Genomic DNA, 144,179 nt, shown 5'->3' with positions numbered 1-144,179 from the left:
CTATAGCCCATAAAAAAATCATTTTTCTAGCAAAAATTAAAGTGCCTCTAAGGCGCTGGTTCTTGGTATATACGTGTCCCCGGGGACGTGTAGAAGCCGTCTAACGCGATAAATGAACGATTGGGCAAAGAATAATTTTCCCCTCAAAATTGAAAAAATGGTAAGCCTATAGCCCATGAAAATATCATTTTTCCGGCAAAAATTAAAGTGCCTCTAAGGCATAGTTCTTGGCATATACGTGTCCCCGGGGACGTGCAGAAGCCGTCAAACGAGATAAATGAACGATTAGGCAAAGAATAATTTTCCCCTCAAAATTGAAAAAATGGTAAGCCTATAGCCCATGAAAATATTATATTTCTGGCAAAAATAAAAGTGTCTCTAAGGCGCTGGTTCTTGGCATATACGTGTCCCCGGGGACGTGCAGAAGCCGTCTAACTAGATAAATGAACGATTAGGCAAAGAATAATTTTCCCCTCAAAATTGAAAAAATGGTAAGCCTATAGCCCATGAAAATATCATTTTTCCGGCAAAAATTGAAGTGCCTCTAAGGCGTTAGTTCTTGGCATATACGTGTCCCCGGGGACGTGTAGAAGCCGTCTAACGCGATAAATGAACGATTGGGCAAAGAATAATTTTCCCCTCAAAATTGAAAAAATGGTAAGCCTATAGCCCATGAAAATATCATTTTTCCGGCAAAAATTAAAGTGTCTCTAAGGCATAGTTCTTGGCATGTACGTGTCCCCGGGGACGTGCAGGAGCCGTCTAACGCGATAAATGAACGATAGGCAAAGAATAATTTTCCCCTCAAAATTGAAAAAATGGTAAGCCTATAGCCCATGAAAATATCATTTTTCCGGCAAAAATTAAAGTGCCTCTAAGGCACTTGTCCTTTGCATATACGTGTCCCCCGGGACGTGCAGAAGCCGTCTAACGCGATAAATGAACGATTAGACAAAGAATAATTTTCCCCTCAAAATTGAAAAAATGGTAAGCCTATAGACCATGAAAATATCATTTTTCCGGCAAAAATTAAAGTGCCTCTAAGGCACTTGTCCTTTGCATATACGTGTCCCCGGGGACGTGCAGAAGCCGTCTAACGCGATAAATGAACGATTAGGCCAAGAATCATTTTCCCCTCAAAATTGAAAAAATGGTAAGCCTATAGCTTATGAAAATATCATTTTTCCGGCAAAAATTAAAGTGTCTCTAACGCGCTGGTTCTTGGCATATATGTGTCCCCGGGGACGTGCAGAAGCCGTCTAACGCGATAAATGAACGATTAGACAAAGAATAATTTTCCCCTCAAAATTGAAAAAATGGTAAGCCTATAGCCCATGAAAATATTTTTCCGGCAAAAATTAGTGTGTCTAAGGCGCTGGTTCTTGGCACATACGAGTCCCCGGGGACGTGCAGAAGCCGTCTAACGCGATAAATGAACGATTAGGCGAAGAATAATTTTCCCCTCATAATTGAAAAAATGGTAAGCCTATAGCCCATGAAAATATCATTTTTCCGGCTAAAATAAAAGTGTTTCTAAGGCGCTGGTTCTTGGCATATACCTGTCCCCGGGGACGTGCAGAAGCCGTCTAACGCGATAAATGAACGATTAGGCAAAGAATAAGTTTCCCCTCAAAATTGAAAATATGGTAAGCCTATAGCCCATGAAAATATTATATTTCTGGCAAAAATAAAAGTGTCTCTAAGGCGCTGGTTCTTGGCATATACTTGTCCCCGGGGACGTGCAGAAGCCGTCTAACTAGATAAATGAACGATTAGACAAAGAATATTTTCCCCTCAAAATTGAAAAAATGGTAAGCCTATAGCCCATGAAAATATCATTTTTCCGGCAAAAATTAAAGTGTCTCTAAGGCGTTAGTTCTTGGCATATACGTGTCCCCGGGGACGTGCAGAAGCCGTCTAACGAGATAAATGAACGATTAGGCAAAGAATAATTTTCCCCTCAAAATTGAAAAAATAGTAAGCCCATGAAAATATTTTTCCGGCAAAAATTAAAGTGCCTCTAAGGCGCTGGTTCTTGGCATATACGTGTCCCCGGGGACGTGCAGAAGCCGTCTAACGCGATAAATGAACGATTAGGCAAAGAATAATTTTCCCCTCAAAATTGAAAAAATGGTAAGCCTATAGCCCATAAAAAAATCATTTTTCTAGCAAAAATTAAAGTGCCTCTAAGGCGCTGGTTCTTGGTATATACGTGTCCCCGGGGACGTGTAGAAGCCGTCTAACGCGATAAATGAACGATTGGGCAAAGAATAATTTTCCCCTCAAAATTGAAAAAATGGTAAGCCTATAGCCCATGAAAATATCATTTTTCCGGCAAAAATTAAAGTGCCTCTAAGGCATAGTTCTTGGCATATACGTGTCCCCGGGGACGTGCAGAAGCCGTCTAACGAGATAAATGAACGATTAGGCAAAGAATAATTTTCCCCTCAAAATTGAAAAAATGGTAAGCCTATAGCCCATGAAAATATTATATTTCTGGCAAAAATAAAAGTGTCTCTAAGGCGCTGGTTCTTGGCATATACGTGTCCCCGGGGACGTGCAGAAGCCGTCTAACTAGATAAATGAACGATTAGGCAAAGAATAATTTTCCCCTCAAAATTGAAAAAATGGTAAGCCTATAGCCCATGAAAATATCATTTTTCCGGCAAAAATTGAAGTGCCTCTAAGGCGTTAGTTCTTGGCATATACGTGTCCCCGGGGACGTGTAGAAGCCGTCTAACGCGATAAATGAACGATTGGGCAAAGAATAATTTTCCCCTCAAAATTGAAAAAATGGTAAGCCTATAGCCCATGAAAATATCATTTTTCCGGCAAAAATTAAAGTGTCTCTAAGGCATAGTTCTTGGCATGTACGTGTCCCCGGGGACGTGCAGGAGCCGTCTAACGCGATAAATGAACGATAGGCAAAGAATAATTTTCCCCTCAAAATTGAAAAAATGGTAAGCCTATAGCCCATGAAAATATCATTTTTCCGGCAAAAATTAAAGTGCCTCTAAGGCACTTGTCCTTTGCATATACGTGTCCCCGGGGACGTGCAGAAGCCGTCTAACGCGATAAATGAACGATTAGACAAAGAATAATTTTCCCCTCAAAATTGAAAAAATGGTAAGCCTATAGACCATGAAAATATCATTTTTCCGGCAAAAATTAAAGTGCCTCTAAGGCACTTGTCCTTTGCATATACGTGTCCCCGGGGACGTGCAGAAGCCGTCTAACGCGATAAATGAACGATTAGGCCAAGAATCATTTTCCCCTCAAAATTGAAAAAATGGTAAGCCTATAACTTATGAAAATATCATTTTTCCGGCAAAAATTAAAGTGTCTCTAACGCGCTGGTTCTTGGCATATATGTGTCCCCGGGGACGTGCAGAAGTCGTCTAACGCGATAAATGAACGATTAGACAAAGAATAATTTTCCCCTCAAAATTGAAAAAATGGTAAGCCTATAGCCCATGAAAATATTTTTCCGGCAAAAATTAGTGTGTCTAAGGCGCTGGTTCTTGGCACATACGAGTCCCCGGGGACGTGCAGAAGCCGTCTAACGCGATAAATGAACGATTAGGCGAAGAATAATTTTCCCCTCATAATTGAAAAAATGGTAAGCCTATAGGCCATGAAAATATCATTTTTCCGGCTAAAATAAAAGTGTTTCTAAGGCGCTGGTTCTTGGCATATACCTGTCCCCGGGGACGTGCAGGAGCCGTCTAACGCGATAAATGAACGATTAGACAAAGAATAATTTTCCCCTCAAAATTGAAAAAATGGTAAGCCTATAGCCCATGAAAATATCATTTTTCCCGCAAAAATTGAAGTGCCTCTAAGGCGTTGGTTCTTGGCCTATACGTGTCCCCGTGGACGTGCAGAAGCCGTCTAACGCGATAAATGAACGATTAGACAAAGAATAATTTTCCCCTCAAAATTGAAAAAATGGTAAGCCTATAGCCCATGAAGATATCAATTTTGCGGCAAAAAATAAAATGTCTGTAAGGCGCTGGTTCTCCGCATTTATGAGTCCCCGGGCACATGCTGAAGCCGCTTAACTATAGGTCCGGATAGAGGCCGTGGTTCTCGTCTGTTATCGGAACGGCCGGGCTAGTGAGCTGTTATCGCTAGCTGCTCCTTGCCTCAAGGTACTGGTCACCTTCGTTCGCTATGCTGCTGTGCCGTTCCGGTGGCTGAGTGGTTTAGATGTATAGCTTGGGTTCCCAAGGGAATTCTACCGGCGGTGGTTCGATTCCCGGTGCCCGCATTGCTTGAAAAAGAAAAGTTGCGATGCGGGCACCACGGCTCGAACGATCGTTAACTTATTGTGGGGCAGCTGTAACTTCGGGATGGAGGGGGTCGAGTAGGCGGGCGCGAGGAGGTAGGTAGGCTGAGGATTAGGGGAAAGGGGGTGGGGGTCGGCTAGTGCGTCAGGTCGTGTTCCGGGCTCAGTTGAGACCCGGCCCCAACTCAGCCGCCGGAATGTGGTGGACAAGTCGGAGTGGTGTGTCGTGGTGCACACCATTTCTTCTCGCTGTCCCCCGGGTATCCGAGAGGGTGGATACCTGTTGCTCCTGTTTTGGGCGTAAGTGCCCACAACGGCCGACGTGACATACGGAGAAAGGACCCTGCTCGGAGGTAACTGTGGGATGAAACATGACATTCGCCTGATGACCCCCCCCACCCCTATGCATGTAAAAACCGACCGGACCTGACAGCTGATGACCCCACCCCCCGCATGCATGTAAAAACCGACCGGACCTGACAGCTGATGACTTCCCCCGCCCCCCTGCACGTAAAAACCGACCGGACCTGACATCTGATGACCCCCCCCCCCAATGCATGATAAAACCGACCGGACCTCGCAGCTGATGACCCCCTCCCCTGCATGTAAAAACCGACCGCACGTGACCGCTGATGAGCCCCCCCCCCCATGCGCCCAATGCATGTTAAAACCGACCTGACCTCGCAGCTGATGACCCCCTCCCCTGCATGTAAAAACCGACTGCACCTGACCGCTGATGAGCCCCCCCCCCCATGCGCCCTATGCATGTTAAAACCGACCGGACCTCGCAGCTGATGACCCCCTCCCCTGCATGTAAAAACCGACTGCACCTGACCGCTGATGAGCCCCCCCCCCATGCGCCCTATGCATGTTAAAACCGACCGGACCTCGCAGCTGATGACCCCCTCCCCTGCATGTAAAAACCGACTGCACCTGACCGCTGATGGCCCCCCCCCATGCGCACTGTGCATGTTAAAACCGACCGGACCTCGCAGCTGATGACCCCCTCCCCTGCATGTAAAAACCGACCGCACCTGACCGCTGATGAGCCCCCCTCCCCCCATGCGCCCTATGCATGTTAAAACCGACCGGACCTCGCAGCTGATGACCCCCTCCCCTGCATGTAAAAATCGACCGCACCTGACCGCTGATGAGCCCTTCCCCTCCCCCGCGCCCAATGCATGTTAAAACCGACCGGACCTCGCAGCTGATGACCCCCTCCCCTGCACGTAAAAATCGACCGCACCTGACCGCTGATGGGCTCCCCCCCCCCCGCGCCCAATGCATGTTAAAACCGACCGGACCTCGCAGCTGATGACCCCCTCCCCCGCATGTAAAAACCGACCGCATCTGACCGCTGATGAGCCCCCCCCCCCCATGCGCCCTATGCATGTTAAAACCGACCGGACCTCGCAGCTCTTGACCCCTCCATGCGTGTAAAAGCCGACCTGACCCTCCATCCATGCGAACACCGACCGCACTTCATCGATGATGACCCCCCCACCCCCCAACGCATGCAAAAAACGACGCGAGCTCATCGCTCATCGGATTTGCGTGAGTGTGGGGGGGGGGGAGGGGTCATCAGCGATGAAGTGCGGTCGGTTTTCGCATGGATGGAGGGTCCGGTCGGCTTTTACACGCATGGGGGGGTCATCAGCTGCGAGGTCCGGTCGGTTTTAACATGCATAGGGCGCATGGGGGGGGGGGGCTCATCAGCGGTCAGGTGCGGTCGGTTTTTACATGCAGGGGAGGGGGTCATCAGCTGCGAGGTCCGGTCGGTTTTAACATGCATTGGGCGCGGGGGAGGGGAAGGGCTCATCAGCGGTCAGGTGCGGTCGATTTTTACATGCAGGGGAGGGGGTCATCAGCTGCGAGGTCCGGTCGGTTTTAACATGCATAGGGCGCATGGGGGGAGGGGGGCTCATCAGCGGTCAGGTGCGGTCGGTTTTTACATGCAGGGGAGGGGGTCATCAGCTGCGAGGTCCGGTCGGTTTTAACATGCACAGTGCGCATGGGGGGGGGGGGGGGCCCATCAGCGGTCAGGTGCAGTCGGTTTTTACATGCAGGGGAGGGGGTCATCAGCTGCGAGGTCCGGTCGGTTTTAACATGCATTGGGCGCATGGGGGGGGGGGGGGCTCATCAGCGGTCAGGTGCGGTCGGTTTTTACATGCAGGGGAGGGGGTCATCAGCTGCGAGGTCCGGTCGGTTTTAACATGCATTGGGGGAGGGGGGTCATCAGATGTCAGGTCCGGGCGGTTTTTACGTGCAGGGGGGCGGGGGAAGTGATCAGCCGCCAGGTCCTGTCGGTTTTTACGTTGTGGGGGGTGAGGCCATCAGATGTCAGGTCCGGTCGGTTTTTACGTGCAGGGGGGCGGGGGAAGTCATCAGCTGTCAGGTCCGGTCGGTTTTTACATGCATGCGGGGTCATCAGCTGTCAGGTCCGGTCGGTTTTTACATGCATGCGGGGGGGGGGGGGGGGGTCATCAGCTGTCAGGTCTGGTCGGTTTTTACATGCATAGGGGTGGGGGGGTCATCAGGCGAATGTCATGTTTCATCCCACAGTTACCTCCGAGCAGGGTCCTTTCTCCGTATGTCACGTCGGCCGTTGTGGGCACTTACGCCCAAAACAGGAGCAACAGGTATCCACCCTCTCGGATACCCGGGGGACAGCGAGAAGAAATGGTGTGCACCACGACACACCACTCCGACTTGTCCACCACATTCCGGCGGCTGAGTTGGGGCCGGGTCTCAACTGAGCCCGGAACACGACCTGACGCACTAGCCGACCCCCACTTTCCCCTAATCCTCAGCCTACCTACCTCCTCGCGCCCGCCTACTCGACCCCCTCCATCCCGAAGTTACAGCTGCCCCACAATAAGTTAACGATCGTTCGAGCCGTGGTGCCCGCATCGCAACTTTTCTTTTTCAAGCAATGCGGGCACCGGGAATCGAACCACCGCCGGTAGAATTCCCTTGGGAACCCAAGCTATACATCTAAACCACTCAGCCACCGGAACGGCACAGCAGCATAGCGAACGAAGGTGACCAGTACCTTGAGGCAAGGAGCAGCTAGCGATAACAGCTCACTAGCCCGGCCGTTCCGATAACGGACGAGAATCACGGCCTCTATCCGGACCTATAGTTAGACGGCTTCTGCATGTGCCCGGGGACTCATAAATGCGGAGAACCAGCGCCTTACAGACACTATTTTTTTGCCGCAAAATTGATATCTTCATGGGCTATAGGCTTACCATTTTTTCAATTTTGAGGGGAAACTTATTCTTTGCCTAATCGTTCATTTATCGCGTTAGACGGCTTCTGCACGTCCCCGGGGACACGTATATGCCAAGAACCAACGCCTTAGAGACACTTTTATTTTTGCCGGAAAAATATTTTCATGGGCTATAGGCTTACCATTTTTTCAGTTTTGAGGGGAAAATTATTCATTGTCTAATCGTTCATTTATCGCGTTAGACGGCTTCTGCACGTCCCCGGGGACACGTATATGCCAAGAACCAGCGCCTTAGAGACACTTTAATTTTTGCCGGAAAAATGATATTTTCATGGGCTATAGGCTTACCATTTTTTCAATTTTGAGGGGAAAATTATTCTTTGCCTATCGTTCATTTATCGCGTTAGACGGCTTCTGCACGTCCCCGGGGACACGTATATGCCAAGAACCAGCGCCTTAGAGACACTTTAATTTTTGCCGGAAAAATGATATTTTCATGGGCTATAGGCTTACCATTTTTTCAATTTTGAGGGGAAAATTATTCTTTGCCTAACGTTCATTTATCGCGTTAAACGGCTTCTGCACGTCCCCGGGGACACGTATATACCATGAACCAGCGCCTTAGAGACACTTTAATTTTTGCAGGAAAATGATATTTTCATGGGCTATAGGCTTACCATTTTTTCAATTTTGAGGGGGAAAATTATTCTTTGTCTAATCGTTCATTTATCGCGTTAGACGGCTTCTGCACGTCCCCGGGGACACGTATATGCAAAGGACAAGCGCCTTAGAGGCACTTTAATTTTTGCCGGAAAAATGATATTTTCATGGGCTATAGGCTTACCATTTTTTCAGTTTTGAGGGGAAAATTATTCTTTGTCGAATCGTTCATTTATCGCGTTAGACGGCTTCTGCACGTCCCCGGGGACACGTACACGCCAAGAACCAGCGCCTTAGAGGCACTTTATTTTTACCAGAAAAATGATATTTTCGTGGGCTATAGGCTTACCATTTTTTCAATTTTGAGGGGAAAATTATTCTTTGCCTAATCGTTCATTTATCTCGTTAGACGGCTTCTACACGTCCCCGGGGACACGTATATGCCAAGAACCAACGCCTTAGAGACACTTTAATTTTTGCCGGAAAAATGATATTTTCATGGGCTATAGGCTTATCATTTTTTCAATTTTGAGGGGAAAATTATTCTTTGCCTATCGTTCATTTATCGCGTTAGACGGCTTCTGCACGTCCCCGGGGACACGTATATACCAAGAACCAGCGCCTTAGAGACACTTTAATTTTTGCCGGAAAAATGATATTTTCATGGGCTATAGGCTTACCATTTTTTCAATTTTGAGGGGAAAATTATTCTTTGTCTAATCGTTCATTTATCGCGTTAGACGGCTCCTGCACGTCCCCGGGGACACGTATATGCAAAGGACAAGCGCCTTAGAGGCACTTTATTTTTACCAGAAAAATGATATTTTCGTGGGCTATAGGCTTACCATTTTTTCAATTTTGAGGGGAAAATTATTCTTTGTCTAATCGTTCATTTATCGCGTTAGACGGCTTCTGCACGTCCCCGGGGACACGTACACGCCAAGAACCAGCGCCTTAGAGGCACTTTAATTTTTGCCGGAAAAATGATATTTTCGTGGGCTATAGGCTTACTATTTTTTCAATTTTGAGGGGAAAATTATTCTTTGCCTAATCGTTCATTTACCTCGTTAGACGGCTTCTGCACGTCCCCGGGGACACGTATATGCCAAAAACCAACGCCTTAGAGACACTTTAATTTTTGCCGGAAAAATGATATTTTCATGGGCTATTATAGGCTTACTATTTTTTCAATTTTGAGGGGAAAATTATTCTTTGCCTATCGTTCATTTATCGCGTTAGACGGCTTCTGCACGTCCCCGGGGACACGTATATGCCAAGAACGAGCGCCTTAGAGACACTTTAATTTTTGCCGGAAAAATGATATTTTCGTGGGCTATAGCTAGGCTTACCATTTTTTCAATTTTGAGGGGAAAGTTATTCTTTGCCTAATGGTTCATTTATCGCGTTAGACGGCTTCTGCACGTCCCCGGGGACTCGTATATGCCAAGAACCAGCGCGTTAGAGACACTTTAATTTTTGCCGGAAAAATCTTTTCATGGGCTATAGGCTTACCATTTTTTGAATTTTGTGGGGAAAATTATTCTTTGTCTAATCGTTCATTTATCGCGTTAGACGGCTTCTGCACGTCCCCGGGGACACGTATATGCCAAGGACAAGCGCCTTAGAGGCACTTTAATTTTTGCCGGAAAAATGATATTTTCATGGGCTATAGGCTTACCATTTTTTCAATTTTGAGGGGAAAATTATTCTTTGCCTATCGTTCATTTATCGCGTTAGACGGCTTCTGCACGTCCCCGGGGACACGTATATGCCAAGAACCAAAAGAGGCACTTTAATTTTTGCCGGAAAAATGATATTTTCATGGGCTATAGGCTTACCATTTTTTCAATTTTGAGGGGAAAATTATTCTTTGTCTAATCGTTCATTTATCGCGTTAGACGGCTTCTGCACGTCCCCGGGGACAGGTATATGCAGAGGACAAGCGCCTTAGAGGCACTTTAATTTTTGCCGGAGAAATGATATTTTCATGGGCTATAGGCTTACCATTTTTTCAATTTTGAGGGGAAAATTATTCTTTGCCTATCGTTCATTTATCGCGTTAGACGGCTTCTGCACGTCCCCGGGGACACGTATATACCAAGAACCAGCGCCTTAGAGACACTTTAATTTTTGCCGGAAAAATGATATTTTCATGGGCTATAGGCTTACCATTTTTTCAATTTTGAGGGGAAAATTATTCTTTGTCTAATCGTTCATTTATCGCGTTAGACGGCTTCTGCACGTCCCCGGGGACACGTATATGCCAAGAACCAGCGCTTTAGAGGCACTTTAATTTTTGCTGGAAAAATGATATTTTCATGGGCTATAGGCTTACCATTTTTTCAATTTTTAGAGGAAAATTATTCTTTGCCTAATCGTTCATTTATCTCGTTAGACGTCTTCTGCACGTCCCCGGGGACACGTATATGCCTAGAACCAGCGCCTTAGAGACACTTTAATTTTTGCCGGAAAAATGATATTTTCATGGGCTATAGGCTTACCATTGTTTCAATTTTGAGGGGAAAATTATTCTTTGCCTAATCGTTCATTTATCTCGTTAGACGGCTTCTGCCCGTCCCCGGGGACACGTATATGCAAGAACCAGCGCCTTAGAGGCACTTTAATTTTTGCTGGAAAAATGATATTTTCATGGGCTATAGGCTTACCATTTTTTCAATTTTGAGGGGAAAATTATTCTTTGCCTAATCGTTCATTTATCGCGTTAGACGGCTTCTGCACGTCCCCGGGGACACGTATATGCCAAGAACCAGCGCCTTAAAGGCACTTTAATTTTTGCCGGAAAAATGATATTTTCATGGGCTATAGGCTTACCATTTTTTCAATATTGAGGGGAAAATTATTCTTTGCCTAATCGTTCATTTATCGCGTTAGACGGCTTCTGCACGTCCCCGGGGACACGTATATGCCAAGAACCAGCGCTTTAGAGGCACTTTAATTTTTGCCGGAAAAATGATATTTTCATGGGCTATAGGCTTACCATTTTTTCAATTTTGAGGGGAAAATTATTCTTTGCCTAATCGTTCATTTATCTCGTTAGACGGCTTCTGCACGTCCCCGGGGACACGTATATGCCAAGAACCAGCGCCTTAGAGGCACTTTAATTTTTGCTGGAAAAATGATATTTTCATGGGCTATAGGCTTACCATTTTTTCAATTTTGAGGGGAAAATTATTCTTTGCCTAATCCTTTATTTATCTCGTTAGACGGCTTCTGCACGTCCCCGGGGACACGTATATGCCAAGAACCAGCGCCTTAGAGGCACTTTAATTTTTGCTGGAAAAATGATATTTTCATGGGCTATAGGCTTACCATTTTTTCAATTTTGAGGGGAAAATTATTCTTTGCCTAATCGTTCATTTATTGCGTTAGACGGCTTGTGCACGTCCCCGGGGACACGTATATGCCAAGAACCAGCGCTTTAGAGGCACTTTAATTTTTGCCGGAAAAATGATATTTTCATGGGCTATAGGCTTACCATTTTTTCAATTTTGAGGGGAAAATTATTCTTTGCCTAATCGTTCATTTATCTCGTTAGACGGCTTCTGCACGTCCCCGGGGACACGTATATGCCAAGAACCAGCGCCTTAGAGACACTTTAATTTTTGCCGGAAAAATGATATTTTCATGGGCTATAGGCTTACCATTTTTTCAATTTTGAGGGGAAAATTATTCTTTGTCTAATCGTTCATTTATCGCGTTAGACGGCTCCTGCACGTCCCCGGGGACACGTATATGCAAAGGACAAGCGCCTTAGAGGCACTTTATTTTTACCAGAAAAATGATATTTTCGTGGGCTATAGGCTTACCATTTTTTCAATTTTGAGGGGAAAATTATTCTTTGTCTAATCGTTCATTTATCGCGTTAGACGGCTTCTGCACGTCCCCGGGGACACGTACACGCCAAGAACCAGCGCCTTAGAGGCACTTTAATTTTTGCCGGAAAAATGATATTTTCGTGGGCTATAGGCTTACTATTTTTTCAATTTTGAGGGGAAAATTATTCTTTGCCTAATCGTTCATTTATCTCGTTAGACGGCTTCTGCACGTCCCCGGGGACACGTATATGCCAAAAACCAACGCCTTAGAGACACTTTAATTTTTGCCGGAAAAATGATATTTTCATGGGCTATTATAGGCTTACTATTTTTTCAATTTTGAGGGGAAAATTATTCTTTGCCTATCGTTCATTTATCGCGTTAGACGGCTTCTGCACGTCCCCGGGGACACGTATATGCCAAGAACGAGCGCCTTAGAGACACTTTAATTTTTGCCGGAAAAATGATATTTTCGTGGGCTATAGCTAGGCTTACCATTTTTTCAATTTTGAGGGGAAAGTTATTCTTTGCCTAATGGTTCATTTATCGCGTTAGACGGCTTCTGCACGTCCCCGGGGACTCGTATATGCCAAGAACCAGCGCGTTAGAGACTCTTTAATTTTTGCCGGAAAAATCTTTTCATGGGCTATAGGCTTACCATTTTTTGAATTTTGTGGGGAAAATTATTCTTTGTCTAATCGTTCATTTATCGCGTTAGACGGCTTCTGCACGTCCCCGGGGACACGTATATGCCAAGGACAAGCGCCTTAGAGGCACTTTAATTTTTGCCGGAAAAATGATATTTTCATGGGCTATAGGCTTACCATTTTTTCAATTTTGAGGGGAAAATTATTCTTTGCCTATCGTTCATTTATCGCGTTAGACGGCTTCTGCACGTCCCCGGGGACACGTATATGCCAAGAACCAAAAGAGGCACTTTAATTTTTGCCGGAAAAATGATATTTTCATGGGCTATAGGCTTACCATTTTTTCAATTTTGAGGGGAAAATTATTCTTTGTCTAATCGTTCATTTATCGCGTTAGACGGCTTCTGCACGTCCCCGGGGACACGTATATGCCAAGAACCAGCGCTTTAGAGGCACTTTAATTTTTGCTGGAAAAATGATATTTTCATGGGCTATAGGCTTACCATTTTTTCAATTTTTAGAGGAAAATTATTCTTTGCCTAATCGTTCATTTATCTCGTTAGACGGCTTCTGCACGTCCCCGGGGACACGTATATGCCTAGAACCAGCGCCTTAGAGACACTTTAATTTTTGCCGGAAAAATGATATTTTCATGGGCTATAGGCTTACCATTTTTTCAATTTTGAGGGGAAAATTATTCTTTGCCTAATCGTTCATTTATCTCGTTAGACGGCTTCTGCACGTCCCCGGGGACACGTATATGCAAGAACCAGCGCCTTAGAGGCACTTTAATTTTTGCTGGAAAAATGATATTTTCATGGGCTATAGGCTTACCATTTTTTCAATTTTGAGGGGAAAATTATTCTTTGCCTAATCGTTCATTTATCGCGTTAGACGGCTTCTGCACGTCCCCGGGGACACGTATATGCCAAGAACCAGCGCCTTAAAGGCACTTTAATTTTTGCCGGAAAAATGATATTTTCATGGGCTATAGGCTTACCATTTTTTCAATATTGAGGGGAAAATTATTCTTTGCCTAATCGTTCATTTATCGCGTTAGACGGCTTCTGCACGTCCCCGGGGACACGTATATGCCAAGAACCAGCGCTTTAGAGGCACTTTAATTTTTGCCGGAAAAATGATATTTTCATGGGCTATAGGCTTACCATTTTTTCAATTTTGAGGGGAAAATTATTCTTTGCCTAATCGTTCATTTATCTCGTTAGACGGCTTCTGCACGTCCCCGGGGACACGTATATGCCAAGAACCAGCGCCTTAGAGGCACTTTAATTTTTGCTGGAAAAATGATATTTTCATGGGCTATAGGCTTACCATTTTTTCAATTTTGAGGGGAAAATTATTCTTTGCCTAATCCTTTATTTATCTCGTTAGACGGCTTCTGCACGTCCCCGGGGACACGTATATGCCAAGAACCAGCGCCTTAGAGGCACTTTAATTTTTGCTGGAAAAATGATATTTTCATGGGCTATAGGCTTACCATTTTTTCAATTTTGATGGGAAAATTATTCTTTGCCTAATCGTTCATTTATCGCGTTAGACGGCTTGTGCACGTCCCCGGGGACACGTATATGCCAAGAACCAGCGCTTTAGAGGCACTTTAATTTTTGCCGGAAAAATGATATTTTCATGGGCTATAGGCTTACCATTTTTTCAATTTTGAGGGGAAAATTATTCTTTGCCTAATCGTTCATTTATCTCGTTAGACGGCTTCTGCACGTCCCCGGGGACACGTATATGCCAAGAACCAGCGCCTTAGAGACACTTTAATTTTTGCCGGAAAAATGATATTTTCATGGGCTATAGGCTTACCATTTTTTCAATTTTGAGGGGAAAATTATTCTTTGTCTAATCGTTCATTTATCGCGTTAGACGGCTCCTGCACGTCCCCGGGGACACGTATATGCAAAGGACAAGCGCCTTAGAGGCACTTTATTTTTACCAGAAAAATGATATTTTCGTGGGCTATAGGCTTACCATTTTTTCAATTTTGAGGGGAAAATTATTCTTTGCCTAATCCTTTATTTATCTCGTTAGACGGCTTCTGCACGTCCCCGGGGACACGTATATGCCAAGAACCAGCGCCTTAGAGGCACTTTAATTTTTGCTGGAAAAATGATATTTTCATGGGCTATAGGCTTACCATTTTTTCAATTTTGAGGGGAAAATTATTCTTTGCCTAATCGTTCATTTATCGCGTTAGACGGCTTGTGCACGTCCCCGGGGACACGTATATGCCAAGAACCAGCGCTTTAGAGGCACTTTAATTTTTGCCGGAAAAATGATATTTTCATGGGCTATAGGCTTACCATTTTTTCAATTTTGAGGGGAAAATTATTCTTTGCCTAATCGTTCATTTATCTCGTTAGACGGCTTCTGCACGTCCCCGGGGACACGTATATGCCAAGAACCAGCGCCTTAGAGACACTTTAATTTTTGCCGGAAAAATGATATTTTCATGGGCTATAGGCTTACCATTTTTTCAATTTTGAGGGGAAAATTATTCTTTGTCTAATCGTTCATTTATCGCGTTAGACGGCTCCTGCACGTCCCCGGGGACACGTATATGCAAAGGACAAGCGCCTTAGAGGCACTTTATTTTTACCAGAAAAATGATATTTTCGTGGGCTATAGGCTTACCATTTTTTCAATTTTGAGGGGAAAATTATTCTTTGTCTAATCGTTCATTTATCGCGTTAGACGGCTTCTGCACGTCCCCGGGGACACGTACACGCCAAGAACCAGCGCCTTAGAGGCACTTTAATTTTTGCCGGAAAAATGATATTTTCGTGGGCTATAGGCTTACTATTTTTTCAATTTTGAGGGGAAAATTATTCTTTGCCTAATCGTTCATTTATCTCGTTAGACGGCTTCTGCACGTCCCCGGGGACACGTATATGCCAAAAACCAACGCCTTAGAGACACTTTAATTTTTGCCGGAAAAATGATATTTTCATGGGCTATTATAGGCTTACTATTTTTTCAATTTTGAGGGGAAAATTATTCTTTGCCTATCGTTCATTTATCGCGTTAGACGGCTTCTGCACGTCCCCGGGGACACGTATATGCCAAGAACGAGCGCCTTAGAGACACTTTAATTTTTGCCGGAAAAATGATATTTTCGTGGGCTATAGCTAGGCTTACCATTTTTTCAATTTTGAGGGGAAAGTTATTCTTTGCCTAATGGTTCATTTATCGCGTTAGACGGCTTCTGCACGTCCCCGGGGACTCGTATATGCCAAGAACCAGCGCGTTAGAGACACTTTAATTTTTGCCGGAAAAATCTTTTCATGGGCTATAGGCTTTCCATTTTTTGAATTTTGTGGGGAAAATTATTCTTTGTCTAATCGTTCATTTATCGCGTTAGACGGCTTCTGCACGTCCCCGGGGACACGTATATGCCAAGGACAAGCGCCTTAGAGGCACTTTAATTTTTGCCGGAAAAATGATATTTTCATGGGCTATAGGCTTACCATTTTTTCAATTTTGAGGGGAAAATTATTCTTTGCCTATCGTTCATTTATCGCGTTAGACGGCTTCTGCACGTCCCCGGGGACACGTATATGCCAAGAACCAAAAGAGGCACTTTAATTTTTGCCGGAAAAATGATATTTTCATGGGCTATAGGCTTACCATTTTTTCAATTTTGAGGGGAAAATTATTCTTTGTCTAATCGTTCATTTATCGCGTTAGACGGCTTCTGCACGTCCCCGGGGACACGTATATGCCAAGAACCAGCGCTTTAGAGGCACTTTAATTTTTGCTGGAAAAATGATATTTTCATGGGCTATAGGCTTACCATTTTTTCAATTTTTAGAGGAAAATTATTCTTTGCCTAATCGTTCATTTATCTCGTTAGACGGCTTCTGCACGTCCCCGGGGACACGTATATGCCTAGAACCAGCGCCTTAGAGACACTTTAATTTTTGCCGGAAAAATGATATTTTCATGGGCTATAGGCTTACCATTTTTTCAATTTTGAGGGGAAAATTATTCTTTGCCTAATCGTTCATTTATCTCGTTAGACGGCTTCTGCACGTCCCCGGGGACACGTATATGCAAGAACCAGCGCCTTAGAGGCACTTTAATTTTTGCTGGAAAAATGATATTTTCATGGGCTATAGGCTTACCATTTTTTCAATTTTGAGGGGAAAATTATTCTTTGCCTAATCGTTCATTTATCGCGTTAGACGGCTTCTGCACGTCCCCGGGGACACGTATATGCCAAGAACCAGCGCCTTAAAGGCACTTTAATTTTTGCCGGAAAAATGATATTTTCATGGGCTATAGGCTTACCATTTTTTCAATATTGAGGGGAAAATTATTCTTTGCCTAATCGTTCATTTATCGCGTTAGACGGCTTCTGCACGTCCCCGGGGACACGTATATGCCAAGAACCAGCGCTTTAGAGGCACTTTAATTTTTGCCGGAAAAATGATATTTTCATGGGCTATAGGCTTACCATTTTTTCAATTTTGAGGGGAAAATTATTCTTTCCCTAATCGTTCATTTATCTCGTTAGACGGCTTCTGCACGTCCCCGGGGACACGTATATGCCAAGAACCAGCGCCTTAGAGGCACTTTAATTTTTGCTGGAAAAATGATATTTTCATGGGCTATAGGCTTACCATTTTTTCAATTTTGAGGGGAAAATTATTCTTTGCCTAATCCTTTATTTATCTCGTTAGACGGCTTCTGCACGTCCCCGGGGACACGTATATGCCAAGAACCAGCGCCTTAGAGGCACTTTAATTTTTGCTGGAAAAATGATATTTTCATGGGCTATAGGCTTACCATTTTTTCAATTTTGAGGGGAAAATTATTCTTTGCCTAATCGTTCATTTATCGCGTTAGACGGCTTGTGCACGTCCCCGGGGACACGTATATGCCAAGAACCAGCGCTTTAGAGGCACTTTAATTTTTGCCGGAAAAATGATATTTTCATGGGCTATAGGCTTACCATTTTTTCAATTTTGAGGGGAAAATTATTCTTTGCCTAATCGTTCATTTATCTCGTTAGACGGCTTCTGCACGTCCCCGGGGACACGTATATGCCAAGAACCAGCGCCTTAGAGACACTTTAATTTTTGCCGGAAAAATGATATTTTCATGGGCTATAGGCTTACCATTTTTTCAATTTTGAGGGGAAAATTATTCTTTGTCTAATCGTTCATTTATCGCGTTAGACGGCTCCTGCACGTCCCCGGGGACACGTATATGCAAAGGACAAGCGCCTTAAAGGCACTTTATTTTTACCAGAAAAATGATATTTTCGTGGGCTATAGGCTTACCATTTTTTCAATTTTGAGGGGAAAATTATTCTTTGTCTAATCGTTCATTTATCGCGTTAGACGGCTTCTGCACGTCCCCGGGGACACGTACACGCCAAGAACCAGCGCCTTAGAGGCACTTTAATTTTTGCCGGAAAAATGATATTTTCGTGGGCTATAGGCTTACTATTTTTTCAATTTTGAGGGGAAAATTATTCTTTGCCTAATCGTTCATTTATCTCGTTAGACGGCTTCTGCACGTCCCCGGGGACACGTATATGCCAAAAACCAACGCCTTAGAGACACTTTAATTTTTGCCGGAAAAATGATATTTTCAAGGGGTATTATAGGCTTACTATTTTTTCAATTTTGAGGGGAAAATTATTCTTTGCCTATCGTTCATTTATCGCGTTAGACGGCTTCTGCACGTCCCCGGGAACACGTATATGCCAAGAACGAGCGCCTTAGAGACACTTTAATTTTTGCCGGAAAAATGATATTTTCGTGGGCTATAGCTAGGCTTACCATTTTTTCAATTTTGAGGGGAAAGTTATTCTTTGCCTAATGGTTCATTTATCGCGTTAGACGGCTTCTGCACGTCCCCGGGGACTCGTATATGCCAAGAACCAGCGCGTTAGAGACACTTTAATTTTTGCCGGAAAAATCTTTTCATGGGCTATAGGCTTACCATTTTTTGAATTTTGTGGGGAAAATTATTCTTTGTCTAATCGTTCATTTATCGCGTTAGACGGCTTCTGCACGTCCCCGGGGACACGTATATGCCAAGGACAAGCGCCTTAGAGGCACTTTAATTTTTGCCGGAAAAATGATATTTTCATGGGCTATAGGCTTACCATTTTTTCAATTTTGAGGGGAAAATTATTCTTTGCCTATCGTTCATTTATCGCGTTAGACGGCTTCTGCACGTCCCCGGGGACACGTATATGCCAAGAACCAAAAGAGGCACTTTAATTTTTGCCGGAAAAATGATATTTTCATGGGCTATAGGCTTACCATTTTTTCAATATTGAGGGGAAAATTATTCTTTGCCTAATCGTTCATTTATCGCGTTAGACGGCTTCTGCACGTCCCCGGGGACACGTATATGCCAAGAACCAGCGCTTTAGAGGCACTTTAATTTTTGCCGGAAAAATGATATTTTCATGGGCTATAGGCTTACCATTTTTTCAATTTTGAGGGGAAAATTATTCTTTGCCTAATCGTTCATTTATCTCGTTAGACGGCTTCTGCACGTCCCCGGGGACACGTATATGCCAAGAACCAGCGCCTTAGAGGCACTTTAATTTTTGCTGGAAAAATGATATTTTCATGGGCTATAGGCTTACCATTTTTTCAATTTTGAGGGGAAAATTATTCTTTGCCTAATCCTTTATTTATCTCGTTAGACGGCTTCTGCACGTCCCCGGGGACACGTATATGCCAAGAACCAGCGCCTTAGAGGCACTTTAATTTTTGCTGGAAAAATGATATTTTCATGGGCTATAGGCTTACCATTTTTTCAATTTTGAGGGGAAAATTATTCTTTGCCTAATCGTTCATTTATCGCGTTAGACGGCTTGTGCACGTCCCCGGGGACACGTATATGCCAAGAACCAGCGCCTTAAAGGCACTTTAATTTTTGCCGGAAAAATGATATTTTCATGGGCTATAGGCTTACCATTTTTTCAATATTGAGGGGAAAATTATTCTTTGCCTAATCGTTCATTTATCGCGTTAGACGGCTTCTGCACGTCCCCGGGGACACGTATATGCCAAGAACCAGCGCTTTAGAGGCACTTTAATTTTTGCCGGAAAAATGATATTTTCATGGGCTATAGGCTTACCATTTTTTCAATTTTGAGGGGAAAATTATTCTTTGCCTAATCGTTCATTTATCTCGTTAGACGGCTTCTGCACGTCCCCGGGGACACGTATATGCCAAGAACCAGCGCCTTAGAGGCACTTTAATTTTTGCTGGAAAAATGATATTTTCATGGGCTATAGGCTTACCATTTTTTCAATTTTGAGGGGAAAATTATTCTTTGCCTAATCGTTCATTTATCTCGTTAGACGGCTTCTGCACGTCCCCGGGGACACGTATATGCCAAAAACCAACGCCTTAGAGACACTTTAATTTTTGCCGGAAAAATGATATTTTCATGGGCTATTATAGGCTTACTATTTTTTCAATTTTGAGGGGAAAATTATTCTTTGCCTATCGTTCATTTATCGCGTTAGACGGCTTCTGCACGTCCCCGGGGACACGTATATGCCAAGAACGAGCGCCTTAGAGACACTTTAATTTTTGCCGGAAAAATGATATTTTCGTGGGCTATAGCTAGGCTTACCATTTTTTCAATTTTGAGGGGAAAGTTATTCTTTGCCTAATGGTTCATTTATCGCGTTAGACGGCTTCTGCACGTCCCCGGGGACTCGTATATGCCAAGAACCAGCGCGTTAGAGACACTTTAATTTTTGCCGGAAAAATCTTTTCATGGGCTATAGGCTTTCCATTTTTTGAATTTTGTGGGGAAAATTATTCTTTGTCTAATCGTTCATTTATCGCGTTAGACGGCTTCTGCACGTCCCCGGGGACACGTATATGCCAAGGACAAGCGCCTTAGAGGCACTTTAATTTTTGCCGGAAAAATGATATTTTCATGGGCTATAGGCTTACCATTTTTTCAATTTTGAGGGGAAAATTATTCTTTGCCTATCGTTCATTTATCGCGTTAGACGGCTTCTGCACGTCCCCGGGGACACGTATATGCCAAGAACCAAAAGAGGCACTTTAATTTTTGCCGGAAAAATGATATTTTCATGGGCTATAGGCTTACCATTTTTTCAATTTTGAGGGGAAAATTATTCTTTGTCTAATCGTTCATTTATCGCGTTAGACGGCTTCTGCACGTCCCCGGGGACACGTATATGCCAAGAACCAGCGCTTTAGAGGCACTTTAATTTTTGCTGGAAAAATGATATTTTCATGGGCTATAGGCTTACCATTTTTTCAATTTTTAGAGGAAAATTATTCTTTGCCTAATCGTTCATTTATCTCGTTAGACGGCTTCTGCACGTCCCCGGGGACACGTATATGCCTAGAACCAGCGCCTTAGAGACACTTTAATTTTTGCCGGAAAAATGATATTTTCATGGGCTATAGGCTTACCATTTTTTCAATTTTGAGGGGAAAATTATTCTTTGCCTAATCGTTCATTTATCTCGTTAGACGGCTTCTGCACGTCCCCGGGGACACGTATATGCAAGAACCAGCGCCTTAGAGGCACTTTAATTTTTGCTGGAAAAATGATATTTTCATGGGCTATAGGCTTACCATTTTTTCAATTTTGAGGGGAAAATTATTCTTTGCCTAATCGTTCATTTATCGCGTTAGACGGCTTCTGCACGTCCCCGGGGACACGTATATGCCAAGAACCAGCGCCTTAAAGGCACTTTAATTTTTGCCGGAAAAATGATATTTTCATGGGCTATAGGCTTACCATTTTTTCAATATTGAGGGGAAAATTATTCTTTGCCTAATCGTTCATTTATCGCGTTAGACGGCTTCTGCACGTCCCCGGGGACACGTATATGCCAAGAACCAGCGCTTTAGAGGCACTTTAATTTTTGCCGGAAAAATGATATTTTCATGGGCTATAGGCTTACCATTTTTTCAATTTTGAGGGGAAAATTATTCTTTGCCTAATCGTTCATTTATCTCGTTAGACGGCTTCTGCACGTCCCCGGGGACACGTATATGCCAAGAACCAGCGCCTTAGAGGCACTTTAATTTTTGCTGGAAAAATGATATTTTCATGGGCTATAGGCTTACCATTTTTTCAATTTTGAGGGGAAAATTATTCTTTGCCTAATCCTTTATTTATCTCGTTAGACGGCTTCTGCACGTCCCCGGGGACACGTATATGCCAAGAACCAGCGCCTTAGAGGCACTTTAATTTTTGCTGGAAAAATGATATTTTCATGGGCTATAGGCTTACCATTTTTTCAATTTTGAGGGGAAAATTATTCTTTGCCTAATCGTTCATTTATCGCGTTAGACGGCTTGTGCACGTCCCCGGGGACACGTATATGCCAAGAACCAGCGCTTTAGAGGCACTTTAATTTTTGCCGGAAAAATGATATTTTCATGGGCTATAGGCTTACCATTTTTTCAATTTTGAGGGGAAAATTATTCTTTGCCTAATCGTTCATTTATCTCGTTAGACGGCTTCTGCACGTCCCCGGGGACACGTATATGCCAAGAACCAGCGCCTTAGAGACACTTTAATTTTTGCCGGAAAAATGATATTTTCATGGGCTATAGGCTTACCATTTTTTCAATTTTGAGGGGAAAATTATTCTTTGTCTAATCGTTCATTTATCGCGTTAGACGGCTCCTGCACGTCCCCGGGGACACGTATATGCAAAGGACAAGCGCCTTAAAGGCACTTTATTTTTACCAGAAAAATGATATTTTCGTGGGCTATAGGCTTACCATTTTTTCAATTTTGAGGGGAAAATTATTCTTTGTCTAATCGTTCATTTATCGCGTTAGACGGCTTCTGCACGTCCCCGGGGACACGTACACGCCAAGAACCAGCGCCTTAGAGGCACTTTAATTTTTGCCGGAAAAATGATATTTTCGTGGGCTATAGGCTTACTATTTTTTCAATTTTGAGGGGAAAATTATTCTTTGCCTAATCGTTCATTTATCTCGTTAGACGGCTTCTGCACGTCCCCGGGGACACGTATATGCCAAAAACCAACGCCTTAGAGACACTTTAATTTTTGCCGGAAAAATGATATTTTCAAGGGGTATTATAGGCTTACTATTTTTTCAATTTTGAGGGGAAAATTATTCTTTGCCTATCGTTCATTTATCGCGTTAGACGGCTTCTGCACGTCCCCGGGAACACGTATATGCCAAGAACGAGCGCCTTAGAGACACTTTAATTTTTGCCGGAAAAATGATATTTTCGTGGGCTATAGCTAGGCTTACCATTTTTTCAATTTTGAGGGGAAAGTTATTCTTTGCCTAATGGTTCATTTATCGCGTTAGACGGCTTCTGCACGTCCCCGGGGACTCGTATATGCCAAGAACCAGCGCGTTAGAGACACTTTAATTTTTGCCGGAAAAATCTTTTCATGGGCTATAGGCTTACCATTTTTTGAATTTTGTGGGGAAAATTATTCTTTGTCTAATCGTTCATTTATCGCGTTAGACGGCTTCTGCACGTCCCCGGGGACACGTATATGCCAAGGACAAGCGCCTTAGAGGCACTTTAATTTTTGCCGGAAAAATGATATTTTCATGGGCTATAGGCTTACCATTTTTTCAATTTTGAGGGGAAAATTATTCTTTGCCTATCGTTCATTTATCGCGTTAGACGGCTTCTGCACGTCCCCGGGGACACGTATATGCCAAGAACCAAAAGAGGCACTTTAATTTTTGCCGGAAAAATGATATTTTCATGGGCTATAGGCTTACCATTTTTTCAATTTTGAGGGGAAAATTATTCTTTGTCTAATCGTTCATTTATCGCGTTAGACGGCTTCTGCACGTCCCCGGGGACACGTATATGCCAAGAACCAGCGCTTTAGAGGCACTTTAATTTTTGCTGGAAAAATGATATTTTCATGGGCTATAGGCTTACCATTTTTTCAATTTTTAGAGGAAAATTATTCTTTGCCTAATCGTTCATTTATCTCGTTAGACGGCTTCTGCACGTCCCCGGGGACACGTATATGCCTAGAACCAGCGCCTTAGAGACACTTTAATTTTTGCCGGAAAAATGATATTTTCATGGGCTATAGGCTTACCATTTTTTCAATTTTGAGGGGAAAATTATTCTTTGCCTAATCGTTCATTTATCTCGTTAGACGGCTTCTGCACGTCCCCGGGGACACGTATATGCAAGAACCAGCGCCTTAGAGGCACTTTAATTTTTGCTGGAAAAATGATATTTTCATGGGCTATAGGCTTACCATTTTTTCAATTTTGAGGGGAAAATTATTCTTTGCCTAATCGTTCATTTATCGCGTTAGACGGCTTCTGCACGTCCCCGGGGACACGTATATGCCAAGAACCAGCGCCTTAAAGGCACTTTAATTTTTGCCGGAAAAATGATATTTTCATGGGCTATAGGCTTACCATTTTTTCAATATTGAGGGGAAAATTATTCTTTGCCTAATCGTTCATTTATCGCGTTAGACGGCTTCTGCACGTCCCCGGGGACACGTATATGCCAAGAACCAGCGCTTTAGAGGCACTTTAATTTTTGCCGGAAAAATGATATTTTCATGGGCTATAGGCTTACCATTTTTTCAATTTTGAGGGGAAAATTATTCTTTGCCTAATCGTTCATTTATCTCGTTAGACGGCTTCTGCACGTCCCCGGGGACACGTATATGCCAAGAACCAGCGCCTTAGAGGCACTTTAATTTTTGCTGGAAAAATGATATTTTCATGGGCTATAGGCTTACCATTTTTTCAATTTTGAGGGGAAAATTATTCTTTGCCTAATCCTTTATTTATCTCGTTAGACGGCTTCTGCACGTCCCCGGGGACACGTATATGCCAAGAACCAGCGCCTTAGAGGCACTTTAATTTTTGCTGGAAAAATGATATTTTCATGGGCTATAGGCTTACCATTTTTTCAATTTTGAGGGGAAAATTATTCTTTGTCTAATCGTTCATTTATCGCGTTAGACGGCTCCTGCACGTCCCCGGGGACACGTATATGCAAAGGACAAGCGCCTTAGAGGCACTTTATTTTTACCAGAAAAATGATATTTTCGTGGGCTATAGGCTTACCATTTTTTCAATTTTGAGGGGAAAATTATTCTTTGTCTAATCGTTCATTTATCGCGTTAGACGGCTTCTGCACGTCCCCGGGGACACGTACACGCCAAGAACCAGCGCCTTAGAGGCACTTTAATTTTTGCCGGAAAAATGATATTTTCGTGGGCTATAGGCTTACTATTTTTTCAATTTTGAGGGGAAAATTATTCTTTGCCTAATCGTTCATTTATCTCGTTAGACGGCTTCTGCACGTCCCCGGGGACACGTATATGCCAAAAACCAACGCCTTAGAGACACTTTAATTTTTGCCGGAAAAATGATATTTTCAAGGGGTATTATAGGCTTACTATTTTTTCAATTTTGAGGGGAAAATTATTCTTTGCCTATCGTTCATTTATCGCGTTAGACGGCTTCTGCACGTCCCCCGGGGACACGTATATGCCAAGAACGAGCGCCTTAGAGACACTTTAATTTTTGCCGGAAAAATGATATTTTCGTGGGCTATAGCTAGGCTTACCATTTTTTCAATTTTGAGGGGAAAGTTATTCTTTGCCTAATGGTTCATTTATCGCGTTAGACGGCTTCTGCACGTCCCCGGGGACTCGTATATGCCAAGAACCAGCGCGTTAGAGACACTTTAATTTTTGCCGGAAAAATCTTTTCATGGGCTATAGGCTTACCATTTTTTGAATTTGTGGGGAAAATTATTCTTTGTCTAATCGTTCATTTATCGCGTTAGACGGCTTCTGCACGTCCCCGGGGACACGTATATGCCAAGGACAAGCGCCTTAGAGGCACTTTAATTTTTGCCGGAAAAATGATATTTTCATGGGCTATAGGCTTACCATTTTTTCAATTTTGAGGGGAAAATTATTCTTTGCCTATCGTTCATTTATCGCGTTAGACGGCTTCTGCACGTCCCCGGGGACACGTATATGCCAAGAACCAAAAGAGGCACTTTAATTTTTGCCGGAAAAATGATATTTTCATGGGCTATAGGCTTACCATTTTTTCAATTTTGAGGGGAAAATTATTCTTTGTCTAATCGTTCATTTATCGCGTTAGACGGCTTCTGCACGTCCCCGGGGACACGTATATGCCAAGAACCAGCGCTTTAGAGGCACTTTAATTTTTGCTGGAAAAATGATATTTTCATGGGCTATAGGCTTACCATTTTTTCAATTTTTAGAGGAAAATTATTCTTTGCCTAATCGTTCATTTATCTCGTTAGACGGCTTCTGCACGTCCCCGGGGACACGTATATGCCTAGAACCAGCGCCTTAGAGACACTTTAATTTTTGCCGGAAAAATGATATTTTCATGGGCTATAGGCTTACCATTTTTTCAATTTTGAGGGGAAAATTATTCTTTGCCTAATCGTTCATTTATCTCGTTAGACGGCTTCTGCACGTCCCCGGGGACACGTATATGCAAGAACCAGCACCTTAGAGGCACTTTAATTTTTGCTGGAAAAATGATATTTTCATGGGCTATAGGCTTACCATTTTTTCAATTTTGAGGGGAAAATTATTCTTTGCCTAATCGTTCATTTATCGCGTTAGACGGCTTCTGCACGTCCCCGGGGACACGTATATGCCAAGAACCAGCGCCTTAAAGGCACTTTAATTTTTGCCGGAAAAATGATATTTTCATGGGCTATAGGCTTACCATTTTTTCAATATTGAGGGGAAAATTATTCTTTGCCTAATCGTTCATTTATCGCGTTAGACGGCTTCTGCACGTCCCCGGGGACACGTATATGCCAAGAACCAGCGCTTTAGAGGCACTTTAATTTTTGCCGGAAAAATGATATTTTCATGGGCTATAGGCTTACCATTTTTTCAATTTTGAGGGGAAAATTATTCTTTGCCTAATCGTTCATTTATCTCGTTAGACGGCTTCTGCACGTCCCCGGGGACACGTATATGCCAAGAACCAGCGCCTTAGAGGCACTTTAATTTTTGCTGGAAAAATGATATTTTCATGGGCTATAGGCTTACCATTTTTTCAATTTTGAGGGGAAAATTATTCTTTGCCTAATCCTTTATTTATCTCGTTAGACGGCTTCTGCACGTCCCCGGGGACACGTATATGCCAAGAACCAGCGCCTTAGAGGCACTTTAATTTTTGCTGGAAAAATGATATTTTCATGGGCTATAGGCTTACCATTTTTTCAATTTTGAGGGGAAAATTATTCTTTGCCTAATCGTTCATTTATCGCGTTAGACGGCTTGTGCACGTCCCCGGGGACACGTATATGCCAAGAACCAGCGCTTAAGAGGCACTTTAATTTTTGCCGGAAAAATGATATTTTCATGGGCTATAGGCTTACCATTTTTTCAATTTTGAGGGGAAAATTATTCTTTGTCTAATCGTTCATTTATCGCGTTAGACGGCTCCTGCACGTCCCCGGGGTCACGTATATGCAAAGGACAAGCGCCTTAGAGGCACTTTATTTTTACCAGAAAAATGATATTTTCGTGGGCTATAGGCTTACCATTTTTTCAATTTTGAGGGGAAAATTATTCTTTGCCTAATCCTTTATTTATCTCGTTAGACGGCTTCTGCACGTCCCCGGGGACACGTATATGCCAAGAACCAGCGCCTTAGAGGCACTTTAATTTTTGCTGGAAAAATGATATTTTCATGGGCTATAGGCTTACCATTTTTTCAATTTTGAGGGGAAAATTATTCTTTGCCTAATCGTTCATTTATCGCGTTAGACGGCTTGTGCACGTCCCCGGGGACACGTATATGCCAAGAACCAGCGCTTTAGAGGCACTTTAATTTTTGCCGGAAAAATGATATTTTCATGGGCTATAGGCTTACCATTTTTTCAATTTTGAGGGGAAAATTATTCTTTGCCTAATCGTTCATTTATCTCGTTAGACGGCTTCTGCACGTCCCCGGGGACACGTATATGCCAAGAACCAGCGCCTTAGAGACACTTTAATTTTTGCCGGAAAAATGATATTTTCATGGGCTATAGGCTTACCATTTTTTCAATTTTGAGGGGAAAATTATTCTTTGTCTAATCGTTCATTTATCGCGTTAGACGGCTCCTGCACGTCCCCGGGGACACGTATATGCAAAGGACAAGCGCCTTAGAGGCACTTTATTTTTACCAGAAAAATGATATTTTCGTGGGCTATAGGCTTACCATTTTTTCAATTTTGAGGGGAAAATTATTCTTTGTCTAATCGTTCATTTATCGCGTTAGACGGCTTCTGCACGTCCCCGGGGACACGTACACGCCAAGAACCAGCGCCTTAGAGGCACTTTAATTTTTGCCGGAAAAATGATATTTTCGTGGGCTATAGGCTTACTATTTTTTCAATTTTGAGGGGAAAATTATTCTTTGCCTAATCGTTCATTTATCTCGTTAGACGGCTTCTGCACGTCCCCGGGGACACGTATATGCCAAAAACCAACGCCTTAGAGACACTTTAATTTTTGCCGGAAAAATGATATTTTCATGGGCTATTATAGGCTTACTATTTTTTCAATTTTGAGGGGAAAATTATTCTTTGCCTATCGTTCATTTATCGCGTTAGACGGCTTCTGCACGTCCCCGGGGACACGTATATGCCAAGAACGAGCGCCTTAGAGACACTTTAATTTTTGCCGGAAAAATGATATTTTCGTGGGCTATAGCTAGGCTTACCATTTTTTCAATTTTGAGGGGAAAGTTATTCTTTGCCTAATGGTTCATTTATCGCGTTAGACGGCTTCTGCACGTCCCCGGGGACTCGTATATGCCAAGAACCAGCGCGTTAGAGACACTTTAATTTTTGCCGGAAAAATCTTTTCATGGGCTATAGGCTTACCATTTTTTGAATTTTGTGGGGAAAATTATTCTTTGTCTAATCGTTCATTTATCGCGTTAGACGGCTTCTGCACGTCCCCGGGGACACGTATATGCGAAGGACAAGCGCCTTAGAGGCACTTTAATTTTTGCCGGAAAAATGATATTTTCATGGGCTATAGGCTTACCATTTTTTCAATTTTGAGGGGAAAATTATTCTTTGCCTATCGTTCATTTATCGCGTTAGACGGCTTCTGCACGTCCCCGGGGACACGTATATGCCAAGAACCAAAAGAGGCACTTTAATTTTTGCCGGAAAAATGATATTTTCATGGGCTATAGGCTTACCATTTTTTCAATTTTGAGGGGAAAATTATTCTTTGTCTAATCGTTCATTTATCGCGTTAGACGGCTTCTGCACGTCCCCGGGGACACGTATATGCCAAGAACCAGCGCTTTAGAGGCACTTTAATTTTTGCTGGAAAAATGATATTTTCATGGGCTATAGGCTTACCATTTTTTCAATTTTTAGAGGAAAATTATTCTTTGCCTAATCGTTCATTTATCTCGTTAGACGGCTTCTGCACGTCCCCGGGGACACGTATATGCCTAGAACCAGCGCCTTAGAGACACTTTAATTTTTGCCGGAAAAATGATATTTTCATGGGCTATAGGCTTACCATTTTTTCAATTTTGAGGGGAAAATTATTCTTTGCCTAATCGTTCATTTATCTCGTTAGACGGCTTCTGCACGTCCCCGGGGACACGTATATGCAAGAACCAGCGCCTTAGAGGCACTTTAATTTTTGCTGGAAAAATGATATTTTCATGGGCTATAGGCTTACCATTTTTTCAATTTTGAGGGGAAAATTATTCTTTGCCTAATCGTTCATTTATCGCGTTAGACGGCTTCTGCACGTCCCCGGGGACACGTATATGCCAAGAACCAGCGCCTTAAAGGCACTTTAATTTTTGCCGGAAAAATGATATTTTCATGGGCTATAGGCTTACCATTTTTTCAATATTGAGGGGAAAATTATTCTTTGCCTAATCGTTCATTTATCGCGTTAGACGGCTTCTGCACGTCCCCGGGGACACGTATATGCCAAGAACCAGCGCTTTAGAGGCACTTTAATTTTTGCCGGAAAAATGATATTTTCATGGGCTATAGGCTTACCATTTTTTCAATTTTGAGGGGAAAATTATTCTTTGCCTAATCGTTCATTTATCTCGTTAGACGGCTTCTGCACGTCCCCGGGGACACGTATATGCCAAGAACCAGCGCCTTAGAGGCACTTTAATTTTTGCTGGAAAAATGATATTTTCATGGGCTATAGGCTTACCATTTTTTCAATTTTGAGGGGAAAATTATTCTTTGCCTAATCCTTTATTTATCTCGTTAGACGGCTTCTGCACGTCCCCGGGGACACGTATATGCCAAGAACCAGCGCCTTAGAGGCACTTTAATTTTTGCTGGAAAAATGATATTTTCATGGGCTATAGGCTTACCATTTTTTCAATTTTGAGGGGAAAATTATTCTTTGCCTAATCGTTCATTTATCGCGTTAGACGGCTTGTGCACGTCCCCGGGGACACGTATATGCCAAGAACCAGCGCTTTAGAGGCACTTTAATTTTTGCCGGAAAAATGATATTTTCATGGGCTATAGGCTTACCATTTTTTCAATTTTGAGGGGAAAATTATTCTTTGCCTAATCGTTCATTTATCTCGTTAGACGGCTTCTGCACGTCCCCGGGGACACGTATATGCCAAGAACCAGCGCCTTAGAGACACTTTAATTTTTGCCGGAAAAATGATATTTTCATGGGCTATAGGCTTACCATTTTTTCAATTTTGAGGGGAAAATTATTCTTTGTCTAATCGTTCATTTATCGCGTTAGACGGCTCCTGCACGTCCCCGGGGACACGTATATGCAAAGGACAAGCGCCTTAGAGGCACTTTATTTTTACCAGAAAAATGATATTTTCGTGGGCTATAGGCTTACCATTTTTTCAATTTTGAGGGGAAAATTATTCTTTGTCTAATCGTTCATTTATCGCGTTAGACGGCTTCTGCACGTCCCCGGGGACACGTACACGCCAAGAACCAGCGCCTTAGAGGCACTTTAATTTTTGCCGGAAAAATGATATTTTCGTGGGCTATAGGCTTACTATTTTTTCAATTTTGAGGGGAAAATTATTCTTTGCCTAATCGTTCATTTATCTCGTTAGACGGCTTCTGCACGTCCCCGGGGACACGTATATGCCAAAAACCAACGCCTTAGAGACACTTTAATTTTTGCCGGAAAAATGATATTTTCATGGGCTATTATAGGCTTACTATTTTTTCAATTTTGAGGGGAAAATTATTCTTTGCCTATCGTTCATTTATCGCGTTAGACGGCTTCTGCACGTCCCCGGGGACACGTATATGCCAAGAACGAGCGCCTTAGAGACACTTTAATTTTTGCCGGAAAAATGATATTTTCGTGGGCTATAGCTAGGCTTACCATTTTTTCAATTTTGAGGGGAAAGTTATTCTTTGCCTAATGGTTCATTTATCGCGTTAGACGGCTTCTGCACGTCCCCGGGGACTCGTATATGCCAAGAACCAGCGCGTTAGAGACACTTTAATTTTTGCCGGAAAAATCTTTTCATGGGCTATAGGCTTACCATTTTTTGAATTTTGTGGGGAAAATTATTCTTTGTCTAATCGTTCATTTATCGCGTTAGACGGCTTCTGCACGTCCCCGGGGACACGTATATGCCAAGGACAAGCGCCTTAGAGGCACTTTAATTTTTGCCGGAAAAATGATATTTTCATGGGCTATAGGCTTACCATTTTTTCAATTTTGAGGGGAAAATTATTCTTTACCTATCGTTCATTTATCGCGTTAGACGGCTTCTGCACGTCCCCGGGGACACGTATATGCCAAGAACCAAAAGAGGCACTTTAATTTTTGCCGGAAAAATGATATTTTCATGGGCTATAGGCTTACCATTTTTTCAATTTTGAGGGGAAAATTATTCTTTGTCTAATCGTTCATTTATCGCGTTAGACGGCTTCTGCACGTCCCCGGGGACACGTATATGCCAAGAACCAGCGCTTTAGAGGCACTTTAATTTTTGCTGGAAAAATGATATTTTCATGGGCTATAGGCTTACCATTTTTTCAATTTTTAGAGGAAAATTATTCTTTGCCTAATCGTTCATTTATCTCGTTAGACGGCTTCTGCACGTCCCCGGGGACACGTATATGCCTAGAACCAGCGCCTTAGAGACACTTTAATTTTTGCCGGAAAAATGATATTTTCATGGGCTATAGGCTTACCATTTTTTCAATTTTGAGGGGAAAATTATTCTTTGCCTAATCGTTCATTTATCTCGTTAGACGGCTTCTGCACGTCCCCGGGGACACGTATATGCAAGAACCAGCGCCTTAGAGGCACTTTAATTTTTGCTGGAAAAATGATATTTTCATGGGCTATAGGCTTACCATTTTTTCAATTTTGAGGGGAAAATTATTCTTTGCCTAATCGTTCATTTATCGCGTTAGACGGCTTCTGCACGTCCCCGGGGACACGTATATGCCAAGAACCAGCGCCTTAAAGGCACTTTAATTTTTGCCGGAAAAATGATATTTTCATGGGCTATAGGCTTACCATTTTTTCAATATTGAGGGGAAAATTATTCTTTGCCTAATCGTTCATTTATCGCGTTAGACGGCTTCTGCACGTCCCCGGGGACACGTATATGCCAAGAACCAGCGCTTTAGAGGCACTTTAATTTTTGCCGGAAAAATGATATTTTCATGGGCTATAGGCTTACCATTTTTTCAATTTTGAGGGGAAAATTATTCTTTGCCTAATCCTTTATTTATCTCGTTAGACGGCTTCTGCACGTCCCCGGGGACACGTATATGCCAAGAACCAGCGCCTTAGAGGCACTTCAATTTTTGCTGGAAAAATGATATTTTCATGGGCTATAGGCTTACCATTTTTTCAATTTTGAGGGGAAAATTATTCTTTGCCTAATCGTTCATTTATCGCGTTAGACGGCTTGTGCACGTCCCCGGGGACACGTATATGCCAAGAACCAGCGCTTTAGAGGCACTTTAATTTTTGCCGGAAAAATGATATTTTCATGGGCTATAGGCTTACCATTTTTTCAATTTTGAGGGGAAAATTATTCTTTGCCTAATCGTTCATTTATCTCGTTAGACGGCTTCTGCACGTCCCCGGGGACACGTATATGCCAAGAACCAGCGCCTTAGAGACACTTTAATTTTTGCCGGAAAAATGATATTTTCATGGGCTATAGGCTTACCATTTTTTCAATTTTGAGGGGAAAATTATTCTTTGTCTAATCGTTCATTTATCGCGTTAGACGGCTCCTGCACGTCCCCGGGGACACGTATATGCAAAGGACAAGCGCCTTAGAGGCACTTTATTTTTACCAGAAAAATGATATTTTCGTGGGCTATAGGCTTACCATTTTTTCAATTTTGAGGGGAAAATTATTCTTTGTCTAATCGTTCATTTATCGCGTTAGACGGCTTCTGCACGTCCCCGGGGACACGTACACGCCAAGAACCAGCGCCTTAGAGGCACTTTAATTTTTGCCGGAAAAATGATATTTTCGTGGGCTATAGGCTTACTATTTTTTCAATTTTGAGGGGAAAATTATTCTTTGCCTAATCGTTCATTTATCTCGTTAGACGGCTTCTGCACGTCCCCGGGGACACGTATATGCCAAAAACCAACGCCTTAGAGACACTTTAATTTTTGCCGGAAAAATGATATTTTCATGGGCTATTATAGGCTTACTATTTTTTCAATTTTGAGGGGAAAATTATTCTTTGCCTATCGTTCATTTATCGCGTTAGACGGCTTCTGCACGTCCCCGGGGACACGTATATGCCAAGAACGAGCGCCTTAGAGACACTTTAATTTTTGCCGGAAAAATGATATTTTCGTGGGCTATAGCTAGGCTTACCATTTTTTCAATTTTGAGGGGAAAGTTATTCTTTGCCTAATGGTTCATTTATCGCGTTAGACGGCTTCTGCACGTCCCCGGGAACTCGTATATGCCAAGAACCAGCGCGTTAGAGACACTTTAATTTTTGCCGGAAAAATCTTTTCATGGGCTATAGGCTTACCATTTTTTGAATTTTGTGGGGAAAATTATTCTTTGTCTAATCGTTCATTTATCGCGTTAGACGGCTTCTGCACGTCCCCGGGGACACGTATATGCCAAGGACAAGCGCCTTAGAGGCACTTTAATTTTTGCCGGAAAAATGATATTTTCATGGGCTATAGGCTTACCATTTTTTCAATTTGGAGGGGAAAATTATTCTTTGCCTATCGTTCATTTATCGCGTTAGACGGCTTCTGCACGTCCCCGGGGACACGTATATGCCAAGAACCAAAAGAGGCACTTTAATTTTTGCCGGAAAAATGATATTTTCATGGGCTATAGGCTTACCATTTTTTCAATTTTGAGGGGAAAATTATTCTTTGCCTAATCGTTCATTTATCGCGTTAGACGGCTTGTGCACGTCCCCGGGGACACGTATATGCCAAGAACCAGCGCTTAAGAGGCACTTTAATTTTTGCCGGAAAAATGATATTTTCATGGGCTATAGGCTTACCATTTTTTCAATTTTGAGGGGAAAATTATTCTTTGTCTAATCGTTCATTTATCGCGTTAGACGGCTCCTGCACGTCCCCGGGGTCACGTATATGCAAAGGACAAGCGCCTTAGAGGCACTTTATTTTTACCAGAAAAATGATATTTTCGTGGGCTATAGGCTTACCATTTTTTCAATTTTGAGGGGAAAATTATTCTTTGCCTAATCCTTTATTTATCTCGTTAGACGGCTTCTGCACGTCCCCGGGGACACGTATATGCCAAGAACCAGCGCCTTAGAGGCACTTTAATTTTTGCTGGAAAAATGATATTTTCATGGGCTATAGGCTTACCATTTTTTCAATTTTGAGGGGAAAATTATTCTTTGCCTAATCGTTCATTTATCGCGTTAGACGGCTTGTGCACGTCCCCGGGGACACGTATATGCCAAGAACCAGCGCTTTAGAGGCACTTTAATTTTTGCCGGAAAAATGATATTTTCATGGGCTATAGGCTTACCATTTTTTCAATTTTGAGGGGAAAATTATTCTTTGCCTAATCGTTCATTTATCTCGTTAGACGGCTTCTGCACGTCCCCGGGGACACGTATATGCCAAGAACCAGCGCCTTAGAGACACTTTAATTTTTGCCGGAAAAATGATATTTTCATGGGCTATAGGCTTACCATTTTTTCAATTTTGAGGGGAAAATTATTCTTTGTCTAATCGTTCATTTATCGCGTTAGACGGCTCCTGCACGTCCCCGGGGACACGTATATGCAAAGGACAAGCGCCTTAGAGGCACTTTATTTTTACCAGAAAAATGATATTTTCGTGGGCTATAGGCTTACCATTTTTTCAATTTTGAGGGGAAAATTATTCTTTGTCTAATCGTTCATTTATCGCGTTAGACGGCTTCTGCACGTCCCCGGGGACACGTACACGCCAAGAACCAGCGCCTTAGAGGCACTTTAATTTTTGCCGGAAAAATGATATTTTCGTGGGCTATAGGCTTACTATTTTTTCAATTTTGAGGGGAAAATTATTCTTTGCCTAATCGTTCATTTATCTCGTTAGACGGCTTCTGCACGTCCCCGGGGACACGTATATGCCAAAAACCAACGCCTTAGAGACACTTTAATTTTTGCCGGAAAAATGATATTTTCATGGGCTATTATAGGCTTACTATTTTTTCAATTTTGAGGGGAAAATTATTCTTTGCCTATCGTTCATTTATCGCGTTAGACGGCTTCTGCACGTCCCCGGGGACACGTATATGCCAAGAACGAGCGCCTTAGAGACACTTTAATTTTTGCCGGAAAAATGATATTTTCGTGGGCTATAGCTAGGCTTACCATTTTTTCAATTTTGAGGGGAAAGTTATTCTTTGCCTAATGGTTCATTTATCGCGTTAGACGGCTTCTGCACGTCCCCGGGGACTCGTATATGCCAAGAACCAGCGCGTTAGAGACACTTTAATTTTTGCCGGAAAAATCTTTTCATGGGCTATAGGCTTACCATTTTTTGAATTTTGTGGGGAAAATTATTCTTTGTCTAATCGTTCATTTATCGCGTTAGACGGCTTCTGCACGTCCCCGGGGACACGTATATGCGAAGGACAAGCGCCTTAGAGGCACTTTAATTTTTGCCGGAAAAATGATATTTTCATGGGCTATAGGCTTACCATTTTTTCAATTTTGAGGGGAAAATTATTCTTTGCCTATCGTTCATTTATCGCGTTAGACGGCTTCTGCACGTCCCCGGGGACACGTATATGCCAAGAACCAAAAGAGGCACTTTAATTTTTGCCGGAAAAATGATATTTTCATGGGCTATAGGCTTACCATTTTTTCAATTTTGAGGGGAAAATTATTCTTTGTCTAATCGTTCATTTATCGCGTTAGACGGCTTCTGCACGTCCCCGGGGACACGTATATGCCAAGAACCAGCGCTTTAGAGGCACTTTAATTTTTGCTGGAAAAATGATATTTTCATGGGCTATAGGCTTACCATTTTTTCAATTTTTAGAGGAAAATTATTCTTTGCCTAATCGTTCATTTATCTCGTTAGACGGCTTCTGCACGTCCCCGGGGACACGTATATGCCTAGAACCAGCGCCTTAGAGACACTTTAATTTTTGCCGGAAAAATGATATTTTCATGGGCTATAGGCTTACCATTTTTTCAATTTTGAGGGGAAAATTATTCTTTGCCTAATCGTTCATTTATCTCGTTAGACGGCTTCTGCACGTCCCCGGGGACACGTATATGCAAGAACCAGCGCCTTAGAGGCACTTTAATTTTTGCTGGAAAAATGATATTTTCATGGGCTATAGGCTTACCATTTTTTCAATTTTGAGGGGAAAATTATTCTTTGCCTAATCGTTCATTTATCGCGTTAGACGGCTTCTGCACGTCCCCGGGGACACGTATATGCCAAGAACCAGCGCCTTAAAGGCACTTTAATTTTTGCCGGAAAAATGATATTTTCATGGGCTATAGGCTTACCATTTTTTCAATATTGAGGGGAAAATTATTCTTTGCCTAATCGTTCATTTATCGCGTTAGACGGCTTCTGCACGTCCCCGGGGACACGTATATGCCAAGAACCAGCGCTTTAGAGGCACTTTAATTTTTGCCGGAAAAATGATATTTTCATGGGCTATAGGCTTACCATTTTTTCAATTTTGAGGGGAAAATTATTCTTTGCCTAATCGTTCATTTATCTCGTTAGACGGCTTCTGCACGTCCCCGGGGACACGTATATGCCAAGAACCAGCGCCTTAGAGGCACTTTAATTTTTGCTGGAAAAATGATATTTTCATGGGCTATAGGCTTACCATTTTTTCAATTTTGAGGGGAAAATTATTCTTTGCCTAATCCTTTATTTATCTCGTTAGACGGCTTCTGCACGTCCCCGGGGACACGTATATGCCAAGAACCAGCGCCTTAGAGGCACTTTAATTTTTGCTGGAAAAATGATATTTTCATGGGCTATAGGCTTACCATTTTTTCAATTTTGAGGGGAAAATTATTCTTTGCCTAATCGTTCATTTATCGCGTTAGACGGCTTGTGCACGTCCCCGGGGACACGTATATGCCAAGAACCAGCGCTTTAGAGGCACTTTAATTTTTGCCGGAAAAATGATATTTTCATGGGCTATAGGCTTACCATTTTTTCAATTTTGAGGGGAAAATTATTCTTTGCCTAATCGTTCATTTATCTCGTTAGACGGCTTCTGCACGTCCCCGGGGACACGTATATGCCAAGAACCAGCGCCTTAGAGACACTTTAATTTTTGCCGGAAAAATGATATTTTCATGGGCTATAGGCTTACCATTTTTTCAATTTTGAGGGGAAAATTATTCTTTGTCTAATCGTTCATTTATCGCGTTAGACGGCTCCTGCACGTCCCCGGGGACACGTATATGCAAAGGACAAGCGCCTTAGAGGCACTTTATTTTTACCAGAAAAATGATATTTTCGTGGGCTATAGGCTTACCATTTTTTCAATTTTGAGGGGAAAATTATTCTTTGTCTAATCGTTCATTTATCGCGTTAGACGGCTTCTGCACGTCCCCGGGGACACGTACACGCCAAGAACCAGCGCCTTAGAGGCACTTTAATTTTTGCCGGAAAAATGATATTTTCGTGGGCTATAGGCTTACTATTTTTTCAATTTTGAGGGGAAAATTATTCTTTGCCTAATCGTTCATTTATCTCGTTAGACGGCTTCTGCACGTCCCCGGGGACACGTATATGCCAAAAACCAACGCCTTAGAGACACTTTAATTTTTGCCGGAAAAATGATATTTTCATGGGCTATTATAGGCTTACTATTTTTTCAATTTTGAGGGGAAAATTATTCTTTGCCTATCGTTCATTTATCGCGTTAGACGGCTTCTGCACGTCCCCGGGGACACGTATATGCCAAGAACGAGCGCCTTAGAGACACTTTAATTTTTGCCGGAAAAATGATATTTTCGTGGGCTATAGCTAGGCTTACCATTTTTTCAATTTTGAGGGGAAAGTTATTCTTTGCCTAATGGTTCATTTATCGCGTTAGACGGCTTCTGCACGTCCCCGGGGACTCGTATATGCCAAGAACCAGCGCGTTAGAGACACTTTAATTTTTGCCGGAAAAATCTTTTCATGGGCTATAGGCTTACCATTTTTTGAATTTTGTGGGGAAAATTATTCTTTGTCTAATCGTTCATTTATCGCGTTAGACGGCTTCTGCACGTCCCCGGGGACACGTATATGCCAAGGACAAGCGCCTTAGAGGCACTTTAATTTTTGCCGGAAAAATGATATTTTCATGGGCTATAGGCTTACCATTTTTTCAATTTTGAGGGGAAAATTATTCTTTACCTATCGTTCATTTATCGCGTTAGACGGCTTCTGCACGTCCCCGGGGACACGTATATGCCAAGAACCAAAAGAGGCACTTTAATTTTTGCCGGAAAAATGATATTTTCATGGGCTATAGGCTTACCATTTTTTCAATTTTGAGGGGAAAATTATTCTTTGTCTAATCGTTCATTTATCGCGTTAGACGGCTTCTGCACGTCCCCGGGGACACGTATATGCCAAGAACCAGCGCTTTAGAGGCACTTTAATTTTTGCTGGAAAAATGATATTTTCATGGGCTATAGGCTTACCATTTTTTCAATTTTTAGAGGAAAATTATTCTTTGCCTAATCGTTCATTTATCTCGTTAGACGGCTTCTGCACGTCCCCGGGGACACGTATATGCCTAGAACCAGCGCCTTAGAGACACTTTAATTTTTGCCGGAAAAATGATATTTTCATGGGCTATAGGCTTACCATTTTTTCAATTTTGAGGGGAAAATTATTCTTTGCCTAATCGTTCATTTATCTCGTTAGACGGCTTCTGCACGTCCCCGGGGACACGTATATGCAAGAACCAGCGCCTTAGAGGCACTTTAATTTTTGCTGGAAAAATGATATTTTCATGGGCTATAGGCTTACCATTTTTTCAATTTTGAGGGGAAAATTATTCTTTGCCTAATCGTTCATTTATCGCGTTAGACGGCTTCTGCACGTCCCCGGGGACACGTATATGCCAAGAACCAGCGCCTTAAAGGCACTTTAATTTTTGCCGGAAAAATGATATTTTCATGGGCTATAGGCTTACCATTTTTTCAATATTGAGGGGAAAATTATTCTTTGCCTAATCGTTCATTTATCGCGTTAGACGGCTTCTGCACGTCCCCGGGGACACGTATATGCCAAGAACCAGCGCTTTAGAGGCACTTTAATTTTTGCCGGAAAAATGATATTTTCATGGGCTATAGGCTTACCATTTTTTCAATTTTGAGGGGAAAATTATTCTTTGCCTAATCCTTTATTTATCTCGTTAGACGGCTTCTGCACGTCCCCGGGGACACGTATATGCCAAGAACCAGCGCCTTAGAGGCACTTCAATTTTTGCTGGAAAAATGATATTTTCATGGGCTATAGGCTTACCATTTTTTCAATTTTGAGGGGAAAATTATTCTTTGCCTAATCGTTCATTTATCGCGTTAGACGGCTTGTGCACGTCCCCGGGGACACGTATATGCCAAGAACCAGCGCTTTAGAGGCACTTTAATTTTTGCCGGAAAAATGATATTTTCATGGGCTATAGGCTTACCATTTTTTCAATTTTGAGGGGAAAATTATTCTTTGCCTAATCGTTCATTTATCTCGTTAGACGGCTTCTGCACGTCCCCGGGGACACGTATATGCCAAGAACCAGCGCCTTAGAGACACTTTAATTTTTGCCGGAAAAATGATATTTTCATGGGCTATAGGCTTACCATTTTTTCAATTTTGAGGGGAAAATTATTCTTTGTCTAATCGTTCATTTATCGCGTTAGACGGCTCCTGCACGTCCCCGGGGACACGTATATGCAAAGGACAAGCGCCTTAGAGGCACTTTATTTTTACCAGAAAAATGATATTTTCGTGGGCTATAGGCTTACCATTTTTTCAATTTTGAGGGGAAAATTATTCTTTGTCTAATCGTTCATTTATCGCGTTAGACGGCTTCTGCACGTCCCCGGGGACACGTACACGCCAAGAACCAGCGCCTTAGAGGCACTTTAATTTTTGCCGGAAAAATGATATTTTCGTGGGCTATAGGCTTACTATTTTTTCAATTTTGAGGGGAAAATTATTCTTTGCCTAATCGTTCATTTATCTCGTTAGACGGCTTCTGCACGTCCCCGGGGACACGTATATGCCAAAAACCAACGCCTTAGAGACACTTTAATTTTTGCCGGAAAAATGATATTTTCATGGGCTATTATAGGCTTACTATTTTTTCAATTTTGAGGGGAAAATTATTCTTTGCCTATCGTTCATTTATCGCGTTAGACGGCTTCTGCACGTCCCCGGGGACACGTATATGCCAAGAACGAGCGCCTTAGAGACACTTTAATTTTTGCCGGAAAAATGATATTTTCGTGGGCTATAGCTAGGCTTACCATTTTTTCAATTTTGAGGGGAAAGTTATTCTTTGCCTAATGGTTCATTTATCGCGTTAGACGGCTTCTGCACGTCCCCGGGAACTCGTATATGCCAAGAACCAGCGCGTTAGAGACACTTTAATTTTTGCCGGAAAAATCTTTTCATGGGCTATAGGCTTACCATTTTTTGAATTTTGTGGGGAAAATTATTCTTTGTCTAATCGTTCATTTATCGCGTTAGACGGCTTCTGCACGTCCCCGGGGACACGTATATGCCAAGGACAAGCGCCTTAGAGGCACTTTAATTTTTGCCGGAAAAATGATATTTTCATGGGCTATAGGCTTACCATTTTTTCAATTTGGAGGGGAAAATTATTCTTTGCCTATCGTTCATTTATCGCGTTAGACGGCTTCTGCACGTCCCCGGGGACACGTATATGCCAAGAACCAAAAGAGGCACTTTAATTTTTGCCGGAAAAATGATATTTTCATGGGCTATAGGCTTACCATTTTTTCAATTTTGAGGGGAAAATTATTCTTTGTCTAATCGTTCATTTATCGCGTTAGACGGCTTCTGCACGTCCCCGGGGACACGTATATGCCAAGAACCAGCGCTTTAGAGGCACTTTAATTTTTGCTGGAAAAATGATATTTTCATGGGCTATAGGCTTACCATTTTTTCAATTTTTAGAGGAAAATTATTCTTTGCCTAATCGTTCATTTATCTCGTTAGACGGCTTCTGCACGTCCCCGGGGACACGTATATGCCTAGAACCAGCGCCTTAGAGACACTTTAATTTTTGCCGGAAAAATGATATTTTCATGGGCTATAGGCTTACCATTTTTTCAATTTTGAGGGGAAAATTATTCTTTGCCTAATCGTTCATTTATCTCGTTAGACGGCTTCTGCACGTCCCCGGGGACACGTATATGCAAGAACCAGCGCCTTAGAGGCACTTTAATTTTTGCTGGAAAAATGATATTTTCATGGGCTATAGGCTTACCATTTTTTCAATTTTGAGGGGAAAATTATTCTTTGCCTAATCGTTCATTTATCGCGTTAGACGGCTTCTGCACGTCCCCGGGGACACGTATATGCCAAGAACCAGCGCCTTAGAGGCACTTTAATTTTTGCTGGAAAAATGATATTTTCATGGGCTATAGGCTTACCATTTTTTCAATTTTGAGGGGAAAATTATTCTTTGCCTAATCCTTTATTTATCTCGTTAGACGGCTTCTGCACGTCCCCGGGGACACGTATATGCCAAGAACCAGCGCCTTAGAGGCACTTTAATTTTTGCTGGAAAAATGATATTTTCATGGGCTATAGGCTTACCATTTTTTCAATTTTGAGGGGAAAATTATTCTTTGCCTAATCGTTCATTTATCGCGTTAGACGGCTTGTGCACGTCCCCGGGGACACGTATATGCCAAGAACCAGCGCTTTAGAGGCACTTTAATTTTTGCCGGAAAAATGATATTTTCATGGGCTATAGGCTTACCATTTTTTCAATTTTGAGGGGAAAATTATTCTTTGCCTAATCGTTCATTTATCTCGTTAGACGGCTTCTGCACGTCCCCGGGGACACGTATATGCCAAGAACCAGCGCCTTAGAGACACTTTAATTTTTGCCGGAAAAATGATATTTTCATGGGCTATAGGCTTACCATTTTTTCAATTTTGAGGGGAAAATTATTCTTTGTCTAATCGTTCATTTATCGCGTTAGACGGCTCCTGCACGTCCCCGGGGACACGTATATGCAAAGGACAAGCGCCTTAGAGGCACTTTATTTTTACCAGAAAAATGATATTTTCGTGGGCTATAGGCTTACCATTTTTTCAATTTTGAGGGGAAAATTATTCTTTGTCTAATCGTTCATTTATCGCGTTAGACGGCTTCTGCACGTCCCCGGGGACACGTACACGCCAAGAACCAGCGCCTTAGAGGCACTTTAATTTTTGCCGGAAAAATGATATTTTCGTGGGCTATAGGCTTACTATTTTTTCAATTTTGAGGGGAAAATTATTCTTTGCCTAATCGTTCATTTATCTCGTTAGACGGCTTCTGCACGTCCCCGGGGACACGTATATGCCAAAAACCAACGCCTTAGAGACACTTTAATTTTTGCCGGAAAAATGATATTTTCATGGGCTATTATAGGCTTACTATTTTTTCAATTTTGAGGGGAAAATTATTCTTTGCCTATCGTTCATTTATCGCGTTAGACGGCTTCTGCACGTCCCCGGGGACACGTATATGCCAAGAACGAGCGCCTTAGAGACACTTTAATTTTTGCCGGAAAAATGATATTTTCGTGGGCTATAGCTAGGCTTACCATTTTTTCAATTTTGAGGGGAAAGTTATTCTTTGCCTAATGGTTCATTTATCGCGTTAGACGGCTTCTGCACGTCCCCGGGGACTCGTATATGCCAAGAACCAGCGCGTTAGAGACACTTTAATTTTTGCCGGAAAAATCTTTTCATGGGCTATAGGCTTACCATTTTTTGAATTTTGTGGGGAAAATTATTCTTTGTCTAATCGTTCATTTATCGCGTTAGACGGCTTCTGCACGTCCCCGGGGACACGTATATGCCAAGGACAACGCCTTAGAGGCACTTTAATTTTTGCCGGAAAAATGATATTTTCATGGGCTATAGGCTTACCATTTTTTCAATTTTGAGGGGAAAATTATTCTTTGCCTATCGTTCATTTATCGCGTTAGACGGCTTCTGCACGTCCCCGGGGACACGTATATGCCAAGAACCAAAAGAGGCACTTTAATTTTTGCCGGAAAAATGATATTTTCATGGGCTATAGGCTTACCATTTTTTCAATTTTGAGGGGAAAATTATTCTTTGTCTAATCGTTCATTTATCGCGTTAGACGGCTTCTGCACGTCCCCGGGGACAGGTATATGCAGAGGACAAGCGCCTTAGAGGCACTTTAATTTTTGCCGGAGAAATGATATTTTCATGGGCTATAGGCTTACCATTTTTTCAATTTTGAGGGGAAAATTATTCTTTGCCTATCGTTCATTTATCGCGTTAGACTGCTTCTGCACGTCCCCGGGGACACGTATATACCAAGAACCAGCGCCTTAGAGACACTTTAATTTTTGCCGGAAAAATGATATTTTCATGGGCTATAGGCTTACCATTTTTTCAATTTTGAGGGGAAAATTATTCTTTGTCTAATCGTTCATTTATCGCGTTAGACGGCTTCTGCACGTCCCCGGGGACACGTATATGCCAAGAACCAGCGCTTTAGAGGCACTTTAATTTTTGCTGGAAAAATGATATTTTCATGGGCTATAGGCTTACCATTTTTTCAATTTTTAGAGGAAAATTATTCTTTGCCTAATCGTTCATTTATCTCGTTAGACGGCTTCTGCACGTCCCCGGGGACACGTATATGCCTAGAACCAGCGCCTTAGAGACACTTTAATTTTTGCCGGAAAAATGATATTTTCATGGGCTATAGGCTTACCATTTTTTCAATTTTGAGGGGAAAATTATTCTTTGCCTAATCGTTCATTTATCTCGTTAGACGGCTTCTGCACGTCCCCGGGGACACGTATATGCAAGAACCAGCGCCTTAGAGGCACTTTAATTTTTGCTGGAAAAATGATATTTTCATGGGCTATAGGCTTACCATTTTTTCAATTTTGAGGGGAAAATTATTCTTTGCCTAATCGTTCATTTATCGCGTTAGACGGCTTCTGCACGTCCCCGGGGACACGTATATGCCAAGAACCAGCGCCTTAAAGGCACTTTAATTTTTGCCGGAAAAATGATATTTTCATGGGCTATAGGCTTACCATTTTTTCAATTTTGAGGGGAAAATTATTCTTTGCCTAATCGTTCATTTATCGCGTTAGACGGCTTCTGCACGTCCCCGGGGACACGTATATGCCAAGAACCAGCGCTTTAGAGGCACTTTAATTTTTGCCGGAAAAATGATATTTTCATGGGCTATAGGCTTACCATTTTTTCAATTTTGAGGGGAAAATTATTCTTTGCCTAATCGTTCATTTATCTCGTTAGACGGCTTCTGCACGTCCCCGGGGACACGTATATGCCAAGAACCAGCGCCTTAGAGGCACTTTAATTTTTGCTGGAAAAATGATATTTTCATGGGCTTACCATTTTTTCAATTTTGAGGGGAAAATTATTCTTTGCCTAATCGTTTATTTATCTCGTTAGACGGCTTCTGCACGTCCCCGGGGACACGTATATGCCAAGAACCAGCGCCTTAGAGGCACTTTAATTTTTGCTGGAAAAATGATATTTTCATGGGCTATAGGCTTACCATTTTTTCAATTTTGAGGGGAAAATTATTCTTTGCCTAATCGTTCATTTATCGCGTTAGACGGCTTCTGCACGTCCCCGGGGACACGTATATGCCAAGAACCAGCGCTTTAGAGGCACTTTAATTTTTGCCGGAAAAATGATATTTTCATGGGCTATAGGCTTACCATTTTTTCAATTTTGAGGGGAAAATTATTCTTTGCCTAATCGTTCATTTATCTCGTTAGACGGCTTCTGCACGTCCCCGGGGACACGTATATGCCAAGAACCAGCGCCTTAGAGACACTTTAATTTTTGCCGGAAAAATGATATTTTCATGGGCTATAGGCTTACCATTTTTTCAATTTTGAGAGGAAAATTATTCTTTGCCTAATCGTTCATTTATCTCGTTAGACGGCTTCTGCACGTCCCCGGGGACACGTATATGCCAAGAACCAGCGCCTTAGAGGCACTTTAAGTTTTGCTGGAAAAATGATATTTTCATGGGCTATAGGCTTACCATTTTTTCAATTTTGAGGGGAAAATTATTCTTTGCCTAATCGTTCATTTATCGCGTTAGACGGCTTCTGCACGTCCCCGGGGACACGTATATGCCAAGAACCAACGCCTTAGAGACACTTCAATTTTTGCCGGAAAAATGATATTTTCATGGGCTTAATGTTCATTTCAAGTTCATTACCATTTTTTCAATTTTGAGGGGAAAATTACTCTTTGTCTAATCGTTCATTTATCGCGTTAGACGGCTTCTGCACGTCCCCGGGGACAGGTATATGCAGAGGACAAGCGCCTTAGAGGCACTTTAATTTTGCCGGAAAAATCATATTTTCATGGGCTATAGGCTTACCATTTTTTCAGTTTTGAGGGGAAAATTATTCTTTGTCTAATCGTTCATTTATCGCGTTAGACGGCTTCTGCACGTCCCCGGGGACACGTATATGCCAAGAACCAGCGCCTTAGAGGCACTTTAATTTTTGCCGGAAAAATGATATTTTCAAGTTCATTACCATTTTTTCAATTTTGAGGGGAAAATTATTTTTTGCCTATCGTTCATTTATCGCGTTAGACGGCTTCTGCACGTCCCCGGGGACACGTATATGCCAAGAACCAACGCCTTAGAGACACTTTAATTTTTGCCGGGAAAATAATATTTTCATGGGCTTACCATTTTTTCAATTTTGAGGGGAAAATTATTCTTTGCCTAATCGTTCATTTGTCGCGTTAGACGGCTTGCTGCAGGCGTGAAATCGGGTGGAAGAGAGGATAGGTACGAGGCTACAATGCCCGAAAATGTTTCCTCTGGTCTAGCTTACGAAAGAGAAGCAAGGCGTTGAGTCTGTACTGCAATGTTCCAAGCAAGACGGCGTAGTCTTCACGAGGACTGTTGTAGCCTGCTAAAAAACTTGCGTGGGAAATTTTTGAAAGCAAAGAACGGTCGCACAGTCAGGGTAGGAATATTACCGCAGGGTATGTACTACTGATCAGCAAGGAGAAAGTAAGGGGTATTAAAAAGTCGTAACGTGAGAAAGCGTTATGAAGCAGTAAAAAATGGACGTTGCTTGAAATCAATAATAAAACTTGGCATCGGACAAGCCAAGATGTGTGCACTAAAATATAAGCAAGATAATATCAGCAATTTGAAAGGTTACTGAAAGCAATGGAGGAATCCTATACCGACTTCAACAGCACGTAGAGCAGCCAGGCCACCTCCATTCGTAGTAATAACGAACATTATGCAGTCTCTCCTATAGCGATGAAGTTCATCAGTCTTCTCCTTCAGCTTCGATTACAGCGACTGTTAAAACGCCAAAAACGGCCGCAGATGGCTTGCTTGAAAACTCTGCGGTCCTCTATACGCGATGCCTCACGACTTCTAGTGTACTACAGAACTGGAAGAATGCGAACACTAAATTGAATTTCGTTAGGTCTCCATTCGGATGTATCAAAGATTTTGGGTCCATTAGTATTGCTTTCAGCATCGTAGAAAACATTCGGCAATTTCAAGTATATTAACGGCAACACTTCAGTCAAGCAAGAGAACAGGCTGCCTTCAGGAACAGACATTCCACAATGGATCACAGCCATATCCTCAATCAGGTAATCGAGAAATCTGCAGACTACGATCAACCCCTTCTTATGGATTTGGAGACGATGAAAACGAATACTCCACAAAAGGAGCAGAAAGTTACTTATCAAGAAGGGGGGCCTGGCAAAGAAAGGCAATCGCTCCAATGATGTGCACAGCATGCTTCGAACTATTATTGGAAGCTATTAAACTGGGAAGGCTTAAAATGGAGGGTCAACGGCGAATATCTCAGCAATTTATGATTTGCAGATGGCATCGCCCTGTTCAGTAACACTACGCATAAATTATGAGATGAAGTGGAAGTTGGAATCATTTAGCCCAAGACAGGGGTAATTGGAGATCACAGAGAGAGAGAGAGAGACCGTCCTACAACGGACATAAACGGGCTGATCACGATTAGGCTAAGATTAAGTACACATCTTGCCGTTTCAAGAGCAAAAAAAAGCCAAACCTTGTATACCAAAGCACCACAACAATGTGCGCGACCAAACTGCGAAACAGCCCTAACCTGTAAGCGTTATATCATTAAGAGGTTCTCCATTCCTGTACGGCGATTGCTTAGCCAACGGAAAATGCCAATAGTATGCGTACCCTTGCCGGCTACAGAATCATGACGCGCGTCTGAACAGGAGTCGACGTATTCAGCCATCCAGCTGCATTGAATTATCTCCACGTGTGGCGTCTTCGAGTGCGATTTTCGCAAGGCACCTTGAAGTCGGGTGCCACTAAGTTTCGTTGTCCGTTCATGAGGCCACCCGTTGCTGAAGTTTTCCAATACTTACTTTGGACACTTTGCTGTTCGAAGCATCCAACGACACTGACAACAGTATTGGGGAGTATTTAATCCTGTAATGCCCAAACACAGTTCTACATCACAGAAAATTCACGGAATTTTTCCACCTTTATTTCTCGCCGTGGAGGGTACATTTGTACTAAACACACTATGTATGAGCGAAGGTAACTAACAATCAACATAAGAATTGAAATCTTAAGATATTCAATAACTACAATGGGCTCCAGCCTAATGCTGTCGCTACTTGTTTTTCCCTCGCGATTATTCAAACTTTGCCGCCTCAAACAGCGCAGTTTACAGAAAGTGCGTTAGGCATTACAGGGTTAAAAAGCTCCTTAACCACCTTGGTGGCTTGGTGAAAACACTATGCGGTTAACAAACACTCTTGCCCATATCTCAAATTTTCCACTGCTGTGCGGCGGGTGGAACTCGCAAACGTATAGTGCGAGATAACCTTTTTCTCAAATGTGATTTTCAATAGAAACATTTTTTTCACTGTTTTCGGGCTGACTTATTTGGTCAAATAAAAGATACCCATACGCGGTCAGTAGCGGAACATCAACAAGGGTGCTTGAATGAGCGCGGTTTTTCCTCCTGCTACTATCTATATTTATCGAAGCAATTTAATAAAGAGGCTGAAATAGGCGAAACAGTTCATTTTAAACTTCAGAGAAATTACGTACTTCCGGCAAACGCTCGTGCAGGAATGCAACACTGGCCACACCGATTACCAGTAATGTAGACCTCGGGTCTCAGTCTCTATGGGTATGGACACTCAACCAGCTTTCAACTAAGCGAAACTCGGACAATCCGCTCCAGGCTGGTTGCCTCGGCAGACTTCGCTGCACCAGCTTGACCAGCCTATAGTAACCACACTCCCATTGCGCGTTTTACAATAGATCACAACTGCCCCGCCATCTTTCGTCTACGAACGCAGTTGGTAGTAAGAGTTGCGAAGAATGCCGCACGTTTATTAGTTTGCGCCGTCAGTAACATGCAAACGATGCCGATTGGTGCTTCGGCGGCGGCAGCGTGGAAACTTGCTATACATTGCTCCCTTCCTTTTTCCGGTCCAGGCCTTCGTAACGGCGATGCGCAGCTGATGCTACTACGCGCAGCGGGCAACTTGGAACACTTAAACGTGCTCAGTTAAACCAGGCCTGCCCTTATGCGCTAATACTTCATACTTAATAAATTTCCACGGTGAAACCAGTGCCAGAACACACAAAAGCCAGGGGGTAATTAGAGCAGGTTAGCCTTAGGTTAGGCTACGTCACGTTCGGTGAAGAACGGACTGTACAGCGAACGACAAGGACGGTAGAAGTGCGTTCCTAGGCAGAAGAAGGCGGGGCAGTCGCGTCATGCTTAGACACACTTTTCTGAAATTTCGTCTAGTTTTCCGTTCCACCAGCTATCCATCCCAACTACGGCGTTCAACGAACATTCTACTGCTTGTCTTTCCTATGCCTTTACCAATTGGACAGCTAGGTAAGCCCCGGTCCTCTAGGTGCTGTATTTCGATGATCTCTCCTCCCACGGCCCCACCTCCAGCTCTCCTTAGACTAACCAGGACCTGCCCCTGCCAACACTAAGTTATTTCGGCTCACGGCACTTGACATGACAGTCGTCGTGCATGTCACCGGCGTTACACGTCGTCATTGTCGCCTTCTGGCCTTATGGCCAGCGCTGTTTCCTGTGTCTGTGTGTGTGTGCGTGTGTGCGTGCGCGCGTGTGTGCGCGCGCGCGTAACCACGCGTTGTCCACAATTGTGGGCAATGGTGTCAACAGCCACAGATTCCAGATCTGACGTTTGAGCAGGACCACTGGAGGCTGGGTCAGCGGCTGTGCAGCGGACCACGCACCTACTTGCTCCTGGTCGAGGGACTTTCGTTCGAAGTCCGTGGTGGAGACATCCTCGCCATCATCGCCACTTCCAGTGAGCACGCTGCTCTGTAAATGTAAAAAAAAAAGAAAAAAACATTTGAAAGAGCTGGCAATTTCTTCCGGCACAAATAAACGCTTGTCACACGTTTCAATCAGTTTTCGGGAATTTGCATAATTTTGGACATACAGTCAGGGCTACGTAACGCGGGAAGACAAAATTTACCGACCCCGGTTCCTGGCACCGACCACCGCATCTGATCTACAGCACACTTCATAAACTAGGCAACTGCAAGCAATGTCTAAACCTTCGAACGCCACAAAGTTCTCGCGCGAGAGCACGTGTTGTCCTTTTGTCCTGTATGTCCTTTCTGTCCTATCCTGCATGTCCTTTTTGTTCACATACGTGCTGACTGTGTATAGCTAGCCTTACGACTTGAGCTTTGGGCCTTATCAGTAACAGTAAGCATTCAATCTGTCGACGCAACAGACTTGGTGTAATGTTTTCCCACAATATTATTCAAATTCTTGGTTAAAGTGCAAGGTTTGTCTGCTAGAAATCTTTAAATGTATAATTGTATGCTTGTCCAGGTGCCCCTCGTTACGAGGCACAGAAGAAATCAATGAAGACAAGTGGCTCTCCGCTATCAAGAGCCCTGATGCCGGGGTGCAACTATGGGCTGTCCAGAGGGCCCACGATGCGGCGGTCGGGCAAGGCCTGGCTGTCCCAACGTGGGAGCGGCCCGCAGCGCGCTGAGTCGCGTACCTCAGGACCTTATTAAAGTTTCGCATCCATCCATCCATCCATGCTTGTCCAGCAGAACATGCAAGGCGAATAGTCTATGTAGATTGCGTGCAGTATTACAACTAGCACTAAATACACACTGCGTAGTTCAGTGAGACTAGCAGCCATCACTATTTAGATAGGCACTAACAGTTTTTATAGTTTGAAATCAGCCAGGTGACTACATAAAAAAAACGCCAAGATCTGCATCAGCTAAGCTCAATAGAGCTCAAACGGTGACTCTGAAATTGTTGCAAACAAGAACTTATCCAAGTCCAAAATTTATTAACAAGATATATCCTGAGAGATAGCAATCAATTGCGAGAAGTGTAATGGCATCATTACTCTGGATTACAAGCTTTGGCAGTGTCCTGTGACTTTCACAGACTGTGACAAGGAGAGAGATTGGTGGCATCGAGTCCTACACAGTGGAGGTCTTTTCGATCAAGTACAGGCCGTCCAGAAGGCCCATGATACGGCGGTAAGGTTAAACCTTACTGTCCCGACGTGAAAGCCGCCTGCGTCAACCTAAGGGTTGATCTTCAGGACATTAAATAAAGTTCATCATACCATACCATACCAAGATCTGCATCACCATCTTTTCTCTTAATCCAGTAGCCATCATATCGACGAGTCCCTTGGTGTACCATGGCAAGAGACGTGAGCTGTTTGCGTACTTTTGCTGCATTGACTTTCGTTGTCCGTACTTGAAGAACCCCTACAACTACTACCTTATGTCTATACTGCTTCCCGCCGTTAATATGTCTGCTTCTGAAGACGAGAGCAACTGAAAGCTGTCGGCGCACTAGGTCATATGTAGTGGTTGCAGAACCTTTGAATGAGCACGGTGGGCGCTTACAATCTTTCGGGGGTGATCATAACGCCCACCTTCATCTTTCTCGTTCACTGTTTTTTTTATTTGACTTTCATTTGGGTGTTGCGAGTAGATATTTTCAAAACTGACTCAAATACGGATCGAATAGCGTCAGAAGCGAAACGGATTGAACATGGAACAATTTTCGAACAGTTCTCTAATGAGGAACTTCCGTTCTCACCATTCGGTCTTCACATCCCAATATATTCCTACATCACTAGAGTTCTGCGATTATATTGTACGTTTCGAAGTGAGGTTTATTAAAAGCACAAGTAAAGCTATATGAGCACATAAGTAGTTTATTCGCACGCTCGAGGCTCATTGTTGTGAATCAGAACAGTCTAGTCGAGAAAAATGTGGGCTGCTGGAGTGGAGATCTTGTGAAGTAATTATACAGGCGATTAACCTTGCAGTGCGAAAGGCATTGGACAGATTAAGTGGCATAAAGTCCTGTCTTCGATGAGCTCACCTTGCAGCTTGGGCTCCTATGGCTCTCCACGGTGCTGCCTCCCACGCTGCATCGGGTGACGATGCACGAAACGCCGGCGTCTTCCTTGCGCGACAGATGGGTGTACGACGCGGCCAGCTCCATCTCGTGCCGGCCGTTCGCAGCAACGACGAACGAATGAAAACAAAGCACGGAGGGCGCATGTGAGAGGATACGACCTACTGGACACCATCTGGACACCACCAATCTGCACCCTGTTCTCAGATTCGGCCGTGTCCCTTTTCGCACCGACATCGATTACGGACTATCAACGCATAATTACTGTCGGCGTCACAAATGCACGTATACTGACACTAACATACGTCATTGATAAACGAATGGATGCAAATTAGTTATTGTGGAAAAGAAAACCAATATGGCCCGCAGGAACCTCAGCCCAGTCGTGTTATCTCATGCTTCTAAAAAGCTCAAATTCGACGCACCCACCACTCCCTCGGCATATGCACATATACAGTCACTTACTATTACTAGAGCTTATAGTATTATATTACTATTATATTATTTATAGCTCCAAAAATATCAGCCTTTAGCGCGTTAGACCCTAGGCCCAGTTGTGCTGGTGCAATTCTCTTAAAAGCTTCTCGATGCATCCACCACTCCACCTGCAAATTCGTGTACACCGACACTTACATGAATATTAAACAAAGTTGCGGAAAAACTTATCGCGAAGAAAACACAAGCCGATAGCCTGACAGAACCTCAGCGCTGTCGCAATAAATCGCTTCCTTGAAAAGCTCAAATTTGACGCATCCATCACTTCCCATGTAAAGGCACATATAAAGACACAACCTTATATGAAAATTATACGAATTATTATATTATTATATACGTAAAAACAGCTCATAGCCCTTAAGAACCCCTGAGAGCATTCGTGTTCACTCACTTCTGACAAAAGCTCAAATTCGAAGCACTCTTCTCTCATCATGCAAACGCAGGTATACTGATGCTAAGTTGCATGACTGACGAACAAATTTGCGCAAATTAGTTATCGTGGAAATAAACATAAGCCCACTTTTCCCTCAGTGTACTCATGTTCACGCACTCCAATGAAAAGCTCAACTAACACCCATACACCGCTCCCACCGGCAATGCACCTATGCTGACATTAACTTACAGGACTGTGAAACGCGTGTGCTCCAATTATCCCCAGTTATCGCCTAAAAAACATAAGCCTATAGTACATTAAAACCATAACGCTTGTTCACTCACATGTCGGAAAACCTCACATTCGACGCGTACATCACCACACCTGGAAGTACATCTATAGTGAAACTAAATCACATGTTTGGTAAGCAAATATATGCAAATTACTTATCGAATGAAATAACACAATCCGACTATCGCTTACAATAAACTCATGCATCATTTCCCCTGTAAGACGGACGTTTACTGCCACTATGGTACATGTCTGATAAACGAATATGGGCAAATTATCGCGGAAAAAACATAAGCACAATAGTCCCTTAGTGCATTCATGTTCACTCACTCCAATAAAACACTCAAGTTCCATACACATGTCGCTCCCACTGGAAATGCAGGTATGCTGACACTTACTTACAGGACTGATAAACGAATTCACGGACATTTGTTACCGCTAAAAAGATAAGCCTACAGCGCATTAGAACCTCAGTGCGTGCTCACTCACATCTCTGAACAGCTCAGATTCGACAAATACATCACTGCCCCTGCACATGGAAGTATGCTGAGACGAAGTTACATGTCTGATTAGCCAAATATGTGCCAACTACTTATCGCGGAAGAAACACAAGTTCACTAGTACCTCAGTGCACTCATGTTCACTCACTCCAATGAAAAGCTAAAGTTTTACGCATACATCGGTCCCACCGGAAATGCAAGTGTGCTGACACCAATTTATAGGACTGATAAACGAGTTTACGCAAATTTGTTAACTATAAAAAACATAGGGCTATAGTACATTAGAACCTCCGAGCGTTTACTCACTCTTCTGAATAGCTCATATTCGGCTCATACTACACTACCTCTTGAAATGCACGTACACTGACACTAAGTTACATGTCTGCTAAGCCAGTATAAGCAAATTACTTATCGCTGAAGACATAAGCCCAGTCGTCCCTAAGAGCACTCATGCTCATTCACTCCAAGGAAACCTCAAATACCTGGCATACTTCACTCCCACTGGAAATGCACGTGTGCTGACACCATCTTACAGGATGGATAAACGAATTAAGGCAAATTTGTTTACGTTAAAAACACAGGGCTATAGTACATTAGAACCTCAGCACGTTTATGATCTCTCTTCTGAATAGCTCATATTCGACTCACACTTCAATGCCTCTTGAAATGCACGTATACTAATACAGGTTGCATGTCTGCTAAGCGAGTGTGTGCGAATTAGTTGTCGCTAAAAAACATAGGCCAAGTAATCCCCTAATTGCACTCCTGTTGATTCACTCGAATGAAAAGCTCAAATACCTGGCATACTTCACTCGCCCTGGAAATGCACGTGTGCTGACACCAACTTACAGGACTCATAAACGAATTTACGAAAATTTGTTTACGCTGAAAACACAGGGCTACAGTACATTAGAACTTCAGCACGTTTATACTCCCTCTTCTGAATAGCTCATATTCGACTCACACTTCACTGCCTCTTGAAATGCACGTATACTGACATTAGGTTACATCTCTGAGAAGCGAGTAAGCCCGAATTACTCGTCGCTAAAACATAGGGCCAGTAGTCCCCTAATTACACCAATGTTCATTCACTCGAATGAAAAACTAAAAAACTTGGCACAATTCGCTCCCACTGGAAGTGCACGTACGCCGACTCCAACTTCCTGGACTGATAAACGAATTTACGCAAACTTGTTTACGCATTAAAAAACAAAGCTACGGCACATTAGAACCTCAGCGCGTCTTCACTCACTCTTCTGAAAGCTCAGATTCGACTCATCCTTAATAATAATAATATTTGGGGTTTTACGTGCCAAAACCACTTTCCGATTATGAGGCACGCCGTAGTGGAGGACTCCAGAAATTTTGACCACCTGGGGTTCTTTAACGTGCACCTAAATCTAAGCACACGGGTGTTTTCGCATTTCGCCCCCATCGAAATGCGGCCGCCGTGGCCGGGATTCGATCCCGCGACCTCGTGCTCAGCAGCCCAACACTATAGCCACTGAGCAACCACGGCGGGTGGACTCATCCTTCACTTCCTCTTGAATCGTACGTATACTGTCAGTAAGTTACATTTCCCATAAGGGAATATGCACGAATTACTTATCGCAGAAAAACTCATATGCCCACTAGTCCCTCGGTGCGCTCACATTCACTCACTTCTAGTAGAAGCTCAAATTCCGCGCATACAATGCTCCCTCTGATAATGCACGTATGCTCACACTAACTTACAGGGCAGAAAAACGAATTTGCTCAAATTTGTAATCGCTGGAAAAACAAAACCAGTAGTACATTAAAACCACAGGGCGTGTTCACTCACTCGATCCTCTGAAAAGCTCAGATTCGACTCATACATAACTGCCGCTGGAAATAGACCTACACATACATCAAGTTCCATGCGTGATTGAGAGAATATATGCAATTTACTTATCGCAGAAAAAAATAGGCCCAATAGTCCGTCAGTGTACTCATGTTCACTCACTATAATGATAAGCTCGAATTCTACGCATAGCATGTTCCCTTTGGAAATGCACGTATGAGGACACTAAATTAGAGTACTGATAAACGCTTGTGCTCCAATTTCCTATCGCTATGACGTCATGAGCCTATAGAAGATTTATTACCTATTCAGCGTCTTCGCTAACTTCTCTCAAAAGCTCAGACTCGATTCACACATCATTCCCCCTGCAAATGGACGTATACTGACGCTATGTTACATGCCTGATATGGGAATACGTGAAAATTATCGCGAAAAAAAAAACATAAGCCCGCTAGTAGCCCAAAGCACTCATATTCCCTCACTCCAATGAAAATCTCAAATTACACGCATACAACACTCCCACTGGAAATGCACGTATGCTGAGACTAAATTGCAGCACTGATAAAAGCGTGTGCTCCAATTTCCTATTACAAAAAAAAATCGCAAGCCTATAGCACATTTGAACATCAGCGCGCGTTTACTCACTTGTCAGAAAAGCTCACATTTGACTCACACAGCACTATCCCTACAAATGGACGCATACTGACGCTATGTTACACGTCCGATATGCGAACGTGTGCAAATTACTTATCGCGAGAAAAAAAAAAACATAAGCTCACTGGTAGCCGAATGCACTCATATTCACTCACTCCAACGAACCGCTCATATTGCGTGCATACATCGGTTCCACTGCAAATGCACGTATAGTGACACTAGCTTACAGGACTGATAAACTAATTTGCGCAAATTTATTATCGCTAAAAAGATATCAGTCTGTAGTACATTAGAACCTCAGCGCGTGTTCACTCATTTCTCTGAAATGCTCAGATTAGACTCGTACGTTATTTCACCAGTAAAATGGACGCATACTGACATTAAGTTACATGTCTGATTAAGCGAATATGTGCAAATTGCTTATCGCGCCAAAAAAACGTAACCCTACTACCTCATTGCACTCACGTTCACTCATAAGAAAAGCTCAAATTCCACGCATACATCGCTCCCTCTGGAAAGGCACGTATACTCACACTAACTTACAGGTCTGATAAATGAATTTGCTCAGATTCGTTATCGCTAATGACAACTCTACAGCACATAAGATCGTCAGTGCACTCGTGTTCTCTGACTTCTCTGAAAAGCTCAAATTCGCAGCATACATATCACGTACTGCCCATGCATATTTACTGACATGCGTCAGTAGACATGCATGGGCTACTCAAATTACTAATAAAACGAACCTGAGCATGTTACTTGCCGCGGGTAAAAAAACGTAAGGTTATAGCCAAAACGCCGCCAGTTTCTATATTCTAAAATGAGTCGCTACACATACAGCAAAGGCGCTATTCTACTAAGAAGCTCGCTAAAATGGCAACGGTAGTAAGAGGTACATAAAAGAAAATGAAAATGAAACCTTTCTTTTTTCGATTTTTCGCCTATACCAAGCCTGAAATGGCTTGGTATACAAGCATATATGGGCATCTTGCATTGGCATCTAGCATGGGCATCTAGCATGGGCATCTAGCATGGGCATCTAGCATGGGCATCCGGAACAAATCAGTGCCTTTATCTTATGTTTTCGTACTGACCTAACTTTGTATTCGCAGGTGAACCCCCTCGCATGCTATGGCAGTCTGCAAAGCTGTTGGTCCTACAGCGATGGCGGCTTCAATTTATGCACCGGAATGAATGCAGCCACGGGGGTTTCTCTAAGTAATTACCCTCGCTGGAAGCATCATGCGCAAAGGGTTGTCTTTTGATTAAGATGGCGTCGCACTAACATTTCTCCAGGTGACCACACATGTCCAAATCAGCATTTCGATTAAAGATTCCTTACGGATTCATGAGGGCTGGTTCGACATGTCGCGAAAGCGAGACAACAGGCTAGAAAAACACCGATGTCCCGCATTCAGAAGTACTTTCTTGATCTCAAATCCGTAAGGTCCCACTGACGTGTAACCACGATAAGTTGTCCCATGCGATATGAAAAAATTGAATTGACACTTTTCTTCCCCAAGAATTAACCTGTTCGCCCCAAAATGGCGAAAACAAGACAGCTGTAAGAATACATATAAACGCAACGCCTAAAGTGCGTGCTTCCGTGCTTATTTTTCGTGTGTATTTGAGAACCTCTTCATTCGCTGTCGCCCTGCGAGAGAGACTTGCCCGTGTTTCACCCGTGGTGGGTCCGACTTGGCTTCCCGTGAGCTGCGTGATGTCCTTCGCCGAAGAAGTCTCCCCTCTGGGCGCACAGGCTGTGGCCGACGTGGTGGATGTGCTCCGTCTGCACCGCGCAGGCGTCCGCCAGCGTGTAAACCAGCAGCGCCAGCAACCGGGCCATGGTGCGCTTGTTTGGCTGCCGCCGTGCTGTGGCCCCGAATCTAGCCGCAGCCCTTGTTCCAGTCTACGATAACCATGGACGCGTACTCCTGCGAGCGCCATCATGTGGTTGCGTACGGCGTGAAAAATAAATTCAAGCCGAGGTCGTCTCGATGATGAACGTCGACCGTTATTGCGATTAGTGTTGATGCAACGCGGCGACACAGCACTGCCGCCGCAGAGACGCCTCATCTACGATGCGTGTATTCAGCAGGAATCCTCTCCCGCGTTTCCCTCTAGCCGCGTTGCGCCCTCTAGCGCGGCCCGCGAGAAATCTGCGCATGGCGCCCATTCCGTCCAACGTTACGTCACCACTTGCGAGGAATGACAACGCCGGAAACGACCGGCCGCATTCCTTGCTGGTCCCCTTCAGCCGATCGCCTCACCAACCAAGCCATTCTTTCATGTTGCCTTGGACCTTCTCGATCCTTTTCCTGAATCGGCATCCGCCAAGAAGTGGGTCGCCGTGGCCACTCTTTATGCGTCCGGATGGGCGATCCCTCTAGCGCTCCGTACCACCTCTGCTACTAGCCTTGTTGACGTTCTCCTGCACAACATCACATTGCACCGTGGGGCATCACGCCATTTGCTCGCGGATCGCGGTGGCACCTTTTTGCCCAGAGTCATCGATGACATATTGTGCTCCTGCTTAATGCACCACAATATGGCCTTCCTGTCAGCCTCGAACGGTATTACAGGACGCTTAAGTCGCACCTACACAAACACGATATATGCGTTGTTCGTCAGACCGTCGTGGTTGGGATCTTGCGCTACCCTATCTGGCAATTACTCATCACGACACCGCCAAATATTCGCCATTCTACATGCTTTTTGGCCGTGAACCCACGTTGCCAATGGACAACATAAGTCCTGCTGCTACGGCGCTGCCCAGCGGCTACGCATGGGATGCCATCGGCCCCGCCGACCACGCCACGCAGATCACCCGGTCTCGACTGTCGTCCTCACAAGCCAACCAGAAGCGCCTGTATGACAGCTGGTATCAAGACATCAGCTCCTGACCAGGTTGTTTGTTGTTCTGTGGTACCTGATCCATCGTGTATGCTTGTCCGAGAAGTTGCTAAACGAGTACAATGGTCCGTAATCAGACCCTGTGTTATCTTTACGTACCATTTTTAAAGACGATGGTCAACCTAACAACTTCAGGCCGAATGTACTTGCGTCAATGTCGATAAAAAAAAAATAAGCCTGGAAAACCGGAAGGTGCTTCATTTTGCTGTACGTTTAATTTGATGAGTATAATGTTCCAAAGTAACTCGGGCATCATGAGGGACGCCATAGTGGGTAGCTCAGGACTAACTTTTAGCAGCATGTATGCGACAGGAAGGCGAAGTATGAAGAGAACACATTTCTCACTGCAAGTTTAACAGCATAAACAAAACACACATATTTAATTTGAATTGATGGTTTTGCATAAAATGGCGTGCATTATATGTCAGTGACTCATAAAAAAAAACTAACGGCAGATAACATGATGGTAAGTACAAAAAGTAAGTCGAAGGTTTGGAGTGACATTGTTTTCTATGTTATCACCCTTAAACGCACTCAAACGTCTGGTTCATGACAAACTAAAATACTTAAGCAGATCCCGTGCACATGTTGGAATATGTCTTAAGTGGACGGGGTAATTAAATGCGTGCGATTGTGTCTATTCCAGTGCAGCGCGTAATCCCGCTCAATTTGTATGCTTATCCACCGCAGAGATCACTAGTCCATGCAATTTCATGTGTAGTAATATTGCTTCTCAAATATTAATAATTTTAGTCCGCACATCCACTTGCTCCTTTTTTTTTATTTGTCATGCTATGTGCCTCTTATTTCTCAATGCTCCATGCATGGACCTGTAAAGTAAAATGAATAATAAATGATAGCTACCCCGCGCGCAACCTATGCCGAAATTCAAACACGGCTATACAGTGTCATAAACCTACGCTGCGATTTCAGGTGGAGAATGGCTACTTACGATGCTTGTCGAGGAAAGAATGGCAATGAGAGGTGTATATGCACAGAGAGGTATGAAACGTGTATAGATACATTTATGATTCTGTACATTTTGTTTCACAGTGCCAGTAATTCATTCATTCATTAACCTCTATTCAAATGTTGACTCATTTGTTCACTCCTACATAATACTTTCAGGACCTTTCAAGGCATGTCATAGAATAGATTACATGGTTTATCACAGATATCTCGTGAAAAAAGTAGACGTACGAAACAAGCAGCACAAGTAAAAAAGGCATAAACACTTTCGTATGAATAGACTACAAACAAAAAAGTTAACTGTTTATAAATTTATGACGTGCCAGTTTATGAAACTGCGTTATAGTAAGTAATGATTCTAAGGCATCCCGAAAGGAGGAATTAACACTGATGTGAACGATGTTTGCCGTAATGACGTCCCACGTATTTGTAAACGACAGTCGATGCAATGACTGTCGTACTCAAACACATCATGCCACGCTGCACGGTCAAAGTTTATTTGAGAATGTTAAAACTTTACGTTGAGCTGCAAGGGTTGCAAAAGAAAGGTTATTTTTCACAGCTGTAACGCCGGTATTTCCGGTATAATTCGACAAACAAGTAGAATTGTTATGAACTTGTCGTAATTTGTTAAGTTTGTGCTACTAGATTACGAGACTGATGTAGCAAATTCTAACTTCGGTCATTATAGTTTGGTAAAAGAAAAACTTCAAATAACCTGAATAACGAAAACGTTTCGTATTCAGTAACCAAGCACACGGTTATCCTTATTCACTATATTATCAATGTGGGCTGCCAGGTAGCGTTGAATGCGAAAAGGAATTATTTGCACAAGTTCGAGGAAACCACAAAGGCAGGAGATGCAAATTCAAGATAATGAAAAAAAATTAAATTATGGGGTTTTACGTGCCAAAACCACTTTCTGATTACGAGGCACGCCGTACTGGAGGACTCTGGAAATTTTGACCACCTGGGGATCTTTAACGCGCACCTAAACCTAAGTACACGGGTGTTTTCGCATTTCGCCCCTATCGAAACGCGGCCGCCGTGGCCGGGATTCGATCCCGCGAAAACGTGCTCAGCAGCCTAACACCATAGCCACTGAGCAACCATGGCGGGTCAAGATGATGAACAAAGGTAGAACAAGGTAAAAGCGGGAACAAACGTTTTGACAAGTGGACTTGTCTTTTGCAAGGCGGCGTACGCTTTCCTCGGCACAGTATATTTAGGTAGGGCTCTTCTAAAGGGGAGTTGGGTAATAAGGGGGGGGGGGGGGGGGAGCAACAATCGAATGTATGGTATATGCGAGGGTCTAGAATTGAAAATACAGGGGTTATAATCACACGGCCGAGTGTTTTTTTTTTTTTTTTCATGGGAAGGCCCTGGACGACGATGTGGGCGGCAGGGGGGGAGGTATCTGCTTCGCGAGTTGACCTATTCTAATGGAAAATTTGGATAGTACACATGGGAGGTGTTAGGTGTGCTATATACGCAGGTAACTTTAAAGGTAGTATTTATCTATATACACCGAGACCCAAATGTATAACATTACGTTTGACCCAGCTGACATTGTTAGATTCGATAACACTTCATCCTCAACCGTAATTAACGGAATCATTGCTAAGGTACTAAAAACGCTAAGTACCATTCCAGCATCATCAGAAATTTGCAAAGAATCTCTTAATGCGGTTACTGTATCAGTCGTCAGGCGTATTAGCAAAGTAATCCAGCTTTTTAAAAATGCAATATGTCTTGTTCCAAAAATTAGTCGCGGAATTTCAATCACGAGCGTCTACATCAAACTACTATAAAATTTCATTTTTTTTCCAGCGTAGCAAAATTTCTATCGTCCATCAATTTCTTTCATCCTAACCAACACTTTTTCCATAAAAGCCATTCCCTTAAGAAACAACTTCGCTTTGTTCTTGCACGACATTCACTCATCCCTTGATAGTAACATACCTGTCCATGCATTTCACCTTGACTTCGAATAAAATTTACATAAAGTGCCCTATACTCGTTTACTACTCAAGCTCTCACGATTCAATCCTCACCAATCAGTTCTTAACTGAATACAAGCATCTTTAACAGAATGTCCTCAGTTCATCCGTGTTAACACATATTCATCATCTTTTTTCAGAAGGGTTGTCCAGTATTTTACAGGGCACTGTCCCCCTCAAGATTTAAAAATATGCATATGCCACGTAGCCGGACAGAACCAAGGCAATGTTGTTTGCGATCGCTTGGAGATGCTCAGATTTTTTGCATTCCGCCGAATTACATCACGCATCTATATATTCAACGTCTCAAAAAATAGATTTAGATCAAGTGTCAATGAGAAAATTGTAGAGCAACATGAGAAACCGCAGATACAGATTTCTATTGCTCAATATGTGCTGCATAACTTTTTTGCGAACTTGAAAGAAGCCCGCGAATACACGCAAAGTGCCTCGAGTGGCCACTCGCGCGGCAATTTTGCGCGTATTCGCAGCATTCTTTCACGCAGGCAAAAACTTCGCGCCGTAGTTAGAGAGATGTACTTCCATTACGTCTAATTGTTCCCATGTGCAGCTGTGTGCGCGCAAGGCGAAATTTATTTTCTAGAGTGTTCCAGCGCACGGTCATGCGTGGATGCGCACGCATCCCCCCCCCCACACCAAAAAAATAAAAGACACCCTCTTTCTCACCAAACCCTGGGTTCGCGGCACTAATACTTATACCTCAGCTAATAATGAACCAATTTGAAAAATCCATGCGGTAGAAACTTTTCAAAGGGTACGTAAGAACTTCCAGAGTACAGCCAAAATTTGCTTGCGAACTTATAAGTAGTATTCATTAGAAGAGTTAACTGCTGGGCTAGTTGGTGATCTTGCATACTTAGAAGATTTTGCGCCGAAAACAACACACACAAAAGGACGACGACACCGTGAGTGCTACTTCAACTGTTTAATGAGGGTGAAACTTATTTTGCAAACTTTTATTTCGCACACTTTTCAGAAAATATTCAAACTGAGCTGAAGTTTCTATCCCGCCTACTCTGACAAGACTTTTTAAAAACTCCACGTTGCCTTGTACGCGTGCGCGGTGTTTTGGAGGGCTATATGTGTAGAGTGCTTTCACCCTCGTTAAACAGTTGAAGTAGCGCCCGTGGTGTCGTCGTCTTGTGTGCGTTGTTGGCGCAAAATCTTTTCAGTTGATAAGGAAGCTTTAGCTCGGGTGCTCCTATCAAAAAGCATGTAAAAGGAGAATTCGTTTTTCTCGACAACCACTGCTCCAAATTTGGCGAGGTTTGCTGCATTTAAAATAAACCTAAAATCTAGCGACTGCTGGTTTCGAATTCATGATTTAGGTCGTCCACCGTTTATGAAAAAGTTGCACAAATCAAAAATTTTCAGAAAACGAAACTATGATGATTGTAACTCACTCAGCAATGAAAAACGATACCCTCATTCTGTGAATTGAATCTAATAGTACATCAAAGCAGACAAAACTGATATGTTAAATATGAATCCGCGAACATTTATTACGGAAATAGTTTTTGCGGGACCCTTGCTACACAACGTAACGAACTCGGTAAGATATATTGAATTCGTCCGCTTTCATCGATCTAACGAGTGTCGTTCGAAGAACCCCGACATCTGCTCATGACGCAGAGCTTATTAATTTGTAAACTTCGTGCTTCTATTTCAAACTTTCGAATTTCTGAAAATCATTAAATTCCGGCCCTAAATCAATATTCCGCTTGCAACACTCACCAGAATTTTTTCTCACAAATGCGACAAATTTCAGTAAAATTTCTCCAGGGGTTATCTCAAAAACGTTTCTGCGTTTTGCGTGTACTTGAATAGGCCGTGTCGGAGTTACGCCCGAGCGAAAGCTTCCAGTCAAGATAGTGTGTTCCTAATGCTTAGCGTTACCTCAACTGCCTGGAAATAGTTACCTAGATTGCCTTTCTTCTCAGGTTTTAAGTCACACAATGCAGAAAACAGGTTATGAAACTAAAACGTGCAAACTTTTATTTTGCGCCCTTTTCAGAAAATATTCGAACACTTCGCAAAGTGAAGGCTGTAAACTGCGATAATTGGCTGTTCGATCTTCGTTACTATTTTGCTATATCCTATTTGGCAGCAACCATTGCTGACAGTCCAGATTTTATTGAAGAGTACAGGTTAGGCTACAAGGTTACCTGCTCTAAGATTCTCCCACTCTGGGCAAACAGCTACCCACAGCTCGTCCACTGTCACCGCTGTCGCACCAGGCTTGCTTTCATGAGCCCCCTTACAGTTTCGCAGATGTTCACGACAGTGCCCTTAGCCAGCCAGGTGATCAGATGTATTCTACGAGTTCCTAGGTGCTTTTACAATCTTCGCAGTGTGCGCCTGTGGCAAGGTCATGCTGGAACACAAAATCGGCATCTGGGAAAGCGGCGAGGGCGTAAGGGAGGAGCACGTTGTCCAAGATTTCGCTACAGTCGGGCTTCGGAGTAAGAGCGCCCTACACCCGACACCAGGCCCGACACCATGGCTTGACGCCGCACCCCACACGTTCACGCAGGCGCGTCCGCTCCCGGCGACCCCCTGCACGTTGGGTGGCTCGTAACTGCACGGAAATCACATTAGGTTAAGTCCTTCACACAAAATAAAGACCGTTCGGGGAAATTGTTCTTACCTGTCCCTCTTGCTCGCCAAACTAGCACGCGTTGGTGCAGACAGGTTAAAAAAGACTCGTCCGGGAAGAAAACTCCGCCCCAATCATCGGAAGGCGTGCGCTTCGGCAAATAGCAGCCGTGACGCCTTGCTCGAAGCACGCGAGGATGAGCTTTTGCGCAGCCACAAAACGTCGCAGTCCAGCGCTCCCGAGACGTCGCCGCATGGCAACAATGGGAGCGTCTACGTCCAGCAGTTCTCGCACTTCGCTCGTGGATTGCAGCCACCAAAAACTGCAGCCACCATAAGCGCGTCCTCATCCGTCGTTTGCACTTGGTCGACGCCGGTGTGGGGCGTTGGGAATGCGGCCTTCCGTGCTGAATGCTTGTATAATCCTATTTACTCTGCATAATCCCTGGTGCGGCCTCTGCAACAGGGCAGTGATGGAGCACTGATGGACATCTCTTCTCCAGGAAAACGGGCCACGTTGACCGTTACAATACGCCTACAAGTATAACACACACACGTGGCAACAACCTAGTTACAGAACAAAGAATGATCTTGGGGAACGCCGGTAAAAGATATCATCATCAGCAGCAGCAGCCTATCTTATGTCCACTGGACGACGAAGGCCCCTTCCTGCAGTCTTCCTGCCACCGCGTTCAGTTAATCTGGGCCCCGGGCCATTCGGACCTTGCGGGGAAGAAGCTGCTCACGACGCTGCCCGAGAAATCGTCCGCTGGGAGCGTCATCGGTCATCGGAGCCGCGACTCCTCACCCCCCCCCCCCCCACCGACTACCCACTGCCCAGCTGGCTGATGTGGAGGCAGTCGTCTCCTGGCGCGGCCACGCGAAAGACAGAATGGTTACCTACGGTGAAATCATCATGCATTGCCGTAAGGCAAGAACGAAGTACCCTGCTTCTCAAAAGTCACTCAACAAGTCCCAGTCGAGAACATGGCGATTATTAGAGAAATGCACATTACCCACATCCTCGCTGTACAGTCACATTTATATACCAGACGTTTACGCGCCACCACGCAAAGCGTGCGGGGCGGATCGCGCCGCCTTCGACCACATAAACCTGGACATGTCCCGCAGCGGCACACACCACTAAACACAGCGTCAATCCTACGTTTAAGATCACCACGCCCGAGCAGTGGGAGCCTGTTCTGCCCAGCACACGCCCGGAAACCAGCTCTGGGCAGTCCGGCTGGCCGACGCCAAGACTAAAGGTATGGCCACCGCCTGAGGAAGGGGAACTTTGGCAGGGCTAGCCTCCCGGCCCCCGCCCCTCTTGATCCCAGCAAGGTCATTTCATAAAGTTTTCTCTCTCTCTCTTGACACGTTACCCATTCTGTAACCCTGATGGTCCACCGGTTATCTAACCTACGCATTGCATCACCTGCCCAGCTCCATTTTTTTTTCTCCGAATGTAAATTTAATATCGGTTATCCCCGTTTGCTCTCTGATCCACACTGTTCTCTTCCAGTCTCTACATTACGCCTAACATTCGTTTCGTCGCTCTTTGCACGGTTCTTAATTTGTTCTCCAGTTTCTTTGTCAGTCTCCAAGTTTCTGCCCCAGATGTTAGCAGCGGTAGGACGCACTGATTGCACACCTTCCTTTTTCATAATAGTGGTAAGCTTCCATTCAGGATCTGACATTGTCTGACGAGTGCGCTCCAACACATCTTTATTCTTCTGTAAATTTTCTTCTCATGATCAGAGCCACCTGTCAGAAATTTACTTACGTAAATGAATTCCTTACAGACTAGAAGCTGACTGGCAATCCTGAACTCTTGTGCCCTTGCCAGGCTGTTCGTCATTATATTTGTTTTCTCTATATTAATCTTCAACCCCACTCTTACACTGATTTAGGATGGCTTCAGAAGCCACAATTAAAGTGGTAGGTAAGGCACCAAGGCAACCAATAGGTAAGCTATCCCAAGTAACGAAGGACCTAGTAAAGAAACGACAAAGAAAGAAAGTGCCCAACTCAAGAGATCAGATAGAATTCGAGGAACTGTCAAAACTAAGGAACAAGGACAAAATAGGGGAAATTTGAAATTACAACGTAAGAAAGACTGAGGAAGCAATAAAAAAAATAGACGCAGCTTGAAATCAGTGAGACGAAAACTTGATCTATGACAAGTCAGAGTTTTCTTTAAGATAATAACGCATAAACCTGACCAACCTTTACACACAAGTCAGTCTGAGAGCGATACTTGGTAACCCGAAGTCTCTGGTTACATTCAAAAGAATTTGCCAGGGCGCGAGGTAGAACACCCATTATAAGTAAGAAACTTAGAAGTTGGGTTTTTACTATGGGTGTATGCAGCATGCACAGCCTTCAGTGTTGACATCACCGATTTATATTAATTCCTTCCTAGAAATCAGCTGATCAAGACGAAGATTTCATTATGGATAACGATAAGTTAAAGTTTGGGAATGAGAGTGGCGTCCCGGCTCAGTCATTTACTCGAGCTCTTGGTCTCTTTATTTAAATTCAAAATTCGTTATCTGGTATAATGAAGTTATGATTCAGAAGCAGGGGGTCTGCATTGGCTCTCAGGTCGCACTAATTCTTAGCGAGATCTTTCTCGGCAATGTTAACCGGGCGCTCGAGAGGGTCTTGGCAGGAACAATGATTACGTGCTTTACGGTTATTGACTACTTCGTAGTTATCCGCTCTCAAACAAGTTCCAAAGACATTGGCGTTATTTTCGAAGCCTTTGATAAAGAGGGAATGGGTCTCAGATTCACTCACGAAGAGCCGATTTTTAATGAAGTTCCATTTTTGGAGTTAGAGTTAAGATTAACAGCACAACATATTTGTTTGGCAATGTAACCCCAGGACAAGCAAACCAATTCTAAACTACGCGTCGGCACACGCAAAACTAGTGAAAAGAGGCATTGCTATGACGTGTTCAGGTTCTGCCCTTAGAAAGTCATGCCACCACCTCGCCAATCTGAGCTTTTCGCAACGGCTTAATCGTCTAGAGAAGGCCGGTTTTCCAAAATCTATTGTATCAATATGTGAAGGGCTAGTGAAGAAATTAACAAAAACGGGGAAGCACCCCAGAAACAGGTCGAAACGGTAAAAAAAGTTTGCAGTCATCCCTTACGTACATCAGATGGGGCATGGGTTAAAAGAGACAGCCATGAAATATGGTGTCCAAGTGGTTTTTCCAGCTTAAAACTCGAAAAAAATTAGCAATCGCGTCACTAGACCTAAACATGCGTCCAAGGTCATGTGTCGCGTAAAACACATGGGGCGAATCGTGGCACGCTCCGTGGGAGTGATTTACGTTATTCTCTTTCGTGCGGCAAAAAGTACTTTAGGCAGACGGGGCGCTGCCTTAATATCCTTAGGGAGCACCTTAGGGTGCCTTAGGGAGCCTTAGGGAGCACCAAGGTGCAATCAGGAATGTAACAGGCTCGAATCTGGCCGCGCATTGTCGAAATTGCCCATGCAAGCCAAAGTTCGTAAAAAAAAACGAAATATTGTACAACAATAGAAATCAAATTAAGTGCGGCATTGTAAAAGCCTACTTCATGCATGTCAACTCAGGCGCATGCGTCAACCAGAATTTAATCTCTATGCACGATAAAGAAACGGAGTTTTTGAATGGCAAGATAGGCCGACACCCTTTCACCACTTGTACGCGTCACTTCATCATATGATCGCATCCTCTGTATATTTAATTACTTACTTGAAAAAACTAAACCAGTTAGTCTGCGCGTGTATGGTGTGCTTCGTGTTGTCCTTCGCCCGGGTCGCGCTGCCCACCCCTAGGAATATGCCAAGATATACGCACTGAAAGATAAGCTGGGTACTACGAGCAATTCCGAAGACAGTAAAATCAGCGGAATAATTCTATATTGACCTGAATAGCTTCTGAACGGTGCAGAGCAGGAGTCTAAAGATTGCACGAACAGAAAGTTGTTAATAAACATTATACATGAATTTAGTCGTCACAAAGGATGGCTATAAAAATTGTACACGGTGCCGTTAGTTAATATGGGATTTTAACAAAGTTTCGCTTCAAATAGATTCCAACACGTGCCCTGCATCTGCATAATATTTCTCTTTCTGCGCAGGGCTTTATTCTTGGCGTATCCCTGGTTCGGCATGGTTTCCATCGATGGTACCACAGCAAAAACCAACAAAAACACGGCAAAACGTCAAGATGCGGGCAATATTTCTTCATTACACTTTCAGCATATTTTGAATTGCCTTTCGGAATACGTAACGAACAGGTTCTCTTTTCAACGCAACGACATCAAACTCTGCGACGTGCCGCATTGGACTGGAAGCTGTAGCGTATTTATTGAACGGTTGGTATACGCCTACATCGCGGGCTGAAAAAAAAACACTTTGCAGCAAAAATCAGCTGGAGGTACATATCGCCTAGCTGCTGCACAAAAATGTTTATTCAGTCTAATTAATTTAAATCAATAGAAAGAATTGCGCTCACCGTGTCTCTTGGAAAGTGGAACTCGGCCCGGCTGTTCGTCCCCCCATTGTTCGGATCATGAGTCATGGGGAAGTCCCACGTGCACAAGTATAGCCAGCATTCTTTGTCAAATCGTGGCGCCATCGAAAAGGTTGCGGCCTGACGACACAAGCTAAAGCTATACGCGAAAAAAAAAAGTGAATGATCTCGTGCTCAGTCGCATGAACCAACGAATGGCAAAATGGCAGCCAACGCTAAAGCAAGCCGCGATATCAGTGCAATGCTACCTCGCCTGCTACTGCGGCAAAGGCAAAGGTTATGCGCGATGACCGAAGTTATACAGCGTGAAAGGAACGAATTTGTTTTTTCAACACGTCATCAAATTCAGTGGAATGCTGCGCTGAATTTGATGCGCTGCGCGAATTAGGTTGAGAAGCCTAATTCGCGAGCCGGAAATAGAGTTATACAGCAAAAAAGAAAAGAAAAGAAAGAAAGAGGAGTGCAATGCATTCAGCATAGCTGCTGATTGTGCGGAATTAAAAACGCTTGCACGAAGTTGTCTCCCCTTGTCTGCTGGGAATCGTAACTTGGTCCCTCGCCTTGTTCGAAACCTGAGCCGCCGGAACGTCCTACAAAGAACGACCAGCCAACATTCTCTCAGTCGCTCTGTGGTCCTCTCGAAAAAAGCGGCTCGAGTATCGGCCTGACGCCAGAAGCGTATGCTATGCACGAAAGCAGGTGGGCGCTGTTGCACGGGATCACATAAGCAGATATGCGGCAAAGTGGCAGCCAAGACCACAGCAAATCCTTGGTATCGATGCAGGCTACATGGCTCGCTATCGCCACGATTGCAATGTTCAAATGCAGAGAACTCGCAGAAATGGCGCAAAATAAACTTTGACGAAGGCTTTGATTTGGACGATGTTAACCTACCAACTCGGCTAATTAACTGGCCGTGACGATGCAGGAATCCCAACAGAGAGGGGGAAACATACTTGCCGCCTGCGAATCTTGCGCGTCACCTTTCGATCTCCAGCAGAACAAAAGACGTAGGCCTTATCTGATTTTCGCAGTACGTACAACCATCTTTGGGAAAGGGAACACATCTTAAGCGGCGCCTTGGCGAGATGCGAAACTCGAAAGGAGGACGACGCCGTTCTGAATTTGTCTTGCACCCCCCCCCCGAAATTAACTTTTATTCCACACATAAAGTATCTCAAGGTCAAATGCTTAAAAACAATGAACTTACTTAAAGTTTTATGCCACACAACATGGGGCAGCGACAGGAAATGTTTAATGAATCTTTACAAGAGCCTCATCCGATCACGGTTGGACTACGGACCATAAATTTGATATGATCGTTGTGAATGGAAACACACCGCCCGCTCTACACAGTCAGTCATTGATCTTACTACAGCGGAAAGACGAGAGCCCTAGGTTAAAGGCTTCTGTACATCGTCAAAAAATGCAGACCAATAACGAAAACAAGCTTCTAACAGATTCCCAACATGGATTTAGAGCCAATGAATCAACTTCATCAGCAGTGTTAGAACTAACCCAGAGTATATACACAGCTCTACACAAAAACGAGATTGCGTAGGATTATTCTTAGATTTAAAGAAAGCATTTGACCCGGTCTGTCACCCAAATTCCATGATTACCCAAATGGTTGCGGAGACTAACGGCCACTGTGCTTTTCAACTCTTTTTTGCAGACTAATGTATTATAAAATCAAGGTCCCGTACATCGGTGATACCTGATGGGTTATTGCGCTTTTATTGCGCCAGTTTCTGCGTGATTCTTTTGACCGTACCTGTACTCGGGTGATATATTCCGCATTCTAAGATTTGCACAGCGCAACATGAAAAGAATAAAAATGCCGAGCCGCGGCCAGAAGAAGAAACCTACGCGTTCTGCCGGCACAAGGAGCACACTCCCGCATCACCATTCTTGGCAATTACTCGTCGCGTTTTCGGCAACTGCGAGTACCGGAAGAAGGCATATACTGCGGGCCCATAGAAGGCGTCATCAACTTGTCCTACTAATGTTCGGTACGCGCCAAACTAACTGTCACCAGGACCGAGCTGCTTTTTGCCAAGTGCGCCACAACGCCAGGCGCGGCGAGCGTGCCTGAAGAGTATCCCAAAACGGTAACGAAATTACAATATTGCTGGGAGTCAGACAATGCGTCACGAACTTGTCCCAGTAAGATTCAGTACGCTCGAAACTGCGTCACAACGCCGGGCACGGTCACTGTGCTTCAAGGGCACCCAAAAAAGTAAGCAAACTAGTTGCACTAGCGTTGGGGGTCAGAGAAAGCACCAAAACTCGTCCCCTTAATATTCAGAACACATGAAACTAACAGCGTCGCACGGCCTAGATGCTTTTTCGCTAACTGCGTCGCGGGTCTCGGTTTCGAGTGGTAAAACCTAAATTCCTTGAAATGCGTCGCAGACTGTCCAACAAGATTTCTCACCTTACCGTAGTTCAATATAGTGTAGTGCAGAAGGAATGCAGACGACGTCCAAAAGACAGACGACGTCCAGAAGAGACCGGTCGCCGAACAGGCGAACCTGACGCGCTCAGCGGTCCTCGCTCGCTTCGGTAGCGTGTTAGGCGCGTGACGTATGCATCGGCCCGTCTGGCACGCCGATTGCGCCGATAGCTTGTTGCTAGGCGACGCAAGCAAGTCGCGAAGGTTCGTTTCTACACAAATGTGCATGCTCACACTGGCGTTTTTACAGCGAGTGCCCGCGCTCATCGAGTGCGATTTGTTCATGTTTGCTTGTGCGCGCTGTCACCACGCTTGTTAGTTCAGTTCGCAAGCGAGTGTTTCCAAGTTCATACTGCCGATAAAACTACTATCGTTACTTCATATAGCCGTCTACTAATTTGCTATCGGAATCGATGCAGCGGCTTTCGGACGAAACTGCGTTTTTTTAGGTGCAGCAAATGAACAGCTGGTGAGCTAAAAACTCCGACCGCTATTTGTGGGATCTGGGGTTCGTATCCTCGCAGGGCAATGCGTAACCTCTTAAACCTTTATTTATAAACTGCTGATAGACATGAAATTGGAAAGTGAAACCCAGAAGTGATTTAGCACTGGCACATTAAGGCGTAAGCTGGTTAATAATGTAGCATCTGCATTCTAACAGCAAATCATTATAATGTGTGCCCCTTGTAGGGGTCGAGGACGGACTTCGGTATGAAAACACAAAACTTGGGAGTATTTATTTTACATTATATACAGAGAGGTGAGAGTCAAGTAACAGTCGTACAGTCATTACGGGCCGGCAGCAACTCGGACGCTGCGGCCCGCGGCAAGAAGTTCGAGAGAGGTCAATCAGGGAATGCTCTGGTATCTCTGGAATGCTTCTTATAAACCCTTCGAGCACTGGAAGTGGCGTCATCTTTGACCAATGGGAGAGTCCACTCAGATGACGCCATTTTCGGCCAATGGTTGGCGCCCGTGCCGCGGTGCCATACCAGGCGGCTCCCTGCGGTCTTGCCTTCTGACTTGCAATGCGCTCTTCAAATGCGGAGAAGGGGCCCCATTGTCCGAGGGCTCACCTACTCCCGGCGGTACGGCCCCGCTGTGGTAGCAAATGCCTTCTTCAAAGGCGAAGAAGGGGGACGATTGGGCTCCATTGTCCGAGGGCTCTTTCTCCTCCCGGCGGCACGGCTCCACCGGCGGAGTACGAACTTGTTGGCGCGTGAACTTGTTGGCTCGAGCGCTCCTCTGGAATGTGCTGCGATTCGATGTGGTCCGGGGGAACTCGAAGTAGGCGCAGGAAACAGCTCCATATCTAACACCCTTCATTCTAAGTCACCTAACAACCACATTTCTTTACATGCTACCGCGTTGAACTACATGTGCGTTTTCAGCGCCCCTGTCAGCAGAAAGTTTAGAGTTTGTGCCAATACCGCATTGCGTATATCTCAGAATCGACAATAACGCCAGATAACATACGCGTCCCACAAACAAATGACGACGCGAATTCACCCGAAGGTGCATTTGTCTAAGGCATGCCTGCGGCTACCCGGGCCGCAGCCGAACGCTTCGGCAAACCCTTCAACTTCGCTGAACAGCTTGTTGTATTCGTCGCCGACGCAGGTGGTTCATGCCGCCGCCACACCGGCAGAGGGCGTAGCACCAGGCGACAAAGAGCATCGCGGTCCCCGCCATAATTCTCGAAGCCGTCTATAGTGCTCCCTATCGACATAGGCGCCATCTGCACGATGTGCCCCGAGTGACGCCTCGAGAGCCAGCGTGCGAAGTGCAAGGCTCCCGAGCTTCGGGGCAGCGTGCCTATAGCCGGAAGTGCAAGCGTTTGCGCCTGCGCATTGCAGCAACGAGCACTTGTCGGCATCCAAGGAGTCTGCGTAGCTACACGAAAGGATGATGCGAAATAATAACTGTGGCTGATTCGAAGTATAATTGGAAACAATGACAAAATACACAAAAAAGGGAGCGAATGCAATGCTGCTAATTTCTTCGCGGAGTAGCTCCATACCTGACACACCATTAATTACACCTGGAGAACATCAGTATTATTCTAGATAAGAAGCTTGTCATCGCTACCATTATTTGACGTTTATGACCAATGATCGAGGTTTCTGTTTGGGCTAAAGAGCGCATCCTAGCATGCGACGCTGTGACAAAGGGACTTCCTTTTATTATATTCATTATTGAATGAAATCCCGCATCGTATCCATCCAATAATGCAGGGGGCATAAAACACAATAAAAGTAATTTAGAGTAGCAGCTGGCCGTTTCTCGCCGTCATAACTTTTATTCGCGAATCGTCATCACAAAGAAAACTGTTGTCCCCAGAAAGAATAATTTCGAATCCAGAATTTGCATCAGAAAGAAAAGAAGACATTTTGAGCACCAGGGGATGTTTAACGTGCCCCCAATGAACGGGACACGGGCGTTCTTTCATTTCAAACAGTAACGTTTAGTTGCTGCTCTCTTGGATGACCTTTGCAGCTCTGCCAGAGCAGTTCGAAGCGACCACATGAATATGTCATAACAAATGTCGGGGTCATTTACTATTTCTTCTGGCGTCGTGATCCTTGACGAATATTTGTCTTCTGTTATCGGGCATCCTTGATGACCCTTCGGGTCTCAGCAAATACAGCACCGACTTCCTCACAATGAAAACGGACTGAACGCCAGCGCTTCTTTCCGATCGTAGAAGCTGACCAACAGTCGTCGGTTTGAGGACAGCGACGCAGTTTGGACAATGCACCAGGAAAGGAACAGGTGAACCTCACTCTCTTCCCATGCCTTCCGCAGTTTCAGGAAGGTCCTCACGTAAGCCAGGCGGCTGGACTCGTAGACGACGTTGTTCGAGACGCCGTCGCACCTTTTTCAGTTCATTCCGCCATCGCTGTTCATGCGAGTCCCGGGACGGTGCAGAACAGCTCGGCAACGTCGAGCTGGACAGAGCGTGCAGGCAGCTGCGTGGCCTCCGACAGCGATATCATGTAGGCTTTGTCCAGACTTTGTCGGCGGTGTCACGGTGACTCGCATCTCCTCTGCAGAAGGTTGACCGGGGCTGCCGAACTGTCGCCTGTAGAAGGAGGGAAGTAAGCCTTCAGCTGGCTTAGAATGGTTTGGAAAATATTAGCTTCCTGACTAAATGGCCAACAGTTCTTTTGGCGAAGAAGATCGCGCCGAGATTACTTCAAAGAAAACACCGATGATAGCGAATGAAAAATGGGGACGAACAACAGAACAAATTAGGCCTCTAAACCTGATGTCAGAGACACTACTGAGAAATTATGTAATGAATCGCGTTGATTTTCTCCCACCTGCAATGGCCACCTGCAATAAGCCATCGGTTGTTAGTAACATCTTCTCTTCATGTTTTGTGCCGCCGCTGTGTCCGATTGTAGTCGTCATTGTTTTTCAATGAAAAACACTACGACATCCTGTTTCACTGCAATAGATTGAAAGCTCCATGTTGGGATTGCTTTTGCCGCCCCTTCGGTTACGCTGACGACGGCCATTGCTGTCATCGACGTTGTTGTCTTCGTCAGGACATGTCGTCATACTGAGCCATGGTGCAAAGAAAAAAAATTCCGGCAGTACCCATGTTACGATGACTGTCGACGTCAGTGCGATTAGCACTCAAGCGATGCACGAACACACTGCAATGCCGAATACAAGTTTGTTTTGAATCTATAGTGGTGCCGGCTACGGGAAAGTAAGGGTCGAGAACTTTCCAGCCCCGCTGTATTTACCCACCGGCATCGCAACTGGCGGGTTACAGCGGACATTGCACGGCGAAACAGACACCTGTGTAAAAGAATGGGTAGGAGTTAGGGGAGCTAGTTCTTGGCGATAGCGCATATTATTCTAACAATCACATATTGTTTCCACAATACTTAACTGACACGTCCAGCTGATATAGGTTGCGCAATTACAAAAGCAAGTTAATGTTACTTCAGTGGCTATTCCTCATTCAGTGAAATAGCGCAATCCACTCTGTAGGTTGGATTTTTCTTAGTGGGGGATTTTTCTAACTAGGAAATAAATTGAAGTGAAATTAGTAACCTGCAATGTTCAACTAAAATTTTAATTGCCAGGAACAATTATTTATTTCAGTATACTGTCAACCCCAAATGGTTTTTTTTTTGTATGAAAGCTGAAGGAACAAAACATCAGAGCAAATACACACTTCAGCATAAAAAAAAGAAATACCAAATGGATTGGATCAACCTTATTAAAGGTTCTGCAGGACACGCGTCAGCACACAGCGGGCGTGTCTTTCGTCAGTATCATGGCCACCGTCGCTTAAACACGCGTGCTCACGCGCTAGCACCTAAGAAGAAGCAGAAGAAGAAAGCTCGTAGAGTCGCTCGCTTGGGAGCCGAATCCTTTCCCAGGATCTGCATCCACGAATCCCTCAACGGGCCCGAGTACGGCGGAGATGAATGCACCGAGGGATTCTCCGAAGGAAACCAAGCAACTCGGCGCGGCCACGACTGTCCCGTTGCGGGAAGGCAATAGAAGCGTCACCGAGGGCAGCTCTCCTGTTCGCGGAGAGACGACGCCATCGGAGGGGGCCAAGAAGGGCCGGGGGAGCCTTGGACCCAAGACGTCAGCGCACGGACAGGGTCAGTATCCTAACGATCCTCTGCGCGTTTTTTGCGCGTCGATGTTAACCTTTTTGATACTTATGCAGCGATAACCCCCTCGAAAAAAAATGACAAGGGTGGTATCTGTGCACCATCATCATCAGTGCACTGTCCATTTCGGCCGCTGCTGATTGAATGCAGCTGTACGAGCGAGGAGAAGACGAGCGGCAGTGGCGTAGCAACAGGGGGGGCCGGGGGGCCGTGGGCCCCGGGTACAAGGGGCCAGTGAGGGAGGGGGGCGGGGTGTCATATACGTCTGGAGACGCCCCTCTTTCCGCCGGCTACACCCAGCGGGGCGGTGACAGAAGACCTAAGGGCCCCGGGTGCCACGTGACCTAGCTACGCCACTGACGAGCGGTCCTCGCAAATCAGGAAAGGCCGAAATGGACAGTGCAGTAGGTGGACTCCTGTAGAATACCTCTCCTGCAGCACCCAACTAACGACGATCGTCGCGACGTTAACGCGATTAGCGATGAAGCAAAGAAGCAACGCCCCGTATTGCCACCGCCGAGGCGCGTGAGGCGCGTATATGCAGCCGGGCTCCTCGCTCGTGCTTCCCTCTGTGGACACGCTGGGTCACCCAGCGGCGCCGCAGCGAAGTTCGCACGTGGCGTTTGTGTTGAATATACATTCAGAGAGAGAGAGAGAGAGAAATAACGTTTATTTGCACCCGCAAAAAGAGCCTCAAAGAGTCAAGAGTCTTCCTGTCTCTTCGGTTTGCTCCTCCCTTTTCAGCTGGCTGATGCTCCTTGGAGCTCAGCGGTGTCCAGGGCCATGCCGATGACTTCTCCATGATCATCTTCCTTCGAGCTGGTCATTAAAGTCTCCCACGATTGTCTATCCCTATCTGGTTTATTGTATCTAGGACATGTCCATATTATGTGGATCATGTCCACCTTTGCTCCGCAGTGTTTGCAGTTCATGTTTTCAATGTTATCTGAGGAACTTCTCTGAATATATCTGTATATGATGCGGGCTCAATTCCACCCAAGGACCGAATAAATAGTAAATATATTTTGTTTCCATCAGAGAGCGGCACATATTACGTGGCGCATAGTTACCCAAGCGGGCGTCAAAGAGAATCATTGAGAGACGGTGCATAGGCAGAGTGCCTCAAGTTGGTGCTAAAGAGTTTCATCGAAGAAAAAAAATTAAATTATGGGGCTTTACGTGCCAAAACCACTTTCTGATTATGAGGCACGCCGTAGTGGACTCGGGAAATTTCGACCACCTGGGGTTCTTTAACGCGCACCTAAATCTAAGTACACGGGTGTTTTCGCATTTCGCCCCCATCAAAATGCGGCCGCCGTGGCCGGGATTCGATCCCGCGACCTTGTGCTCAGCAGCCTAACACCATAGCCACTGAGCAACCACGGCGGGTTCATCGAAGAACGACGCATGCCCAGTGGCACATCGGGTTCAAAGGTGTTCATTAAAGCGCGGAGCGTAATACACAGTGACCCAAGATGGTTTGGCTGTTTGGTTTCGAAGCCGGTTCCCTCAGCACGGCAGCCCGATGCTCCACCTCTTAAGACAACGGGTCCTACCATTGACCCAGCTTGACGGCAAAATGGTTAGACACACAGACAGATAGTCGGACAGGCCACCCCCGAAAAGAGGGTGAAGTGCCCTAAGAATGCTAGTCGCACTGAAAATAACGACGAGCTTAACGTGTTGTAAACGTCAGCTCTTGAGGAAGTTGACGCGAACTTGTGACAGCTTATTGTGTTGCCGCCGGTATACAAAGCACGCCGGTAAAGTACGTTAAGTACCTGCAGGTGAGATGACATCGTAATCCAGTCAACACACTCATCGAGACAAAGCTGAACCATCTGTGTGCTTACGTAAATTAAGTATGGTGATTTATCCGAACAAACTGGAGAAAACAGTCACTTCTCCGTCGTGCATGGAAATACTATAAAATTGTGGTATCACACAGAAAGAATGAGCTTTTCATGTTCCAGCCTATCATTCGCTATTAGGTGTTTTTTTTTCAGGAAGCAATTGCGCAGGTATGTGTCGACTAATTAGCCTCTCATACCAAATGCAGATACACCGGGGTCTATGCGAAAGCTGGATCCCCCTTACCTCTTTCGCGGTTCTCCGAAGACACCAACAAACGCTGCACCGCCGACAGCGGACCTACAACGGGTTCTTTCCAAGCAGAGTGAGATGCGACCGCTATCTACGATGGCGCACAGCTCCGACGGTACTTTCGAACCAAAGGTTGGCCCGGTCCCCACGGCGTCACGCTCGGAAACTGCATCAGTGCAATCCAGTGGCAGTCCGGCGAACAGCATCGACGGCCCAGCATTAGCGCCGCAGGCCAGCGGGGGACGCAAAGGAGATGGACACGGAAAAACAGCAGACGAACGAGAACGCGCGCCTACGCAAACGGTAAGGAAGTAGTTTTAAATGCGAAAAAAAGAAACGCTTAAAACCGAAACTATACCAGGCAACCGAGACAGCGGTATTTCACGAGGCACTCCTGACGTAATAGAAGCTTTTCGCGGAGTATTTTACTCTGGAGGAGAGAGACGGCATCTCGGATCTCGCAATCTCGCGAAACGGGTGCAGCACTTCGTAGCAAAAGTATTACATAACATATTAAATGAATGCAATGAATATATGTGGCCTAGCTCACGGACCGCTGCTACACAAGGTATATCTGCGTCGCCGGTCTTTCGCACAGCACAGCTTTCCTCGAGGATAAAATTTATTCGCTCATCCATCAGCGTTGTATCGGTATCCTTCCAAGAAATCACTGCGAATCTGGAACATCGGCAAGAATGAGTATACCACTCGCTGTGACAAAGGGAGTACGGCCGCTTCATGGTATGGTAAGTTTCTGGCACCTATCCACATCCACCGCGACTCGCACTCAAATGTCCACACACTGTCACCCACGTATCAAGAATATGCGGATGGATGCGCGCAGGGATCAATGCACCGACGCATGGGAGACGGCGACAGCACTGACAGCGCACGAATTTTGGAAGCTGAACATTTCGCGGTGGTCCACAGTGTGAGCGAGTGACTAGCGATAATACGTCTTTGCTGCAAGCTATTACAATGAACAGAACGTCTACGTTCCAAGTCTTGTACACGGTAAGAACAAATCTATCGCAAATGGGCTCACCTGCGAGTGATTAGGCACAAAATAAACAAACAAATGGCGACCGCACAGAGGAACAATACCGAGTCAGAAAAATGACACACGTCAATGTGGTCGGCAGATAAAGAACGAAGAGCAGAACGCACTGATCAAGACTTAATTAGAATCGAAAAGGTTGGGCAGCTTGTAATAGATTTCTATCCCAGCATCTAGAACAAGCATCGCATACGCTGCTCCTACCGTTGATACAAGGCGTACTATAAGCTCCAAAAGCGCTTACATGCCCTTTGAAGCTGAGGTCTTAAGATTCGTGTCGTCTACCCAGTCACCGTCTGCGATATCCACCTGAACAGCGATTCTCTGTACCGCAGCGGCGTCATACGCATCCAGTTTAGACACCGAGGCAGCTGAGGGAATGCAATGGACACGTCATCACGTGATCAAACATGGCGACGCCGACGAGATCTATACCAGGCGTGGGTCTATATGGGTCTATACCAGGCGCGTTCCTAGAATAGTAAGTAGCGAGTAGCGGTAGAAGCTAGGCCTGGACCAATCAAAATCAGATTTTCGAAACACCACAGGGTTGTCGAATGCTCCGTATTCAACTACTCCAAATTCTGCTCGTTGCTATAGTGCGAATCGCCTTTTCTAATGAGTGAATAAAGAATATCGCTTTGCGAAGGTCAGATTGTTGCCGAAATCTTTATTCGGCAAGCTATTTTCACACACGCAGACAAAGCGTTTGGAATGGAAGGAAAGCCCGGATTCGTCAGCACGGAACTGCTTGTTCAAGGAATGAAAATAAGATAACGGAAATATATAGCGAGCACTTTTTATGCAAATTGTTAAGGCACTGGATCCGCAACAAATTTGAGCGAGATGGCTATTTAGATATAGGGCGTTTAAACCACGAAAACCACGTCTGTGGCCATATAGTCCAAACTGAGCACGACCATGATAAAGCTTAAAGAGTACCCGTTGATCGACGTTATGTCACATTAAACGGGGAGAAGGTATTTGACGTTTTACCGGACTTAGGAAGTGATTTATGCGTAGAGATTAACGTTTTCTTTACCGGGATCGCCGACCCTCTACCTGCCGGTCTCAACACATTTAATGAGAATTTACTGGGTTGCATTTAGGGTACGTTTATTGTCCTACATTCGTGTCACGAGACCACCTTGGTTCATGCAATGCATCAAATTTTCTTTAATAAGAGCATCCTAGCAAATAACATAACGTGGCTTGTGATACAAAAATAGCCTAAATTCAACTGAAAGGAATGAACATCTTACTTCAGACAATCCTTCAGTAGAGTCGCCTAAAGTTATCTTGATGCGTACCAAAACAGTTCAGCGAACTTATGTAGAATAATTGAAAAAGAAAACGGTACGCCATAGACACTTCATGTCTGCATACCTGCTCCTCATAGCACAACGTATTTCCTTTGTATTTCTTGAAGGTTTGCCGAATATCGGTGCCATATTTCGCCGGAGAAAGTCGTCACCTCGCTGTGGAAATGACAGGGCAGGTTAAACCTGCTGCAAAGGCAAACCGCCCGACACCAGAGACGAAGGCGTTGCCGGATACCCCTCGAAAGGTGCAGGGCCGAATCCCCGTAGGCAATGCGCTACCGTGGCTTCGAGCACTGGAGTTGGCTACCGCACAGACGGCAAAGTTAGGTAGCCGCGAATCCGTCGATGCCGCCGATTTTCTACCCCGCGTGACTCTCAAGCGTAAGCAGCAGCCAGAACAGCCAGTCCGAAGACTACGCGACTCTCCCGAACAACTGGAAGCTGCAACCGCGGCCGCAGAAGGCGTCGGTCCGGCGCACAGTCGCCGTTCTTCTGCGACACCGCCATCTTCGCTTTTACGGGTCAACGTGGAGACAGACGACGTCGACTTGCATAAGGACGTGCAGAAAGGGGGCAGGGTCTCGTCGCTTTCTGCCACCGCTTCCCGCTCTCCTTCTCGGACGAGTCGGCAAAGCGTCGGTAAGCAGCCAATCGCGTCCCTGGTCGGTGCGGTCGAACGCCCTCAAGAGGGGCTCGCGCGGGCCACGTCCCCGGGCTCGTGGTCATCTCGCTCCTCCTGGCTCGGCCCTCGCTCCATTCAGCACAGCGGCGTCTCGACGCCCTGTTCCCAGAGGAGCTCGCCGTCCCGATCGCCAACGCCGTCGTGTGGATCAATTGCCGAGGGCCAGTCCGTCTATCACCACCGGCAGTCGAGCGGGTTCGGCGACCCGCGGACGTGGGAACCACGGCGAGGAGGATCGCCCGTGTCGTACGCGTCGCGGAGCCCCAGGAGTGATTCGCCCTTGACGACCTCGACGGCAACGCCGGGCTCACTACGCCGCCTCGCTGGACGTCGCGCCGTGCACCTGGCTTGCGTGAAGGCGTCGCGCAACGTGACGAGTACGCCACAGTCCAGCATGATGCAGCCTTCTTCCTCCGACAGGACCTTCAAGGTGCGCCTAACTCGTTGTTCGAACAATTTCTTTGGGCGCGGACCGTGAAACCTGCACCAATCGAGTTTGAAATTCATGCAGAGACCACGTGAAGTAGACAGGTTAACTCGATACTGTGGTCAACACCGTGCTAGCCATAGGGCGTATAATTAGGCGAGTTTGTTCAACGTTAGTAATATCGCGGCCGTGCTTAAGGGACGGACAGGCGGAGAAAGAAGTATCGCACACGCTAAGCGCCGAACCATGCCTGCCAGCTCGAAATGACGTACTCGCGTGGGGCCATATTCACGTGGCTTGTCCTTCGTAACCACTGGCGATCGTTAACCGAGTACCTTGGATAGGTTCGACATCACGGCAGGATAGTATCTGCTCACAGGAGAGATTAGTAACTTTCGTTGGGATTACGGGCTCCGATATCGGCATCTGTTCTTTAACAGAACACGCGTTACGTTACTTGTGCACACGTTTAATGATGTGTAGCTTGCCACTGCACGTTTGCCGATAATACCAGTTCAGTGCTGCAACGTGAGGTCTGACCCTCTCTTGTATATCTTCTTGGTCCTGTTCAGAGGTGGATGATCAATTCAGTGAGAAAAGACGCCGCTCAATTGGGCGATGAGCCCATCCGTTTCTTGCTTCAGGAATTAACAATTGTCATACGAAATTTCGGTGCCGAATGTACAACTTAGCAATAATCCTTTTAGCCACTGCAGACTTTCTTACTCAAGTGAGACTCACGTTTGGAAATAACCTCTGAATTTACTTTGATGGAGCACATACTTGAAAAGAGTGTAAGCTGTATCCATGCTACAAGAATAGCAGGTGAAAGCTTGCAGCTTTAGTGCAGAGACAAGCTTCAATGTGAAGCTTTCATTAGCTCTTCCCCTGGATTTGGGGTACGTTTCCTCGACGTATACATATGACTTATGGATGTACCACGTGTCCCACGTAACTAGTGCCAAAATTTGAAAATATGTAAGATTCACGCAGCTGGACAGAACCAAGGAAACGTCGTTGGTCATTGCTTGGAGCAAGTCGGATTATTTTGGTTTGTAATTTGCCTTATGGCATAATTATTAATTAATAAACTGGTCAGGCATTATAATCATAGAAATAGTGTCAGCGAGAAAATGTACACACTCCTGAAAAATTCCCACTCCAGCTTTCTGTAGCTCAAAACATGCCACATAAATGTTGTTTCCAAGCCTGAGAGAAGGCCTGCGAAATACGAAAAATGTGCCACGCCGCACTTTTTTTTTGTACTTCATAGTTTTCCAGTTGAACTAGGTATTTTTCGATTTCAAGTTTGTTTTTAAGCGCCAGTGGCACCGCTGGATGCGCCGGCTCTGGAATAGTTCTTGCGTAGAGTGTCAACCTTTTGAGACGCCACTTTATCCCGTTGATTGAAAAGTTGCTTTTACCACATCTCTTGCATCTTCAGAATGATAGAAAGTGTACAGCTGAAGAAAAGATTAAGAATTTTGAATGGTTTGGCGAGTTTTGTCAAGTTTACAAAATTTCCCATTCCATGCGAAAACTCACTACAGGGACATCAAATATGAGAACATATACTATTTTGTGTTTTTAAGAGCTTGAAAAGCACTTCCAGCCACTTGAAAGTTATGCCTGGTGCACTACATTGTGGAAAACAATGAAAGCAGTGAACCCGCTACATACAACATGCTGACACAGAGTAAAAACACTCAGCCGCCCATCTTCCCACTCATTTCGCTAAAACATTCTGCACTTTATTCAAAATTGCAGCACGGTTCCAATAATAAGTGTTTCAAGATGTATGAAAGACATTTTAAATACCATTACTTTCATTAGTGCTTTTTGTATTGACTCACTCTGCTGCTGTGCACAACTGTGTAGACAGCGTCTCAAAGGTTCGTGACCCCGCTTTGCCACAGCAAGCATGCGGCCGGCGATGTTATCCCACGATTTAGAAGGTTTATTTCTACTTGATTGCGTTGTTCAATGACGCTGAACAGTACTGACTTCCATGTTAGAACGGAGGATAGTTTCTCGGCGCCTTCAAGATAATCTTTACTATCCTCATCGGTGAATATCTTCAGCCAATGGAGGGAATTGTTTTTGCTTAAGACTGATTACGTTTAGGTCGTACCGACAAGGCCTGAGCTGTATGAAAAACAACTCTAGTTCGAATTTTCGACAGCTCAAATTGTTTAGACAACTCTCCTCAAAATCTTTATATCAGTAAGTCAACTTCTCAATCATTGGTAGGGCTTGATGATGCGGCCAGCGCACAGTTGGCTATAACCTTCGCGGTAGTTTGACGTATTTTAATTCAACAGCGCAAGTAAATACGGCCTTGGCTACTAATAATAAAAACCGGAGATAAAATTACGCAAACGCACAACACAAGAAATATCATCACTCCTCACCTAACTTCGTAGTTTAGTATTTATTTGTATGGTTTCTTCCCCCCCTTCTCGGGCGTCTTCTATGCTCAATACAGAGTACTACAGCAAGTTTAGCCGCCCAAGTTATCGTGTATCTGGGTCAAATGCGAACAAGACACAACTACGTGGCACGACACGCTTGTTATGCAAGTTTATGAAGGAGCGCGCTAATCCCAATGGCCTTAGATGTTGCGCGTGATAAAACATTCTTTGTAACAAAAAAAAAACTGCGGAGATTGATCCGCCAACAATATTGCTGGTAAGCTGAGTCAGGAAGGTACTCGCTGCATAAAGTTGCGTAGACGAGCTGCATTTCATGGCCCGCAGACGGCCAGAGATAAACATCTATCCGAGCCGAAAGATGTGATATAGGCGTGCACGCACGTTGTCCGCGAGAAAGTAAAAGAGAATCCAACCCTACCGATAAATCCAGAACATCTACCACCAGGATTCCTTGGTGGTAGATGTTTCCAAGGCTTAGATGAAGATAGGGCCTCCTATCGAAACGTTGCCCAGCCTTTCTGAGGCACCTTATCCATGTTTACAAACTTTATACCACAATGTGTTACTCCATCTGTCAGCCCCTTTCTTGTTTTAAGATTCCTTCAGATATTCAAACAAGTTAAAGGCCAGATATTTACGAGGTATGTCGCTGTACCGTGCGTATTCTTCGCTCCATGAGCCGCGTATATCTCGCATCACGGGTTCGAACGCTTCACTGTTGCGAATGGAACACGTTACGTTGCCTACACGTATACACGACGACGAAGTAGCGATACAGGAGGACAGGGACAGGCTGGTCAGGTACCACGACATACTGACACACTATACGAAACAAAGACAAGCATACCCACAACCCAACAAACAACTCGACAGGTCTCAAGAAACAGATTGGAGAAGGTTGCAAATCAGAACGTTCCGAAACCCGGCACATTTAAACAGAGTAAAATCAAGACAATACCCAGACGCGAGCTGCAAGCTCTGCAAGCACGAACACGCAGACATGGCACACATCTTACGGAAATGCAGAGAGATCAGATCAATCTATGTAGAGGACAACATAGAACCGGACCTTCTCGAGGAGTGATGGCTAAGCACTCTGACTATCTCGTAACTACACGACCAACTATGGGCTATCCAGCGGGCCCGGGCAGCGGTGGAAAGGCTATGCATCCCCGCACATAATGCCCGAGTGACCTGAGCCCGGGCTGGCAACCTCGCAAGTCCTTTTCTCATTAAAGTTTTTTTCCGTCCGTCCGTCCTACACGCATGCATGCTCAATTTAAAATTTGGCGCACGAATTTAACGACCGTTGAGCGTTTCTAGAAGCTACCAGGCTATTTCCACAATAGCAGGCAGAGTAAATTCTCGCACGAATTGGCATGGAGAAACACAGGCTACGCTCGCACACCGTGTATAAAACATTATAATGAGAACAAAGAACAAGCGGTGCTGCGGCACCATTGCAATGAACCCGAATTCCAGCGGCACTACGACGAAAATCAAAACACGCCACGGCGGTGAAGAAGACCCACACGCGATCGGAGTTTACACGTTGTTAAGGCACTGCAGCCAGGTGGGGCCATGGTACGTCCATGCCCCCAGTAGCTATATTGTTAATCTAATCATTTACAGATATTACCAATGCGATGTTTTTGAAGTTGATGGCATTCACTTGAATGATGAAGAAAAGATTGCTAACTTATTTAATGAGCATTTCCACTCAGTTTTTACTAGTGATGATGGTGTCTTACCTATGTTTGAGAATTGTTTGCCCCCTATTTCTGATGTATCAATAAGCGAACAGGGTATATTCCACGTGCTTTTAAAACTTGATGAAAAGAAAAGTTCAGGCCCAGACGATATACCCAACACTTTCCTAAAAAGGTATGCCGAATGGGTTTTGAAATATTTGTACATTGTGTTTTTACGTTCCTTGGAAGAAGGTCGACTCCCGAATGACTGGAGAACAGCCCGAGTAACACCACTTCATAAACAAGGTGCCAAACAGTCTATAAAGAATTAGCGTCCCGTATCTTTAACCTCTAACACTTGTAAATTATTAGAGCACATAATACACAAACATATCGTGGATTTTTCAGATACACATAACATCTTAACAAAATGCCAGCGTGGATTTCGGAAAGGGTACTCGACTTGTACACAGCTAGTTGGTACTATCCATGATTTTGCCGTATCTGTAAATAACGTAAAACAAATTGATGCAATTTTTATGGACTTCTCCAAAGCTTTCGACAAAGTATCACACAGTAAATTGTTACTTAAATTAAATAGTCTGCTTAAAAACTCTCAACTTGTTAATTGGATATCGGCGTATTTGAACAATCGCCATCAGTTTGTTGCGTTCAAAGGACATCGATCTAACCAGTTACCAGTAAAATCGGGTGTCCCGCAGGGCTCGGTCCTAGCGCCACTCCTTTTTCTTATGTATGTAAACGACATGGTAGAAGGCTTCTCTGTCAAAATAAAATTATACGCGGACGATTGTGTTTTATATACGGAGGTTAATGATCACTCTGATCAGGCATTGTTAAACAATGATTTTCAGCGTGTTGCTTCTTGGTGTAAGCGGTGGCAGATGTGTATAAACTTCGACAAGACCGTTTTCATGCGGATCACTCGTAAGAAGAGGCCCTTATCGTTTCCGTATAATTTTAACAATGTGCTTTTGTCTGAAGTGTCTGAATACAAATATCTTGGGCTATGGATTTCAAACAATCTTAGGTGGAACAAACATATTCACTACGTTACAGCGAATGCTTATAGAAAGTTATTCTTTTTAAGAAGAACATTAACGTTGGCTACCCCTGCTGTAAGAAGATTAGCATACACATCCATTGTCCTCCCAGTCTTAGACTATGCTGCTATATAATGGGACCCCTATACAAAAGGTAATATTCTGAAACTAGAGAATGTCCAAAAAAAAGCCGTACAGTTCATTTATAACAACTTTCGACGTAGCTCAATCACTGAACTACAAGCTCTCGCTAACCTAATCCCGTTATCCGATAGAAACCGCTCATCGCGACTAAAATTTTTATATCGATTAGTTAAGGGGCACTATAAAGTCGACGTTAGCGAATGGATTACATTTTCTTCCGGTTATTCGACACGCCAAAGACATGAACTAACAATAACACCTTTTCGTTCTCATAATGACTCTTTCAAGTATTCATTTTTTCCACGAACAGTCAGAGACTGGAATAATCTCAGCAGCTGTATCGTTCAAGCAGACTCTTTGTCAGCTTTCGCATCCCTTCTTGATGGCTGAAACAAAATTGGTTATATTATAGTGACTGTCTATATGATTTATACGTTGAGTGTTCGGCTATTTCATTTGCACATTTGATAAATGTTTTGCTTAATTTTTCTTTTATTCTTTCTTGACTGTGACCTAGGCATGTACATATGTTTCGTTTGCCATTATGTTGTATTTTCTCTCATGTATTGTAACCCACCCTGCTAAAATCCCGGTGGGGATTGCAGTATTAATAAATAAAATAAATAAAATGGGACAAAAAAATGTGTTTCGAACTACTTAACATGACAGCAATTAGAAAACAAAGCTTAGAGCTGAAACTTTCGTAATAAATTTAGCCGTTTCCCATTCAAACAAGAAAAATTATACAAAAGACGAAGAAGTGCATTATATAACATTATACCCCTTTTATCACCAGTCAATCTAAAAGATAAATGTATTGAACGTGCCCCTTTCTCAGACATGTTTCTGAGGCCTGCTACTTTTCGCGGGATACTATAAATATGCTAAAGTGCTACACGCTACACTATAAACCACGATGCGGCCTTAAAATGGACATGTTTTACCGCTCAAGCTGCTAGATGGAAGAAATCTGAGAACACCTAAGAACTTTTTTTGGTTTGTAAATGCCAAAGCACATTGAACGCCACTAAGTGGCACTTCGAGCGTTGCACTGCGAGTGATGTTTTCGAGTTTTGCTGTGGGGTATGCTATCGAGTTTTGCGATTAAATTGGTGCGGGTCTTTTTTTTTGTACAGTCTCTACGTTACCATGTTTGCTGTATACCGGAATCATTTGGACGCTATTTCTAAGAAATCAAGGACGCCGCATGCCACCGACGTCGTGGGCGACTAGAGATCGAGAAAGCGGCAGGGTCCACCAACGGGGCATCGACGCGACGCCACGTCACCGTACCTGCTCCGTCGAGGCGGGCTGGTGACGTGGCGTCGCGGCAATGTCCTTTCCCCTCGCACAACACCTGGCGCGCTATAGCCTGTGTTGCGTTACTCCCGCTCCATCGAGGCCCGAACCAGCGTCACTAGCGGTACCGTTTCGCTGCTGCAGAGGCCGCTGGCTTTTTCGCTCAATGGGCAATTTGACGCTTTCGCATCGAAAATATTTTCTTTGGAGCCTCTTTTCGGCCGCCCACTCTCACCAGTAAAGCCAGTGGTTGTCATTTATCCTTCTCTAATTATATTACCGGCATCTCAGCTACGGTTGGGGACAAAAGCTTGTCGCCTGCAGGTGCCACAGGATAAATATTTCAACGCGACCAAGCCGTGCAGCCAGAAATTGGCCGTGTGCACTACAGTGAACATAAAGCTTCAGGTTAGACCTGTCAGTTACGGCCAGATGCGCTGCCGTGCCCGTTGCCAGCAAACTTCTGCCCGTGAATCCGCGTACAGTTAACGTGACGCTCAGTTGCTCTCGTCGGCGCCTCGCAGAAGTTTCTCAAGAAGCACCCAACGGCGGCCATCTTGTGCGGGCTGCTTCTGACCGCAGTGGTGGCATCCTTCCTCGTCGTGTTGGGCCGCATCGGTCTCGACTACAGCCGACTGCGCAGCGTGGCCGCCTCGTGTCGCACCGAGACGTGCAACAACTACGCGCGCCGCCTCGTGGACTCGGTGAACACTACGCTGAAACCGTGCGAGAGCTTCACGCGCTTCGTGTGCGACGGCTGGCGGCGTCGCAACCAGCTCTCGGTGCGCGAGGAGGCGTTCCTGTTCCAGCTGCGCCGCATGTCCTACCTGCTCCGCTCACTGCCTGTCCCAAACAAGGCGCAGAACGCACTCGCGAGGGCGGCAGCTTTCTACCGCAGCTGCGACGCTGTGCGCACGGGTGACGCCGACGAACTGCCCAAGGTATACGGGCGGAGCCCGGGGCCTCCAATGAGAAGAGTGCGCTCGAAGGAACGGGCCGCAGATTACAGGAATTCGGATTAAAACCCCTTGAACTTCGTAAAGTAGTGACACTCTCCTCCTCCGCCTTCACTCCTCCTCGTTTCTCCTCTCTTTCACGCTCGCTTCTCGATCGTGGCGCCGCCTACACTGCTCGAGCGTAGCAACGGCGCCAACATGCGCTCCTCGCCACTCCGTAGACGCTTCTCGAGCAAAAATGGCGCTGATGCACGGCGCGAGGGCCTACGTGATGCTATTAGGCCAATAGCGACGTGGCATCGGCCTCGGCCAGAGCGCGCGAGGAGGAGGCGGCATTCTTCAAAGCGTGGCAGTACTTTACGAAGTTTAAGGGGCTTTAATTCGGATAGGTCGAACCCGTTCCCTATCTCGATGAACGCAGATAGGAAGCAGAAACTCAATATAGTAACTCTAAGAACGGGGGTTAACCGAGGGACCCGATTTTTATTAGTCATCATAACGAGGTTTCGAATCCGGCAACATTGATGCCTTCAGGTAGCGTGTGTGGGCTTATTGACCGGTTGCCTTCACCCGAAAAGATCACGTTCTCGTGACACCTGCGGCAGAAAGGATGTTCCACATCCGCCGCCAAGGTCTGTAAGTGGTGGCGCTGGCTAACACTCCCAGGTTTCTACTAGGAAACAAATACCCAAGAAAGTGGGTGGCGAAACGGCGCCGTGGTAGCTCAACTGGTAGAGCATGGCACGCGAAATGCGAAGTTTGTGGGATCGTTCCCCACCTGCGGCAAGTTGTTTTTTCATACACTTTCATTTCCATTTTTTATCGTTTCTTTATTTCATTTATTAAGCAAAATTAATTTCCCCTACGTTGTCCTTGGTGTCAGTGTTTGTTGACTTCTTATGATACGAATATAGTAACTGTGAAATACGAGAACACTCAGTAGAGCGAACAAAGATGCCAATTCAACTTCAGCCTGTAGCAAGAATTTGCGATATGATAAACCTGAAATATAGAGAAATTCGTTTGGCATAGTTAACACTCATGGCCAGAGTGGTGCTCTCAATATATGCCATCTTTGAAGCAACCACAGAGAAAGGAAGTAAAGGTACTACGTACCTTCGCGTGTAGCTAACCCTTAGCGACAGTACGTGTAAGGCAGGAATTTACAGCGCCACAGGCAGGCTCAACGAAACTGTTCAAGATAGTAAAAAAATGCTACCTATCAAGGCATCATAAAGTGCGCCACAAGGTGCGCGAAGAAAGATGTAATAAAGCGTGAACACATGGTTGCGCATGCCGGCTAATGCTGTCGCTTGTTTTCGACAGCGCTGTTACACAGGGCAACATTACAGCCTGTTGTGCAGTGTGACAAAGTTTGGCAACGCAAAGGCTATTCAACACATCTGACAACTTATCGGGAACATGATGAACGGATTTCTGGAAGCATGCTTCACAGCTTGTATTGGCACTTATATTGTTTCGATTAAGCATCAAGCTCTGACGCCTCCTGGCACCGCAGACACAAGTACTTTGCTACTTTCCGGTCATTATAGACGCAGGGTTGTTCGGGTCCATGGTATTTAGCATGTGACAACGCAATATTTCTGTGGGGCTTCACAAGTTACACAAAAGGATAGATTACTGTTCGACTGTAATTGAGACTCTCCCAATGTGCACAAATGTTACGTCACATACGGTGCCACGTACGGTTGATTAAATTGGCCTCTTAATCTGACGCAGTCGTCTATTAATTGCTTCCTCGCCTTAATAAACCAAATTAGGACCTCTAAACCGATGTGTACCTCCATCTCCACATATTTTCATTCTTTAAACAGGTGCCACCTACACGAACCTTTTGCTAACTTTCTGGTGTTGATCATCAGTGGACGACCAAGAGAATCCCCAGCTTAAGACCAGCGTTTCGCCAAGAGGAATTGTCTTCGTCAGGGCAACTACATATTATATTATGGGGTTTTACGTGCCAAAACCACTTTCTGATTATGAGGCACGCCGTAGTGGAGGACTCCGTAAATTTAGACCACCTGAGGTTCTTTAACGTGCACCTACATGTAAGCACACGGGTGTTTTCGTATTTCGCTCCCATCGAAATGCGGCCGCCGTGGCCGGGATTCGATCCCGCTACCTTGTGCTCTCGTCAGGGCAGTTGCAAGGATGTGTAGCTCACTCTCGCACAAGGCAGGGGAGCTGTCTAACCGCACGCCATCCATGCACTTATTTCGGCAATTCCTCGTTGGAGCAGTCCCGTTTCTGTTACTCGAGTTTACTAAGCCCGAGACCACGCGCTTAGCTCGAGGCCTGCCACTTCGGGCTGCAATTATTTCTATTATCACAACGCGCGCGAAATGCTGGACTGAAACACTTCTCAATGTTTCCTTCATCTCACACTTACACAAAAGACCCAGTCAGGAAGTCCTCACTCGACCACTTCCGCATGATCCGCTCTCACGTCGTTCTATCGTAGTCTAACGGCTGTACGATCATTTTATCTGAAATCACTGTAAATTATTTATATATAACATTTCTACAAACGAAGGTGGTGTCAAAGGAACGCGATGAGTGCAGCATTTGTTGGAGTGAAAAAGTAAATTGCTCTTTCAGTCGCCAAAAGGCACAGCTCTCACGCATAGCGGACCTTGAACCTTGTACCACAGGCACACTCGTACCAGCGATCGACATAGCCACAGTAAGTGGACACTCCATAGAAGTGCACAAGCGTGCGGTGAATTCTAGATGACATGAGCATGGTAAACACAGTGAGTCTGCCCTCGCTGGGAAGGTTCTTAGCCGTTCCTCTTGATGACCTCGTCCCAGCGCTGTATCATCCAGTTGAAAACATTCGAACTGAAGTGTGCCACGTCTTCCAACTCAAAGTCTAGATTGCGGTATAGTGTCTCGCTAGGAAACTCTGCTGCTTATGTTTGCTTGATGTGCCTGGGTAGCGGGTGCGGTCAACCACAACAGTTGGTGAAGCACCGGTGGTACGCGGTCATTGTTGACCACTGCGGTTTGCACCTTGATGCCATGAACTTTCACTGACACGCAAGCACATAACATGAAGAATGGTCGTTTACGTTCTTTACTACATCGGAGCATTTTCTCCGCCATTAGAACGAGCAAACTGACATTTTCAAAGATATGCCCGAAACCCCCCCTCACCTGCACGATTCAGACATTTCTGGTTCCTTTCTTTCTGAAACGCAAGGTGAAGGCGGCGCTACTTCAGGCGGGCATCGTGTGGCCCCGAGTTCCCAGAGACTCGCAGACTGTGGACCTCCTCCGCACGTGGCTGCACACGTCACTCAAGCTTCACTGGAGTGCCCTGTTGGACGTGTCCATCGTGCGCGCAGAGAACACCACCAGGGTTCTGCTAGAACCGCGCGGAGGGTTCCGCCGCATCTGGGAGAAGCACGACAAATTGGGTTCAAATGTCGAAGAAGCGGAGGACTACTTCGAGACGCTCAGGTAGGCATCGCGTTGTGCAGTGGTCGCTGCATTGACAACAATTCTAGGGCAGCGTGCACACTATAGCGAAAGCAGTTCTGGAGCTGTCATCTGACCTGGAATTGGCACAAAACCTTGTGGTCAGAGGAGAGTAAATTGCCAGTATCAGACGGCAGCCGATGAAAATGTATAAAAAGCTGCACAAAGCCTATGGATACAAACGCATCACAAGGTTCCTATACCCCAAGAACCTTCTGAACGCTGAGTTAAAACAGCACTAAACATTAACATCGTGTTCAGTTGAGAATATGGTCCATCTGGACCAGACGCAAACCCATAAAGAACGCGAGCATAAGTAAGGCAAGGGGTCACCCCAGCGAACTTGTTGCACATCCTTTCAAGACGTCGTAACTTTTTATCGCACCTTCTCGGTTCCGGGTAAATTTTTATCAACGAGTAATACTATGTCAAACACACAAACCCATTCAGCTGGAGTGTCTTGTACGATTTTTTTTTTCAATGAATGTGAAACGAGTGCTCGTTTGAGCAATTGCATTGAAAAGTGTTTTGTATCAAGTTCTTACGCCCCAAGAGTCTCCTCCATTTTCAGTTATGGACGACAACCGCATTAAATAGCATTTCAAATAAATTGAATAAATGAAATTCAGCCACGACAGCACGCTATACAAGACGGTAATTGCAGGCTTTCTACGAAATCTATTATTCAAATTTCGTAATTTTTGTCAAATTAGTACATTTGCACATTTTAACACAATTTTGGAGGGCAGTATACAAAACTTTCACTCCACAGTCGCAGTGGAAACAGTTGTCAGAAAACATCCATCGAATGCGTAAGATATTACCGTGTCATAAATCTATTGCGTTTCTTAATATTGTCCATTTCAAGCAACTCAATCTGTTGTATCTTATGGTTGTGCCAATATGCGAATCCTGGACGTTTCCTTGATGTCCCGTGCAGGGAGGATTTCGGAAGCTTTGCCGAATTATCGGTGGAAGCCACCCAAGGCACCGTCAATTTCAGCGTCACCAGAGACCTTTATGGACCACTACTGCTCAGGCTCCGCGACTCCATGACATTATCCCAACACAGCTCCATACTCGACTCGGCCGTGTTGTTCGAGACGGTACCGGGGCTAACCGAGGCACGGTGGCTCGCGGAGCTGGACCGGTACGGAGACGGTTCGGACCACGTGACATTCGAGTCGACCCAGCCTGACTACGTGAGCACGTTCCTCGAGCTGTGGAAAGTGCACGGCGAGAGGGATATGCATTCGTTCCTCTCCTGGTGCACCGTGCAAACCGCGGCTTTGTACGCCAACCGACGGCTGCTCGCCAACTTCTACGTCCGGTGAGAGCGATCAATGTTCAGATGTTTCAGAGACACACACAACTCAGTGGAGAGGAAGGCGCCAGCTGGCGCAAAATTCAGACTGGGGTATTCCCCGACCTTAAATTACAGAATGCCATGTTCCCCACTCGCTACAGGCCCGACTGCCCGTGGTGCGGAGGCATACCAACACTACAACACATTACTTGGGATTGTGAATCACACCCGTTTGATAAAACACACCACACAATGGAGCAATGGGAGGCACAGCTAACCAGCTCAGACCTGGCGGGACAACAGTCCTTCATAACACAGGTCAAGCGGGCGGCCGAGGCCAGCGGGGCCTTGGACTAAAGGGTCTCCGACCACTGCACGTAAATCGTTTATAAATAAAGTTTCTCTCTCTCTCTCTCTCTCTCTCTCTCTCTCTCTCTCTCTCTCTCTACGTGCGGTGAGGAGACGCTTGAAGAGACTGATGAAGGGGATAACTGTCGCCCGGCAGTGGTGTAGCACGAAGGTACAAATGAAACCAGCTTATACACCTTTCGTGGCTCTTAAATTCATGCAAGTTCTTTTTGCTCCTTTGCGCTACTCCCGACTGGTTGACAATTTCCGCTTCGCGAAACACCCCCCAACTTTCGAATGTACCAGTAAAAGTGGCTTGACTTATAAAATGCTACTTCGTCACCCGCCTAGTTGAAACGTTGGGCCTGTAAGCATCGTTTCCTATGTGTGGTGTCGCTGTTCCACCTCAGCGCCATTGTAGCTGAACAAGGTTCCGGTGGATGCGACTTGTAATCATTATTGAATACGTCCACTGTAGTGCTGCTTCCTTAAATTGAACCTATGTTCAGCTTCCAGTCATGTTTCAGTTTTTTTTATTCCCGCCGCGCACCGCAGTGTGGCTTCAACACTGTCATGCTCTCTGCAGCGAGGACAGCATGGACATGTACCACGGCGCCCTTTGCTTGAGCAAGGCGTACTTGCTGTGCGGAAGCGAGCTGTTTCGCGAGTACTTCGACGAGATGTTCTCGGACCGAGCCATGACAGCCGCGCGAAACGTGGTGGCCGGCACAAGAGAGGCGTTCGCGCGCCGCCTCGATCACTGGCCCCACCGGAACCCCAACGTCACCGTGGTCCGGGACTGGCCCTCCTCCACCTTTCCCATCGAGTACTTCAATCCGCACTTCGAACAACCATCTCCTGAGGTATCGAACTGTTCCAGAAGCGCCCATTTTGTTCTAGCCACGGATTTCCACAAGTCATCCTTTCGTGAAGGAATTCAAAGTACTGCAGTCCCATGTTCTTAATTGCACGCCCTTCGCACTTGAGCTTAGTCACGGTAGCCTTAAATGCGACCAGCATGCTATGAATGACGTTTGCAGCTCTGCGACACATGCGAAAGCAGGGCCTGAAATAATTCAAACGATTCTACGCTGTACTCTGTTTTGTCTGGGACTTGTCCTTCCGAGTCAGAAAAGGCAGCAGAATATATCGCACTGCCCTTTCGAGAATCTTCCTTTCGTTATTAAGTGCATTTTTGTTACAACATAAACCCCTCGACAGGCAACAGAAATTTCTGTGTGACAACATTACATCCTAATGGTAAGAAGGCAAAATCACATCTGTCATTGCGAAAGTGATCTCTGTTGTGTTGACAGGGACATCTTGTCGAAAGGACAAGATCATCTCTGTCACGTGGAGATCAATATTTAGCGATGCAGAACATTGGGCTGACCACAAACATTTTTGCGCCATTTCGCGACACCGTCCACCGCCTTCGCCTGGGTAACACCGCATCGTTTTAAGAAAAGCCACTTTAAGAGTAAAACGTACTAGCTTTCAAAGGTCCCCGACTGCGTCTCAAGTTTCCCGGCAACTGCAGCTTAGGTATGCGGAATGTTTACTGGGAAACGCTGGCTGCGAACGCTATGCACAATGGCGAGCTTTCTAGTATAAAGGTGGCCTCTTGCATGGGCCGATCCTGGAGGTCATGCCCACAGGCGCACCCCCCCCCCCCCCCAAAAAAAAAGAATTTCCGGGTTTCTGTTATAGTTTCGCACTTATAATGTTTCAGCCTGAGAAGCCGTAACACAAAAGGCATGCGCTGCCGGTATTTTATTTCATGACGTTTGTTTGTGGGCTATCATTCTCACCATTCCAAGGAATAACTTTGTCAAGCATTATCATGTGCCCTTTGGCCAAGGTGGTTGCATGGGAGGATCGTCTTCATGGCCTCAAGTGCTGTGTCTGTTCGCGGTGTGATGATTGGATGCAATGCACGTGAAAAACAAGAAACAGTGCCGGAAGAGGTCGGGTTAAAATCGCAGAAAGAAAGTGAAACCTCTGATCTCACTCGTTTCAAGCTCATTTCGATGTCGCGTGAAGAAGTCTTGACTGAGCGTCGTCTACTTTCGCTGTCGGCGCCATAATGGCGCGGGAGCTTCTAGATGACGCTCTGCATTGGCATATGAGTACGCGGCATGAAAGATTACGCATAGAATACCGTAAACACAAACGCACGAAAAGCGCCTTCTTACTTGAACTCGCTCAGCTTTTTCTCACAAAGAATGCGTAAAGCATAGGTAAGGGCCAAGTGACCTCGAGTTCCGTACGTGTGTAGCGTGGCGCCCAACGAGGTGATTATGGCCTCAGAGATCTAGCGGTGCAACGCACAGCACACAATCTCGGAGGCCATGTGGTGATGCTCGTAGCGCGCTCGTCTAAACCGAATGCAACTACGAGCGCCTGCCGCTGGAATAAGTCTTGTAACTCGCCTAGTCGCCACGATTGTAGTGTTAGCTCTGAGACGAATGTGACATACGAAAGAAGTCAAGGCATGACGGCAGAAGCTCTACGAGTAGATGTTGGAGTGCTTGCGGAGTTGATGAGAAATGCAGCGCATATGCGTGTAAGTCGAAAACTGACCCGGTGGCTGCGTCATTATGGCTTTCTGCTGCTGAGAACAAGGTTGGGGGTTCGATGCATGATCACGGCGGCGGCATTGTGACGAGGGAATGAAAACGCTTACGTAGCCAGACTTAGGCGTACATTATTAGCGCTAAGCGATTGAAATTAACCCGAAGCCCACAACCAACAGAACCTCATATATCCTCATATCCCTCATATCCCGTATGCCTCCTCGCGACGTTGAACCTCATAAATTGATTCGCTATCGTTAATGAAGAACATACTAAGTTCAAACAGATATGCTTATACAAATATCGAAATATATAATTAGGCATCGACTGGTTTAACACCACCCTAATAGCGAAGCGCTGCTGATAAGTCGGTATAAATCGCATTTCCTTCTTCCTTTAGCTGAACATGACCACGACTCTTTCGAATACAGCCCCGAGAGCCGACGCAAAGGATCACAAACGCGCACAGTGCACCAAAATGCGGGACCTTTTAGACGTGTTAAGGGCGGCTCCGAAGATGCATTCTTGAACTGTAATGTACGATATAAAACATGCGCTCACAATATCTCACGTATCAGCATAGCAGCAGATCGCAGACATCACATTATTCCTCCAGCTCCCTAACAAAGGAGGCGGTCTCATCTCATAACAAGCACGAGAATCGCCACGCTGCCGTCAATTGCAAAGAGTTCGTGAGCTTGCACAATGTCATCAGTTAGAGACCTGCAACGTTGACAGGTCTCATTCGCCTAAACCTGAGTAGTACACTGCTTCTCCCTCCCCCCTCCCTTCATGACGTGAAGCACGAGAATCGCCACGCTCCCGTCAATTGCAAAGAGTTCGTGAGCTTGCAGAATGTCATCAGTTAGAGACCTGCAATGTTGACAGGTCTCATTCGCCTAAACCTGAGCAGCACACTGCTTCTCCCTCCCACCTCCCTTCATGACGTGAAGCACGAGAATCGCCACGCTCCCGTCAATTGCAAAGAGTTCGTGAGCTTGCAGAATGTCATCAGTTAGAGACCTGCAATGTTGACAGGTCTCATTCGCCTAAACCTGAGCAGCACACTGCTTCTCCCTCCCACCTCCCTTCATGACGTTCGCGCAGCAGCCGGCGCCAACCGTCTCAAGCCTGGGAGACATGGGCAGCTCTCTGGTGGACAACTGGAAGCTGTTCGAAACGAACCACCTGGACGTGCGCTACCTGCTGGCCGCCGAGAGGATCGAGTACGCCGAGTGGTTCGTGCTGCTTCCAGACTACGACCTCGCGCTGCTGCCCTACGCTCTCACGTTCCCTTCTTTCGACGAGAGCGGCACGCGGTCCATGAACCAAGCGGGCCTCGGGAACTACGTCGCCGACGCCCTGAGCCAGCTGTTCTTCTACAGGTACCCAGTTCGTGTAGATCGACAGGCCAGTTCGGGCTTCCAAGCCGCTGTGTTCGCAATGTAACTGAGCTGTGTGTAGATGGGCCTCACTGTGTCTTAGCAGCATTTCATGGACACCGCGTAGCAGTTGCCCGTTGTTGTGTCGGCAGCGGCAGGCAAGCGGGGGTCCGGCGGCCCAGCGAACGCGCGGCGAGCGCCCGACGCAGAGAAGGAGACGCGGAGCCAACTGCCCCTGATGAACACCGGACAAGGACGCAGCCGGCTAGCGGCCGTTTATTACCAAAAAAAGACTCCACACGCCAGATAGCACCTCCTGAGTGGTCCAAGCTCATCACATGACAGAAGGGGGCTGCGCCATCTAGCTAGACTACTACGAAACATAAATATATGATAACACGGAGATCTCGTTGGGGGAGACACTATACCACACCCGTTTTGATATTGACATATTCAGACGGTGTTCCTATTGCCTATATTCAACTGCAAAATTTCCTCCTCCTAATTTTTGATGCGATCAACAATCCTTGGAACTTCGTCCAATTCGCGTTCGGTCGGTCGGTCCGTCCTCGTCTAACCTCTTCAACGCCAACTTGGGTCACTGGGTATCCGTAGTCTAACGGGTAGAACATTGGCCTGCTGTGCTGAAGGAACTTGGTTCCGTCAGCACCTGGGCTCACTGGGTCACCAACCTGGGTTCACTGAGCATGCGCCGCTCATCGATGAACCTATTTCGCGCCGACATGGGACACGGCATGTCCCACAGGGTATATACAGTCGCGGACAGAATATTACAGACCATGAAATCTAAGAAAAAGCGGAATATCTCCGCAACCTCACAACGAAATCTGGTATTTGCATTTTGGACCTCGACTAGAATATGCTAACAACGTTGTCGTGGGAAGTTTTACTGGTTACTGCTACAGGCTGCTCTGGATTTGAACGTTTTCGGAGATCCCGTGGTCCATTTTATTCTGTCCGCGACTGTACCTATGCAACGAAGCTCTTTGGCGGCGACTGTGGCCCCTAAGTACAACCCACTCGGTATGTGCCTCGCGTCAATGAACCTTTGTGGCACCAACTTAGGACACTTAATATGTCCCGCTGGGTATTTCCCACTGGGTATGTGTCACTCTTCCATTACAAGAAAAAAAATTCGGCAGAGACGCTTAAGACTGCTTGCGTGTGGGAATGCATAAGCATTACGCAGTTTGTAGACCTCGAAACGTCATGATCACGCTCATTTTATACACTCATGACGCGGCGCTACCTCATCCCCACTGGCTGCGCCGTCACGTGCCCAATGTCGCATTCAGTAAGCCACACCTCTAGCCACCGTGGCGTCTGGGAAGCGTGCTAGTCTCGCACCGCGGTGGCCCGGGATAGATTCCTACCCAGACCGAAATCGGTCAATTTTTTTTTCAAGCTCATTAATTTACCTTGTTTACAGGAACCTACCCAAGAACTTTGACGTCAATCCAAGCACCTTTTGACGTGTTTTATACTCCTTGCGCCATCGGCCTTTTTTTGGTACCATCTTTCGGTCACGCCGACTACGACGGATTTTCGCGTAATGGGGCCCATATAATGCTTTCGCATTAAAATAAAAGATCCTTCAAGATTTTTACGGTACTGGGCAGAGTCAAACCGGCGGCATAAATATTCAAGCAATCTTGTATGAATATATATTCATACGTGCACGCATTTCGCGGCAGCGGCGCTAGATGGCCCAGCGTTCGTTCAGTGGAATTGGCCGATAGAGGAGCTTGCCTGCAGTATATACACGCCTCATACATGACGCGTTTCGGCAATGGCAATACGGTGTGTCTCTACATTACTTCAATGCTAATGACATTAACGCCCAAAGTCATCCCGAGATATTTTGTACCCGATTTTTTCAACTATGGGAAGCCTATGGCTAATATTCGATTCTGTTGTCATGACAGTAGAAATGGAGTGAACTGTCACAATGTCATCACTGAGAGCATCAATTATTTGATGTACTTTCTTATACTGGAAGACTGGAGCACTGAAAAATTATATCAAGCTGGCTCGCGCTGCTATTGGCCATTAATGCTGGTAGGCATCTTTATAGGATCAACCTTAGAAGTTTTGAACGCTCCTGTTGGCACCCTCAAATGTGCCGCTACACCAGTGCGTGTACAATATACTCTTAGCGTGTCATGGTTAGTCGCGAAACCACAGCTAAAAGAGCCTTCAAAGTTAAATCAAACCGTAGTCAGGCTACCGCAAGCAATATCGGAGCTTATATAAAATAGGGTCCCGCGAAAGATCACGGAGGCTTCTGTACAAATTATCGCGCATTACTAGCCTTATTGGCCCTTGTGAAGGCAACTACTGCCTTCATTTTTCCTTGGTTTCTATAAGTATACACTATGAATGACTAGTCAAAGCAATATGCGCCTCTTTAAATGACTCATGGTGGCACTTGCCAAATCGCAGTTTACGGAAAAAAAGGACAGCGCATCATTTCCTTCGTGTGTGCCCGACGGTGTTTGCAACTTTTCAGTTCTCCTTAGGAGTAGGTACTTTTCAGGCAGTTGTATTTCAGTCTTCAAAACTGTTCTACCGTGTCTCGTCGACAACCATGGACCCTTATTCACGATTCATAACTTTCATGCCTGCCTCGTCCTTGTTGACGCAGTATTTTGTGCAACGCCTCAATGTAGTACCTGCATTCGGTCCGTTGGATTAGCCAATCAACGTCCGCTGTAAGCGACACCCACGGAAGGATGGACACATAATTCTAACCCGATCTGCGCAGAGGTGATCATGTGTTCACGACAGGGAAGATGCTGGTATTCAAACGACTCACAACACCGCATCGCATCATGTCGTTGACGAGAAAATGTTACGCTGCAATATTCTAAGAGCATCGAGCACAGAAAAGGGTGTCCCATCTTCCTCTTTTGAAAGTTGAGTCTCCAGCCTTGTAGAGTCTCCAGCATTGTGTAGCATGAGGTAGCGGGTTCGATTCCGGACTACGCTGGCCGCCTTCCGACAGAGGCGGAACGTAAGAGCGCCTGTGTACCGCGCTTTGGGTGCAAAGCAGAGTCTTTCAAAACAAAACGCCAGCCTTCGATTCTGGCGCTCCTCATAACCCATCATGCATTCCAACACGTTAAAACCTATCGTATCAGCATTAATTCTCTTTTGTGTGTGTGTGTGTTCTCCCAGATACCGTGACGCTACGGACGGCCTCTCCTTCCTTCGGTCCTTCGAGTGCGCCAGAAACGCCAGCCGACCCCGCGACGGCCCCAGAATCTACAGGACCGTGCACCTCCTTCGCACGCTGGCCACGGAGGTGTCGCTCGAGGCGTACCGCGTCGGTTCCTCGACAGAGGGCGACGCGCGCCTCGAAGCTTTCGAGAACTACGGCAGCGTGGCGCTGTTCTTCATCGCCTCCTGCTACGCCCTCTGCCGGGGAAGCGACAGCCTGCCGCCCTTCCGCGGCGACGAGTGCGACGAGGCGTTTCGCAACGTCCAAGGTTTCGCGGGCGCGTTCGGTTGCGACACCGGTAGTCCGATGAACCCCGCGGTAAAGTGCGCGCTCATGTGAACAGCCGTTGCCAGAGAGACGCTCCCGTTTCGTTCGTTTTCTAACGACGAAGGTGCAAGCTGATTTCATTGTTATTTCCACATGTTCCCTATTGACATACTGTGATCCGTCGTCTATTTTTTTTAATATTGCTACGAACGCATTCACAAAGTTTCACGTATACTCTTCGTGCACACTCGGTTACTACGACGAAGCAAATCGTGCATCATAATTGACTTTGCGAATATTTTATCAGAGCATCATGCTTGTTTTGTCCGATAATTATGTCCTTTGTGCTGGTAAGCGTATTGGTGTCATCACTGGACATACGCTTTCAAGAAAGCGTCAAACAAATGCTGATGAAATGGCCAATGTGCAGTTACCAATTCCTATACGTTTGTATATTTCATGGATATAGATGCCTGACTCAGCGGAATGTTACTCAGGCTTCTGCTCGTGCTTAGGTGAAGCACGAGCACGAATGCTTATATAGTACTAAAAGATATACAAAATGACTGGCAGCATCAGGATACATGGTCAGTACGGCTAGTTGAGGAGTCATTACACCAATCAGTGAGTAAAATATTAACGTGAAAAATTACAGCATCAATGTGGCATGTGTATATATATATATAAGAAGTAATTTGCGAGTACAATATCAATGTGGTGACATGGTCGCTTCCTGAACGAATGAGTCGCGTGAGCGATGGCGCCTTGTTTGGCAGACGTTTAATCAGGCTAGGTATATCGATACAAATGTTTGCGCCAATAAAGGTTATTGTTATACGGCCGCAAACATTGTGTACTGTCGACAGATCAATATTTTTTGTTCTACCTGTCAAGTGCTGCACCTGGCTTTCAATCAAATTCACAGGGTCTCTTACGTTATGTGACAGGGTCTCTTAGTTGGCGTTGCATGAGCTACATTGCGCACATTGATTTTGTTTCGCAGGGAAACTGCAGCAGAGCTTTAAACACAGATGAGGACAAACTCTTTAACAACGAAGCTAGCAAATCTTGACGTCCTCCTTCTGGCTTCGCACTTTTCATTTTCTTTGTCAGCATGCGTCTCGCCAGCTGCTCAAGAACATCGAACATCTCATTTCACTTTTCATGTACACGGCTTTTCTGTTCCCCACTGCACGCTTAAATACTGATTGTAAAAGGGCATGCGTGACGCAGCAATTTCAGCAGTTGCATTGCCGATACCATGTCCTAAGCCAGTGACTGGCAGTTGATGGTGCGAAATTCTATTATAGCGGATGGGAGTACAACTGACACGAGTACGCAAGGAACAGAAGTTGAGAAGACTAATTTATATTCACACACTTGCAGGAGGGCACGTAGCTATATTTTGTTGTACGCGGTTTTTGTGATAACTACTGTATGTTTTTAACACTCTTTCTAAGAGAATATATGCTGTCGAAAATTTTTCCCAATTGCACTGCCATTACCACGACCCTGTCACAAAGCCTGTCACAACAAATGGAAGACGACATCTAATAAAACCTAAAAACGTAAAATATACTAAAAGCAAAAAAAAAGGTAACCAAGCCAGCTCGCAGAGCCATCGCGGCTGGAATTGAAAGCGGTGAATTGAAGCATGTGGGCTTCCGTTGCAAACGAAAAGTTAAGATGCCGATAAGGTATTTTGTGTGACGCCCATGGCGTGTCCCAGCAGTCCGCAGGTGATGCCAGCCGAAGAGGCGCTACGAAAAGAAGTCGTCTTTCGAGTGCCGGCAAGAATTTCTCAACGCGATGCAGACCGATGCTAATGTTTGTGAAGCGCCGAAGCAGACCTCACCAGCTCGTAGAACGTGATCCAGAATAACTGCCCACGGTCAGCTCCATCGGAGTGCGCCACTCCCTTCTCCAGCGTCGGCGGCCATTCTTGACACCCCCTGGTCGTCCTCGTCCTTGCTTTCTACGTCACCAAGGCTCAGGTTAGCTAGCGCCTCGCCCTGCCAGTAGACGTCCTCCGACGAAGAGCGAAGGCCAGGAATCTCTGGCACGGCCGTGACCGGCACTGCGCCCGTCGTTCTCTCGATTCGCGCCATCTTGGCGTGTCTGGAACCGGGACCTAACCTCTTGGTGGGGCTCTGGCTCCGCTTGGTGCCCGAGCAAGAACCGGCCTCCCGCCAATCCCGCTCGGATAACCAGCCGGGCCGCTGGGCAATGGCGACGCTGGATGATAGTGGGAACCCCGGTGATTGATGTTTCGCACCGTCGTCTTCTTGCTTGGGGGACGGACTGCGCCGAAAAGAAGTGAAAAAAAATTTTAGACCGCAGCTCTTAGGCACCACCGTTCCTGCGGCGAGCGTCGGCGTCCTCGGGGTAACCGAGCGAACGAGCACAGCCCAGGATGAAAGTTAACGACAAGCATTAACTATTAAAACATTATGGGGTTTCGCGTGCCAAAATCACTTTCTGATTATGAGACACGCCGTAGTGGAGGACTCCGGAAATTTCGACCACCTAGCTGGGGTTTTTTAACGTTCACCTAAATCTAAGTACACGGGTGATTTCACATTTCGCCCCCATCGAAATGCGGCCGCCGTGGCCGGGATTCGATGGGGGCGAAATGTGAAATCACTCGTGTACTTAGATTTAGGTGAACGTTAAAGAACCCTAGGTGGTCGATTCGATACCGCGACCTTGTGCTCAGCAGTCTAACACCATAGCCACTGAGCAACCACGGCGCGTGAAAAGCATTAACTATCAAGGGCAGCGGGACTCTAACCTTTTGACGGGGCTCTGCTTGGGCGTCGTGCCTGATGAAGAGCCGGCCCTGTCAAGGTCTCGCTCCGAGATGTAACTGTGCACGTAGGACTCGGCCGCGCTTGTTGACAGCCTCGAACACGTTGGGCGTGGTTTCTTACGATCGCCGCCTTGCGAAGGGTACACCCTGCGTCTAAGAAAGGCGTCAGTAGCTATACATGGCGATTTAACGATCGCATGCGTAACAGCGACTTGCCAGTATAACGAACATATTTACAGTATTAGCGCACGACCAGAAGGACATGCAGTAATTGACAAAAGCAGTTTACGGAACTGTGGCCCTTGTCTTGTTTGTTAATGCGCGCTTATGCGTAGCAAAGTAGAAAAAACAAGACACGACACGGGGACCGTATTTGGAGAACGAAGCCCGACTAACTAACGCCGTAGTACGAGGCACGGCTGAGCACCTGCGGTTCTTCAACGTGCACCCAATATACGGTAAAACTCTTGCTTGGGCTAGTTGGCTCATGCATGAAGCAGTTTGGCAAGGCGCAGAAGACCAGGACTCGAGAAGAACACAAACGACAGCGCCGGTCCTGTCGTTTGTGTTCTTCTCGAGTCTTCTGCGCCTTACCAAACTACTTCAATATACGGTACAAGGGCATTTTTGTATTCCGCCCCCATAGAAATTCGTTCAGCTCTCAAGTGCCCATTGAAGCAATGTGTGAAACAAGATGTGTGCGTTGCCGGAAAAAAAAAACGGGGGGAAGGGGGTACGTGTTACACCCGCCTGACGATACAACACTGTATAAGCTCGGCAATCCTCCGCATACATAACCGTGAGAGGCTTACTTGCTCATAAGGAGGCAGCAATGTTTCCAACGCCGATGTTCTTTTTCAAGGTTCTGGGCTACATGCGACACCAACAGTGCCTACTCTGTCGTCTGCAAAGGGCTCCAGCCGTGGTCGAGCTGCTCTGGTATTTGATTTGCATGGCTGCTCACTTGGCTCCGACGTCGAAAAATTATTGCGTACGCGGCTTCGGCAAATCTGTGCCAGCCACTTTTTACTGGCACCAATAGCGACTGCGTCGAAAAGAATCGCGTCTCATCGAGATCGCTTCCCGCTTCGGCGCGGCATAGTAAAATCGTTTTAGTTATCGCATGTAATTGGCCGCTTGCCGCTACGTTTCTCACTTTGAGCTATCGCGTACAGCCTACAGATCATGACTGGGCAGCGCAGGTGCACTAGCAGTATTGCGATAAGCAGGTTATCTGCAGCGTAGTCGGTCATGTGACTTCTTGGCAGAGCACATCACGTTCACGCAACGTGAAAGGTCAGGTCACTGAAGGCGCGGATGCAGTCCGGCGTTTTCAGCGTGCCACGCAGCGGCCGCCGAAGTCGGATACGTTACGCCGGCGACTGAAGGATAGCCGAAAAAGTTTGCGCCCTCTGTAGTTTGGTGCGTTGAACGCGGCCCGCGGCAATGCCATGGCAACGTGGTGATCAGCTGTTGCCGCAGCGCATGTGCACAAGCACGCGGTGAGCGAGCGCTTTCACGTTTGGCGAACGCGAAAACTCGGCGCTATTTCTTCAGTGCACTCGAACTGTAGGTTAGCATGCTGCCGGCTAGTCAAGAAAAATTAAATTATGGGGTTTTACGTGCCACAACCACTTTCTGATTATGAGGCACGCCGTAGCGGAGGACTCCGGAAATTTCGACCACCTGGGGTTCTTTAACGTGCACCTAAATCTAAGCACACGGGTGTTTTCGCATTTCGCCCCCATCGAAATGCGGCCGCCGTGACCGGGATTCGATCCCGCGACCTCGTGCTCAGCAGCCTAACACCATAGCCACTGAGCAACCACGGCGGGTAGCTAGTCAAGAAAGCGTGATGCACAAGCGCTATAGTGGCTCCTGCGTGAGATAGGACATGCACTTTTCCCGTATTGGCCACGGCGAAACGCACCGAACACGTTGGTTCCGAACACCGAACACAGTCACGCTGGTTCCGCGGTGATGTTAGACAAGAGGCGTCCACTTTGCGCCGGCGTAGCGTAACTGCGCCTCACGTGGCGTGCCTTAAAGGGTCCCTGAAACGGTTTGAACAAATTTTGTAGACGCGTAGGGTACAGCTACAGTAAAACATAAGAGCTGCAATTTAAGTGAAGCGTCTCATATTAAGAGAGTTATAGATGACTACAAGTTACCCTCCTCCCTAGCCATTTTAACTCGTTCGCCGAATGATCGGGGCTAAGCTCCGCCTTTACTGGCTCTTCGTCATGATGTGACGTCATGGCGTCTACTTCCGGTTTTGGAACCACCTCGCGAAGCCTCTCCGCTAGCCGCGTGGCCGTCGATCCCAACGAGAATTATCCAAGCTGTTGCACGCACTGTTTCGTCGCAACGCCGAGCGTGTCCGGTTTTCCGGTAACCGCAGGCGAGCTGGGCGTTTTGACGGATGGGCGGAATCCGAAACTAAAGCACCTCCATACTACTGCCGCTGTGCTGAAGGGGCTTAGCGCAAACGTGAACGTCCTCAGCGGCTTAAGGTACCTCAGAGCGCCCTGCACGGTGCAGCCACTTGGTAGCGCAGAACCTGATCAGCCGAACACAGAGCTACTATAGCTGTAACCAAGTGTAAAACATTTTAATATTAAGACCATGTGTTCACGATTACGTTCCTGCCGAAAATATACATCAGCAGCAAACAGGGGCGTAGCCAGGGGGGGGGGGCTTATGGGGCTTCAGCCCCCCCCCTGAAATTTTTTCGTGCTGTCCATGCACCGCCGACCAAAGGAACCCCCGGCGCCGGAAATCACTCTGGATTTTGTCTAGAATGTCTTTTTGACGCTCGAAAAGACATTTAACCGCGAAGATTGCAAACTGGGGCTGGATTTCGTGGCAACCAACGCCCATACACCGGGAGTCACATAACGCCAAGCAGTCCCATCCGAGCACAAAGATTCAAGGGTGCTTTGATGGTGACTGGGCTCGAGGCGGCATCTAACTGAGGCCACGGAATCTATGGAGCGCATGGATATCAATTGCAAAACTTTATGGGTATAAATCTCATAAGCTCTTGATGTGAAAGGTGCATTGACATTTCCAAAGTTGTGCTTTAGATTTTCAATTGTGGAACTTTGTGGGTTTAATGTTGTTATAAACATTTGACGCCAAAGGTCTATTGATTTTTCTAAAGTCTTACATCGGAACATACAACGAGACAAGCCAAATCAACACACTAGCAGACAAGTTGACAAAGCAGGCAGCGAGATGCAATGAGACGAAGCGTGTGGGGGGTTCATTTGTGCCATCATGTCACATAAAAAAATATCAACATTTTTTTTAACCTACGCCATAACATCCATGTCAAGACACTAAAGCCAGCCAAAGTAACTACGTTCTTATTTATTTTTTCTACTTTGACTTTTACTCGCGAGGACACATTGAGCCTCTTCAATTTTTTTTTTTTTTTGTTCTCGGTATACCCTACCCGCGGGCTGCCAGAGCCAGCCAGAGCGCATACGTTTTTCTCGTATGGCCCCGACCACCGTGCGGTGCACTTCGGTGCGCGTTCGGTTTGCTCTGGCCGAGTGAATTTTCACCGGACAGAGTTTTGGACGCTTTCTGGCTAGCAGACGAGAAAAAAAAGCAATGGTCGCTCGCCGCCATCACTGTGGGGACTCGAAGGATTGCACTGCATTCCTTGAGCGGAACCTTTCCGGAAAGTCTTGTTTCGCCGCTGTAGGATAATGAGCAGTATGCGTATGGTTCTCAGTGGACCAAGCGTCTCATGTTTTCTTCGGTATTCCTTCCGTAGCCCCGTTAGGTGCCCGAAGTAGGCATTAGATTCTGGCCAACATACTTTCCTATGCGTTCTTTTTTTTCATTTCGGTGCCTCCGCCTCACAGAAAAAAAAATACATTGTTGCGGCGCAGCGAATTGTCGCATGGTGAAAGTTCGATTTTGATACTTCTTTTGCGGAAAGTAGTGGGCGACGGGACGCTTCAGTTGCCGGATACGTTTATTATATTATTGCGAAAGCAATTATATGGACACTCTAGGTGCATTCCTGCCATCGCCCTCATGTTTCGTATAAAGTCCAAGGGTGATAACATCGTGACCACGCGCTGCATGCTGTATGTGCGAGTGAAAGCGTAGGAGGGGAGGTGGAATGGGTGAGCCGACGATGGTGGCTCAGTCTTGTGTGCGCAAAGGAGAAAAGCGGGGAGCAAGCGCGCCGCCTTCCGTCACGCGCAATACATCGGGGGAGTGGATGGAATGGGGGCGGAATCTAGGATTCTGTGAATCTATGATTGTGCAACATGTTTATTTGCTTTGCTTGACGCATTATATACAGTTACTTCTTCTTACATGCATAGACTCATTGGAGACTTATACGTATACTTAAATATCTTGTTGCGAGGTTTTGTGTATACATGCAGTGAACTTTGTTTCCAGTGACACTTTTTTGTCCTTTATCAAGCCGTTTTTTTCGCATTTGCATATCCCATTGTATCTTTACATTTCTAATGTACGAGGGCGAGTGAAATGGAAGTGAGCCTACCCTAACCGCGCAATAATGGTTCGGTTCATTATCTGCGAGGCATGCGCGTAGGAGAACGGCATGTCTCATTTACAAAAGTGACACGCAGGTCTGAAGATAAATGTTCTTTAATGCTCTCATACACTGGGTTGAATATGGTTGCGTCACATAATGGACACTTCAAAAGTTGAACAGCTCGGTGTCGCGAAGTGTTTGACAGCTGAAGGTGTTTCCAAAACAGAAATTAATCACCATATGACTGCCGTGTACCTTGAACACTGCATTTCATTGACCACTGTGAAGCGTTGGAGCAAACGGTTCAAAGGACGTTGCAAAGACATTCCAAGACCGGGCCAAAACCATCGTGCAATCACCCCCACACAATTTTAAAGGTTCATGAGCTGCTGAAACAAGAACGGAGGATGAGCATCGATGAACTGGCAGACCGTCTGAACATCAGTCACGGTTTGGTTCACGCCATAATTCATGAGCTTCTCGGTTATCGGCTCTTTGATGCGCAATGGATTCCCAAGATCCTTATCCATCGCGAGAAGACGGAGAAGTTTCGCGCTGCCTTGACTCATCTGATCGGGTATCACAATGAGCATGACGACTTCTTGTTTGCAACTGTGATCGGTGACGAACCTTGGTGCCACTACTACGAGCCTGAAACACGACGGCAAAGCTTACAGTGGAAACATTCGAATTTACCACGCCCAAAGAACGTAAAGGCCATCATTTCCGCTGGAAAGGTGTTGTTGACTTTTTTTTCGATCGACAGGGTCCATTACTGATAGAATTTGTTAAATCTTGAGAAGCTATCAATTGTTTCCGATAATGTGAAACGCCAGAACGGCAGCGTGTCGCAATCAAGAACGAACAACGTGGAAAATTGACGAATAGGGTCATCTTGTTCCAGGCACGTACCCAGGGGGGGGCCCGGGGGGGCCCGGGCCCCCCCCCGAAATCAAGTGGCATACCCCCCCCCCCCACCTAAGCCACCACTCCTCACACATTCCTAAAGCGCCGCCAGATTAATGTTGAGACTTCGCAGTTGATCATCGGTCAGCATTATGCTGCCTTTTTCACTCCTTTAAGACGGCGATAGTTATCGGCATCTCTTGTAAAGTGAAGGAAAGTTTTCTCGTAGATTCCGCACCCGCGCGATTAACTCGAGATGCATTCAGTTGTCACCATCTATTCAACCATCACGCGCATAGCTGTTGCTTTTGTTAGTTCAACCTTCTTTGTTTAGGCTGATCCTGGGACTAGGAGAGGGATGCGGCTGTTACTCAGCTGGTCTGTACTCTCATGGAACGAGTTGCGGCCGTAGAAAACGCCAATTGCGTTTAACTTATCACTTAGCTTCCTTGTTTCCTTGAGTTACGGCTCGCCCCGACGCTGGCAGATGCCTGGAACCATATACACGTTATATGGGTTAGATAAGGTGGGAAATAGAATAATTTGAAAGAGCGTCCATCATGAAACCCTGCAATAACCCTTAAACCCACTAGCAAGATGACTGTCGCCCGTCACCTTGTCTGTTTTTGCCTAAGTATATAGCACTTCTCGTGCAAAATTGGCAACTGGAAACAAAAATCGCAAGGAGTTGAGAAATTAAGCGATCTACTAAGGGAGAGAGCCAAGGCAACAACCGAACTTCTAGCAAAAGCGAATAATAAAAAAGTTAACCGTTGTTTATGAAAATATTTATGGATCAACATCTTTTTATTTAAAAAGGAAGTAGAGAAAAGGCCGCCGGAAGTGGAGAACAATTACTTGTTTTGAGTGACGCTTCTACAGTTATCGGTCCAACCGCCTCACGTAGCCACTTCTCTGCTGTGCTTATGTGGGTGTTTTTCTAACCTTTCGCAGTGAACGCAGTATGTCTAGAATCGCAGGGTCCTGCGCTCTACGTGGTTGTATGGGACTGGCGGCCGCACAGCGTTACGCAATTCGCGGAACTGTCAAAACTGATCAACAAGGCGAAAATAACTGATATTCGAAACTATAACACGAGAAAGACTGAAGAAGCCGTAAAAAATGAACGCAGCCAGAAATCAGTAAAAAAAGAAACCTGGAATGGGACAAACCATGATGTATGCACTAAAAGATAAGAAGGATAATATCATCAGCAATCTCGAAGATATAGTAAAAGCAGCGGAAAAATTCCAAGCTGACCTGTATACAGTACCCAGAGGAGTCACGATAGTTCACTTAGAAACAGTAATGAACGGGATACAGAAACTCTCCTATAACTAGCGATGAGGTCAGAAGGGCCCTGCAAGACATGAAACGATGAAGAGCGGCAGGATAAGGTAAAATAACAGTCGATTTAATCAAAGATGGAGGAGACATAATGTTTGGAAAACTGGCGGCTCTTTATACGAAGTGTCTATCGACTGCAAGGGTCCCAGAAAACTGGAAGAATGCAGACATTATACTAATCCACAAAAAAAGGAGACGTTAAAGAATTGAACAATTATGGGACCATTACCTTGCTCCCAGTACTATATAAAATATTTACCAAAATAACATCCAATAAAGTAAAGTTAACACTGGATTTTGTCAACCAAGGGAACAGGCTGGCTTCAGGAAGAGATACTTTACAATGGATCACATCCATGTCATCAACCAGGTTATCGCGAAATGTGCAGAGTACAATAAGCCTCTCTATGTGACTTATATAGATTACGAAAAGGCATTTAATTCAGTAGAGATACCAGCAATCGTAGAGGCACTAAGTAATCAAGGAGTACAGAACGCTTACGTAAAAAGCTTGGAAAATATTGCTACATGCGTGAGGTATCTGTTTGTTTGAATGAGGTGCGTAGGCGCCATCACTTCAGAAAAGAGGAGGAAGAACGAACTGGGCTCGCGCAGTGAATCTGACCGGTCAGTGCTGCAACCGTTGTTGTAAATATAATCTGTAAATAGTTTCTCGTCTTACTGACTCGTCTTTCGCGTTAGAATATCTACGAGGTTCTAGAGCTACTTTAATTCTACACATGAAAATCAAGGAGATACCTATAGAGGAAGGGGTCAGACAGGGAGACACAATTTATCCAAAGCTATTTTCTGCGTGCTTAGAAGAATTCAAGCTATTAAACTGGGAAGGCTTAGGAGTAATGATCGGCGGCAAATATCTGAGCAACCTTCGGTTTGCCGATGACATTGTTCTATTCAACAACAATGCAGACGAGTTACAACAAATGATTGGAGACCTTAACAGAGAGAGTGTAAGAGTGGGGTTGAATATTATTATGCAGAAGATGAAGATAATGATAAATAGCCGGGCAAAGGAACAAGAGATCAGGATGGCCAGTCGGCCACTAGAGACTGTGAAGGAGTACGTTTACCTAGGTCAATTAATCAGAGGAACCCTGATCATGAGAAGGAAATTCACAGAAGAATAAAAATAGATTGGATGGCATACGGTAGACATTTCCAGCTCCTGACTGGAAGCTTACCATTATTATTGAAAAGTAAGGTGTGCAATCAGTGCATTTTGCCAGTGCAATATGTCCAGTGCCAATGCATTTGCCAGTGCATTTCCCAGTGCATTTTGCCAGTGCGTATGGGGCAGAGACTTGAGAGCAAGTTAAGGACCACGCAAAGAGCGATCGAACGAAGATTGCTAGGCATAACGTTAAGAGTGAAAGAGAGTGGTTTGGATCAGAGATCGAACGGCTATAGACGATATTCTAATTGACATCAAGAGGAAAAAATGTAGCTGGGCAGGTCATGTAATGCGCCGGTTAGATAACCGTTGGACCATTAGGGTTCCAGAATGGGTCCCAAGAGAAGGGAAACGCAATCGAGGATGACAAAACACTAGGTGGAGCGATGAAATTAGGAAATTCGCGGGCGCTAGTTGGAATCGGTTGGCGCAGGACAGGGGCAATCGCAGGGAGAGGCCTTCGTCCTGCAGTGGACATAAAACAGGCTGATGATGATGATGATGATGACGACGGCGACGACGACGACGATGATGATGATGATGATGATGGAGGTGGCGGGCCCCCCCCGAAAAAAAATCCTGCGTACGTGCCTGTCTTGTTCCACGATAATGCCTGTCCCCACGTCGCTTATGTGGATAATACAAAACTGGCAAAGTTCAAGTGGGAAACGCTGCTCAGACAGCTCAGATACAGTTCAGACCTGTCACCTTGCGACTTTTACATTTTGGGGCAACCGAAAAAACAGCTCAAGGGAACCAGATACAGACTTTTTGAAGCAGCAACCCAAGGAGTTTTACAAGACGGGAATCACGCAACTCGTTAGTCAATAGGACAAATGTCTAAATTCTCATGAAGACTACTTTTAAATAAAGTACCCCGTTGTTGGCCCGTTCATTTGACTTGCCCTCATATATGTTGCAGAACTCCTGCTTCCTATACGTGCTCTCTGTCGCGACTATAACTTCGGTGCAATTACTCACGATACACGACAAGGGACAGCTACTCCTGCGTAATACATTGGAGCAAACGACAGCGTCATTGAGATTTTTCACTGGCCATTGCATATATACAAGAATGTAAGCACGGTTCTTGAATGACAAAGTTTCATTAACATATTTGTCCTCAACTTGTTCAGTTCATTGCCTTTTAATTTTTCATATCAGCGGCATGCACCGCTTTCCTGGTTTCAAACTGATATAGTTCTAAAGTTCGTGTGATATTGTCTTTACTTAATAAATAGACAAAATACATGGAAGCATTAACGTCAGTTATGTTGGGCACAATTTTTGGCACATACGAGTATAATATTTTATGAAAAAATACATATTTTACTTGTATTTACAGTGCGTAGCTTTCAAGAATTCATTTGCAGCATCTTTGGCAATGAAAATGCAGTTATTATTCATGTATTTGATCCCTCGATAAATTGTTTAAGAGGAAGCTTTAGCTCGGGCCCAATGCGACGCAGCCTATTCAAATACTTGTAAAACGCAGAAACGCTTTTATTAGATAATCCTGCTAATCGCTTTTATTGAAATTGGTTGCATTTGAGAGAGAAAGTTAAATCCGAGTGTCTGCTGGAAACAGAACTTCGATTTAGGGCCTGAATTTTGTTTAAAATATTTTGGAAAATTCGAAAGTTTGAAAAAAAATAGAATCACGACGTTTACAAACTAATAGCTATGCATGAAGAACAGATATTGTGGTTGTGTAAACGGCATTGATTATAACAGTCAAAGCGGACAAGTTTGCTGTGTCAATTTGTATCTTACGTGAATTGGTTACGTTGTGTACAAGGGTTCTGCAAAAGCCGTATTTCCGCAATACTAAATTTTTTTGAGATTCATGTGTAACATATCTATTTTGTCCGCTGTAGATGTACTATTAGATGCAATTCACAGAATTGTGATATAATTTTTCATTGTTGAGTCACGGAGTTCTAAACTTGATAGTTTCGTTTTCTGAAAATTTTCAGTTCTGGCCAATTTTTAATAAATAATTGACCAGCTAAATGAAAAATTCGAAGCCAGTAGTCACTAGAATTAAACTTTTTCTTTTAAATGCAATAAACCTCCTCAAATTTGGTGAAGTGGTTGCAGGGAAAAACGAATTCGCCTTCTACATGTACTTAAATAGGTGCACCCGAGCTAAAGCTTCCTCTTAAGGAGGAGGCTGAGCTGCAACGTGCAGCTATATATATATATATATATATATATATATATATATATATATATATATATATATATATATATATATATACATTGGGCCGGTGGCGTAGCCCCCCCCCCCCCCGAACAAAATTTCTGGCTACGCCACTGGCAGCAAAGTAGAATGCACTTGGCTACTGCTATAGTAGACCTTTGTGGGGTTGGGCTCTGTGCCCAACCAGGTGGCTGCACCGTGCAGGCCATTCACGTTCGCGCCTCCTCTCAACCAGTAAAGTGCCAAGGCCCAGTCCACTTTCGCTTGCGTTTACCCGAATACCGGAAATGCTAAACCTCCGTATTGTGGCAGTAATCTTCCGGCATTAAGTGGCGGCCGCAAACGCCTGCCGCTGCGATTGGTAGCGATGCATGTTTTTAACCGTTACAAAGAATTGCACGCTTTACGCGGAGCGCTTGAATGCTTCACTTAATGATCAGGAGGACCTACCCTAACGACTCAGTACGTTTGCACAAAATCGTCAGAATGGTTTCAGGTTCCCTTTAGGTCCGCATCGCGAGTTTGCTTTAAAAAAATAACGACTGTTCTGCAGCCATACTAGGCTTACGCTGCAACCAGACGCACAAGTGCGCGCAAGTTGGCAAGACTAACATGCTGAAGCCTGCGAAGGAATGCTCTAGGCGTTATTGTGGGAATTTATAACGGTGTAGCTCTAGGCCACTTCATCCTCATCAGCCTATCTTTGTCCACTGCAAGACGAAGGCCTGTCCCAGCAATCTCCAATTCCCTCTCCGTGTTTCACTAGCTGATTCCAACTTGTGCCTGCAAGCATATTCATTTTATCACCCCACCTAATTTTCTGCCGACCTCAACGAAACTTGCATTCCCTTGGAACCCATTCTGCAACTCTAGAAATCAACCGGTTATCAGCCCCACGCATTACATGGCCTGCCCTACTCCATTTTAAAGTGAAGCTTAGTTTTTCCTCTTCCTCAGACTTTGCCATCGCCGCAATGCTGCTAGTAGTGATGCTGCTGCCGCCGCCAACGCTGCCTTTGTTGCTGTTGCTGCTTTGCACGCCGCGTTGGGAGGTAATTCGGGGCGTGCATATACGTGACAGGAGCGCGACAGAAAGGAAAGGCGACGCGAGAAACTCGTTTGGACCTTTTCATCGCGTCGCATGCGCACAGTGCCCTCTGGAACAGCCTAGGCGTTGCCACAATACCATCTCGACAACTGTAATTATTCGTGAACACCAGCCAAATCGTTGCAGAAACTGCAGCACTTGCCTTTCTACTAACGTACAAAGAGGGGAGGTATGTAGAATGGTAGAGATGAGGTAGGGAGAGGAGGCAGAGAATGGGTGGAACTGACGCAGTCACGAAACAAATGAATGACACTCTTGCCACTCTTCCCTCGCAGTTCCCATACATGGTGGGAGAGTGAAAAGAAACCTGAGAAGGCGAGGAAACGCAACTACTAGACACGACAGCGGTTGCGAACAAAATGGCTAAATTTAAGTTTAACGTTGGGTACGGCACGTTTAAAATAGACACCACGAAAATTTGTCAAGCGGAAAACTGACGTACGGCGTGCAGATGCAAAGCCTCACCGCGGCGTCTAGGCGACGCTGCAGAAATACAAGAACTCGCCTAGCAATTTCTTCCATTTGCATTTTGATAGCACTCTGGGAAGGTCACGCATAGTCAGGACTCCAGAAGAGCAGCGTGAACACGATGAACGGCGACGGGAAAAGCAACGTCAATATGCACAACGACTACGTCACATTGGTCTATTAGATCAGGTGATATCACAGCTTCTCTAGCCAACCGCCTTCACAGCGTGAATTGGAGCACAATATTATTCCCGACAAGCCATATTAACTAACACAGCCCAGCAAGTTGCAGTGATTTGTCAGTTTCGCTTATGCCCAGATACTAAATCAGTGGTACAGGCCCACCGAAGAGCTGGTGAATTCTGGGAATAACGATATATTGTAAGCAATGCTACAACTCCCTTAGGTCCTGCGGTGTAATCTTTGAACGAATAACCAGAACTTTGAATCTTGTTGTTGTTGTTGTTGTTGTTGTTGTTGTTGTTGTTGTTGTTGTTGTTGTTGTTGTTGTTGTTGTTGTTGTTGTTGTTGTTGTTGTTGTTGTTGTTGTTGTTGTTGTCGTCGTCATCGTGGCGCAAGGGCCGGCTATGGCTAAAGAGCACAAGGACAATTAAAAAGTGAACGTCTCATGAATAACGAAGTGTTCTATTAGATATTACGTGCGACAAAAAGAACTTTAGCAGAGCAAGTTGCGCCTTTAACGCCCTCTAAGCGATCACGGAAACACTGAATCACATAGTCCGGCACACGCATTTCTGCTTATGACGCGCGAGAACACTGGGAATTATTGGTGAACGTTGCACCGTAGACGTAATCGATGGCCTTGCGTGCCGCCCGGACCAGGGTGAAGTTGCCGTACTTATTCGTCGCGGAACACTCGTTCGAAGTATCGTCGAACTCGGCGTCGAACAGGGCTAGTCCGTAAGGCACGGAGGCGACCATTTTCCGCGCCTTGCACATCTGGACAAGGGTGACGCGACAGGAACTGCGTCACCAGCTGATAGAAACGTCGCTAACGAGCGTATAAGCGCTAAACGCAAGCGTTACTGATCGGGCTGTGTGTGAGCTACTTGAAGGAAATTTCTCAATTCTTATGTTTTTCTTTACAGGCGTTGTAAGTGCAGTTAACTTCGGTTATGACGAACTCGTTTAAGACGTGATATGCTCTACCGGGAGTTTCAAGTGACATAACCAAACTACAGACAGAGTGCACGGCACACTTTATACGAATGAGACCAACTCCATGTTCAGCATTGTTCAAATGCTATCTTTTAGTGAGTTAGTTACGTTCGAATGTACAAAAGTATTTAAAATGACCAAGCAGAACTACTTTAAACTGGGTATACTTTTTTTTTCATTTTGTGGACTCTCTAAATGGGACGACAGAAAGCTGAGCTAGTTGGTAAGGATTCATTATGCAAAAAAAGAGGTGAGGCGTGCAGACAGGACGCAAGAGTAGAGAAGTGGACAACACGAACACCGGCGTTCGTGTTGTCCACTTCTCTACTCTTGCGTCCTGTCTGCACGCCTCACCTCTTTTTTGCATAATGAATCTCGAAATGGGCCTGTTACAATCAGACGAATGACGCTTTTTTTTTCTTACGTGAAAGCGTTCGACCTCGTGAATTATCTGAATGATGCAGCTTTATCGGGTGCGCCGAAGAAAAGAATAAGATAAAGAAATTGATCGCGTTTGTTCACCTTTGCAAATATCGTATCCTCGCTGTCGAACGTCACCGCAGAGCGAGGACTGAGCCGGAAGGAATGCATGGTCTCGTGCGACTCGTCCCGCGCGATGTGCGCCGCGTATTCGGCGTCGCTGCAGACCTGCATGGCACCAGTGAGTAGTGGGAAAGCGGTCGCAACGCGTCGCACCGCAAATTTCGACACGATATAGCACAGGAGGATCTGTGTGCTTCGATACAAAATATACAAATCGTACAAAATTTGTTTTTCTTTTTTTGACGTGAAGCGTCTTTAAAAAACAGTCAGAGGGGGCTTGCTCGCTAAAGCAACTTAAAACGAAAACCTGTTATACTGTTATCACTTATCTACCTTGCAGCCGCACGTATTATCAAGCGGCTTACTTCGGCGTGGTTGTGTAGAGGAAAGACGTCATTACTCCATCATACATGTGCCAGAGCTAAATGCACGTGCACGGGCTAAATTTAGCTTCTCGCTCGGTCTTCAGGGGCCACATAGCTCCGCAGTACGTTTTTACATGCAAGTGGTAGCGCTGAGAGAGAAAGCTAACTCACTCATAATATGAGTATAGCCCTTCAAACTCAAACCAGCGCTCATCGGGCTTTACACGGTCTACAATTGTGCGTTGTTGTTTCCGAAACTTCACGCTTGCCCGGTCAGCTAGGCGCCCCCGCGCTCGACACAGTGGGAAAATGGCGCGATGAGACTCGGGCATTTACAAATACAAAAGGGCAATACATAGGACATAGGACACCCGCGTTTGCCTTCGACAAAGGCAAACACGGGAGCCTCCTACGAATGCGGTGGGCTCGAGCGGGGGAAGGCATTTCTGGCCACCACCAGTATGGGGGTCATTTCTTTGCCCTAGTACCTAAACACCCACTGCAAAAGAAAAATTTGGAAAGAAAGAGCGAGCACGTTTGCAAAATTAGACGGTAAGACGCCCAATATAGCATTGACGTAAGTAAGGCACGTAAGCTTTTTAATGCGTGAATGAACGTAATTGGCGTGTTTGCTTGCGTCACTTCCGTACCCGAGTGCCCAAACACTACTTGCAGCACGCACAAGACGTTTCACGTACCACACTGCGACTGCGTCCCTGATAAAGCTTTCGCGTATTTCTGTCTCAAACGCGTGGAGAGAGTATGTTTGTGCGCATGCGCGTAATCGCTGCGAATCGCGGCATTTATAACGCCACATTTTTCTTGACGCCGATCTATCTGCACAATATAAAGGCCGCTTGAAGACAGAAGGATGAAGTTCAAGCAAACACTGGCAAACGCATTTTTGTAAGTGGGCAAAAAAAAAAAAAGGAGCGTATACCGAGGCGAAGCTGTCGATCTCCCGCGCGTAGTCGGACTCGTCGTACGCCTTGCAACGGGAGCCGGGCTCGAAGCCCTTGGCGTTGTCAGCCGGGCCCACCGGGACGTACCGCCGAGCCGCCGCCGACATGGAGACGAAGAAGAGCGACTCGGACGACATCGGCTTCAGCTTCTTCTCCAAGTAGTTCAGGGCGTCCACCTGTTCGGGACACGAGCACGAAGACCGCGATGAGGGGTACCATGCAGAGGCAAAATCACGCCTCTCCTCGAGATCACAAAGACCCTCGATGCGAAAACCCACTCGAGCACCCATCGCATTGCCTCTTAAAAAGCCGGGTTGCCGAAAGAGAAGAATAAAGGCATCAAGGAAGTTCCATTTGTCTTTGTTGCAACCACGAAGTATGTTGTTAGCAACAGCCACCCGTGGTAGTAACGAACAAAACTATGAAGATCCAACGCACCAATTAGACTCTATGTGAAGCGGAGCTTTCCGGAAGCGGTTAATTAAATGTTTTGCAGACCCGCCGTGGTTGCTCAGTGGCTATGATGTTAGGCTGCTGAGCACGAGGTCGCGGGATCGAATCCCGGCCACGGCGACCGCACTTCGATGGGGCGAAATGCGAAAACACCCGTGTACTTAGATATAGGTGCACGTTAAAGAACCGCAGGTGGTCGAAATTTCCGGAGTCCTCCACTACGGCGTGCCTCATAATCAGAAAGTGCGTTTGGCACGTAAAGCCCCATAATTTAATTTTTAAATGTTATGCAGCTGATCACCTTCTGCATGGCCTTTTGCAGCCTCACGGTTGCCAGGCGTTAGGGCAATGCGCGGATACCTCCGCCACGCGACAAACGACCGGGCATCACACTGTGAGCGAGATCGGCCCAGCTTACCGAACCGCCGAGTAAAGTGGGCCCATCTTGAATATAGCGCAATGGTAAATTACATCATCTCCGTGAACAGTTCACTTCAGTCGGCCAGAAACTGACCGGATCGATGCGCCAAACGTTGGGGAAACAAGGCACCATAAAGCATTGCATTTAAATATAAATTTGGTGCTTGTATATTTGTACAAGCACTATTGTATATACACCGCCTTGTAATATGCAACACCTTGTATATTATAGTGAGTATATATAAGTACCTTTTGTTGTTTAACTGCGTTTAGCTCAATCTAGAGGGTTCGCGTGTTAGGCGTTGCCAGGTTCAGTTTCCAGTGGCGGCCTATCCGGATCCAGAGATTCTCAGCACCACCCGCCGCGTCGCAGGTCTGGCCGATGACGTCGCAGGTCCGACGGCCGGCCGATACAGTCCCCTGACTTTGCGTCCGCTATTTCTCAAAACTCCCTAACCATCACCTTTTCCGAATGCGCTCACCATGCTGGGCTGATAGTCGGCCAACGTGCGGCCCCACACGCTGGATCCGGTGACGGTGCACGAAGGGTCACCGTCGTCCCTGCCGGACAGGTGGGTGCGCAGCACGACCAAGTCGATCTTCTGCCGGCTGCTCACGGCGGCGACAAACATGTGGAGTTGGATACGTGAGAAGCGTTAGAGAACGGTCGTGGTAATACACGCTGAGCCGCCTTAACGAGACTGTTGACCACTGTGTAAAACAGCCCAAAAGTGTTCGCGGCGACTCTGTCATACGTAGTCAACTCGGTCATAGGTAATAATGTGAGGCCTTAAGGTTTAGCTGCGAGTTTCTTTCCCAGCATTAGCACTGCCCGTTTGAACGCATTTGTTACCGCTAGAAGTGTGCTCATTTTCGGTCCTTTTACGATTCAAGATATTATTTCTTTAATTCACGTATCTCCCTGCGTTGTATCGCTAACCGCCAAGGAAAAGAACTTCAACCACGCGACGTCGGCAAGAGTGGGCACCGCTAGGCGCACAGTGACAAAGTAGCGCCGTTTCCTGGCAGGTTAAGTTCGTCGCACGTTATCTGCACACATCCACGTCAACACACATTGGACCTTACGCCCACTCTAGTGCTCACGTATCAAGAATAAATGGATGTAATCAATGCTTGTTCAAAGCACGATGTTCAAAGTTGAACGTTTTGTGACGATCCACAGAGTAAGCGAGCGACTAGCGATAATACGTCTCAGCTGCACGCTATTACAAAGTACGTTACAAAGCCTTAATTGTGCGCGGCAAGAACAAATCTGCCGCAACTGGTCATACCCTCGAGTAATTTGGCAGAAAATAAACAATCAGATACACACCGCACAGAGGTACGTTACTGAATCAGAAACATAACAAGCCGCTGTTTCAAAATGACTGTAAAACATAAAATAAAGAGCGAGCGATAACCCTGATTTCATTCAGATGTTAAAAGTCTCAACAGTTCGGAATAAATTTCTAGCCCCGCTTCTAGTACTTACCCTATATCAAACCATCCTATATCCTATATCCGTCAAACCTATACCCTATATCCGCCAAAACAGAGGTTTTGACGGATATCAAAACAAATGGACACTCCACCACTTAATCAAACATGGCGGCGACCATGGGATTGCCGTGAAAGGGGTCTATAGAACAAATAGATCTATAACGCAACATCTTGCACCGCTTCGGGCGCTCGTGCAGTCCGCAGCCGGTTGCTCGACCACTCGACAAGTGTGATACACATCGTACGGTATGCTGATATTACTAACCAAGATTATTTTATTCACAGGCAGTAACCTCGTCCAACAAAGGATATAGTATACCTCAATGCATCTGCATAAAGCAGTCTGTACGTTCGTTATAAAGTAAAGCCAACAACTTATTCAGCAGCGGATTGGCATCCACGCTGCTATGATCGTCATATATTGATGCTGAACCACAGCTTAGAATTACAATGATGATGATGCAGTCAGGTCACGTTCGAGGAACAAATTTTCAGAAATACAGAACCCGTCTCCGATGCTGATCGTAAGCTCAAACACGCGAGCACACATCGAGCTGTGTGATCCGTCCCCCTCAAAGCCGGCGTAAACTCTGGCCATGCCAACGTGAACCACTTGAGAACGTCTGACAGAACCGTTTCCCACGTAGAAGAGGCCACGTCATAGTAAATAGGCCGTGCTAGCGCGAAAGCAACCACGACATACTACCGTTGAGCGTACACCTGGCGTACAACACGGAGCGCTCGCCCAAGAAACCACGGTGGTGCCCATGAAGAAAATGTGTGTAGTTAGAACACCGTTCGAGGAGTTCAAGCCTAATTTTGTCAGTGCTTCGCTCTTCGGGTGAAACATCCATTAGTGTTTTTTTTATGCGATTCCTTGGTGAACATTCGCCATTTTTACAGTATCTATCTAGCCGCCTACGTCTTGGTGCTCTCATGATCGTTTCTTTAACTTGGTATATAGTACAGTTAGCACAGTATGGGAAGAGTAAATTATCGGTCATAACGTGAATATCATGACATGTGTGTCTTAAGGTTATGCAACAGCCGTTTACGTCTTGGTGCTCTCATAGTCGTTTCGTTAACTTGGTAGGTACCGAAATTGGCACAGTATGAAAAGAGTGTATGACGAACATAAATGATAGGTCATTACATGAATGTCCTGATATGCGTGTCGTGTAGCTAGGTCACGAAACAGCCGCCTACATCTTGGTGCTCTCATGGTCGTTTCGTTGACTTGGTAGGCTCCCCACACACTGCTTCGCATAACATCGATTCCCACAGGGCGTGAGATCAGCCGGTTTTTTTTTTTTATCCTATAGTATTCTTTCGGCTACAAGCCCACAATTTAGAACAGCATGTATTCCAGTAAGTACGGCATTTTCTTTTATCGCCATCTTCCACGCTCACATGCACGGAGGAATCAACGTACGTACCTCGGAGACCATCCCGACCGGAGGTGTTTCTCGATGCTGGCGTACACTTGGCGCTGGTTGCTCGACAGAAAGGTCACCCCGAGGGCCAACGAGGGTTTCGGCAGCGCAGTCTTCGGGATGACCCTGTCTTGGAGCTTTCGGCACAGCTGCGAAGATGGGCACGGGAAAACTTCAAAAAGGACATGGACGTTACACACAATGCTCATTTGATACAATTCTCTTTGTAGCGTTCTCCGGAATGGTTAATCGCGTTTGAGCAGTCCCAGTACGAAGGTATTAGACTGTCACGTATAGTAATGTGAAAAGCATTCAACTGGCCTAGTCAGTCAAGTTTTCTTTCCGGCTATCTAACTATACGCGTACAACCAATAGTAAGGGTCAATTCTGAAGGTAGTGCCGTTCAAAATTGTGAACCGCTGCCATGAGTGTCTGCCACTGGTTATGTGGCACTCTTCGGTGAACCACTTTGACGCCATTTTGGGTCACTACGTACGTGCCACTGGGTATGCTCGGGCTTTGTGGCGGCGTCGTTAGATGGCGCTGCGTGACCAGAGGAAAGCGCGAGAGAGGAGCCTAGCTGCAGTTTATGCCTCATACATGACGCGTTTCTGTTCGCTTGCTTGAATAGTCGTCGTAGATGAGTTCTGAGCGATTTTTTACGCTACTCGTACTACCACTTGACACATGCGCATTTTGCGACTTACCAACGTGTTATGTCTTTTTTTCGAAAAAAAAAAAAGACTCTTGCGAGTCAGTTTAGTGGTGCAGAGGAGCTACGCAACTTACTGCATAAATATGCAGCAAGGGGTACGGGTTAATTGGCCTTATTTACGAGCAAGCACATTTTCGAGAGGCAAAGCTTAATGCATATTATCGCTAGTTCAAATCTCTGTAGTTGCACACACCGGCGACCGACTGCGCCGGTGTGTGCAAATAAACCACTTTTACTTTTTACCACTTTTACTTTTTACTTTTTACTGGTGAGCAAAAGAAGCTACTCATGGGGATCGACGTTTACATCGGCGAGCGCGACCTACCCCAACGATTGGTGAAATATTTTTCTCTTTTTTTATTGCGAGCGCTCACACCACCATCGCCGAGCCGAAAAAAAAACATAACCGCCAGAGCGTATTCCTACGTCCCGCTCCTGCGCCGCTGAATGGTGCAGCAGCTTCGCGACGCTGAAGATTCCGCCAATGGGCGCCATCCCGAAATAGGTCGGCTTTCCACCTTAACAACCATTTGCAATCAGCTTGGACGCGCGCAAGAAGCCTGCGACTCGCATGTGTGAGTGCCGCCTATAGTGTGAACGCATTGGCCTGGCACACCAGAAATGAACGGGTGTCGCGTGGCGACTATATGCTTTTGAAATTCCTCCACTTGCTCCACGCCGTGTCAGACTCTAGGCTGAAAACTACACGAAATGCGCCACGGTAGCGTAGTGGTCCATCGCGCTGCGCTGTTGAGCACGAGGTGGCGGGTCCGAATCCAGCCGCGGCGGCCGCATGTCGACGAGGTTGAAGTGCAAAAAAAAAAAGAAAAATACTCGTGTACTTGAATTTAGGTCACGTTAAAAAATCCCAGGTGGTCAAAATTAATCTGGTGCCCCCCCCCCCCCCCCAAGGTGTACCTCATAATCAGATCGCGGTTCTGGCACATAAAACCTCAGAACTTTTTTATTACGAAACCGACGTGAAATGCTCGACATGGTACAGCGGCGTAACGGTACCGCGTTTATCTGAAACTTGAAGTCAAGCAACCGCTCAGTCTATACCGAGCCCTTTCGAGTAAAATAATTTTCTTTAGTGCCCGCGGTACACAACAGATTAATCTACTGGTGATCAGTCTTATCCTGCGCATTTCTTCAAAAAAAAAATGTTGGAAGCTTGTTGCGCCAATTTGAATGTTGACTCGTTACAAGCCTCAGTAGCACCTTGCACGTTGTTGTGCAGGTGAGCTTGTGCGTTGACTCCTTGGCGGCTGTTTCGAATGACCCAAGCAGCTCACGTTGCTGTTCCCCGTCCGATCCTGCGCATAGCCACGTTCTCGGCATTTCTCGACATCCTCGAGGAATCCGCGACAATCTCGTGGCTGCCGCGAGTACGTCGCAATACTTGAAATGCGTTCCCACCGCGAAGGTGATTTTCGAGGCTGTGCACCCGATGGTGACCCACGAATACCGCGACTCTTCCATCAAGGCACCACATATATAGATACTGCCAGTAATGTATACCTGCAGAAACTTGAACAGGCGCTCGACGGACGCCTCCGTAGCGTCGGCGCCAGGTACGAAGTCCAGAACGCCCAAGTGACGAACTCCGTTCTTCCAAAGCGCACGCATGTCCGACGGGGCGTGCGATGACTCCATATCTTTCGTCGCCCCCCTGAGTCCTCTGCAAAGTCGATGACATTGCATGAAAAGCTCGGGTGAAGAAACTCGGGAGAAATTTCTCGGATATCGAAACGTACTAGTTTATTTCGTCGTATCGGGTGTGCTTCATGACTTAAAAAAAAGCTCTTGGCACTGAGCGCCGAAACTTCGCGTACCGACACCACGCCACCTAGCGAGAGCAGAAAGCAGTTTTCGGTAGCACATGCTGCAGTTTCACTTCGGCCGCTCGTCTTGAGGCACGCGAGACCAACTTCTGACCTGACTGGGCACCGGCGTGTTAAATTGCGGGAACGCATGCGCTCCTTGAAGCGCGCAGTCATGGGCAGAGTTTGGCTGGACGCCTCGGCCTATAGCTAACGTTCACACAGGCGCGAGTCTGCTACCGTTATAAATATCACGCCGTTTCAGTGGCCTCTCCTCTCTGGAGGGTGTCGGTATCAATCTATCAATCAATCAATCAATCAATCAATTAATTAATTAATTAATTAATTAATTAGTTACTTAATTATTTTATTTTCTTAAAGATAGTATAGTCGGTTTCCCGTGCGCGATAAGAGCGGTCCGCCTCCAGCCCCTCGAAACTTCCTGTCACGTGTCTGATTAGTCTACTACAAGCCGGAACGAAACGTGTATTTTTAAACGTTTCCATGTGCGGAAGGTCTTTATCTTTGTGAACGTTTTTGGATAAAAGAAAGGCGCATAATGCCTCAAGAGCAGTACCTATCACTTTTCGCATAACTAACAGTAAAGGCGACTTTTAGACTTATAGTTACCTAGAGGAGATTGCTCAGTAATATCTGCTGGCAGGCTGGTTGACACATTACTAGAAGGGGGTTTAAGCGTAAAAAGAGACGAGCAATAAGAAATGACAGGAACGAGAGCACTTCCGCGCTTGTTTGAGACTCTTGGTCATCGTCTTAATTAGCACCTCAACCCCTTTCGCAGGGGAAGAGAGTTGAATTGCCAGCTTCTTTCTACTCACTCATGCTACCCGCCCTTTTTTTGCTGGTAAATTTAGCGGGCACCGTCACTGCGCCAAACCAGAGACCACACATGGCATGACCCTTTCACGCATGCGTTTTTAGACACTAATATAAAAGCTCTTCATTCAATATTCACACTCAAACTGCCATCCGTAGCGCCTCCTAGCCAGCGAGGATAGCTAATAGGGGCTTGTTGGTAAGGCTTATCTTATTTTGTTGTAGCGCAAGCTGAACAAGGACAACAGAAAGGCACATATCTGACACACACACAGCGACGTGTGTGTCCTTTCTGTGGTCCTTGTCCGAGACAGCGTCGGTTCCGCGGTTTCGCCGCTACGATGAAAAGGACGGCGTCCGCCTCACCTGTAGCTGATCGCCACCCCGTTCTGGGTGCGCCCGTAGCGGCGCGTGCCAGCCAGGAAACGGCGCAGCGCGGCGCTGGGCCGCCGCAGTCGGGCTACGTCGGACTCGCTCGGGCGACCCCGGTAGAGGGCGTCGAAGAAGGCGTAGTCGCACAGGCCGTCCTCCGGGAAGGCCGTGTCCACGCTCGTCCAGTTGCCGTAGGCGCATATAAGCGCGGGCGAAATGCGCGCCGCTGTCGGCACTGCGTGTTTAACATTATGTGGTTTTACGTGCCAAAACCACTTTCTGATTATGAGGCACGCCGTAGAGGGGGACTCCGGAAATTTCGACCACCTGGGGTTCTTTAATGTGCACCTAAACCTAAGTACACGGGTGTTTTCGCATTTCGCCCCCATCGAAATGCGGCCGCCGCGGCCGGGATTCGATCCCGCGCCCTCGTGCTTATAGCAGCCCAACACCATAGCCACTGAGCAACCACGGCGGGTGCACTGCGTGTTTGAAGCAAGCGTCGTCGCGAGGTGGACGTGCCGTAGATCGAAAAGCTATACGTCACCCGCCGTCGTTACTGACGTCAGAGAGATTCCTACAAAAAAATTACTAGAGGGAGCTCTCGCGCTTGTGTGTAGGCGAGCTGTAAGCATGGTGGCTCGGCCAGCATGGGAATGATGGTTACTCTGCATATATTTGCCTAAATTGCCGTCTTCCGGCTTTAACCCTTTCTTTACCGCGCCCATTGGGCATCGATAGCCCGCTTACGATGACTTAAAACGCCGGTTTCGAGACTTTTAAAAATTAAATTATGGGGTTTTACGTGCCAAAACCACTTTCTGATTATGAGGCACGCCGTAGTGGGGGACTCCGGAAATTTCGACCACCCGGGGTTCTCTATCGTGCACCTAAATCTAAGCACACGGGTGTTTTCGCATTTCGCCCCCATCAAAATGCGGCCGCCGTGGCCGGGATTCGATCCCGCGCCCTCGTGCTTATAGCAGCCCAACACCATAGCCACTAAGCAACCACGGCGGGTAGGCACTGCGTGTTTGAAGCAAGCGTCGTCGGGAGGTGGACGCGCCGTCGATCGAAAAGCTATACGTCACCCGCCGTCGTTCCTGACGTCAGAGAGATTCCTACAAAAAAAACATTACTAGAGGGAGCTCTCGCGCTTGTGTGTAGGCGAGCTGTAAGCACGGTAGCTCGGCCAGCATGGGAATGATGGGTACTCTGCATATATTTGCCTAAACTGCGTTCTTCTGGCTTTAACTCTTTCTTTACCGCGCCCATTGGGCATCGTTAGCCCGCTTACGATGACTTGAAACGCCGGTTTCGAGACTTTCCGCGTCGCTCTCGGACACACGGCGCTATCGAACGCGAAGGAGAACTATTTATTTCCTAAACAGTTCGCTTTTTTACCCCCAGGCGATGGTTTTTGAACGCGTTCCGAAGTTTTCGCGATCGTTAAAGTAGAAAGCAAAAATCGCCGCTCGCTGTCGATGGTTTGAAACAACGCTTCCGAGACCTTCCGCGCCGCCCACGGACGCCCTGCGCCATAGGACGTGAAAGAGGAGAACTATATTTTTTTTTGTTTTCTAATCGCTCGCTTTCTCCCCACAAGGCGTTATTTTTAAACGCACTCCGAAGTGTGGCGATCGCCAAAGTATAAAGCAAGAAATGGTCGCCTCCTGGAGCGGCTGGCGCGCTTCGAAAGATCGCAGATCTCGCGATTCCGCTGCATTTGCGGCTTATTTTATCGATGGATAGAGCAGCTGTGACTCTGACGAAGCTGCGTTTTCGTAGGACTTTGAAAGCGGCGACGACGCAAGCCAGCCCGGAACGCCGGCGGCCGCAGCCTGGCACACCACACTGTAGTGCTTGCACTGAAATTTTTGCGGTGGAATACCTGTTCAATGAAAAATATTGATATTTTCGGAGGTAGTACCCGCCGTGGTTGCTCAGTGGCTATGGTGTTAGGCTGCTGAGCACGAGGTCGCGGGATCGAATCCTGGCCACGGCGGCCGCATTTCGATGGGGGCGAAATGCGAAAACACCCGTGTACTTAGATTTAGGTGCACGTTAAAGAACCCCAGGTGGTCAAAATTTCCGGAGTCCCCCACTACGGCGTGCCTCATAATCAGAAAGTGGTTTTGGCACGTAAAACCCCATACATTATTATTATTTTTTCGGAGGTAGTGCCTATTAGAGGGTAATGTATTTTTTATATCTCACAACTTTTTTTCACATTTCCTTTTTAGCACATACAACCATGTCTTTACAAACTCTGTTCAATTTTATCCCACAATCTTGATTCTGGCAATTTATATCTGTCTTACGACGTAATCTCGTTAATAAAAGCTTTTATGCGTGAAAAGTACATTCATTCTGCTTTTCGTTTGTGTATATCATAAAATGTTGAGCGCAGTAGCTGCTTCAGAAAAAAAAAATCTGGCGTCACCTACAAAAAAACACCGATTTTCCCCATGGTAGGGAAAGAGTTAAGGGACTTTGCGACATGGCAAACTGATCATTTTCTAGAAAATATTGCTTCATAAATCCCACAAATCTCAATGATTATTCACGTGCGCAGAGCACGCTGTGGCACTGCTGTGCTTGCTTTGCTAAGCGACAAAAATTCAGGTGCTGGGCCGTGGAGATCGCGTGCTCGGTTGTGACATGCAGTGTAAACATTACAATCGACCGTAGCCTGAAGAGGGCGCTTGGAGCTGGCGTCTCAACAGCCTGCTGGCCACGCACGTAGAAGGAGCACGCAAACACGCACCAGCAAAAATGGCTCCGAAGCCTGCACTAAACGTCTAGAACACCCAGGCCCGAAAGAAGCGTCGCGCGGAACAGCGTCTTCACTAGGCAGCGAGAAGTGGTGCAGACCGCGAATGCATGCATACAATGTACACATACAATTAAAATAATTGAATTGCCTACAGCCCGATAATGCAATTAAAGTTTGACACTTCTGCCACGATGCGACGTGCCATGTGAGGCAATGGGAATGCTCAACCCTCTAAGACATTATTAACAACGACACACAACAACGCCTCAAGCAAACACGTCTCCCCGAGTGTCCTCTGGACTACACCGACAAACAGGAGTTGTGAACGCAAGGTAGCGTGTAACATCAACTCACCACTCTCGTATTGGACTAAACGCCGAAGAAATTACACGCCAACATAACCTCTAATCATCGACAATCAAAGGAGACAGAATACAAAGCTTCGCTTACATCGACTCCCACAGTGCATGGGATCCGTCGGTTCTTTTACAGTAAAGTTAGCAAAAAAAAAAAACAGAAGTATTTTGTACCATACAACGTAATATAGGCACATGTCATTGATTTGTTCTGGTGTAATGGACATGCCCTACGCGTCAAGCTCATCTATGCAGGTTTCTTGTACTGAGCAGTGACAGTCACATGGATAGTGCCTGTGTAGAGCTCGTGCCTTCGGCAGTGCTGCAAGTTACCGGTGAGATAAAGTACAACTGGGTCACGAAACTATCAAAGGTACTCAGTGTAACCAACCATCCGCGCGCGATCCATGCAGGCGCCGCAAGCGGGACAGCATGACAACGGCGCGTCAAGCTTCCAATAACCGATTCGCAATAAAAAGTGACAGGCCTTTGCGATCATGGGCCGCTATCGCGCGACGAAACATGGAGCGCATACAATCACGCTGTGTGTACCTTCGCAATAAAAAGTGACAGGCCTTTGCGATCATGGGCCGCTATCGCGCGACGAAGCATGGAGCGCATACAATCACGCTGTGTGTACCTTTGCACGGAGCCGATAAGTAAGCACTCAAATGCAGACCTCTTTCGTTTCAACCACAGCAGCTGCACAGGGGTCTTCTGCAACATTTCCAACACTGCTCATCTAAATTACGATCGTTTTTGTGTGGTAAGAAGCAGTTAGACTATATTTCGCTAGAAGCCCGCCGTATTATTCCAAACTCTCGAATACAGCAAATAAAACTAGGGTTAATATTTTTTTTTATTATCGGGCCACGGGCGCTGCTAACAGTCATTCGAAGAAGTGGCGATAATAAATTACGAAAAAAAATCACAAGCGATTCCACTCTGTAAAGATGGATGACCACCAGCGGAACTGTTTAGCGGACGACAGAGACGCGGCACAGATTTGTGACTTCCTCCGCTTTCCTCCTCCGCTTCCCTCCTCGCGCTCTCTTCGCCACCGCCGTCTTTCATCCTTCGCGGTGCCCTTTCGGTCGGTTACGCCGAGGGACGCCGAAGCCCGCCGACGCTGAACGCAGGTGTGGGCGCCTAAGAGCTGCGCGGTAAAACATTTGTACAACTCGTTTTCTTTTTTTCATACAGAGCTCAAAATGAAGACCGCGAATAACCTAGCTGTGCATCTTTTGTACGTTTAACCTGTTGCAATGAAATACTTGCATTGCATATACCACCGCTTTCTTACGATAAATAAGTTGTACGTCGTGAGCCGTGAGAAAAATTCACTTAACCCAGCCTTTCCATTTTTTGCGCCTTTCGCATAACGTCTCGAATTGTCTTTTTTTTTGCAATAAGGCTCGTTGTTGCAGTAGTGTTCTAGGGGCTGGTTTTACAGTGAAGCTGTATAGAGCTACCCTGCGGCAGTGGTCGATGTCCGTCCGTCTATGCGTCGCGTCGACACGAAAAATATATATATATATTCTCCAGTTTCTCGCGAATGCTCTGTAGCTCTCAATCTAATATAGATATCCTGAAAAAAAAAACATACTGATATTGGACGCTAAAACGACTACCATTACGCCGGGATCCATTTATATACTTGTCGTAATTAGTTAGTTCACAGTGAAGTTGCAAACGTTACAGAATTACCGTGTGCTGTCAATACATGGCCGTCTACGGAGGGAGTATGGTAACAGAAAACTGCTATAAGTCTTGTTTTATCGAAACTATCCCGAAACCAATTAGATGACAATGAGCCGCGAAAACGATTATAACAGTGCGCTAAGTTTCATCTACTTTTCACAATTACGTAGTTCACAGTGAAGTTGTGATGTTGTGGAATTCCCGTCTGCCATGCGGCGCTACCTGCACACGTCACTACTTCATAAAAGAATAAGAATAAATCATTCCACAGTCAAAGGGTGTATTCTTTATCTGTGTCTTTCAATGATAATAATAATTATAGTAATACCTATGTTTACATAGATGCGTCGATTGAGGTAAAACACACTACAACTTTGCTTCTCGTCCTTCTTCACAGAGTGGAATGGCTGATGAATTTTTCTTGCCATTTAATGTTCATAAACAACCTATAGGTGCGACGTTACATCATCCATGCCAAAACGTAAGGCACTTATTACAGCACTACCGCTTGCTTGATGAAAGCACTTTTTACAGCAGAGACAGTACTCATTACAATTTCATGGTCAACACAGAAAACTTCAACATCATCAGCGTATAGGCAAGAAGCCTGACGTTGAGTTTACATAAATTAAAACCGCGCGTTCCATTGTTATTTAATTGCACTTAAACACAAAGATTCAATATACACAAAAATATGGCGATAACGTGCGCCCTTGCTGCTGCACAGATACGCACTCTCCTACTGACTTGTTTATCACCTCCCTGCATTTCTCTCATTTGCATCTCTCTCTATCTCTCTCTCTCTCTCTCTCTCTCTCTCTCTTATGAGCCTCTTCGTGGGAGACATCCGGCGTAAGCCATCCGCACACGTTCGCTAATCGCATTGCCTACATTCACATAATCCACAAAAGATAGAAGCAAATCGTACGGCATGCGTTTCGCATGCCTTCTCCAGGGCAACTTGCAGCATGGCGACACTGAACTGCATTGCGTCACAACATTCAAGTATTGATAGTGCTGTGTGTATATTTGTGATAATTTTCCTTCCCTTTATTCCGCACGTTTGTTGCGGTCCGACTACATCGCCCATTACTCCCTGCAACCTGTTGACAAGTAATTTCATTAAGGTTTTATAGTCGACGTTTGTGAAACTAATCGGTCTATACGAAGTAACATTACGTAATTCGATTGGGTCTTGAGTTTTGCGTCTTTGGCATGTGTACAAGGACTAGTACGGGGACATCCAGAAGAGTGGGTTGTATCTTTCCGTTTCTTGTCGCAGCGTTTTTCCTTGCAATATTGGAATGAGGTGTCACGTAAGAATCTGTGTATACAATGACCTCATTACCTGCCGCGGTCGCTTTGTGGCTGTGGTGTTGCGCTGCTAAGCACGAGGTTGCGGTATCGAATCCCGGCCACAGAGGCAGCATTTAATGGGGTCGACATGCGAAAACTCCTGTGTAATTAGAATTAGTAGCACGTTAAAAAACTCCAGGTGGTCCGAATTATTCCGGAGTCCCTCACTACATTGATGCGGTCGACATGCGAAAACGCCTGTGTAATTAGAATTAGCTGCACGTTAAAAAACTCCAGGTGGTCCGAATTATTCCGGAGTCCCACACTACAGCGTGCCTCATAATCAGATCGTGATTTTGGCACGTAAAGCCCCACAATTTATTATTATTTACATTAATGACCTCGTTGATTTGTTGACGATGATCGTATAGCGTGAATTATATTGCGCAGGCCCAGGAAAAGATGCTTGTAAGCGTTTTAAAAGAATGGTCATAGCGCCGGCCAGGAGTTAAACCCTTTTTCTCTTTTTTTTTCTTTAAGCTGCACACAGGAATTTTACCGGTTAAAACATTGTCAGAAGATAAGTACACTTTACGGTGTAAAACCAAAGCCCCATGCGTTATAACTTACTCTGCGACGTGGACCCCGTGACTGCTTTGTGGCCCCGTTTGGTGATGCGCTTGGTTGCATGACCCTTGTTCGTGGGACTCTTCGCCACAGAACCTTTGGCTCGGTGTCCTTTGTTGGAGGGGCCTTTGGTGGAGGGGCCTTTGGTGGAGGGGCCCTTGGTTAAGGAAGCCTTTTTTCCGGCACGCTTGGGTACGCGATCTTTGGCCTCGGAGCCTTTGGCTGCTGAATCCTTCGTTCTGAGCCCCGACTTTGGCTGCAGGCCTATGTTCGGCGAAGCCGTGGCATCCTCTGGCGCAGGTGTATCAGTAGCAGTGGTCCTTGCAGGCGTCGGGAGAGGCACGTTTTCCTCCGTCCGCAGTGTTTCGACTTCCTCGTCTTCATCGAGCCATTCCGCCGACGGGACCACCGTCGGTTCGGCGACGTCACCGGCGTTGCCCTCGCTCGCGCCGCTGCTGGTACCGGCGTTGCTGCTGGCACCGGTGTCGCCACATCGGCCGCTCTCGTCGGTGTCGTCGTCAGCGCAGGATGGCGACGCCGACGATGACGTCGGCCTTTCCGTCGCGGGTACGAATGCCCGCCGTCTGCTCGCTCGCGGCCTCGCCTCGAGGACGTCCTCCGTCTCGCCGGCTAGGGTGGGTCCGTTTACGTCGAAGGCTTTCGCGTAATCTGAGAGAGATTGCCACGCGGTGCACCCGCTCTCGTAAGTCACCCCCACCCCGCCTACTGCGAAGGATTTCACTGCAGCCTTACAAACGGGCACACTAGTGGTGGTATCGCACTCAGTACGAGCCACCAACGCGCTCGGATTGGCGTTGGTGCTTCCAAATTGATCGGGGGGGGGGGGGGGGGGTTTCGCTGTTCCTGCATCGAGCATCACCCCTTCGTGTCAGCTTTCGTTCTCTAGATCTCCCAGGCTTGAGGACGAAATTTTTTTTTCCTCTCGCGAAAATAATGTGAACAGATCGGTGGCCACGTTTTGTTCGAGCTGGAAGAAAATCACGCCGTCACCTCAAAATTTTACGCTTGTTTTATCGTCCCTCGATGCGTCGTCACAGAGGTTTCTGTATTTCCACTCAATGCATACATTTGCCCCTTTCTCTCTTTCTGCGCGCAGTCGCAGTGTATGTTGTACAAACGTCGCTGCGAAATCGTTGCCTCTCATCTGCAGTATTTCGCCGCTTAAGGCGCGTAGAGCAACGTTGGACGTATAGCTAGACGTGGCCATCGTCTGTCCTTGTCGTTTTTGTGAGACCAAGTTTTTACGCGCTAGACTGGAGGGGAGGGCGAAAGCTGGCGTGAAGGAAAGACGTTCGAAACGAGAAAAGTCGAACCCTCACCCTTTACACTCTTAGAAATATTTACACCCTTTGGGGCTTATCTTGTCCCACAACAATAATCGTCATCTGTCTTGCCCGAGTTTCCTTTCTTGAAAGCTCGGCGCTCGCTACTTTCCTTTCGAGAAGCTGCGTCGCACTGATAACGCGCATACCGTTCGTGACTGGGAAGTACCGGGCTCGCAGCGTTAAAGAAAGGAAACGCGGGCAAGACAGATGACGATTATTGTTGTGGGACAAGATACGCCCCAAAGGGTGTAAATATTTCTACACTCTTAAAACTGTTGCACCCTTTGGGGTGTAAATTTGTCCCACAACAATAATCGTCATCTGCCTTGCTTGCGCTTCCTTTCCTGAAAACTCGGCGCTTGCTACCTTCCTGTCGAGAATGCTGCGTCACACTGATAGGGCGCATGCCGTTCGTGACTGGAAAGTACCGTGCTCGCCGCGTTAGAGAAAGGAAACGCGGGCAAGACGGATGACAATTATTGTTGTGGGACAAGATAAGCCCCAAAGGGTGTAAATTTTTCTAAGAGTGTAAGAGTGTAGGCAGGTAAGAAAGCGCCGACCGGCGCCGCTGTCCAACCTGGGAGATCGCTTTGTCACGCGCTCGTGCGTAGTAGCTGGTACTGAACGCGACCAGACGTGCCTTGTTAAAGCACTCAAAACGAGAGTGTAACCATCTGACTTGCAGTTTGAACTATTTCCTAAAGTGCTGTTCGTTCTGGACACGATGTATTCTTGCGTCGTTCCGTATTGTTTTCTCATTGATTTTCGTTAATGCAGCTTTCCATTACTAGCTGAAGTAGCCAAATCTGCTTACACATTGATCGATTTACAAAAAAAAAAAATGCAGTCTGAGAGTAGAAAGGTTTGTAGCGAAATTACCTCTTTAAGTGTATTTCAGACTCGCCGCTTACTATTATGGCAGACAATGGTGAACTTACAGGCTAACACTTTCAGTTATTTTTGCCTTAGTGTGGCAGATCCTATATCTACGTGAGTGACCATATCAGGGCCGGACACACTGTCTAATCTAATCACTCCTTTACTAAATTCTACTGCGTTTATGCCAACTACTCGTCACGAAACAGCTTCATTAATTCATAAGGTGAAAAATCATGCTTCAGCTGGACATGATAGTATACTAGCAGTACCTTTGAATCATGTTATCTTCTTTATTATGCGACATCCTTGTGTTACATCGCAAATTGTATGTTAGAAAGCGGAATTTACCCAGATCAGCTGAAGATAGCACGTGTATGTCCAGTTTATAAAAACAATGACATATCAAATTATAGACCCATTTGTCTATTACCCGTTTCGTCAAAAGATTTTGAAGAAGTCATTATTACTCGTCTCGAATTTTTTTTGCACAAGTACAATGTTATTACTTCCTCACAGTATGTATTCCGTAAAAACAAATCAACTGAGCAGGCACTGCTACTACTAAAACACGAAATTATTAACATCGAGATGAAAAAGCACGCTCTTTACCTTTTCTTCGATTTTCTAAAGGCCATTCGATTGCGTTCATCACAACACCCTGCTACGCAAGCTTAAACAGTCATAGCATACGTGGCATTGCATCTGACTTGCTTAAGAGCTATTTAAGTAACAGATTGCAGTATGTTCAGGTTAATGGTGTACCCTCAGAGAAATTAGCAGTTCAACATGGTGTCTCTCAAGGATATACATTAGGACCCTTATTGTATTTAGTATACGTAATGATGTCGCTAACATATCCGAATTGTCTAATCTGGTCATGTACGCTGACGATACGAATATATGTTTATTTTTCATCCCGTTCCATGTCCCATATGGAGGCTATAGAAAATGCATATTCAAGAAAGCTAACCTAACCTAACCATACCTGGTTATTGCCAAAGAGGATAAGCCTTAATTTTTCGGAGGAAAACTGCGTTAATTTTTCATCTTATGGATACAGTAGAAGGTATCGCTCTCAAAGTTGTCTCCGAGCAAAGTGAATTAAAGCGTGCTTCAAACCAGAAATTTCTTGGTGTTCGGTTCAAATGAGAAGCGTTCTTAAAATTTTCGCCCCACAATGTTAGTGTCTGATCTAAGTAAAACAGTCGTTTGTCTTTATAAAATATCGCATTCGTTGCCCCCGTGGTTGATGATATCCATGTATTACGCACTTCTGTACTCAAGGTTATCGTACTGCTTTCTTTTTTGGAGAACTACGATGTGCAGTAATTACCTTAAACTACTTTCAACTCAGAAACGCGCTTTACATGCTATGGAGGGGTTTCAAAGCAGACCTTCAGGTTAACCTACGTCGCATGTTTCAGAAACATGGCATACTAAAGCAAAACAAGTACATAATTTCTGTCTACTTAAATACATCCATCGTCATCAATAGTACATTTCTTGTCCAGATAATTCCAGCAGCCGATATATGCTTTCCGCACGAAACGTAAAGTTGTTCCAACCATACATACCAATAACGGCAAGCAAACCACGTTCCCACAGTAGTAAATCAACTTTTTTTTTAACTGGACATTACTTTCCACAAAAGCATTTTAAATCTATCATTAAGAAACGCCCATTGGAACAAACGGAATGGCATATTTATTTAGTCGATATAGTCTATATTTACTTTACTACCTTTGAGATGATTTTCGTTTACGCGCATGCTGCCAGCTTTTGTAATACTGTTCTGCCTTTTATGACGGCACAATAAACTTGCGCTCGCTATCTACACACTCATCAATAATTTTTTCTTCGTCATACATACTGTCTCGCACTCATCGGCACTCGCTAACGATCGTACCCTCCAACACTCACTATAGCCACTGTTATGCAGATCGTTGCCCTGGCTGTGGCAGCTCGCCCACTACCTTCCACGTCACGATTGAGTGCACTGCAAACCTCTTTCCTCCCTTGCCAACTCTCCTTTACACCGTACGCAACAAAGAGGTGTGGGACGATGCCCTCCGCGACGGACCTCCCCGGGGTCCTCTGAGCTGTGATACAACGGGCTCGAAAACATCGCCGGAATCATCTTAGGGACCCTGGACTGAGGGTTCCTCCCACACTGCTCTCGCCGTTCAAAAATTAATAACAAAGATGTTTTACTCTCTCTCTATACCAGCTTTCTTTCACACTTACCGGCACCGCACTAGTGCCCATACTCTCAGCCACTCGCACATTATCAGCACTTACTCGCCAGCAGTTACCTCAAGCACCCTGCTGCTTCTGTCCCGAGTGTGCCCGGGCTAATAACTTTGGATTTGTGCCTCTGTCCAAAACAAATTAGTTACCTCTGTCTGCGAGTCAAAGCGAGGCGATGTTGCATGCGCTCATGCGAGGGAGAGTGCAGCAACGCCTGCCTAAGTGCATTTGCGAATGCGTCTCGTGTAAGGCGTTTAGAAATGGCAGGGGCAAAACGAAAGTTGCGCTATTTTCTTGTCGTTTAGGGCATATATTTAACGGGGCATGGGTACGCTCACGCACTCTAAAGATTAAGAGAGTGCCGGTGATTTCTTCTGCAAGGAAGTGACTGCTAGTGCCTCGCTTCAATCCGTTTTCGACAGCTCTTACGCTCGTAAACTTAGCACGTGAACTGTCTTCAGAAAGAAGCGAGGTTTCCACGGCCATAACCAAGTTCGCGAACTATCGAAAAACGCGGGATAAGAGCTGCAAGAGGAACTGCCACGATTCCCTCTGTTCACAGACGGGATTGACGTACGTGGTGTCGTCTATGTGATGCCTACTTAAAGGGTCAACTACGAGGAAAACATTGCAGCCAGGGCTTCAGCGCACCCTATAACGATATCCTGCACCCTAATATCGCTGCCCAGACGCCGTGCCAATTGTATGCCTGGAATAGAATATAAGACTTACTTTTTTTTTCAACTACGCTTCAGTCTTTCGCGAAGCTATACGGTGGAACAGAGGTCTCTCGTTCTTGTTTCATGGAGAAGCAGCACGCAAAGCAACAGAAATGTGTCTGCTAGTACAAACACTGTAGCAGGGTGTGAAATGTAGAATCGGCCACAAAAGTTTGCAAAACGCTGAACCTGCAGAATGGCTGAGTATCCGCCGAAGCCTGGTCACATAACCTCCAATACAAAGTTTCAATCTTTTTGTCGCTTTTGCGACGTACGCAGCGATCTGTACGAATAGAAGCACCATGACTTAACGGGGAATAAATCCAAATTTTTCGCAACAACCATCACCCGCAAGCTTTTCTGGCCGACTGCACGTATAAATAACCGCGAAACTGCTAACACCTTATCAATATATAAAAGTTTCGCGAGCACAAGTGAAAATGTGTCCAACCTGCTGGTTTTATTCCACGTATCCCAGTTAGCCTACTTGTACTTACTGTAACTGTACCGTTACAAAGGCTCAAAACATGAATGCTGTAATCTTATTCTGGATAGATTGCACAATGGTGAAGCTGACAGAGTGGCTACGACATTAAATCAAAGTTCGTGGCTGCCGATCCGCAAGTTTCTTTAAGATTCAAAGAAAAAATCTTCAACGTACTTAATCCCAGAACCACCATTGTGATTCCAGCGACTGCCACCAGGAAGATGCCGACGTTGACAGCACCGCCGATAAGACGCTTACTTCCACCAGGGCCGCCCGGAGCACTTTGGGGGACCCTAAGAATTTGAAATTGTATTTCTTTTTTGCCAACAAATCAATAAACAGGTGCGCCAGTGTTCAATATTTCGTCTCATGGTGAAAGCGAAATTGCTCCATGCCACCCTGATTCCCGAAAAGAGCCGAACTGTCAAACCGAACGCTGTGCGCTCTTCTCATCGCGCGCGCGCCGCGCTCGCAGCCGGAGAGTCGACGTCAATCGCACGAGTGCGCCTACGTATATGGTAGTGCTGTGACGTCACGCAGAGCGACACGTGACTCCCGAGAATTATTAAAGGCAGCATCACTTGTTTGCTTGATCTGTAGAAGGATCGACATTTGGGCGAGTTGGTACTGGTTGAACATCTGGAAGGGGCAGCGTGAAGAGACGATGACTTTTTTTTTTCCTGCGCACTGATAATGACGCCATAGATGGGAGAGCATGTGGCTATGGGTTGTGTACATAAATGTGTGTATGCCTTCGAATAAAGTTAGTTGTGAGTTCAGCGCTGTCCTGTGTGTTCCTGCCTTCTGTCATCGTCTTTCCGCGCTCCCCCTTCAAGATGCTTGATCTGTACCTTGAATAGCCGAATTCAAGTTTAGAGAAATAATGAAACATACAAACCGAATTTCTGCGAGTCTGTTGCGAGTATGCTGATGAAGGTATAAATGTCCGGTGATTTTCAAATAAACTTCCAGTTGGCAGTCAGCGCTTGTCTGTGGTATTTGTTTTCTTGTGTCCTCGTCTTTTTCGCGCTGTTACACCTCAGTTCTAAGTATGAACCAACTAGCCCTCATTAATATCTTACTACTACTGTTTTAAAAAGTATCACAAAAATTTGCGTATCCACCAGGTCTCGAGTTGGTGCTAAAGGTTAACATGGTTGTATACTTACAAGGGATGCGACGCTGTAACATCACAAAAATTTGTAAAATACCTCTTGAACAAAAAAATGATAGAGAGGGACATGAACAACAGTTTTTCAAAGAAACGTACAATATACGAAGCTGTCTGTTTCGCTAGGCGATGTCACGCGTAGCCCATTAGGCCTATCGCAGTATACAGAGACAAATGAAGCCAACACGTACTTTCCTCGGTGGGCCAGTACTCCTCTCCGAAGCTATCCGTGAAGCTCTCTGAACCCGCTTCTGCAAGTGAACCGTGAACAAGCCAAGAAAATTTTCAATTATCGCGAAACACTCCTCAATCATGCTTTTATTGTGACAGTGATGATACGAAAATTCAGGGTGCGTTCATGCCGTCTTCGCCGTGGCAGTTGAGGCCGCTGCTACCAGCTTATGCGCATCTTTACTCACGCTGAAGGTGGCTGTAGAATATTCTCTACACATCATATGGACGTTTCATATTAGCGTTCTTGTATACTTTGCTCCCGTAGCGATATATACCACAGGCACACTACACAGACCGGAAATACGTGAGAAGAAATGAAAGCCGAACACGCGTAGATCTTTTCTTTTTTTTCTGTCTCTCTAGAGTCCCAGCGCTCCAAGCCAAAAAGTAAAAGTCACTAGCACCAGCACTTCTACACAATACGCACTGCCTGCAACGTCACCGAATATGACACGTGACGTCGGTAAACCGTTCAGTGGAAGACACGCAATACTTCCAATGGGGGGGGGGGGGGGGGGGGGATGCACCGCGCACCAACAAAAACAAAAACGAGAGAGAGAGAGAGAGAGAGAGAGAGAGAGAGGTAAACACGACGCGGTACCTTGAGCTACGGGCAACTAACGTCGTTTGCACACGCTAGTCAAGGCAGAAGAAGAGAGCATCTACATTAGCTTGAAGCTCGCCTCCTGACAGCATTGCGACGCGTCGTTTCAATTACTTAATCCCCTCTATTAACGAGCCGATTCGAAAAATTCTTGCGAGAAGACGGTTGCCAGACGGCGCCCCACAACTTCCGGTGTGCTCCCAAATTTTGCAATTGGACCTGGTGAGAGGCCCTTTAGGCTAACCAGATACCGGCTATAGACCCGAAAATGCGGCATTAGAAAAACATATTGCCTCCTGCCGAGTTCCAGGTACTGCAACTCGGCTACGTTCTCTTTCTCGGCCTAGCAACGCCCGATAAGATGAGCAACCGATAATTATCGTCGCTAACAGCAATGCAAGTGGAGCTGGATTTGTCGGCACACGACGTGAGGGGAAGATTAGCACTGGATGTGGACGCCCTATTAAACTTCAATCTTATCAGTGTAGTGGAAAGCTCTGATAAAGGAATGACTAAAGTTTAATGGCAACAGAAACAACGTACTTACCCGTTGTGCTCATCGTTGTTGTCACAGCGCTCATCTCTTCAGCCATAGTGATCCTGTTGTATCCAACAGATGGCACTTGCCCACTACGAGGATTGGTAACGAAGCAGAAGGCTTTAATAAAGCAAAAATGCCGCACATTTGCGCGACTTTTGCAGATCATAGCAGAAATTCCAGCGAAGTTGTTTGCTTCGAGAAGTTGCATTAAGACTTTCAGTTACCTGTGTTTGAACTGCACTCTTTAAAGGCCAACTGCAACGACATTCTCTACCGCGTAAAAAGCCCAGTTTCGATTAATTTAGACATGCAGTAGCCTCCGTGCAAAATCTTACGCTTGAAATACAGGTCAATGGGTCCCGAACAGCTCGCAATAACGGATGTTTTTCGTACCGAAACTGAAAAAAACATATCGCTGCATACATACGCGAGATATGTGAAAAGGAACACTACCAGAGAAGGATGAACCGAAAATGCACCGCAATGTGTGTGAATGAGCGTCTAAAACTTGCGCGGAACACTATGCAGATTACATGCAGGCACAAGATCGCGGCGCGCTGATCACTGCCGGGAAGAGGCCTCCACGGGACACGCATAGATGCGCACACAAAAGTTTCAGAGTGTTCACCGCCACTCACATCGTACCGCCTCGCAATGCGGAGCGGTGCGTTAAAACCTATGAAGATAACGCTAGAAGTAAGAAAATCCGAAGACGACCGTAGACAGTTGGCTGAGCAAGGTAAATTTATGTCATCAAGCGCCCGTGTTGCAATCCGTCAAGTGCCCACAAACATGGAGGCGAGCGCCCATCGCCTCTTTGAGTCGTCTGCTAGCTAGAGAACTTCCAGAGAGCAGCCAGAACAAAACTGTCCTGGCTGGCTCTGGCAGCCCGCGGGTAGCCAGAAGTGCAAAATCGAAGAAGCCCATAGCATACTGCAGCAGTACACCTTTATAGTACACTATAGAGTAAATTCACGGCCAGACAGGCCGGACTGCGGCATGCTGCGGCCGTGATAAAGCTTCGTCCGTTTCCCTCTGGCGGCATTGCATTCCTGCATGGCTTATCTACGCCATGGCCACCACGTTATCAATGACGCGCCCTGGGCATCCAATCAGATAGCTCGCTATACTGACGTCAGAAGGGTGATTTACGTCATATGGGTAGAGGCGGCTGAAAATTCCGCCGAGCAGTGTGCTGCGATCGGCAGCGATGTACATATTTAAAACCTTATAATTACACGCCTTACGCGGAGCATTTAGATGCGTCAATTAATGATCAGAAGGACCTACTCTAACGACTCCGTACGTTTGTACGAAATCATCAAAATCGTTTCAGGGTCCCTTGAAAGCTGGGACAGAATTCTTGATTATGAGTCATGAATTGTACGATTCTACAGCTCTGCACACTTTTTGATTCTGTTATTTATATAAGTTATGTATCTTTTCATTCATGTTCTGGAACACCAAACCTGTTGTACCACCTATTGTATATTCCACTCCTGTCAGAGCCTGAGAAAGGCTCACAGTATTATGAAATAAGTAAATAATAAAACGTGTTCGGCCTTCCTCTACTCAGCGTTGTCTATTGACCATCGCTCGTGTTCGAACGTGTATTCGAGCCCCCGGCGGCCACGCAACGCATCGGCATTCTTACAACAGGTCCAGTGACGAGCGCAACGGGAAGAACGGACGACTAGAGAGATGACCGTCAACCCGCAAATGATAAGCGAGCAATGCGCCAGGCTGCCCACGCGCAACATGGCGCAACTGATAGATCAACAGTTGCGTACGGTTCAGCAATATTCGCCATATCCGCATCGCTACCGCTTTGCCGCCAGGAGCTCGCGTCGTCTGCACAGGCTCTAATTAATAGCTGCTAATACCAAAATTACTTTGACAGTTTACGCTAGGCATTTATAGTCAATTTAGCCCAAGTGAAATTTCGTTGCAGTTGGCCTTTAAATCCACACATTTTGAAATTTGCATACACAGCAGGCGTAACCTAGTGCAAAAAGAAAAGTTTGTATAGTTCACCGAAAGGACACGATACACGCCTCGGTTAGCTCATGAAAATAGGGGAGAAACGAGAGTACA

At 45.7% G+C, this 144,179-nt stretch overlaps 3 protein-coding genes and 1 long non-coding RNA gene across 8 annotated transcripts; 1 reads left to right on the top strand and 3 right to left on the bottom strand.

Moving 5' to 3' along the window:
• Positions 1–63,899: 63,899 nt before the first annotated feature.
• Positions 63,900–71,615, bottom strand: LOC139049751 (uncharacterized). Its single transcript, XR_011508555.1, has 3 exons — positions 71,483–71,615; positions 69,028–69,184; positions 63,900–64,500 (listed from the first exon to the last, which is right to left on the bottom strand). It is a non-coding gene; the product is annotated as an uncharacterized lncRNA (long non-coding RNA).
• Positions 71,616–73,759: 2,144 nt separating this feature from the next.
• Positions 73,760–106,086, bottom strand: LOC139049893 (uncharacterized). 4 transcript variants are annotated; one of them, XR_011508650.1, is made up of 5 exons: positions 105,563–106,086; positions 104,733–104,903; positions 103,797–104,242; positions 92,498–92,737; positions 73,760–74,582 (listed from the first exon to the last, which is right to left on the bottom strand). XR_011508650.1 is itself a non-coding variant. In XM_070525764.1 (4 exons), the coding sequence occupies exons 1-3, from the start codon at positions 105,568–105,570 to the stop codon at positions 103,834–103,836; spliced, it is 588 nt and encodes a 195-aa protein (XP_070381865.1). In that variant the 5' UTR covers positions 105,571–106,085; the 3' UTR covers positions 73,760–74,582; positions 103,797–103,833. The 4 variants fall into 4 exon arrangements, 3 of the variants coding, with proteins under 3 accessions (XP_070381865.1, XP_070381866.1, XP_070381864.1); XM_070525764.1 differs by lacking the exon at positions 92,498–92,737 and having other exon boundaries at positions 105,563–106,085; XM_070525765.1 differs by lacking the exons at positions 73,760–74,582; positions 92,498–92,737 and adding an exon at positions 81,649–81,788.
• Positions 75,860–102,253, top strand: LOC139049891 (uncharacterized). 2 transcript variants are annotated; one of them, XM_070525761.1, is made up of 9 exons: positions 75,860–76,131; positions 78,203–78,549; positions 80,733–81,737; positions 88,889–89,305; positions 92,544–92,803; positions 93,762–94,151; positions 95,062–95,338; positions 98,162–98,436; positions 101,632–102,253. In XM_070525761.1, the coding sequence occupies exons 1-9, from the start codon at positions 75,945–75,947 to the stop codon at positions 102,011–102,013; spliced, it is 3,540 nt and encodes a 1,179-aa protein (XP_070381862.1). In that variant the 5' UTR covers positions 75,860–75,944; the 3' UTR covers positions 102,014–102,253. The 2 variants fall into 2 exon arrangements, with proteins under 2 accessions (XP_070381862.1, XP_070381861.1); XM_070525760.1 differs by having other exon boundaries at positions 98,159–98,436.
• An 11,031-nt stretch (positions 106,087–117,117) lies between the features above and the next one.
• On the bottom strand, positions 117,118–140,710 carry LOC139049892 (uncharacterized). The gene is made up of 10 exons (XM_070525762.1): positions 140,705–140,710; positions 139,710–139,828; positions 133,861–134,526; positions 127,096–127,336; positions 125,591–125,750; positions 123,358–123,503; positions 120,904–121,030; positions 119,527–119,724; positions 118,201–118,326; positions 117,118–117,459 (listed from the first exon to the last, which is right to left on the bottom strand). Exons 2-10 carry the CDS (start codon positions 139,726–139,728, stop codon positions 117,259–117,261), a joined length of 1,884 nt encoding a protein of 627 aa, XP_070381863.1. The 5' UTR covers positions 139,729–139,828; positions 140,705–140,710; the 3' UTR covers positions 117,118–117,258.
• Between the last annotated feature and the right edge of the window lie 3,469 nt (positions 140,711–144,179).

Source organism: Dermacentor albipictus, chromosome 9 (assembly GCF_038994185.2).
Source record: "Dermacentor albipictus isolate Rhodes 1998 colony chromosome 9, USDA_Dalb.pri_finalv2, whole genome shotgun sequence".
Lineage (NCBI taxonomy): Eukaryota > Metazoa > Arthropoda > Arachnida > Ixodida > Ixodidae > Dermacentor > Dermacentor albipictus.
This window is presented reverse-complemented; position numbering and strand designations above follow the sequence as displayed.

Bases quoted from the DNA above. Each gene is read 5' to 3' on its own strand.
- LOC139049891 (XM_070525760.1), top strand. From the start codon at position 75,945: ATGAATGCACCGAGGGATTCTCCGAAGGAAACCAAGCAACTCGGCGCG. The intron at 76,132-78,202 runs GTCAGTATCCTA...TACCAAATGCAG, and splicing joins GACGTCAGCGCACGGACAGG to ATACACCGGGGTCTATGCGA. The intron at 94,152-95,061 runs GTGAGAGCGATC...TGCTCTCTGCAG, and splicing joins CTCGCCAACTTCTACGTCCG to CGAGGACAGCATGGACATGT.
- LOC139049893 (XM_070525765.1), bottom strand. The intron at 104,243-104,732 runs GTTAGAGTCCCG...TTTTCGGCGCAG, and splicing joins AAGCAGAGCCCCGTCAAAAG to TCCGTCCCCCAAGCAAGAAG.
- LOC139049892 (XM_070525762.1), bottom strand. The intron at 123,504-125,590 runs GTATACATTACT...CCATCTTCGCAG, and splicing joins GCCTGTTCAAGTTTCTGCAG to CTGTGCCGAAAGCTCCAAGA. The intron at 121,031-123,357 runs GTACGTACGTTG...CGCCGTGAGCAG, and splicing joins CGGTCGGGATGGTCTCCGAG to CCGGCAGAAGATCGACTTGG.